This window comes from Anopheles marshallii, chromosome X, assembly GCF_943734725.1.
Source record: "Anopheles marshallii chromosome X, idAnoMarsDA_429_01, whole genome shotgun sequence".
NCBI classification, from domain to species: domain Eukaryota; kingdom Metazoa; phylum Arthropoda; class Insecta; order Diptera; family Culicidae; genus Anopheles; species Anopheles marshallii.
In genome coordinates this window covers 5761964-5903506 of record NC_071325.1, presented here as the reverse complement: position 1 = coordinate 5903506, position 141543 = coordinate 5761964, and the positions used below count along the sequence as shown (strand labels likewise).

The 141543-nt window shown below is 47.6% G+C and overlaps 12 protein-coding genes across 12 annotated transcripts in view; 7 read left to right on the top strand and 5 right to left on the bottom strand.

Annotated features, from left to right (window-relative positions):
* Positions 1-51358, top strand: part of LOC128714277 (mucin-19) — a 76588-nt gene extending 25230 nt beyond the window's left edge. The window contains exons 4-11 of the mRNA XM_053809156.1: positions 36582-36644; positions 44677-46784; positions 46867-47660; positions 47746-48116; positions 49202-49234; positions 49415-49706; positions 49797-49923; positions 50137-51358. Of these exons, the coding sequence (XP_053665131.1) occupies positions 36582-36644; positions 44677-46784; positions 46867-47660; positions 47746-48116; positions 49202-49234; positions 49415-49706; positions 49797-49923; positions 50137-51358 (5010 nt within the window). The remainder of the gene's footprint in view (positions 1-36581; positions 36645-44676; positions 46785-46866; positions 47661-47745; positions 48117-49201; positions 49235-49414; positions 49707-49796; positions 49924-50136) is intronic.
* Positions 51359-58690: 7332 nt separating this feature from the next.
* Positions 58691-60375, bottom strand: LOC128711495 (40S ribosomal protein S15Aa-like). The gene is made up of 2 exons (XM_053806375.1): positions 60077-60375; positions 58691-58784 (listed from the first exon to the last, which is right to left on the bottom strand). The coding sequence occupies exons 1-2, from the start codon at positions 60373-60375 to the stop codon at positions 58691-58693; spliced, it is 393 nt and encodes a 130-aa protein (XP_053662350.1).
* A 1896-nt stretch (positions 60376-62271) lies between these two features.
* LOC128708372 (proton-coupled amino acid transporter-like protein CG1139) lies at positions 62272-65210 on the bottom strand. The gene is made up of 3 exons (XM_053803351.1): positions 64030-65210; positions 63778-63953; positions 62272-62507 (listed from the first exon to the last, which is right to left on the bottom strand). The coding sequence occupies exons 1-3, from the start codon at positions 65208-65210 to the stop codon at positions 62272-62274; spliced, it is 1593 nt and encodes a 530-aa protein (XP_053659326.1).
* A 7868-nt stretch (positions 65211-73078) lies between these two features.
* On the top strand, positions 73079-76854 carry LOC128714411 (uncharacterized). The gene is made up of 2 exons (XM_053809289.1): positions 73079-76212; positions 76275-76854. The coding sequence occupies exons 1-2, from the start codon at positions 73079-73081 to the stop codon at positions 76852-76854; spliced, it is 3714 nt and encodes a 1237-aa protein (XP_053665264.1).
* Positions 76855-79151: 2297 nt separating this feature from the next.
* Positions 79152-80219, top strand: LOC128718297 (uncharacterized). Its single transcript, XM_053811936.1, has 4 exons — positions 79152-79271; positions 79343-79675; positions 79762-80082; positions 80136-80219. Exons 1-4 carry the CDS (start codon positions 79152-79154, stop codon positions 80217-80219), a joined length of 858 nt encoding a protein of 285 aa, XP_053667911.1.
* A 10858-nt stretch (positions 80220-91077) lies between these two features.
* LOC128719726 (uncharacterized) lies at positions 91078-94655 on the top strand. Its single transcript, XM_053813359.1, has 4 exons — positions 91078-91092; positions 91485-91785; positions 91860-92315; positions 94600-94655. Exons 1-4 carry the CDS (start codon positions 91078-91080, stop codon positions 94653-94655), a joined length of 828 nt encoding a protein of 275 aa, XP_053669334.1.
* Positions 94656-95757: 1102 nt separating this feature from the next.
* On the bottom strand, positions 95758-97863 carry LOC128718288 (uncharacterized). The gene is made up of 4 exons (XM_053811932.1): positions 97819-97863; positions 96872-97143; positions 95966-96200; positions 95758-95886 (listed from the first exon to the last, which is right to left on the bottom strand). The coding sequence occupies exons 1-4, from the start codon at positions 97861-97863 to the stop codon at positions 95758-95760; spliced, it is 681 nt and encodes a 226-aa protein (XP_053667907.1).
* Positions 97864-102556: 4693 nt separating this feature from the next.
* LOC128713990 (peptidoglycan-recognition protein 2-like) lies at positions 102557-103509 on the top strand. Its single transcript, XM_053808868.1, has 3 exons — positions 102557-102623; positions 102701-102959; positions 103209-103509. Exons 1-3 carry the CDS (start codon positions 102557-102559, stop codon positions 103507-103509), a joined length of 627 nt encoding a protein of 208 aa, XP_053664843.1.
* Positions 103510-106037: 2528 nt separating this feature from the next.
* On the top strand, positions 106038-117054 carry LOC128710233 (uncharacterized). Its single transcript, XM_053805283.1, has 7 exons — positions 106038-107319; positions 107682-107955; positions 108055-108150; positions 114687-114858; positions 114952-115113; positions 116470-116791; positions 116864-117054. Exons 1-7 carry the CDS (start codon positions 106038-106040, stop codon positions 117052-117054), a joined length of 2499 nt encoding a protein of 832 aa, XP_053661258.1.
* Positions 117055-118989: 1935 nt separating this feature from the next.
* On the bottom strand, positions 118990-119872 carry LOC128710267 (GATA zinc finger domain-containing protein 1-like). Its single transcript, XM_053805316.1, has 2 exons — positions 119462-119872; positions 118990-119382 (listed from the first exon to the last, which is right to left on the bottom strand). Exons 1-2 carry the CDS (start codon positions 119870-119872, stop codon positions 118990-118992), a joined length of 804 nt encoding a protein of 267 aa, XP_053661291.1.
* A 1480-nt stretch (positions 119873-121352) lies between these two features.
* LOC128707651 (nose resistant to fluoxetine protein 6-like) lies at positions 121353-124218 on the top strand. Its single transcript, XM_053802613.1, has 5 exons — positions 121353-121560; positions 122144-122513; positions 122584-122875; positions 122943-124053; positions 124127-124218. The coding sequence occupies exons 1-5, from the start codon at positions 121353-121355 to the stop codon at positions 124216-124218; spliced, it is 2073 nt and encodes a 690-aa protein (XP_053658588.1).
* A 3688-nt stretch (positions 124219-127906) lies between these two features.
* LOC128718278 (nuclear factor of activated T-cells 5-like) lies at positions 127907-137579 on the bottom strand. Its single transcript, XM_053811926.1, has 6 exons — positions 136921-137579; positions 131984-132780; positions 131682-131908; positions 130947-131424; positions 127974-129617; positions 127907-127911 (listed from the first exon to the last, which is right to left on the bottom strand). Exons 1-6 carry the CDS (start codon positions 137577-137579, stop codon positions 127907-127909), a joined length of 3810 nt encoding a protein of 1269 aa, XP_053667901.1.
* Between the last annotated feature and the right edge of the window lie 3964 nt (positions 137580-141543).

Sequence of the window (141543 nt, the reverse complement as noted above, 5' to 3'; positions counted from 1 at the left end):
CACTAAGTAAAACCTGACATTCAAACCGTGTGCCCCCCCGTTGGGGGGGGGGGGGGGGGGTGTATTGTTCCACCCCTCGACTAACCCCGAACGGTCGAAATCGCACATTAAATCATTTCACAATCAATCAATCGATTAATCAAATCCCGGCTCGGGCCACACGGCTGGGTGGGTTTTGGCTTGTGCATGAGGCGGGATTGGTGAACCCAAGCGCCCCAAGCTTGGTTTTCTCCCTTTCTACCACCTTTTTGCCCTCTCTTCCCCATTACGCTATCACTCATTAGATTTTGAACATAATTAAATCACTCGACATCATCAATTATAGAAGCTCATCAGTTTATGGGTTTAATGGTTCTCGTGGCAATGGGGGGAGGGCGGAGTAAGGGGGGGGGGGGGGGGGGGGGGGAGGGTACCAGCCTCCCGCATCCGAAGTACGTGGCAGAGAGCGTGCAAAATGTGCGCACTTATAGGGGGGAGAAGAAAAAAACAATTTAAATCAGGCAAAACTTTGGATGTACTGCCATTTCTCTCCCTATCACCATCCGGAACCCTCGGGGGTGGAAAGGAGTTGCAAGTGGGAGCGGGTGGGAGTTTGAGCGGAAGGCAGCATTGCAGGCGGGTGAAGGATTATACCGAAGCAAACCGGCGCAGCGCGCCACAAGGATTGCATTTACAAAATGGTGAACAGAAAAAAACCCCGCACACACACACACATTTCCCCCAGCAATTCGTGCTGTCTCGCTCTTGCGCTTTTCGCAAACACGCGCATCCAAAAAGCATCTCAACGGCGGCAGCAGCAGCCAGCAGCAGTTAAGAGCGATGGGGAATTGCACAGACGCGAATAATTAAACTCAAACAGGCGGAAAATTATTTTGCCCGGAGTTAATTAAATTTTCATTCGTTTATAGATTATTTCGCCCCCCCCACCATCCCCTAATATGGCACTAACCGGGCGGGGTGTTGGGGGTGGCTCGTTGACCATTTCATCGGCCAAAGAAGAGGAATGTTTATACAGTGAGAGAGAGAGAGAGGGAGTGAGAAAGAGAAACCAGAGAGAAGTTGTTTTGGGGGGGGTGGTGGGGGAGGGAAGGGGTGGTTGTTGTGCTATAATTTTCTTAATTTCGTTTATTCGATTAAGAGTGCGCTTTTCGGCGAAACGATTACAGCGCAGCAGCGGGTTTTGTTGTGGTGAATATTTACTTATAATGCGTACAGTTTACACATTAATTGATTGCAGAAACTGTTCCACTGCAAGTTCAGCTGGAAAATGCTTCAATGCTGCAATTTTTATGAATTTCAATTGAAATAATTGATTTATTACTGCACTTAAGAGTACTTCAAAAAAGGGAAACATGTTCTCCAAAGTGAAAGAAACTTTTAATAATATTAATAGGAAAAAAACACTCAGGTGTGTTGTTAAGTACCAAGCGTCTCCATTTAATTAATTATAGTATTGTTTGAGCGCGTAAAGTATCTGGCGCCTCCATCGAAATTTGAGCGTGTATGAAAATTTATGCATTTAAGAAAAACGTTTTTTTTTTCTAACTTAAAACAAAAAAGAAAAATATTGTTTAGTATTTCGTACTACAAAATGGCCTCCTTTACCGAAAAAAAACCTCTAGCACTGTGGAGTGAATTTTGGTACACTTAAGTATTAGAGTAGTCTTTCCCGTGGAGTGAAATTTCTCACACTCACTACGTCACCGTACGTCGTCCCGAAGCATCCAACCTTACAGTACGGATTTAAACACACAAATCCAACCCCGAAGCGGTTTGACAATATTATTCCCTACCATATGTGTGGTACAGAGCGCACCATCCTCAGCTCATGGCATGCTGTCGACTGTTACGAAACTGTTCAACCATGTGGAGGCAGCGAGAAGAAACGGTAGTCAAAAGGGGGAAAAGAAAAACAAAACAGAATCACCACCAACGCGCGCATAGCGTTAGAAATGGATAGTTTGCACCCCATTGGGCGAGCCGAGGAAAGGGCGGCCGTCGCCGGTCGATGGCGTCGAAGGGTTCGGATGTGTGTGTGTGTTGCTGGATATGGTTCGCACGCCCTGAGTGTGTGTGTGCTACCTAATCAAAATCCCCAACATACTGTCAGCACGGATCTGCGCGTACCGGACAAAAGGTATGCGACAGTACAGGGGGGGGACGGCACATGGCTGACCGTGTTTGCATAGGTAGAAAGCGCAGGGAAAGCAAAAACCCCGGCACGATAAGAGGGTGCGTTACCGGTGAGTTTACCGAAGTTTAACGAGATTAGCAGATCGTAATGGAAGAGCAACGAACGAACCTTTCTGTTGGTTTGTGTTTGCGTTCCGGTCGCTTCCTTTTCATTATTTTGCAGTGCTTTATTTGTGCTGTACTTACGGGATGGTTCTTCCTTTTTATGCTCTGTCTTTCATATCCCCTAGTTTACCCATTTGTTTCGGGGCGGTAAGCTGCCTCGGGATTTACCTGTCAGCATTGCGGGGTGGCTTATGAAGGGGCTGGAGAGGTACCTGAGCCAAAGTCATGCTTATTGTTGTATGAAAATTTAAACACTAACCTTAGAACATGTTCACACATGCTAACGTCTGCTTTTCTCTCTCTCTCTCTTTCTGTCTACTTTTAGGTAAGCATTCGTTACGTTACGGAGTTGGTAAGAAGCAACAGCAATAGCTGTACATCAACTACTCCATTGTGGACATGGCAGGATATCAGCAACACCAATCAACACGAGTACGCATGTACTTTATCGTGGAGAGTGGCAACATCAGCATTAGCAACACCTGCCACCCAACCCGTCCCACAGCACGCCCCCTTTCCCCCATCACCGTTTTATGTTGTTTTACCGCCGCCCGGCCTTCGGCTATCTTTATCTATGATAATATCGGAATGGGAGCGACAACAGCATCAACAAAGTAAGAAAGCGGTCTCATGTTACGGCTCTGTCCCCATCGTGTCACATCCGTACGGAAGGTGTTGCCTGCTTGCATCCGCCGGTTTTCATCGTACTGCACACAGCTACCGACCAGCACGTTGCAAAAATGGATAATGGACTCCACGCACACACACACATCTGCACAAACATACGCAAGCAATCAGCCCACGTGCGGTGTTAATTTGTCTGATTGACTTCCTACCGAACCGGTAGGTGCTGTCGCAGCAAAAGAAGCTAAACGGGCGGTGTGGTGCGCAAGTGATGTATCACTTTAAATATTTATCCATCATTCACCAAGCTGAATGAAGCATGTCGACATCAATCCTACCAAACCCACCCCCACCTATCTCCGGTGGGTAATGGTTGTGATGCAAAATGGATGAAGCTGTGATAGAAGGACGATAATATCAAGGGAGAGAAGAAGAAAAACACCCAAACAACAAGATATTGACACACAACGCATACCTGCTGGTGCGGTTGATCCTTACGGTGAAAGTAAGAAGAACATCTCACCGCAAGCAGGCGTCCTTTTTTTTTTTTGGGGGGGGGGGGTTTCGAGAGCCATTTTTAATATACCGCCCGGTGTTGTTTGTTCGGAACAGCTTGTGTACCGGTCGGTGTTTGTAAAGCCGCCCCCTAAACTTGGGGATTTTCTTTCAATGCGTGATGGAATGCCTGCAAACGTGAATCGGTCACGGCAACACGTGCTTGAAGGGAGCGGACGCACCGATCGTAACCAGCAACGCGGGAGTCATTTTGCGCTTCTTGGAAGCTTCTTTTGTTGCGTCAAAATTGTCTGCGGTTTATGGGGAGATTGATTGGCTGATATGTGATATACCTTGCGGAGTGATCCTTAGGAATTGGCATGGGGCGAACACCGGAGTGCGTTACCTAGGCGTAGATAAAGACGGGATTATCTTGAAGGCTTTTTTAAAATTGCTCTAGTTTTAGTCTAGTTCCGGTGTATTGAATTGGAAATCGTCTACCAACAGTTACCTCAGGACCAGCTCCATACATCAGCGGCAAATGGCAGCGTAGCTTACCACAAAACCCGTACAACGGCAACAAGCCAAGTACGATCCGACCAGTATAAACGCGCTCTCAGAAGGACTTTGATGTTTGTTTTGATTCGAAGAAGTATTTATTGCATTTGTTGAATTAAAAATGCTTCATTTCATGAAAAATTCAGTAAATGTTACCAACAATCATAGTCGGGATGTGAAAATTCATCCAAGGAAACGTTTATACGTTGAAATGTCATGTGTTGCGCTTGTTGCGATAGGCGCTTGCGTTGTTCTCTCGCCTCAAAAACCATGTATCCCTCAAAAGGATTCAATTTCCCACTTCGAATTGAGTTGTGCTTGCTTTGTAAACAAAATGTTGCCACTTCAACTCTGTCCACTAGCACGGTATCGTCGACTGAATGATCTGTTTAATGGTGCTTAAAATGCGCAATAGCAGTTATAGAAACCTTGCATACACGACGTGAATTAAGATGTAGTTATAGTTTTATTGTGCACAGAGGTTAATCGCTGGCAGTGCAACCGTTAGCGGTAAAACCCCAACGCTACGTATGGTTGGTAGTATTTGCGACCGTGTGGTACCCCTTGTGCGGGAAGCCAAGCAGTTTCGCGCTGCCAAGGTTTATACACAGGAGCCATCTACTCTGCAATGCATTTACGATGCATTTACGAGCGGAAGAACGTAAAGAGTCGCGACAAAACGAAAACAAAACAAAAAAACCCAAAGACAATGCACGATTTCTTCGCTGTACGATGCATGGAACGCATTTTGCAAACCGCACGGTTGCGGTACACAGGCAAGGCGTTCGACATACGCGGGCCTCAACCGGCTGGCAAATACAGTGCCGATGCACACCAAGCGTGCGGGCGCTCGCGCACGAAATGTTGCATGCTAAATAGAGAAGGTAGTTCGGTTCGCAATGTCGTGATCTATGTAATAAATTGTCTGCTTTATGTGGTTGTTGAGGGCTGTCAGAGGAGGGGGGCGGTAGTTTTGCGTCAATATCGACTGGTACAGGTTTTTCGGCTTTGCTCTTTTATTAGCGTGCTCTATCGAGGGGTCGTAAAGGGTTGGTTTTGCGTACTTGTGTATATTGAAGAGTCACTGTCGCTCTCGACCGTATAATAATAAACCTTCGGTAAGCTATTCAAGTACAGCTCGAGGTTTGTTTCGCGATCTGTAAAGTGGTTGCATCGCAATCGCTTTTACTCGTTTACCTTTGTTTTTTTTTCTTTGCTTACTGCTGGGAAGCGCTTGCTAGTGTTAGAACAGTTGTCAAACTCGTTTGCAAAATAATAATAAAAAAAAAACCCCACCGTAACAAATTGCTTATTATCACAGCGAAAAGGAAACATAAAAATCCCTCCCTTCCAGAAGATGTTGAACCGACACGAGACGATTCTTTTGTTCGCGTAAATAGTTGTAGACTAATAGGGTGAACTGTAACGGCGCATAAAAAAAATAAAAACGCACACACTGCCATATGTAAATTAATTCACGACTTCCTGCCGTACGGCATGCGTTCAGTGGTGCTGATTCGGTCACCTTTCCGTGAAATGCTTAACCGATCATTGTTGCCATTGTGCTAATGTGTGATGACCACATTTAGTGTCTATAAATGTGTAATCGCAAAACGACGGTGTTGTAAAATATCAGCACCAGCCCGTCCGGTGCATTGGATCGGTGTGGTGTTATTTTTTCTTGTCCCACTGGATGGGAACGAGTGAGAGCGAAGCGGGGTGCGTGCGCGGTACGACAACGTACGGTTAATTGCTCTGTCATCAGCCGTGCAAGCCGCACCATCAATGAAGAAGCTAAGCTCTGCATGCTAAAAGGGGCACACAGTGGGATGACGGGTCCGGGGTATGTAAGGAGCGGCAGGGTAAAGTCTTTTAAAACGGGCAGCACAATTCCAAAACCGGTTGTTACATTGTGTGTGTGTGCGTTTTTTTTGTTGTTGTTTACAGGGAAAGGGTATAGGAGGGTTGGTGGCAACGGTTGGCGGGACTGTCAATTTGCGATTGCACTTCGCATACGTTCGATTTGTAATTTCGGAAAGTTGCACATTTGGCCGTGGGCAGGGTGCATAAAACGAGACGAACAAAAATGACGCCCCGTGCGCACGAATAAAATGAGCGGTTTGGATGATATTTTATTGTTTTATTGCGGTATCGATCTCGCTCGGTATAACGCTAAATGCACTGTTGCACATAATAATCGTAAATTAGCATACGTGTAAAATGCGCGGAGAATTGACAAGTGTGCTTGCGCGTGTGTGTGTGGGTAGGTGAATCATTTGCGCAAGGTAAATAATTTAATAATTTAACGAGGGTTGTTTTATTGCTTTGTTTATTAGCACGCATGGTGTTGCAAGCAATGTGCGATTATTTGGTTGTAAAAACGTCCATTATTTACGAGTGGGCCTGATTAACTGCACAACCGTGTTTGATTATAATTATAGTAAACGATAACCTTAAACAAATGCATAATTTTATTGTTTATATTGTTTTTCTCAAACTTTAAATATTGCATTCTATGCGTACATATAGAAAACCTGCAGTTGCACGAGTAATCGATGTTCTACAGCAGTTCTCACTGTCGAAATAATTGTTTTGAAAAGATTGTATGTCTGGTGCCGTGACCAGGATATTTCTAATTATTAATTTACTTGCTACATATGATAAACATGCAGTCGCCCAAAAAATCGATGTTCTACTGTAGATATCATTGACGAAATAATGGTTTCGAAGATTGTATATTTGGTGCCGTGACCAGCATACTTATTATTATCAATCTACTTGCTATTGTAACAGGCTGCTGTTGATTTTATAACGATTGATCACAACTTTTATTTAATAACAAAACATAATCAACACTCGACCAGTTCCAGGAGTCCATTTGCGACCGCGAATTGAGTGCAAATAGTCAGATTGGGATAACAGTTGACATACTGTACTACTGGATGTCACCAATACGTGTCACATGCGTGCTTTGGGTACAAATTATAATGCACTGGAACACTTTTTCTTTCCTCCCTGCTGCAAGTTTATAATGTTGTACTGCTGTTGTGTCGCAAACAGTCCCTAAATCATGATAAACCGCGATGTTCAGCCGTTCGCTTAAGCGCACCACACGAACGCACGTTGGTGGCAACTTCAAGCGTGCACGATCAACAACGAAAAAAAAAAAACCTCTCGCTCTTTGCTAACGTCGGCCGACTGCCTTTAGGATACACCTGGGTCTGTATTTCCAGCACTCTGCAGAAGCTACACCAACTACACGGAGTTTATGCTCCGGCGTAATAAAAAAAAAAACAGCAGTTAGCAAGATCAGAGAGAAATAAAAGAAGCAACAACGAAAAGAAAAAAAAAAACATGTAAACGAGCATGATCGGTCGGCAAGTTCTGGCGAGCGCGGTTTTGAAAATTGCTCGCTATGTGCAACGGCGTGCACCAGTATCACTCGCCCCGGCCCTGGCCCCCGACTTCGGTCGGGATCGGCGGGACGCAACGGGGGACAAACAAGGTCTTAATGATACGTCTCGGGCAACGGCAGGCCGAATGCCGGAGATCGTCGATTCCCTTCATGCACTGCGAGTGTTGCGCTGTGTGTGTGTAATCCGTGGATTTGCAGTTTCTCCCGGCAGCCGGGCTTCGGGGGTTCTGAACATCGGGGCTTGATATGCACTGGGGTGGTACGAGGGGGAAAGGGGGAGGAAAGGGGAATGTTGTACATGAGCAACGGGAACCTTTATTTGTTCGAAGCTAGCAATCAGCATGCAGAAGTGATCCAGACTTTGCTGCCCCCCGCCAGGGGGGGTCTCTCTCCCGTTCCCCTCCCTCGCTCGGTGTCCCATTTTGGCCGTGCCTTTTTTGCGACCCGACGCTTTCGTGAAAATAAAAAAAAAAACCGGGAATGATCGAGACGCGAAAACGAGCAAATTAAGTTGAATGTAAAATAATCGTTCTTCGCCCGGTCCCGTTCCACTGCTCGCACCATTTAGCCATTGGCAGGAAATCCTTGGGAAATGCTTGGGCGATACTGTAAACATCTTCGCGGCGCGTAGTTTAAATTTGTGCGATTTAACTTTTGGCCGTTTCGTATCTGCTCGCAACGCTGCTAGGTTAAGGGGCGGTAAGGTTTGCCTGCTTTGTTTGCTTTCGGGCGAAAAGCTGTGCGATCAATGTACGCAAATGTCCAGCGCGTCCAAACAGCTAATTGGATCTCGACTCTGAACGAATCACTTCCGACGCAGCTTTTCTTAAAATGTCAACCGCGCAGGGATGAAAAGGGGAGCGCACTAGTGACGGCCACTGTAAAAAAAATGGTGAAAGGGCAAAGCATTGGCGGATGGCGTTTGCCGATGGGTGGTACCGATCGGCCTGCTCGGCATCGATGCCCGAGCAACCGGCAATTATCGGTACATCTTTTAATGTTGATGGGTTGATTGATTTGGCCGGTGGCATCCTAGCCCCGCACCCCTCAACCTTCACGCTGCCAGGGTAAAACTTAATGGTCTCAGCATCCTCCACCCCCCCCTCCCCTCCCACAAGCATCCCCCACGGGGTAGTTCGAGCTAATTCTGCATACCGCCAGACAGTCGGCGATGAAGATACACACATGTGTATGTGTGTGTGTGTTTGTGTGTGTTAAACCAAGAAGCATAAAGAGGCACGATGTTTACATGCACAAAAAAAGGGGGCAAAAATAATAAAACAAGCAAAGAACAAGCGAAGTACAAGCGAGAAGTAGAACCACCCCAATAAATGAGCGCTCGTCCGGGGAAGGACGGTGGGGGGGAGGTGGAAATAGCAAACCACCCTGTAGCACTGTGTGTGTGTTTTTTTGTGTGTGCTTCTCTTTGGTTCGTTGCTTCCAACCACCAACTCGACGCCTTGTTACGCTAAAAAAAAAACAAAGCGAAACATAAAACCCCGCGCGCGAACGAGACACGGTGGGCATGCGGTGCCCCAGGAGTGCGCCCGTAATGGGCGGATGAGAACCGAACCGACACCGGGTAATGGGGCGTAAGCGAGTAACGTGTGTGTGTGTGTGCATGCTGTGGCGTAGCATATTACAGAGTGCTGCACCTCATTCTTCCTCCCTCCCCGCCTCTCCCCGCCACCCCCCTTCCGGGCAAACGTGTGGCCCCGGTTCACATCGGTGCGTCTCGCGCGAACGTGCGAAAGGAAAACGAGCAACGAAACGAAATGGAAATCGGGGGTATTATTTATAATCATATGCCTTTAATCGTAAGTGTATATAATCACGATTTACGTTAATTATTTTAATAGAATGTTAATTCGATGCCCTCGAGTTGTTCGGTACGGGATGTGCGCTTGTGTGTGTGCGTGTGTGTGTACTGCGCCCGGTTTCGTAGTGCGGTCTTGTTTGTGTGTGTGTGTGTGTGTGTGTGTGTGTGCGTGTGTAGAGGATCACTTTCCGGTATCGGTTCGGTTTTCTTTTTCCACATCTTCTTTTTTTTGCCGTGCCTGTTAAGGGTCGGGTCGGGACCATTTGTTTTCCGTTTATTGTACACCCAGTGACTTCGGCGGGTCTGCTACGAAAATGTGTGCGGCAAAGAAAAAAAAGGCAACCTTTCCATTCCTGGAAGTTTCCGATCCTTCACGATGCACATTACGCTGGAACTCGGGTTACGGAATTAGTGACTCAATCTGGTGTTCGTTTTAAGGGTGAAGAAAAGCGCTTCTGTGGCCCTTCAAAAAAAAAAAACACGTGTGATCTGCCATTTTAAAGTGACAGTTACGGGTGACGTTTGCTGGCGCGGCTCATCTTACCGTGGTGGTAAAAATAACACGCGTGACTTAGCACCGTCAGCGCATCTGGCTCACACACACACACACACACACACACATTTTCCAGCCGAGGCGTGGAAAAACTTCTCGCCCTTTTCATCTCCCCCCCTCCCCCAACCCAGGCTCGTTTCCGTCTCGTTTCTCGCGTTGCTCTACTTTGTAGAGCGCATGGAAAAAAAAGATGGCGAAGTTGCGGTCAGAAGACCATCTTCGACCACCCGCGTGCTGCGCGCCAGCAGTGAGGCCCACATATTGCGGAAAAGTGAGGAAGCCACACGGTGTGCTGGCCAAACCCAACGCGCCTCATGCGTCCTCATGGCTTTTTTTTAATGCCTTCTCTCTCTCTCTCTCTCTTTCTCTCTCTCTCTCTCTCTCTTTCGCCACCCCTAATTTCAAGCAATTACACATCGCTGTAAAAGTTGGCAGTTACAAACTGTGCGATGTTTTACATATTTGTTTCTTCTTTTCCTATCTCACTTTGTGTGTGTGTGTGTGTGCTCTTTTTTTTCTTCTTTACATCAGCCGTGTCAGGTTAGTACCTAGGGATTGCTCGCAGTCTAGTCGCACCTCTCCTTCCACCCGCATGTTTTGTTTATCCTGTTCGGCCTCGCAGCGAAGCGCGCAAACTGTGCGCACACCCTTCGTCAGCTCATTATAATTATCATCATCAGGCCGCAATTTATGTTCGTAATTCATGACTTTAACGCGTACTAATTTTAGCTTCATTAAACACACACACACACACACCACCGGCTGGGGTTCCCTTTCTCTTACCTTGCCAGATTTTGGTGTGTGCACGGTTAATCGGTCGTTCGATGTACGATGACGTGCCTTTTTAGTGGTTAGTAGATGTATGTCGGCATTCTGACGGTTTCCTGTGAGCACTTACACACACACACTCACACACCGCAAGCTGGAGAAGAAGCAAAGCGCATTTTTATGGTGGGATAGGGAGGGGTTGTTTCGTTCCGAGTGATGGATGCTTGGGGTTTTTTTTTTGTTTTATTATTATTTTGCGTGTACACCATCATTGCTGTATTTGCGATCGTAAAATGTAAGCACACACACACACACACACCGAGAGGGTAGAAAATAGACACCCGGCGGGCGTACGTGCCACAGTCTCCGGCCGGTAATTGTTTGGCTTTGGTGAAAAAAACAAACAAACAAAACAAAACCAAAAGTTGATTTTAAAACCCAAAACCAAAAAAAAAGAAACTCCACAAGAAACATAAACAACAGGTTGGTTGTGACGTGGTTGATACCTATTACCTTTGTTGCTCGTCTTGACTTATATTGTTGTGCCTGCCAGTGTGAAGGGGGCTAAGTTGACACAGTTTTTTTGTTGTTGTTGCTTTAATGCCGGCAGGATATGTTGGAGAAAAGATTCCACTGTTTTATAACCGCCCAAAAAGGGTGTGCAGTGCATTTTACGACCGCTAAATAATAAAGACAACGCAATTTTTGGGATTTTTGCGAGAGATTGCTTTAAATGTAAGGCAGGAGTTTGACGTTTGACCCCAAAGGCTGGTCATCTTTGTAGCCTTTAAAACAGGTATGTTTGATGGCGGACATTATAGGAGTTACACCGTTGAAGCTATCACAAAGTGCATATTTTTTCCTTACTTTTAAATATATTTCCTGTCATCGTACGTAGGATTTTTGGATTATGTCAAAAAATAAAAAGTTGACAATTATTTGAATTTTGAACTAAAAACAGACGTCATTTGTAAACCTCAACTCGAATAAACGTCATTGAAAAATCTTTTTTTTTTTTTATAAATCGAAACGTCTACGTACGATGACAGAAAAAAATGTATAAAATTGAAAAATTTAAACTGCCTTCAGACTGATGCTACCGTTTTTCAGTAATGATGTCCGCCCACTGCAACATCAGATAAGGGGGATCGATAATCCTCGAAAAGTTCTGAACTTTCGATAAAAGATAAAGATGTAAAGTTATTCATTCAGATTTCCAGGATTTATCCGATGAATCCGGTCTCAGATATTCACTCAGCACTCGAGGGGAAACAATCTAACAAACCAACAGAAGGGTGGAAATATTCGCCCCGGTTTGTTCCATTCACCCTGCCATGTTTATCTCAACGTTGCATAGTTGAAGTTACCTTATCACGTCAAAATACACATCCATTCATACCGAACAATGCCATTTCCCCCATTCACCCCCATTCGGGGGGGATGTGCGCGTGCGCCATTTTTTATTAACACCGGGGGACATATATGTGTGGTCGGTTTGCGCTTTCGCTTTTAACTCGGTGCAAATGACCGGCCGGCAGTTGCTGTGGCTTTGCGGGCAATCATTCGCTCGCGTAAGTTGAAAAGAAAGGAAATAAAGGAAGAAAACAACAACAAAAAGAATACGTTGTGATCGTTTAATAGAGGTCCCGGGGCACATCAGCCCCTCAAGAACAACAGCGGACAGGCGACTACAGAAAGGACGACATAAAAAGAAGATAAAGGAAATGTAAAAAGATTGCAAAAAAGAAAACAAAAACTTGGAAAACAGCAGTTGAAAAACACACACACACACATACATAATACAACAAACAGCGGCAAAGAGGGCAACGCGAACGGGCAATCCGCCATCATTTGCATATTTTAATACGCGGAGCAAAAATATAAAATTATTTCAAACTTTATTCGCACAAACGCTGTTTCTTCACTTTTCTCCTTGTTGCTGTTTGTGGTAAGGAAGCACCGCCATACTGGTTAGGCCACTACACGAAAAAAAAAAAAACAAGGGCCAATGTCCTCGGGAAGGTTCGTGTCAACAAAAGCGGCAACGACAAAGCAAAAAAAAAAACACAGAAGCAGTTTTCCACATTGAAGGTTTTCCACTGAAAAAATTATGGTGGGCGGGGAAGGGTGGGGTAGGGGGAGGGGGGGGGGGGGGGGAAGGTGGAAACGCATTTAAAATGTACATAGGAACGTACATAACGTTTGTTCGGCCTGCCTGACGGTGGGAGAAAGTTTTTTTTCTTTGGTCCATTTTTTCCACTCAAGCAAACTTTTTCCGGAATGCGCAAAAGAGAGAAAGATGGCCGAATATGTGTGTCCTTTTTGGACACTCTTAATTAAGCCATCCAACAGCCAACCCGTGGACCCGGGAACTGCGAATGCTTTTGGTGTGTGGTGCATTTTTTATTTAAACATTCGCCCTGCTTGAGGTGCCCTGGCAACTCCCTGCCGGGGACTGGAAATTGTGTGCGGGCCGACAGGAGAGCCAAACACAAAAAAAAGGAACAGATTCCAAGTCAAGGGACTCGTGTTCGGGGGCACGCTTTATTGAAATTATGTGCCAACTGGAAAAGCAAATGAAACCTAGAGTGGTTTGGTTCCGGTGCGCAAAGCAACCACCAGCCAGACCCTGCGGGCTGGTTGGCAGATTTGGCCCGAAGCTGTCGCACCAGTCCTTTTTCGTGTCGGTGTGTGCGTGTGGAAAGCACACAAGCCTCGCTGCTGCCTGCTGCACGGTGTATATATGTATATATTTATTTTATTCCTTCTGATTTCGGATGCCTTTCTGACTGGGGTGTTTTTTTTTTGTCGCTGTTGGTCGCTGCTGAATTTATTATCCTGCCGTTTGTTTTCCACCTCCCCAAAATTACCTTCTGGGGTGTGGGGTGGTAAAAAAGAAGGTGTTACGGTCGGTTAAAGCTCCCCTCTCCCCTTCACACACACACACACACATTATGGTGGATCCAACAACCAAAAAAAAAAAAGGAAACCGAGGGTGTTTTCTCCGCCCTTTTGTGTTCTTGTTTTGTTTTTTTATTTTGCTCTCTCCAAAGTCTTCTGTTAAACGTTGCCAAACCCGCCCGGTGCCGCCGGTTGGTCATTTTGTGTTTCGGAGTTACGGATAATGAATTTGTTTCGAGCATGTCTCTCTCTCCAGTGTTTTGTTTTTTTTTCGCCCATTCATATCCACCTTCCATTGCTCGCCATAATTTTGTTTCTGTCCTTCTGTGCGCGCTGTTTTTGGTTTTTTGTTTCGCTTTTCTCTGACAAGCCATGCTTCTTTTTTTCTGTCTCGTGTCCAACCGCCTTATGGGTGCCGTTATGCAAAACCAAGGCACATTTTTTGTCTTACTGTTGGCAAAGCCCGACAAAAACTAACAAATTGTTGCGAACCGAAGTTGGGAATGTTTCGTAGCACGATATAAGCACGTAGCACGATGAAAGAGGGTTGGGAGGGAAGGAGGAGGGGGAGTATTTTTATCTGGCGAGCTAAACAAATAACCACAATCCATTAAAGGTAAAGTGTGGCTGGTCAAGTACGGTTTTGCTAATCGAATGGGACTGAGCTGGTTGGGAGCGGACTGTTCACTCCTTCAGGGTAGCTTTTGATCGAGGGTCGAGTTTCGTTTGACAGCTTGAGTGAACCGTCACTTATTAGCCGGGCACCTTATTAACCGGGTGTCGGATTATCCGTGCTGCACGGAAATGACAGTTCCATACACTATTCGATGTACTTTTTCCTTGGGCTTGTTCTCCTTCATGATGTATCCTCCTGTTTATGTTGCGCCCCTTATCAAAATTTTCTCACTCAGCGACCTCTACTTGCTTTACTAAAACTTCGATTCGCCTACTAGTATTATAAATCTAAAGCCTTCCTAATGTGGAAGTTTGGAACTGTGTTTACAGAGTGTGATTGAAGACTCATGCGATAAATATGATATACCATCTTATCGGCGCAGTAATTTTCCATGTAAAATGTGTACAATTTTTTTCACAAAAGTTTAAATATCACGTAATTAATGCATTCTTTCCCATTGTCTTCTTCTCTCGTTTACAGGTGAGTGGCGAATTCTGGATTTGTATATGCTGGATTGGATGAGTACATTAGTTTAAGCTTCTTTTGGGATGTTGTTTTGTTTTTGGTGACATTTTTCGAGGCGCCCCGGTGGCATGATGGTAGCGGCGTCGGTCTTCACACGAACGGACCGGACCAAAATCCCATCCGGGCCAATCTCCCGTGCGCAGGACGTGACTATCCAGCTACGGGAAAATAAAGTCACAGAAAGCCAGAAATGGCAGGCCTCTTGACCTCTTGAGGTTGTTGTTGTCGATAAAGAAGAAGAAGAAGCTATTGACATTTATCTGTGACTGACTGTCACTCGACAGGACGGTTACAAAATCCCATCCGGGCTCTTCCCCGGTAGCAAGGATTGACTACGCCAGTGATGCCAACCGGGACCTATTAGGTCGTTACACCAACAAGAAGTCATTTAAATTAGCTCTTTTTATAGAATATTGCAAGCATTCTTTATTATAGCACATAAATAATCAAAGATCTTTGAAACAACTGTAGGAATATATCTTATAATTAATGTCTTGCAAGCAGTTCTCCATGCATTTTTTTTTGTGTGATAACGTTAACTCCGCCGTGCGCTTGCGTTAGCTAATGCCCGAACAAGTGTTCCAAGGTGAGACAAAACTAGTTCGGCATTTAAGCAATCAATTCGTCCGCTTCGGCTGATTAGTCTCCTGTTAAGCTCGTTTGCAACAACTACCTCACCTCGATCTCGCACCATTAAACGGTTAATTTATCGCCAATTCACACGTTAATTACACTCTCTCCTCTCGCCTCGGAAGAAGGGGGAGGGGGAGGGGGAAGGGGGGGCACGGCGCCCTAAAACCATCACCCCCGGGTCCTGCCCTGCGGTGGTTAAACGTCAAACGTCCGGGGCCAAACGAGAATCACCTTTCTGCCGTGCCCCAACCGCGTTCAATGGGTCAAACGGTTGAAGGTCAGACCGTGCAGGGTGGGTCGCGTATTATGAATGGAGAGAGAAGATGAGAGAAAAAAAAACGCACACTCACACACACTCGCGGTGTGTGTTGGTCAGTTTCTTCGGCCGGTCGGACGTCAGGGCTGCTGGGGGATTACTCTCGGTTTGATCGTGTGCGCGGCAAAAGAGAAAGCCCGGCCCAAACTCCTGACCTCTTATCGATTTTGTTTTGTTTTGTTTTTTTTTGTTGCTCGCAGTCCAAGTCCAATATAAAGACTTGTGCGACCCAGCGACCGCCGTTTGCAAAATGGTCAGTCGTGCAAGAAAACCGGTTTGTCGATTGCTGGCCGGTGTGGCATCGCACGGAATGAGGGCTTTTGAACCCTTGGCGACCAATTTTAATAGCTCAATCGAGAAAGTGTGTTCCCGGCCAGGTTTTTTTTTTTTTTTTTGTTGGTTCACCGTCGGCCATTTGTACCCTGCAGACGCTGCGCCCTCGGTGAAAGTGGTGTATTTTCGGGTGAATCGTTCGACGGGGCCGAACAGTTTGGAACAGTCTGCAGGTGGGTGTCTTTGTTGGGTGAGATTTATAACTCGCTTCTGGAGGTGGAGTTCCCGTAACTGAACACCAAGAATTTCCATCTGTCATCTTGTGTCTGAAGAACGCCCAATGTAGACACCGAGCATTCCGACTACGTCCGTCCGAATATTTCTAACCCAGCTACAGACTGCGCCGCAACGTGCGTCAAACGAATTCTGAGAGGGACGCGTTGGTTCGTCAGAACATCAATGTTTGCCGAACGCTTCCTCCGCCGCCCTACACTGCCCCAACGGATATTGCCGAGACGTTCGGAGCGGTGCGGTGTCTTGTTTAAAATTTCACGCACGATTGACTGCTTCCGAGAAAAACCGACCAACGCCAACAGCAAAAAAAAACCTCCTGCCCGCACTGTAGAGGCGGATGACACGAAGAAGCGTTACAAATATGCCGACCAACCGCATAGTTGTTGAGGTTAGCGGTCGCTTTGTGCTTTGTTTTGCTGTGTGCGTCGTCCCGCTTAGTTTGTCGCGTCCGGTTGAACACAACCAGACGCGACGCCCAGTCACATTGGAAGGTTTTGTGTGTGTTTGTTGCCGTTTGCTGCGGGTACATGTCTGCCTTACCAACGCACACTTCATATTTCACATTCGCTTTGCCGCCGTCGCGCACCGCTGGTTCCGCCGGGTGTGTGTTTGTGCCGCCATTGGCCCCGTACGTGGATGTGTGTTTGCACGGGACGTTTTTCTCACTTCGGTGCGAACACATGCTACCGTATAATTTTACGATGTCGCGTCTTTACCACCCACCGAGCGAATAGGGGGTTTCCATTCTTGTGTTCCCTTTCGGGTTCTACCACTACCACCTCCACACGCCTGGGAAGGCCCTTCCCTTTAGCCAGCGCTATAATTAGAAGCCTAATCTTTGACTTTGCCTTTTCACGCCTCACGGAGGCGGCGTAATAATGGTTTTCTGTTCCTTTTTGCCTCCTCACGATTAATTCCTTTACGTTTTAACGTCCCACCCAGCAGCCGGTACGCCGTCCGCTGTGCACGGCCAAGCTTATGTTTTGATTCCTATTAACCATTTTGTCTGAGCCATGGTTGACTGTGTGGTCCTACCGTGTATTAGAGACGCTTGTGAACAGCTCGTACAGTCGAGCTGCGACATTATTACTCACCGATAGTTGTAAGCCACTACCGATGCGGGGCGGGAAACGGTGAGCGGTGAAACGTTTGCCTGTTGTGTGCCGGTGTGGATGTTTTACAAACTCGTTTCATAGTCATTACTCCGCTCCACACGGATTAGCCGCGTCGGGTAGTAAGCGTGCAGTAGCAGCGATCGAACCGAAAGGGGTTCACCATGGCTGTCATAGCTGTGACTTTCTCTCTCTCTTTCTCTCTGTCTCTCTTTCTTCTTCCCGTGCTCAAGCCTGTCACTCAAACTATTTTACTCCGTTTTGACGGGCGTGACGATACTTACATGCGGTGAAAGATAAGCTTCTGGTGTTACACCTTTACGTTCGGACTGAGATTTGTCAGCAGTGCTGTCACGGTGATGGGGCGTTGGGATTCTTTAGTGTACCGGTTTACTTACGTCATGTGGCCGTTGGAATTTCGCTACGCAAGCTGCAGAGGTGTGAAGATGGAATTTGGGTAACGTGTTGCTTAATTTCATGCGCTTCTCGGAGGTGCGCTTTGAATGCCTGAGCAGAACACAAAAACACTCAGCAGACTCGCTCTGTTTAACGATAGTTACAAATTAACTTAACTCGTGGAGTTGTTGTCCAGAGCTGGATAGTGATAAGATAAGGAAGGATACTCTAAGTAGAAGAATTGTCAGGGAAACTTCTTATATTATGCTCAATATTTCCAAAAAATATTATATTTCCAAGTCTTGAGGTTTTATTACGCTCCAATGCACGGAAAACACACCTTTTCTCTGTGTGACTCATAATGTATAATTTCTAATTGATCCCACCAGAGCGCATTTTTGGTCAGTAGTAGTTAAACTTCTTATATTTTTCACAATATTTCCAAGTCTTGAGGTTTACCCTTCAATGCACGGAAAACGCACTCTTTCCCTGTGTGACTCATAATGGATCATTTCTAATTGATCCCACCAGAGCACATTTTGGGTAGCTTTAAGGCTGACATTATCTACCTATTTGAAGTTTATCACCCAACGAGCACTGCTAGATGTAACAGTGGATTACGAGTCCAATTTGAATACTTCAACCATAATCGGTAATTGTCCACATTTGCTGTCGGGTACAAAACCCCACAGTCAATATGGACAATTATCCACTTCAAAAACAGGATCACGTCGTCATTTTGACAGGCACCCGTGTAACGGAGACAGATTTAAAACATATCGCCGACCACTTGCTCCCCGGTGTAAAGATGTCACACGATCCGCAGTGTCCGCGGTGGGTGGACGGTATCCGGGGGCGTGGGGAGAGAAATCGGTTTGAAGGGTGTAGGTACAACACAGTGTACGACAAAGTTGTCTGGTAATTAATGCCATCACACAAACACACACACACACGGTGTTAGCTTCCGTTAAATGCTCGGGTTCAACACGAGTCGCATCTGTTTTGATCCCACCGTAGAGGGATGGAGTGGAGGGATCTTCCCAGCTCTCCTGTCACACACGCTTCAAAACCGGTTTTGCATAAACCCCCGGTAGCACCGGCGGTACCACTTTCACTAATTGACGTCTAATTCGGTATGCAGTCGTGGATATCCGCTGCCATCTCCAACCCGTCCCCAGTATCCAGCTGGAGTGTGTCGGTGTGTTTGCTACCCTTTTATGATCTAATCTCATCCGGGCGTTCCGGGAACTCTTCCCGCCCGCGCGGTAAAAGCGCAGCCAGAATCGAATGAAATACCGATTATGTGCCAATAAATTTCCACTTTACGCTTGCGTTTCGCTCACGAGATATTTACCCTACGCTTTTAGCGCGTCAATTGCCGGGCAAACGCCCGTCGATTATCGGAATGGTTGGTGATGGTTTGCGTGTGCGTGAAGAAGGGAAGCTAATCGCGGTACCTGATTGAAGCGAAACGAGTAGAATTTATCGCTAATTTTCGGGTTTACGGGCTGGAATGCGGGATATGTTCGGTAGTTACCGGGGCTACGGGTTGCGCTGGGTTCTAGCGAGATGTCGAAGGTTTATGGACATGAACGATATCTGGAGATTATTATGTCAACTGAGCTGGAAACTCGTGAGCTTCAATACATTGAAGAACTAATGCTACCATAATTAATAACTGGCTATCATCATTGTCAGTACTGAAATCTTCAATTTCTAGAATATCTAGCATATCGATTCTAGAATTTACCAATACATTGTCAAGTCTCTCTAACCTGCAAGCTGAAGGAACCGCCATCTTAGAGCGGCTTGCAGCTTTGGGAAACAAACTTGGCAGAAGTCTTCAACCATGCTCTGTAAACGCAGCCATCACGAGCTGTCATCAGATAAGCACCAACACATGGCTATCTTAGAAAGTTTTGACATTTGGTGACACATTGGTGTATAAACATCATGTGTAGCTTAGAGAATGTCATATGAGGAAGACTTTGCAGCTTTGAGAAGCATAAAATATATTGCAAATAAAGGGACTGTCAAAAATGGGCATCTTAGAGAGACTCGCTATCTTTAAAAGATACTACCTCAGAAAAACATGGCGGTATTTATAGCAATAAAGACATGCTTCTTGGAAGCTCTCCAGTGACAGTTCGTGATTAAAAAAACGACAACCAAAGTGCCCTTTTGACAACACTATCTGTTGTCCTTCGGCAGAGATCTAACCCTCCCCGATACCCGTTAGTGCAGTCAATTAGTCCTTATGAGGTGATAAAAAGCCTTCCGCAGCTTCTGCACGCTGCACGGCAAAGCTAGAAAGTGAAGCACTGTATCTACCCTACTACCCACCATTAAATGCCTGATGTCATTCGCTGGTGTTGCGAAAATCCACCCCCCCCCCCCCCCCACCAATGTTGGTTGTGCACAATGCGTAGGATTTCGCTTCCTTTATGTTTCATTCCTTCATTCGCGGTGAAGGCGAGAGGAACGAAGGGGGAGAGCAACTTACGATCGCTTCATTCACTCACTGCTTACGGTGTAATCTCTGGTCTTCGGGTTGTTAACGTTACTTTTTATTTAAAGACCGACAAATGGATGGAATGTGAGGGTGCCATAAAAATAATCATTAACTTTAATGTCATCTGCTCATCTGCTTCGACTCGCTCAATGGCAGGGGGGTTGTATTGGGGGGTGTTTTTTTACTACCTCTACACGACAGACGTTTGAATGTCGCGGTGAAGTGATGTGCACGGGTGAAGACAGATTTTGTTGTTTCCTCTCCTAGTGGGAGGGGGTGAAGCAAAGCAGAAAACAAACACGTTTATAATGCACGGGTAGAAGGTTGGAAGTGCGCTGCAGCCGTGAATAGTGAGGCGATCTTTGAAGTAAATTATTCCATTAAATGGTAATGCATATTAACTCCAACGTAAGATTGTTAAAGACGAATTGAATCTATCACTACTAATTGTGGGTTTAATTTAATTAACAAATCCCTGCAGAGTTTGCAAGTGTTTCATAAACCCATCCCCAATGGCAAGGCAGCCATTTTCTTAAGGGTGAACGAAAACAAAAAAACAACATCCAACAACAACCTGTTGTCCCTGTGGGGCTTGGGTGCGATCCATTATCCTCCAGCGATTGCAATGCGTCTACGTCTCTCAATTGGTACCACAGCCCGCCCGTAGTCGATTGCCCCTCTTGACAGATGCTCCGGATGATCCTTTAACGCTGAATGGCACGTAATTACAGCTAAGTGGATTAATTGACTAATCACACGTGAGAACCCAACGAAACGTCAGAAAGGGAGGTGAGTGTGCCTCGGTGCTTGTCTGGTGTGCCGTTCAGAGGCCGGGTTGCGTTACAGCGTTACTCAACCTCTACCCGGTGTTGCGAAGAGTTAAATTGATGCGGTGAAAGTTCAGGCGGGCAAAATTAGTCCCGCCCGGGTGCGCCCAAGCGGATGTATCGGATAAAAATTCTTCGCAAACACGAACTCCTATTTCCCGCAGTTTGATTTAATTTGCCGTTTAATTTTGCACCGGTTTTTTTTTTTTGGAAAATGTGCCGGTGGTGTGTCATCAAACGTGCATCGTCCCCGGCGCGGGTTTGGATGTTTGCGAAAGCAAGACGAAACGACAACCGTCTCGGTGCGGAACAGCGAGTCGCGCGTGGTTTAATGGGACGCGGGTGGGGGGAGAGAGAAGGTTATTAATTTTCGACTGAACAGAAACTTCAACGACGTCGTAACTCCACCACGCGAACCGGCGACGGTTTTGCGACGGTGCTAGTTGCGCGGTTTTTGCCTGCTGAAACTTAAGAATCCAATTAACAGTTTTAACCTTATCAGTGTTTTGCACCGTGTGCAACGTGCAGGCGTCTCGGTCGTCTTCGTCTGCTTGTTTGCCACGGGTTTGCGTTCCCAGTGGGAAGGTTGCAGTTCGTTTGATGCTTCGGAAGAAGCTGTCTTAATGTCTCGTGGAGGTCGTCAGAGGGCTTGCGATGCTGAAAGTACTGCACACATTTACCCTGAACTGCTTGGTGTATATACGCCACCGTCCAAAGATCGAAAATACAAAACTGATGACGTATCACAGAATAAACGTCAAAGTATGAAGTCTACTGAAGTGGACGAAAAAAGATGCTTCAGATTTTATCACACCCTTGGGACGAGCATCATACAGTGGTCGTTTGAACTTGCTACTCGACTTCAACATTTTTCACAGCTAAGCGGAACAAAAATAGCATAAGGCACAGGCGTCAACTTTTATTACACATTTAGTCACCTCAGCGCTCAGCCCGCGGGTTTATTCCAGTTCAACCACCCTTGTTAGCGTTCAGGGCGGCAACGTCTCGATTGTTTCACAGCGTTTTGATGGCTGTTGGAGTTCCCCATTTTACGGTTGTGCCGTAAAATTATAATATTAAGAAGCGGGAAATAAACTCCAAATCGTTGCGTCGTGCTGTACACTGTGCTGCACTTCGATTTGTTGGAGAGTGTGAAGAGGTCGCACAACACACTTTTGATTGTTGTTGCTCTAGTAGAGTTTCATCCGTGCCCGTTGTGCCGCTTTGTGTCTTGCGTGCTTTACAAAATCGATAATTGTACCATTGTTAATAAGAGCCCGAACCCTGTGCCGAAGGGCTGGTATATGAGTTACGTTCGGATTGCTTTTTCTTGTCTGTTTTCGCCGATCCGAGATCAGGTTTTTGCAGCACCGTGCCACCGCTTTCGGTAAACTTTTATTTTCCCCGATGCACCCAGCACAGATAACGAAGATAATGGAGTTTTCTTGAAATTTGTAAGTAGTAGCATGGGGGGTGTTCTAAGGAGGTGTAGAAAGGGTCGAGGAAAGCACTTGCATAGCGTTGCGCTTTTAGCACATGCGGAGAAAGTTTTAAGAATGCCAAACCCTCGTAGGTGGCGAGAAGCGAACCAACTGAAAGGCACCACGCTCTGGGGGACATTTGTTCAATGATTTCACTCGGTATCCTCGTTCCAAGTCGGTGACTTCCCGGCATGCTGGTTTTAAAATGGAACAGTGCGCTAGAAATGTTTGGCACTAGTTTCTGGTGCGAATTCTTGATCTACCAAGAATGTACAACGATCACTATTCAAACCCACGCTGAAGATATAGCGATTGGAACATTTGTCAGGTGCCTCTAGTTCGGAAGGAAGGAATCCTCCATCTTTCCACGACAGTGATCATGTTGCAGCAGTAATACGATTACATTTGTCATATTGTTATGAAATCTTCAACTGGCGTCTCAGCCAGTACGCTTACGTACATTCCCAACACCCACTTAAGTTTGAAACGAAACAACAACGAAAAATGGCGGAGCAGCAGTAACGTAATGTGCGTTCGAAAAAGGAAGAAAAAAAACAGCGAGACGAAAAGCAAAGTATGCATACTTCACGGGGAGGGGTGGGGGAGTGAAAAGCAAATCGCGAAACTTTTCCATCGTTCACACCCGACCGGCATCTTCGCACGGACGCATCCTTCCTTTTATTTAATGTCAGCGCCTTCTTTTTTATCGCCATTCTACTGAAGATTTTCCATTCTGTGGATGTCGAGACAGGCGGGAGGAATGGGTAAGGTTCGTAGCGATGCTGGCTAATAAGAGCAAGAGAGACCTCGTTTACGTACAGCCCCCCCACCCCTTCCCCCTTCTCCCGTCTTCCACAACGTCTCCTTTCCATCCAAGCTTAGGGAAGAATGTTTCAGACTCGTTCCCAACTCCTCCCGTTTGTGTCTTGCCGATCCCGGCCAAAGACATCTGATTCTGGCGAATAAAGGGAGAGAAGTTGGTGTGTGTGTGAGTGTGTGGGCGGCACGGTACTGAAGAAATTATTCCGAGATAAAATAAATTACCGAACGATAAAGTTGGATGAAAAAGCCATTATAACTTTTTCAAATTAAATTATTAGTATACAGCTTTCGGATGGCTAGTGTGGGGGAGGGGGAGGTTCAGGGGGGTTTCCCGTGCCGTGTGTCCTTCTTCCAGTGCAGATGAGATTGGGTTGCAGTTTCTCTGCAGCCGAGGTTTTCGCACAGTCCCCCCCCCGGGGCGAAAGGAACAAGGTGTGCCGGTTGGAAGAAACCGGAACTTTTCCGTACCATTTTCGGCGAATGGAAGAGCTTGCGCCAAGGGGAAGGTGGCCTCGTGGAGTGTTTCGTTCGCATTACGAATGCGCCCGAAGATGGAAGCTGTTTCAGGGAAAAGTTCGCAGGCCAAAGCATTATAATAGTGAAGAACTTCCGTACGGTATCCCCGGCACCGAGCCGGGTGTCATTTCTTTTTCCGTTTCGGTTGCGCACTTCCAGAAACCTGTTGAGGGGGGGGTAGGTGGAATCGGGAACGTAACCAGCGGGAGAGATTGCATGCACCAACACCAGCATTCAAATCGTTTCAGAAACGCTACGAAAAAAAGAGCAATGTAAGGACATTGAAGACATCAGAGTACTCTGGGTGAGGTACTTCTTTTGCTACTCCTTGCATGTTTCTTTATGATATGCTAAGAGATCTAGTGCGAAGACAGTCGTTGGATAGGTTTGTGAAGTCTAGAGATGTCTAAATGTTCAACGCTACTAGAAACAGTAGTTTTGAAAATATCCGATTGGTTGGAGACACTCTTTTATAGATTAGTGAAGTCTAGAGATGTCTTATTGTACAACACTACTAGAAACAGCAATTCTGAAAATATCCGATTAGTTGGAGCAAGTCTTTGGATAGATTTCTGAAGATGTTTAAATGTACAATACTTCAAGAAACAGCAGTTCTGGAAATATCCAATAGGTTGGAGGCATTCTTCGAATAGATTAGTGAAGTCTAAAGATGTCTTAATGTACAATACTTCGAGAAATAGCAGTTCTGGGAATATCCGATTAGTTGGAGCAAGTCTTTGGATAGATATCTTAAGATGTTTATATGTACAATACTTCAAGAAACAGCAGTTCTGGAAAAATCCAATAAATTGGAGAAATTCTTTGGATAAATTAGTGAAGTCTAGAGATGTCTTAATGTACAATACTTCAAGAAACAGCAGTTCTGGCAATATCTGATTAGTTGGAGACATTTTTTGGATAGATTTGTGAAGATGTCTAAATTCTCAACACTGCTAGAAGCAGGAGTCGGAAATATCCGTTTAGGTGTACTACATACCAGAAATGAGAAAGTCCCTCCTAGGTGCATTCTACTTCGCACCCTACTATTCCCTGAATATCTGTGCTCTGGAGCAGAGAGCGTCTTCTTGCCCCACGGTAACTTCCCCTACTTCCTTCTTACCAAACACTTAATGAAATCATTTCAATTAAGTAAAATGGCGCTCCGAACGCCACGTAGCTACCTCTGGTAGTGAAACTTTTTTGTGTGTACTTCCAATTTTCTCATGAAGTTGAAACTCCACCGGAGAAATTAGTTCGTTCCGTGCTGGCTGGAATATGGAAGTTTGCCCCTCCGACTTACACGTTGCCAACACGAGAGCAACACGAGCAACAGAACACAAAAAAAAAGCTGGACATGAAATCATCGGGCTACCGTAACGATTCCTTCTTTGTCTCTCGGGGGGTTGTAGTTTTTGCTGCTGTAAATTCACTGGATGCTGGACGAATTTTGGACTCCGGGCCGGTACCGTCGGTAGGTGACTCCCGTTCCACTGCCCATTTCCATGACACATGCGCCGTTGGACCGGCAAGAATATGGCAGCGCATCCTTTTTCCTGCCTGACCCCCCACCCACCGCCCAAAGTACTCCACATCACCGTTTCGGGCCACGGTCGGACGGTGTGTTTGGTCAAATGGACTGGGAACGTTCGTTTCGGCACGGTTTGCCAAATCGGATGGACAGGGCGCGCTTCGGGGGGTGGGGTTCGTGTGTGCACCTTTCCAACTTGCTTGAGCGTTAGAATTTCGCCCGGACACAAGCCGCCGTTGGAAACTAGCATCGGTGGGGAGGTTTTTTTCCCGGAGAAGTACTTATCTTGCTGAAGGGTTGGTGTAGAGGAAGAGCGATAGAGAGATAGAGAAAGAGAGAAGCAAAAAGAAGCAGCTCAGTAAAATCGTTGTAATCCTCCAAGCACACGGGATCTTCATGGACAATGCTCGAAGCAGGGAGAAGTCGGAGATCTGGTTTTTTTTTTTCGTTGCTGTTGGTCCTCCGAATCAAATCCCCTGCAGACGTGTGCTGACGTGTTTAGAATGAAAGTGGAATCCGATTTGCTGCCCCAAACTATCCGTGTGCCCCGCTATCGGCAAGGGCATGAAGAAATGTGCGGCGTCGGTGGGCAAAGCATCCGGGCACTGTATTATAGCCGTACTACAGCTTGCAGCTGTCAGTTTCGCCCTGTTCTCACTATCTCCACACACACACACACACCAAAGCCGTGTGTGGAGTACATATTTTCCATCACCATTGGCGTGTGTATCTTGCTGACTCTTCCTGGCCCGCTGTTCCCGCCCGGCCGGCAGCTCTATTCTGCCGGTGGGGCAGACGATACTACGAGCAGCGAATTCGACAACCGAACTCTCAGTGTAATGAAATAAATCGAATCAGAGACCGATTTGCATAAAGCGGGGCCTGGAGGGTTTTTGCATCCGTACGCTGTTGCGGCTGAGCGTTATCTTCCGCCCAGCAGACACAGCTGCATGCGGTAGCGTGTTGGCGTGAACCGAGGCCGAGAAAAGGGACGGAACACTGGAGCAACGCTGTCTGCGGTAGCCCCGGAGCACACGGAGGCACACGGGGCCGGCTCCGTCCTGTATCGACACGTTCAGCCATACTGCACACGCCATCGCCGCTAAAAGCGTCGCATCGGGTTTGTTGTGAAGCCGGAACTATACCGGTGGCGATGGCTTCTTTATCCGGCTCCTTGTATCGGCAACCATGCGCTAGCGCTCTGTTGGTGCGTGCCGACCAGGGCAAGGTTTCACTAGTTGGCACCTTTACGCTGACCTTGGATCCGGTGTGTGGCTGGTTGGGGGGACAACCTCCACCACGGTAGAATATGATGATTGTCGTATCGTAAATTCAAAAACCCACCCCCCCACCGGGAGTTCAGCGGGAGGGTGTGAATGAGGTAATTTGCTTGTGGAACGTAGTTAGGTTAAAATCTTCCATTCAATCTTCCCCACAAGCTGACGGTGTGCGGCAACACTAGGTAAGGGGGTTTGGAATGGAGTCGGGACTGTACCGTGGCATAAACTTCTTCCTTTGCATCCGAGCACCGGCCCGGTGTCCTGTGTGCTTTGCAGAGCTCTTAACCCCCTTTGAGTCACTACCAACCCCCACCCTCCCCTCCCGATCAACAGCTCTGGGTGTAATGGACACAAATTGTTATTTTAGCACAGGAGTGTGTACGTTGAGATTATCTATTTATATGAATCACTTTTTGGTTCCCGTCCCGCTCGGGCGCGCGCGTGTTAAAGGGGCTCGTACCGGGTGGGTATTGGGGGAGTTAGCAGACAAACTGCCCATTGGGGGAAGGTTTAGCAAACTCCCTCTGTTTCGGTGCCAGCCACATCGGCGCTGCCGTCGCATCGAGGAAGTTGTCTAATTGGTTTGTTTGCAAGAGGCAAACTATAAAATGGCTGCGGTAAGCGTTACGGTAAAACGGTAAAGTTTTCCATGTCCTACCTAACATTACCTGAGTAGTGGTAAGGGGGGGGTGGGGAGGGGGTTTGGATAGGTGGACCACCCGTCGCGGGTGTCATCATAAGTTTTATTGCTTTACGCGTATGTTAATTGGAGATAATAAGGTTGCCACACCCTCCCCCTCCGTCAGCTCTCTCGCTCGACGATGGGATCATCATTAAGCCTGCTAATGAACCGATCGGTATGCGTGTGTGTGTGTGTGTGTGTGTAGAAATAAAACATCAATTATTTTATAGTCGAAACAACTTCATTAAATCGGGCAACTTTCTCACACACCGCTTTACCGGTGCGCCCCAAACAAGCTGTTGTGGGCCGGCTATTATCGGGGGACGTTAATCGGTTCCGCTGCTCCCGGTGGCGGTTAAACAAATTTGCGATTTTAGCACCCAAAGGCCCAAAAAGAAAAGAAAGGAAGGTCACTTTTAGCTGGCTGAGGCCGCGTTCGCCAAGTGTCGTTTTGCTCCTCGCCGGCACCGTGCATTTATTATGATGTGAAGCTATTAAACAGCAGCGCTAAGCAACCTCTCCACGCCCAACGGTGCACCATTCGGGGAGGGGGTGGGGGAGGGTGTGGGGCTGCAATATAAATAGATTTGCTTCTCGGCAAACATTGGTGCATGCAACAGCAAAAGCAATCAACGTTTCGTTTTGTACGTAACCGCGCATAGTAAACCACCTCGGGAAAATATAATACTCACCCCATAAAAAAAAAATACACACACCCACCCACCCTTTGGCGTTTTGTGTCCTTACTCTGCATCGCTCTGCAGGTGAAATTGCGAAAAGATGCGAAATTCCCGCATCCGTTTCAGTTCATCATCCTCTTCCTCTCGACATCTCGTTTTTTTTTTCGGAGGGGAGGTAGGGGGTGAATAGGGGGTGGGAAGGGGGAGAGGGGGTATAATCGTATCGCAAAGGACTGGTAAAAGAACCCTTGGCGCAATATCGACATTCGTGTGTCGTGGGAGCATCATCCTAGCAACGGTTCGAAATTGAAATCCACAAAACACCGTCTAGGAAGCTCCTTGAACCTTGTGGGGTGGAGGTCGGGAAGGAGAGTGGGGGGGGGGGGGGGGGAAGCAGTGCAAAAAAATAAAACTCCCAACTTCGCGATCTGAGGCCCCGGGAGGCAGGGGTTGTGGCAGTACAAACACACGCGGCACAACAAAAAAAAAACCCCAGAAGATGATACGATTGGAAAATATGCTTACTCCGAAAAGCTGCTGGAATTCATCCGGCGGGGGAGCGACACGGACGATGTTGAAGAGGTGGATCGAAGGAAGTAAAAAAAAAACCTTGAAGAGATTTTTTCTTCCCACTCCATTTTCTTCCCGTTCCCCGACCGCCACAACATAGTAGTAGCTTGCTAGTACTGTTCTGCGTGCAGGAAACACACCCAGGAGGTAGTATGCAAATATATATGTATGTACGGGTAGGGCGGCTTGCGACTAGCGACGTGATGCAAACGATACCTGGCCGGTGCAAGGATAATCGGTTCGGGATTCACTTCGGTTGTTGCCGTTGTGCTTCAAACCCCCTGCCGGCTTCAGTCATATTTTGCTACTCCAAATGGAATCACAATACCAGTGTCCGCATGTGGCATATGTCCGCTGGGTGTTTTCGAAGGGAGTATGGGGGAGGGGGGGGGGGGGGGGAGGGTTTAGAGGGGAATGTACTGCATCAAAGGTTGGTATTGATGCTAGGAATTGGTATAAAGCTTGCACCTACATTAACCACACCGAAAAAAAAAATACCTCCCCCCTCCCCATTTAGAATGGAGTAGGTATACACACACACACATCTATATATGTATGTATGCAGTAGCACAACAACGAGCAGTTGACTTCTGTCCCCGGGTGGTACACCCTTATCATGGCATGGGAGACTTTTTGCTGTTCCTCTGTGGCTGTTGCTGGCCGTCGGCATGTGTTTGCACAAGCAGGGGGGGGGGGGTCTCCTTCACCTCGGTGTGCAGCTCTTAAAAATCAAATTTTCGTACCGAATGGTGGTACACACGTACGATACAGACAGTAGCGTAGTCCCCGCCTTCCGGAGCTCTCAGGGTTTTTTTTTTTTGGGGAGGTCGTCGATTTTTCCGTACGGATGGTTATGGTTTGCTCGTGTGGTGCACAAAACTGTACGCATATGTTGCGTGTTTTGGGGGAAGGGGGGGGGGGGGGGGGTGGTGGGTTCCGACTGCACATATGAAGATGCCCTGCCACATTTGGGACTTGTGGGATTTGTACTTGGTTGCCGTGAAATCTAGCTCTAGCGCTCCGTTCTCCGAACATCTGATGTGCACAGTGTACTCACACACACACACACACACACACACACAAACGCACCCCACACATCCTGGACATGCTATCGGGGCCACTGGTGTGCATTCGCAACGCTCGTCACGTACTCTCGTTGGCCGTGCCGGGTCGCAAATACGTCCACTATCCAGGATATTGTGCGCTGGAGTTGGAGTTGGTTGGCCAAGCATGCTTCAAACAAACGTTTCCACCGTGTTGACATGGCAACTTCAGCGCAAAACCGTGGGAGGGGGGGAGTGTTCCACGCAAGCGGAAAGCGGACGGCGCCAGTGTGTTTTCTCATTTCAAACCACTCAGTGTGTTCCGGTCGCCAACGTTGATTGGTTCGGGTTTCGGGCGATTTTTTTTGGGGGGAAGCAGGCTAGCGACAGTCCTACAGTCCCCTCGGGCGAAGCGTACTGCTCCGTTGCCAGGACACGCTGTCCATCACATCCCTTTGGGGGGTGGGGACGTTGTCGAAACATGTTGCGTGTGTGAAGGAGTCGCCATTTCTTTTGCTTTGCTTTTTTTTGGGTACAGTTCCGACAAGCATCCTTCAGAGGTATCTCTGTTTGTCACTTTTTGTATTGCTCAGGGATGCACAATTCTCCACGGCTTTAGCTCAGCGATGTCCTGCACTCTAGCGAGAAGGTCTTCAAATTGTGGGGGGGATCGTACAAAATCTCCTATACGCTTGCATTGTTTCGCGTAAATAGCACGGCGTATGGCAATACCTTAGCATCGAGCAGCAAAAAAACCTTGTGTCAGCTTATGCGAAGTCACTAGTGCAAGTTAGTGTTTGTGCATGGAAATGAAATCGCATCAAACTGTACTTCGGTTTCCCTGTTGCGATGTTTTTTTTTTTGCCGTGCCGGACAGTGGACACCGTTTACTGTGACTGTCAATAAAGTTTGATACACTTTCGGTGGACAGAAGCAGTGCGCGAATGTAAGCAAATTTAGCGAGCCTCCACTGCAATGGATATCCGGATTGCAATATCTGTTACCTATCAATCTACGTACAGTACGGTGGACATTTTGACATCAAAACGTACGTCGCTTAATCGTCAACACACAACATCGATCGCAATTTTAATCACAATTAAGGATACTGCAATAACCCAAGCAGGTTGAAAACCCCTGCAATTAAAAAAAAACGTTAAATTTCCCCCCAAAAATGATTCCGTGTCGATGTTTTTGTATGAAATTATTCAAATTTCACTTCTCTTCAACGTATAAAACAATTTCTGTTCCTGTCAGATGTTTAGAGCAATATAAAAACTGCAAAAATAAATAAGAAGTCAAATATAAACAGCTTTTTGGTTGTTATCGTATCCAAAATCGTAAAGTTTGGCACAGAAAAGATGAGAGATATATTCTACCGGTAGAAAAAAAAAGTGAACGCTTAATGACCGTTTCATGCTACAATCATTACAACCGTAATACACCGAGGCAAACCCTCTTCAAGCAAGCGCAAGAAACCCTGGACGCGCCCAGATAGTGCGGATGAAGCGAAAGTTATACGACATTTTTATCTCCTTGTAAAACTTCCAATGGAGCGCACTGCACAAAAAAAAATCCCCCCCCCCCCCCCCCCCAGAACTGGAAAACATGGCCCTCCCCTCCACGGCATGTCTCTTTCTCCGCAGGACCTTCTGTCACCTTCCGTTAGCGGTCGTTCGGTCGTTCGGGGTGTTTATTTCCTTTTTTTCGCACGGTTTATGAGTTATGGATATCCCCGGGATCAATCTGCCGTTCGACTATTTCACCCATCAATATGTGCATTATACTTCGCAGCAAATTGATACTAACCTCTACCAGTCGCCTGTTTTGCGCGATGCAGGGTTCGCTGATGGGGTTCCATCCCCTTTTCCAGGCGCACTAAAATCACTCGCATTTGCTGTTTTGTCAAGCGATGTTGTGGTGTTGGTATGCTGTGAAATCACGCAATTCCATCACTCAACAAATACTTAGGGAAGCTCGTTTGGTTTATTTTATTATTATTATTATTACTATTTGCCTGCTCGCGCTGCTTAGCGGCTTAATACGAGTGCCGAATGCGCTGCGGTCCCGGTCCTTTAGTACCGGTAGGAATGAAAAGGAACGAAGTAGAATAATAAGAAGAGTAAAAAAAAAAACAAATCAAACACGGGGGAAGTACAGGGAAAGGTAAAAAGGACATAATGTGATTATTTTATGGCATATCCATTTTCTTATGGTTTGGGTTGGTTCGGTTGTTTTTGCACGGTCTCTCGCACACACCCCTTCTCTTTAATTTTATTTTATGCGATGATGGTTTCGGCTCCTTTAAGCCCCAGTAACTTCAAAAAGGCAAAAAGCCATGGTAGAATGAGTCAGCGTATGGAAGAAAAGATTCCGGTACGGTTTTGCGGATGATGATGGTAGCAATAAAAAGTTAATACGATCGCTCTCTCTTTCCCTCCCTATATATACATTTTTTTGTGTGTGGCCTCAACAAGATGTTCGCCGGTAAAAAGGATGAAATGTGTGTGCGGCTGCTAGAACTATGCTAGGGGGAACATAAAAACGCGGCGGATAAAACGCAACGACGATAGAAGGTGACCGAAAACCATCAAACGTTGGACGAGACAATAATGTCGACGTTTTGGCCTTTTCCGCCCACCCCCCACCCACCCCTTCCTTGGTTTGTTGTAAAATCCGTTGTGCCGGTGGGGGTTTTTTTTTCCCTCTACTATCTTACATTTCAAGGCAGCCTTCTTCCGCTGTCAGTCAGGTTTTGTGTTACTATTGGTAACCGTTTTTCCGCCACTTTTCCGCTTGGGGTTCAGTTGGGGTAGCAGCATAACGGCCACAGTTTGTAAGAGGACATATTGTCAACAAAAAAACCCCCATCGGAGTTCGTTATTGTGTGCAAACTAACCATAAAGAAAGGGAAATAAAGTGTGTTGTTATCGTAGTGTGTCAAAATGACGCTTGAATGCTTGTTAGCGGTGTCGGTGAAGCTTCTTTGCTAGTTTTTGCTGGTTTTTTTTTGCGTGTGACGCCTTAATTTTGATACGAAAACGAAAAAAAAGGTTTTTCTTCAATCCCAAAACTTGACATTTCACTCCTGTTAGTAAACAGCTTGTTGACAGATGAGTTTGACAGTTCACTATCTTGTTGTATGTTTGTTTTGTTTCTTTGCTTTACAGTTGCAGTCTTGGAAGTAATGTTTCTTTAGCAGTTCATTAAATTACTCTACTTTGTATTCTTTTTCGGTCCCTTGCTCCATTTTTTCCCCTTTTTTTCCTTTTGATCCCCTTCTCAAAACATTTTTTAATAATGTGTATATATATTTTTTTTCTGTCATGGTTTTCATCTTCATGTTTTCTCCCTGCACAATAAAAAAAATAAAATCACCGCGATAAAAATGAAGATTGCTTTGAGGATGTCGTGTCCTCCTCGGCATTCTTATGTCATCTACCGGGGGCAGGGGTTTTCATCTCGCATTTTGCTGGTTTTTATTCGACATTTAATTTTTTCACCCCATGTACTTTTTTTTTATATTTTCTCCAATCTCGCACACACACACCCGGTGTTTGAGCTTTTTGGCGGTCATTGCACAGATTACTTTTTTATTGCCTTTATATTCTGCGCTCATTTTTTAGGGGTTGAATCGCTCCGTGCGCGACGAAAGAAAAATCATATTCAAACGAAAACAGGACACAAAAAAAAAGAATCATAAGAGGGAAATCACTCTCCTTCTTCTGTTTTCTCACCCCCTCCCCCGGTTCCTCTCAATGCCCCCGACCATTCCGACCGTTTCCGTAAACCACTAGACTGCACAAGCACATCTTCAATCTTTCGCAAAACCGTTGTTTTTTTTTGTACAACGGTAAAGAAAGATGCTGCTTTCTCAAGCAACAAAAAAAAAACAGGCGAAGGGATCGAGTCGCGCAAAGTCCCTTCCCACCCCGAGGGTAAGTCCTTTACCCTATACTCGTATCATGGCATTTTTCGTTTCATTGCTACGTAAAGATAGAAAAAAAACACGAGAAGAAAATAAAACTAAGAAAGGAAACAAAATACACCGCGAATTTCTAGCACGATACTTCGTACCCATCGTAACTTGCCAGCGCCGGGATGTGGTTCGGAAGTGAAATCCTTGGGTGTGTTTTTTTTTTCGTCAAAGCTATCTTTTCTCAACCACTTTCTGCTTCTCGCGCTTTCTCACTTTTCTTTTGTACGTGGAGTTGTGTGTGTGTGTGTAGAGTGGTGACTTTCCCTTTGCGCTGGTGTATGCGAAGAACCCGCGCACTCGGTGGCGGGCTGTGGGCGAAGGCTTGTGTGAAGGGACCAAAAAATAATAACACAAGAACAGAAGTGTCTGAAAAACAGATTGCGATTTTGGCGACTTGGGGCGAAGAAATCCTTTCCCGCTGCGTCACCGGGGAAGCTCCCAGTTTTTCTTTCCTTCTTTTGGTGAAGTCGACATCTTCTTTCCCATTCCCATCGGTTGGGATGGTTTGTGCTCCATCTCCAACCAAAACACGCGCATGTCCTGCATGATGGTTTTTTTTCTTTGCTTCTGTGTGTGTGTGTGTTCCGATATGGACCGAGCAGCAGTTGGGATGTGAAGGTGAAACGGTTAGTACAGTGATCATGTTGTTAAATCACTCGAGGGGCAAATCTACTCACGCTATAATGCGATAAATATCAGCAGATTTAGCCGCACTGTGGAAGTGTCGTCGACCCGTTTGTAGAGCAAAAAAAAGAAGGGAGAGAGAAAGATCCTCCCTCCTTGCCTCTCCTTCCCCTCTATTGCTGGAAAAAAGGGATGCTGGAGAACGATGCGACAAGACAAAACACACATCCACCTTCTACAGTTTTGTGACGGGACGCCCTTTTTTCCGGTTTTTCCCTGCGTGTGTTGGGTTTCGTTTCGGTTGATTCTGTCGGTAAAATTGTTATCGTCTGTTTGTATGATGGTTTTGCATCTGCTTTTTCCACCCTCCAACCCTCGTAGACAGCTGTGCTTATTGTTATTATTATCTTGACGTTTGTTGAGAGGCATTTTTATTATTTGGCAATAGGGGGGCCGCCTCAACAACGGTTAGGCGTGATATAATCACGGTGTGATAACATCTTTATTTGTTGTTCGCTCGGCTTTTTTTTTTTACTTGTGCGTGTGTTGTCGTTTGTTTGTTTGGTCAAAACGGCATGATTGTGCGAACCCGCGATAATGGAAAGGTTTTCTTTTTGTGTTATGCAAAAATGTGACATTTGATCGTTTTACAGTGACAATTTAATTATTGAACCATTTTTTGTACAATTTTTTTCTTTTTATTTATTATTATTTTTTAGGAATAATATTTTTTGTTATAATTTAATACCTTTTTTCTTTCAACAATTAAATTACTTTAATATTTTTTTCTATTTTTTCGTTTCGTAAAAAGTTTGATCTGTTGATTTTGCAATGGGCTCACAATGATTATTATGATGTTTATCCCACCGTTACCAAACGGTTTATCCGGGTTACGCACATAACCGGGCTCAAATAAACGATGAAATTGCCGAAAAAAAACTAGCTGAGTGTCGGATGAACCTTTTGAGAGTATCAATTTCCAGTGAAACTTCATTTGAACCAACGATGGACTTTGAAAAGTATGAATGAAAGTGGAAAATTTCACATCGCGAATATTTGAATTGAATCTTCAAATATTCATGAAGCAGTGAATTGTAGTGAATCTTCAAAGCGAATGAATGAATTCAAATCTCTAAGACGAAGATTAATGAACCATTGCAGATCCATGAATCTCTAAAACTGACTCGCAAAGCTTACAAATGCGAACAAAATCACGTACCTTTTATTTATTCCTTAATGAACACCGCCTGACCGTAGTCCCCCACATGACGAGCAAAGCAATTAATAACGGGCAAGAAATATGGGCATTTTTCTCATTTTTCTTCATGGTTGCATGTTAATTAACCGTTTCGTGCGAAGAACGTTCGCGTCGGCTGAAATCTTGCAGCCGAGCCAGCAGTGTGCAGGAAGAATAAATGCTGCTTTTACAACCATCACCGGCTCATCATCACCGTGCGGGGTGAATGCCAATGTGCCGGTTTTTTTTTTTATTTAGCGTTTCAATTTTCATCCCCCACCCCCCTCCCCTTCCCCCCGTTCCGATAGAAGCTCGCCCCCTGCCGCACGTTCGGCGATTTTATGGCCGTTGTTTGTTTTTGTTTGGTTTTTAGTGACATTTTCATTGAAGTTTCTCATTAGCGCCTTAATGTTGGTAAGCGGGGAGACGAGCTCGTTGAAAGCAATGCGCGTTCCTACCGCTTCGGTTGCGCCGAATGTCTTTTTAGCACTTTTCGTGCGGTGTGTGAATTTATTGACTTTTTTTCGCTGTTGTTTGGCTTATTGTTTTAATTGTTATTTATTTATTCATTTTTTGTTTGGTTTTCGCTTTGTTTTGGGTTTGGCAACTACTCACATTTCATCGTGCGCGCGCGCTCGCTGGTTTAGTCGCACAGTAACTTATGCCAGACATTTGTTTGTTTATTTGTTTCGTGCTGTTGTTGTTGCAAACGGTTGGAATAAATGCAGATGGGGTTTTGCGCTTTGGTCGTGCGGTTTATTTTATTTCCCTGTCTCGGTTGGCTATTTTACGACAGCTTGTTCGAACAGCATTCCAGCGGCGGTAAGAAGCGCTTGTAGTTTGGGAGGGTTGGAGAGAGGTGGTGCCAAAAATAATGATGCGGTGTATTTTTAATCCAACTCGAAACCCGTGTATGTGGTCCTTCAGAGTCAAGTGGTTGAAATTTTGCACCGTGTTTCGCCCCGCATTGCCTCCGCATATTGAAACGTGATGCATTAATGCTTGTTTTATTAGTACAACTTCAAAAGGTTGATAGCTGAGCTGTAATTTTAATGTTTCTTTATCTGTCATTATCTTCTCTTCTGATGGTATAGAGTGTCATATTAAAGGTTTTTTTTTTGTATTTTCTCTCTTGTCATTACAGGTAAGCAACTGGTGTGAGGATGTCACTTCGCATGTGCTAGAGGGAAAGCTCCCGCGAAGGAAGGTAATAGAGCTATTAACAGTGAACATGACTGACTTCATTGCAATCGATGATTATTGGGTGAATCTGATTTAAGGCTCAAATAACCGAAGCGTCGCGTGTTGTTGAGCATTAACTACTGCAGTGCGTTATTCAAAAAAACCATCCACCAAAGGTTCTTGCTTAAATGAACTGCAACAATGTGTCAGCTGACAAGTTAACTCCTGCTCTTGTTGTGTTCTGATGGATATCTGTAGTCTGAAAGAGGACGGCAGATTAAACTTCATCATATCAACAAAGAATTTCATAGAAAGTAGATGATATGACAGATGAAGAATGTGACAATCAAGATTCTCCAAGGCATCATAGTCTGTGATCCTACTGCAGTCCTACAGATCTCCTACACGAACAATTATCAGATCATCAGAAGACATCACAGATCCAAAATACGGTGACCCTACTATAGGAGTCCTACAGAATTCCCATACGATCCCAACGATATGTCTTCTACTTTTTGTCTACTGTTTTCTGCTATAGATACAAAATGTCGAAATCACTATTCTCCAAAACATTTTATTCTGTGACCCTATTATAGGAGTCATACAGATCTGACTATATGATACAGAACACTGACTATATGCAGCAAAGAGAAGATATGACAGATAGAAGATGTCAAAATCAAGATGCTTCAAGACGTCATATTCGGTGACCCTATTACTGGAGTGATTCTCCAAGAAAACAATTTCTGTGACTCTACTATAGAAGTTCTACAGAATTCCCACACTAATGATATGTCAAAATGAAATGTCTTCTACCTTTTTGTCTAGTGTCTACTACTACAGATACAAACTGTCAAAATTAGTATTCTCCATGACATAAGAGGAAGATATGACAGATAGAAGATGTCAAAATCCGGATTCTTCCAGACATCATATTCGGTGACCCTACTGCAGGAGTCCTGTAGCAGAACACAAGAATATAACAGATACAACGTGTCAAAATCAAAGTTCTCCAAAGATACCATCTCTACCTGTATGGTGTGTGACCCTAGTATTTGGGGTCTGGTAGAATTGCTACCCTGACATAAATACAATACACCGTACCACCATCGAAACGGCAACCTTGCATCCTTACCTTTCGCAAAGATGCGGTCTCTACCCTCTCGAACATCTTATTGATCTTAGGCCACTGACTCGCAACCTTCACCTTCGATCTTTCGCCATGCTTTCTTTCGGTTCTCCCTTCCCCCTGGGCGGGAATATTGGAGTCAATAAATTCCCGTCCATTAATATCTTTTCTGCAGTTGTTCCTTCCTCGCTGTCGCGCACTCCCTGGGACCGGGAGTGCATTTGTAGAGGCACGCCATGTTCGATCGTGGAACGAGAAAACGGCGGTTTTTTGAAGCACAGTAGTTGGGCAGGTTTCGTTTGTGTCTGTTCAGTTTTTTTTTTTTACAATCAATTCGTTTTGTTACCACGACTTCTTCTCCCTCCACCAGTCCCCTATGAACGTCACGAGATTCTGCAACATTATGCTGTGTGTGTGTGTATGTCTTACCTGTGATACTTCGTTTTTTTTTTGTGTTGCCTTCGCCCATTTGTTGTGGATTTCGTAGCCAGCGCGTTGTATCGTAAAAGGTTGATAAACAATTAATTCCCGTATAAATTATACTATCGTCGATCGGACGCAGTCGGAACAAACACTCGGCCACGGATGGCTCTTTTCGATGCAGAAAGCGTGGGCCTTTGTTGCTCTTTTTTGTTTTTTTTTTGGTTCGCTTCTCGTGCCGTCGTCTCGACGGTGGCAGACAGGCGAAGGTTGGTTGGTGATTGGGGTTGAAAAATGTTGATCGCACGCGCGTTCCAGCCGCGTTCGAAACCGTCTATACCGTTCGGCTTGTGGCTCGCTAGGTGCCGCAAAATAAGGCACGAAAGGCAGAAAGAAGCACCCAGCACGATATCGTCTGTGCGCGCTGCGCTACCATTCCGTGTAGGGGATGTTGTGGGCCTCCTGCAATCTTGCACACCACGCCGCGCATCTACACGCCTACGGTGTTTTTCGTATTATTTGATTCGATTCCACTTTTGCTCTCTCTCAACAACATCCTCGCAGCATGATACACACACCGAGGCGAGTGTCATCGTGCAAAAATCGAAATAAAGCGTACCCGGTTTCCCTTTATTTGTTGCCCTATCTCTGCAACCCATGACGCATCGCGCCCGGCGGGGGCTGTCGCCTGCGTGCAGCCTCTGGCGTGAAAAGACAACCGCGCGCGGCTCGCGCTGGCCATTCGCGCATGTTTTGCACTATTTATTTGGCTATCCGGACGGTGCATCTTGTGGCTACCATAACGATACGAAAACGCGCGAACAACCGTACAGCAGCGTGCAGAAAACTCCATCGGGGTTTGTTCGTCCGCTGCTGCCCAAAACCCAACCCGGTTCGGGGCCGGTCTCTGACCTCTCCAGTTCGGATGGCAGAAACCTGCTGCGGCTGGGGACTTAAAACCTGAAAGCATTCGATGAAGCACGAGCCTTACACAACCGGAGCAAGCAAAAGGGAGCCGTCGGAGAGGAGACAAAACGAAGCAAAAAGACATTTTTTTTTTGGTTGCCGCAGACAAATGTTTCGTCTGGCGGCAAGCGTAACCAGGAGCCTGTGGAAGATAATTCGCAAATGGTACCATTAGAATTTGGGTTGCTAATGATCGGTCCCAGCATTGGTGTCTCGCCCGCTAAATAGGTGTGTGCGGGTTGCCTCTTTGTTTATGAGATTGTTATTAATTTTCTAAAATTCTGCGTTTATCGTCCACTGGATCGTGTCTCAACTTCTGTCCCCCAAAAAAAAAAAAACGTTTAACATTTATTGAGGTTAATGTTTGCGGGAGAGAGATGACTTTAAATCACACTGGCCGGTTTCATTTTGCGATTGCATGCAGCGAAACATGCTCGCCACACGCTGCCGGCAGAGCAAGAGCAGGAAGGAGGCACAAGGCGGGAGATTACTTCCTGTTGTACCGTTACCGGACCATCAACGACACCATTATCACCTTTGAAGGTATGCTACCATTTTGCTAGCGGAATGAACCATGGACCCGGGGGACAGTCCCGGAGTTAGGGTCCCCCGATTTGGGGACGGGATCGGGGTGCGCCGACCGCTGAGCGCCCCGTGCTGGTGCGTTGCAGAATGTACCCGAGACATCATGACGTGCACGCCGATACCGATGCGATTCCGAAAATGGTGTACCGCGGCATGGTCGATGTCTAAAAATGGGAGCAGATCTAGTAGGTGTAGCAGGAGTGGATCGGGAGCGAAGCCAACGGCGATAAAGATCATTGTGGAGAACTGGTTTGTGGAGCGGGATTGGAACAAACATGGCTGTGGTGGTCTCCTTGTTGTCCGTAGCAGCGCTCGTTCAGACCAGTGGTAGAAGTGTAGTCTCCAAGAAATTCCAATGCAGTGATTTTAAATCATTTTCATCTTTTGTCTATTAAAACGCTTAAATTTTATCTTTTTGAAGAGTTCTCCTTAAAAATTGTGAAATCTTCTTCGTCGGAAACTTCAAAGATCGAGGTTTATATTAAAAGTCTGGAAGACTTCATTTTCAGAACTCTGAAGTCACTCTCAGATTTTTAAAATCTTGAAGTATTAATCTTCAGAACTCCAGAGCTCAGAGTTCCTCTGAAAAATCTTGAAGTCTTCATCTTCAGAACTCCAGAGCTCAGAGTTTTTCTGAAAAATCTTGGAGTCTTCATTCTCAGAACTTCAGAGCTCAGAGTTTTTCTGAAAACTCTTGAAGTATTCATCTTCAGAACTTCATAGCTCAGAGTTGTTCTGAAAAATCTTGAAGTCTTCATCTTCAAAACATCAGAGCTCAAAGTTCTTCTGAAAAGTCTTGAAGTATTCATCTTTAGAACTCCAGAGCTCAGTGTTTTTATGAAAATTTTTGAAGTCTTCATTTTCAGAAGTTCATAGCTCAGAGTTATTCTGAAAATTCTTGAAGTCTTCATCTTCAGAACTCTTCAGAGAGCTCAGAGATGTTCTGAAAAATCTTGAAGTCTTCATCTTCAGAACTCTTCAGAGAGCTCAGAGATGTTCTGAAAAATCTTAAAGTCTTCATTTTCAGAACTCCAGAGCTCAGAGTTCTTCTGAAAAGTCTTGAAGTCTTCACCTTCAGAATTCCAGAGCTCAGAGTTCTTCTGAAAAATCTTGGAGTCTTTAGCTTCAAAACTTCTCCTTAAACCTTGTCATGTATCTCCAAACTTCCAATTTCCTTGAGGAAGTTATAAGAATGTACTAGAATTTACTGTCAACCAGCTTCAGTTTTAACTCGAAGTAACTCTGGGCTGGTACTGCCTTATGGGCGCGTTTACAATCACAATTTCGATTCGTCATATGTCAGGAATTTATGCACTTGAACTTCACTGTATTGCACAGTATTCCTGCAAACGTTGTAAACTATCGCGCAAGCAAACGACAGGAGTTTTCCTTGAGGAAAAAAAAACGTGTTTTGCGATAGAAATCGTACACATAAGCGTGTGGTTGGAAGATCCGACGGTGGAGAAAGCGTCCAATGACGCGCAAAACCAACTTCAACCTTCCACTTTTCTGGTTTCATTTTATGCTTTTGCGTGTCTCGTGCCGCATAACCAGTAGGAACAACAGGGAAGTAAAAAAAAAACCCCCGGTGCATTATATGGAAATACATGATTGCAGCTGCGGTTCGCTCTGGAGCGGATGAAGAATTGCATGCGCAGTAGTTTATGCAAGCGCTACTGTGACTGCTTGCCTAGCGGGGTGGGACCGCCTGGTGGAACTCCCTTTTGGAGCTTGTAATCTTGGTAGCGATCTCGCTAGCGTCCCGAACACCGGGGGGGGGGGAGGGAAGCGAATCCGAATGCGAGGCATGCCCGTTTGGAGTGTGCGGTTCGACGATGCTATCACTGCTGTCTGGTGCAGACGTACGCGAGTTGGAATGCGCAGTAGTGACAGGAGCAGATTTATGACGTATCGCATTCATGCATGCAACAACTGTCCCGCGCGTGTGTGCGATTTGCGTAGCGCAGTGCACACCCCACCTAGCGATCATATCCCAGGGTTCCCCCCCGGGTTATTTTCGAAGGTGCAAATTACATCACCCGACCCAGCCACCGACGTTACAGCGAAGGTGGAAGCAGGCACAATTTAATTATTAACGGCCGGTGGTCTTGGCCGGTGCCGCGAAACTTCGCAGCGGCCAGAACCAGAGCACCAGCGTGTACCTAAGATCTCAATTTACGATCCGTGGGGATTACTTCACGCAATTGGTATAATTTAGCCTTTTGAGCGATTAACACGCGGTCGGCAAACCTCGACTGGCGGCGGGGCGGAGGTCGTGCACAGATTATGTGCGCCCGGTTTCCTCGTGTGCCGGTCGTGATGGAATTTATGACCGTTTGGCCTATTTCAACGCAACGGGCGTATATCGCGGGCGTTCACGTACTTTCGGTCAAACATTAATGACCGTTTATATGTTAAGGAGGGGCTATTAAACAGTGCCTTAAAGCTTAGTAGATTGTCCCATTAAATGTGCGCCGTGCTGCGGGGGGGAATTGAGGTTATGAACGAGCTCAAGCTGCTGTGCGTGTTGTCAAGAAGTTGGTATTGAATATGCACATATTCAGCGAGCATCCGACTGGATTACGAAATGATAAACCAGCATTAAAAACGCATCCGGAGGTTTAGCGTTCAGAGCCTTGATGCTTTGAAGCTCCGAGATTCGCGATCGCCTCGAGAAACCCTCGCGTAGACCGTCGTCAATGCTGTTCCACCTTGATGGTGACGGCATTCCAACACTAATCTTCCTCTAATACGGTGCAATAAAGTATCCTTAGCCTGAGCTCGTTGTAGCGAACGTTATAATAAATAGCGAATGGTGGTGTCTGCTCATTTGCAACTGCAACACCCGTCGGACACGAAGAAGCAACAAACAGTAACAACAGGAAAGAGAAAAGAAAACAACCACCTCTGCACCGCCATAAAGGATGGCAATCTGTCCGCCGAGAGAGGTGACGGTAGTATGTGGTTAGCTAATTTGTTGCTCACGCCTATGTTTAACAAACTCACTACACATCAGCAAGCACGGGCTACAAATCACCCGGTCGCGCGCGTTCCAACCAACCAGAAGGCAAAGACGGAAGATACTGGACCTGAGAGGGGGGAGGGGGGGTGCCACACTTTCTCACCAGTGCCCAACATCGCCCCCCCCCCCCCCCCCACCTGACACAGCCGCCGGACAAACTCGCTGTGAGTTGGTTTTTGCAGCACGAGCTCACTGACAGATGACAGTTTTAATTATGAGCAACCAGAGCCAGTTTGTTTGGCTCTTCTGTGTCTGTGTCTGACCCCCCCCCCCCCCCGGCGTCCGACCGGGTGCTGTTTGTGGGCAGGAGGTGCGGCAGTGTCGCTAGCGGCTGTTGGGACAAGATTTGTAGCTGACGACAGCGACACCACCACCCCGTGGCAAGGGGGGGAACCCTTATGTCGTCCACCAGCTCCGCACGCCATTATTCTTGGGGCATTGCGTTAACTTTACGCTTACCGGTTTTCTGCCGGCTTCTTCATCCACCTCGGGCCCGTGCACGCAATGCAATGCACGCGTTGACATGTGTGTGCTGCCAGGCACCCACCAGCACTCGGCTAACAATGCCGGCCGAAGGGTGCGTGAAGTGCATTCGGTAAGATTGGTCGTTGCCAGTTAAGCGCGAGTGTTTAGAGAAGTTTTGAAGTAATGATTTGCTTAATGATACGTTTGCGGGTTGACAGGCCGACTGTTTGCCGTTTTGCTGTTTTGTTTTCTTGGGTCTGTTTTTTGTTGTTGTTGTTGTAGCTCCCTCTCCCTTCTCTCCCAGTATTAATGTTGATATTTACAGATTAGATGAGTGATGTGTAAACTATTTGTGATTTGTGTCGGGCGAGCGGAGCGCTGTTTGGGGTGCTTGTGTGACAAACTAATTATGGTGCCGATGACGTTTAGACAATCTGTGCTGACATTTGCGGTGCGTTTGGACGTGAAGAGAATTATTACATATTTGTCTGCTTTCAAACTCACCCGATGATGTCTATGTCAACCGCCATGTGCGTTGTCTGGATTCCTGTTGCAGCATCACTTGATAACGAGACAGCTGTAAATTGTGATGCGCTTTGGAGGCAGCTTCATGCCCTTGACCACCACGTGGCGCTACTGTGGTCTTTAGGAAAAGCTTCACGGAATTGTCCGCTCGGTGTCGCCACTGTTCGATAATTTGCCTAATTCGATAAAAAAAAAGCAATATTGTTTTTCGGACACCAGAGAACCTTACAATCCTGCAAGCGTTGCGAACATTTGTAAGGTTCCGCCAAAGGGGAAAAAATAAATGCGTGAACTGTTTGAAATCTCTCAAGATTTGGTAAGAAATTCTTTCCTTATCGAACGGAAAGGAACTTCAGGTCCGTCGGCTACAGAAGATCTTCAAGGCCATCTTCAATATATTCTTCGAGATGTCAGAAGTCCTATGGTTGATGGTTCCGGCAGTAGACGTAACAATAACGTAGTGCAACATCTAAAGATGAAGATCGAAGATCTTTTACGACTGATGTCTTCGTTACTCCTAGCGAATGAAGCAATCTGCCTGGAGGAGATGGACTTGATGTCAGTGTCGTTCGAAATCAGCCTTATTTACAAATGCAGGCAGAAGAGAAGAAGAGATAACGTTTTACCGAAGATCACTAACCCCTTTCGGAGGTACTCAGAAGCGATGGACAGAGCACCTTCTCGGATAATAACCTCAAATGGAGGATCAAAGCTAGTCGGGTCGATGGCAAAACGTAGTGACAGCTGATCTCCAAGACCACGTTAAGAGTGAACCAAAGACCAAGTGACTCTGGAATCATCACTGGGTCTTTGTGTTGAGGTGTTCAAGAAGTTGGAAGGGCATCTAGCATGAGGGCAAGATCAGACACTATTTTAGACACTTGCACGATGTGGTAATTGCATTGCTAACCTCTTCCGCTCCCTCTCGACACGAATCGTTCGCAGGTATCGAATGGACCATTGGGTACGCATTTGACACCGATTGGTGGTGGCCACCAAGCAGCAGCGTCCCCGCAGCAGCAACAGCAACATCAAGGATCGCAACAGCAGCCACCACAGCCGTCCGCATCGCCGCAGACGGCCGGCATAAGCAATAAGCCGCTGTTGCCGACTGCATCCGCCAAGATTCCGGCCGCCGGTGTCCTGCTGCTCAGCACAACGGCGGCCGCCACCTCCGTAACGACAGCAATATCAACCTCCCAGAAGCAGCAGGCGCCGCTGGTAAGCAGCGCGCCGCAATCGCCCGCCCAGTCGCTGGCGGTTGCATCACCGGCGGGTGGCTTGCAGGCCCCGTCAACACCGCTCCAATCTCAGCCACCGCTGTCGCCCCAGCAGCAGCAAGCGCAGCAAACGCAGCAGCAACAGCAGCAGGGCCCGCATCCAGCGGCGTCCACCACCAGCGCGGGTGGTTCGCTGAAATCAGTATTTCTTGGCGTCGGCGCGGGCCCGAATGGTGGCGCCGGCAGCACCGCCAACACGCTCATGTCACCGTCGGCCGGTGCGGCTACCAGTTTCTCGAACAGCCTAGGGCCGGGCGGTCCCGGCCCGGTGGCGGCCACCAACAGTCATCATCTGAGCGGGAGTCTGGCCGGTGTCGTCGGTCCGAATGCGGGCGTTGTGGGCAGCAGCGCGAGCAGTAACGGCAGTGCGGCCCCATCCTCGCTGCCGCTCTCCGTGCCGCACACACCTCCGGCCGCCACACCAGCGACGGCCGCCGGCCAAACCGGTGCGGTGCATCCCTCGCTGGAGAGCACCACTGTTGCCACGCCGTCGTCCGCGTCCTCCTCCATCCCCTCCTCTTCCCTGGCGTCCGCATCGGCGGCAGCGGCGGCCGCAGCGGTTGCCGCGGCATCGACCGGCGGTTTGCGCACCAACAGCCCGGCCGTGCCCGGTGGCGGCAGCGTGCCTTCGCTGTCTGCGACAGCCGGCCCTACCACCGCCTCCCTGCTGAACGGTAATCATGCGGCGGCCGTCGTTGCAGCGGCTGCCGCGGCCGCCCACCCATCGATGATGATGGCGAACGGGCTCGGCAGTTTGCCACCGGCCTACCGGGCGTATCCGGGCTACCCGATCTACTCACCGTACGGCAGCTTTCAGCACAACCCGTACCTGCCACCGTCGGTCACCTCGCCAAACTTGTCGCCCCGGCTGCATCCGGCCCTGACGCCCATGCCGCCCCACACGCTCATGGGTCTCGGGCTGATGGATGCCCGGCTGCAGCCACCGTTGGGCGCGGGCCCGACCAGCAACGGTCCAACCGGCGCCGGTCGACCATCGGACCGCGACCCATCCCCGCTGATAGCGGCCGCCCAGCAGCAGCAGGCGGCCGCGGCGGCGGCGGCGGCGGCAGCAGCCGCCCAGCAGAAGGTGCGCCCGATCACGCCGAACGCCAACTCCAGCTCGAGCAACAGCTCGTCCTCGTCATCGTCCTCCTCTTCCGCCTCGTCCGCGGCCGGCAGCAGTACGTCTTCCGTCACGATCGTCTCGAGCACGGCACCGTCGGCCGGCCCACTGCATCCGGCGGCGACCACCACCGACACGTCACTTCCTCCGCATTCCTCCCAACCCCCGCACCGGGACGTTGTCGGGCCGCACGCAGGCCACGCACCGCCACCGCCACCCCACCCCGGTCTGCATCTCGGCGGTGGGCCACCACCACCACCGCCCGGTAGTGGGGGTGGACCACCTCCACCACCCTCCCATCATCATCTACTGCCACCGACGCATCCGGGTGCGGGTGGTCCGGGCATGTCGCCGCTGCTCGTTGGCCACCATCACCACCCGCTGGTGGTGGGTGGACCACCACCACCACCGCCGGGGCTTATTCCTCCCGGTGGGCCCCCGTCCCATCTGCACGGGAGTGGTAGTGGTGGTGGTGGGCCAAACAGTATTAGTGGGCATCCGCAGCCGCCCTCTTCCAGCAGCAACAACAACGGTGGCAGCAACAGCAGCAGCAGCAGTAGCAGCAGTAGTGGCAGTGGAAACATTATTGTCTCTTCGCGTCCTCACTCGCCTCGGGGTCATAGTCCGAACAGGGAAAGAGATAGCTATAGGTAAGCACCAGAGAACGCCAACGCGAAGGCAGCCGCAAAAACTAACATGAGTCATTCTTGTCTCTCTTCCGTTCCTTTGCAGTAGTAACGTAAGTAGTTTATCGCGCTCGACGCCCGGCTCCACCATACCTGCGTACAGTGCTGGTGGGCCGGCTGCGAGCGGTGCTGTTGCCGGTGGGCCATCGCCAGTGCTGCCAGCGTTCGGTGGCGGTTCGGGGCCGCATTCGGCCGCCCTGGGCGTGCCGTCGGTGGCCATATCGGTCGTCTCTTCTAGTCTCACTTATCCTAAAACTACGCTGGCGATCGGAGGCACCATCATGTCTTCCGCCTCCACGTCCTCCTCCATCTCCTCCACCTCCGCGTCCACCACGGGCAGTGGTGCGGGTGGGCCGGGTGTTGTGCCTCCGGGGTGGCCACCGGGCGTAGCCGTCCCCGGGCAACCCACCGTCGTATCAATAGCATCCCACGTCAACTCGCCCGCGGCCTCCTCCGGCGTACATAACAGTTCGTCCTCGTCTTCCTCGTCTACGGTCGGGTCGCATCACCACCATCACCACCATCTCCAGCAGCAGCAGCAGCATCATCATCACGCACGTCCCACACCACCACCACCGTCAGTGGGCGATCGGGCCGGTGCAACGTCCACCTCCATTGCGGTGTCGTCGCCTTCGACGTTTCCGGCGGCGCCACTGTTCGCCACACCGATTCCACCACCGACCAGCGTTGCTCTGGCCAGTCCGGCCGGGGCCGGTTTGTCGGTGGCCAGTGTCGCCGTCTCATCTGCACCGGGTGCCGCCGGACCACCACCCCCACCAGCACCACCACCCGCCACGCATCCGCATCCATTCTCGGCCGAATCTCTCTTCTCCACAAAAGGTACGTGAAACTTCCAGAAGCGGTCTGTTGCCAGGATGCCTTCTTCCATCACTCACCCTTCGCTCTTATGCTTCTCGCCAAACAGCTTCCGACCAGGCAGATATGTTACGGCGTGAGCTAGACAACCGGTTTCTGGACCGTAGCGGGCTAACTGCGGTGCCACCCGGGCCACCGTATCTGCGCCAAGAGCTGCACCACCATCAACACCAGCACACGCATCTGCATCAACACCAGCATCAGCCGATGCTGCCCGGTGCGGCCGGAGGCGCACCAACGCTCTTTCCGCCGCCCCTCTTCAAGGACGTGCCTAAAATCGGTGCCGTCGATTCGCCCTTCTACCGTACGGGGATCGGGATGCCGGCATATCCGGGCTATCCGCCCGGTCTGCTACATCCCGGGTTGAGCGGACCGACGCAGTTCGTGCCACCGAGTCATCTACAATCGTTCGTGCCGAAGGTACGTACCTGCTGGAGCTGATCATCAATACATCATACAAGACGCAGGCCTGCTTGTACTCCTATTTCCATCCGTGTTGTGTTCACCTTCACTGCTCATTTTCCTTTTTTGGGTTGTGCTATTTTAGAACATTGAAGTACATAGCTGATCATTTGTTTGCCGCCATTCTTACTAACCTTCTATCAACCGACACTTATATCCCTAAGCCTATGCAGTTGAGCTCTGGAAGGTGTTGACTTATACGTCACATTCGCTGCACTTCTCATACATCAGATCCGTTCTAGCAGGTGCATTGAAGATGGAGAGAGTTGTTAAAGGTCGTTTCGCGAGGATTCCCGAAATGTTCTTCAGAACTTTGGTGACCTTGATGATATTTCCTGTTGGCCACAAAGTTACTGCGTACATGGAACTTCTGGAACTTCTTAATGAAGACATCAATTTCTGTAGTTCTGTACTGGAAGAACTTCTTGACAAAGATATAATTTTTTATAATTCTGTAATGAAGATCTTTAGGTGGACCTTCTTGACAAAGATATCAATGTCTGTACTCCTATACTGAAGATCTTCAGGTGGAACTTCTTGACAAAGATATCAATTTCTGTACTCTTATCCTGAAGATCTTCAGGTGGAACTTCTTGACAAAGATATCAATTTCTGTACTCCTCTCCTGAAGATCTTCAGGTGGAGTTTCTTGACAAAGATATCAATTTCTGTTCTCCTCTGAAGATCTTCAGGTGGAGCTTCTTGATGAAGATATCAATTTCTATACTCCTGTACTGATGATCTTTAGGTGGAACTTCTTGATGAAGGCATCAATTTCTGTACTTCTGATGGCAGTGAAATCGTATGAAAATTCGATAAAAGAAGTGAATTTCTCTGCTTTTCAAAATGCATGTGTTCTTGTACGCCACACCTGCCTCTCCATGTCAGTAGAAAACGAATATTTTATGTTTTTAATGTTCTCATTTCACCATACGCTTTTACTCATATACGGCTTTTTCTTTTCACGTCGTGTACCATTTCCGTTACATCATCATCTACCACAAAATACCCCTTCATCCACCAACACTGTTCATAACCAGCAGCAACAGACGCCACCGGTCGATCCGAACAAAAAGGTAAGATTGCCATTATCATCATCGCCACCATCCCTCATATGACCATTCGACGCATCATTTACAGAACGCAAACCCACCTTCACTCACTCCTGTTGACGGTTAACATGTGCACACCGCAAAGATGGCGAGTAGTGAATGTTTGACTGATATTTCTCCCTCTGTTTTGATCCTCCCGTATAGAAAACTGGAAAGTGGAACGCAATGCATGTGCGTATTGCATGGGAAATTTATCACCATCAGGCGAAACAGAACCCGGACAAGGCGGCTTCCATCAAGACGGCTTCGGAGATGTTGCGGCCACCGTCGCATATGTATCCACCGTCGGCGGCCGCCGCTGCCGCAGCAGGGCTGGTACGACCGCACGACCTACCGTCGTCCACGTTCCCACCAGGAGGCCTTCCCGGGCGACCGGGTCCATACGAGTCGACACCGTTGCCGCCCAGTTTCATGAGCTCCCCGGCTAGTCACATAGGTAAGGGGAAGTTCGTTTTGTGTGCCCCTCTCCTGTTAGCAGAAGCGCAACCGTTACTGATTCGCTTTGTTTTTTTTTTTCCTTTTGCAGGCGTTTCACCATTTGGGCGGTATGCCTCACCGTACGGTGGTTCACCGTTCAGCGGCCTATCACCCTTCTCGCGAGATATACCGATGGGATCGCAGATCCCGGGATCGCTACACGATCCGTGGCGCAAGTGAGTTCAATTCGGATCGGCTAAAGGGGAGATATACAGTCAGCAGTGTTGGAAAAAGAAAATGTTTTGTTTTTTGCATTAACTTAAAGCTCATCTTCCAAAATTATCTAGTTACCAGGAGTATCTATCTCTTTTTCGAATTCCTGACTGTATATCTATCCTTTAAGTGTGTGTTGGGGAGTATACACTAATTGATTTGGTTTTATGTTTTAGTGCACTACCACGTAGCGTTAGTAGCTTTCCACCTGGACCGCAACCCGGAGCGGGTGGTTCGTGGCCACCGATAAAGCAAGATCCGGGCCTGGCGGCCGAAACGGCCCGCCGTGAGGCGGAGGAGCGCGAACGGCAACGGGAACGTGAGGAGCGCGAACGTGAACGGCAACGACGGGAGCGGGAAGAGCGCGAGAAGCAACGTGAACGCGAACGGGAGGAGAAGCTCCGTAAGGAGCAGCAGGAGCGTGAGCGGGAACGGGAACGTGAGCGGGAACGCGAACGCAAGGAAAAAGAGCGACGTGATATGGAAAGGCGAGAAATGGAGCGTGAGCGGATGTTGCACCAACAGCAACGGGAATCGAAGGCAGCGGCGGCGGCGGCTGCTGCTGCAGCCGCTGTTGCCTCGATCAATCGGGATCGGTCGCCGCTTCGGAACGGCACCGAGCTGGACATTCGGATCAAGGAGGAACCCCGAAAGGATGATGAGTTGCTGTTGCGGAGCCATGCAGCGGCGGCCGCTGCCGCAGCTGCCAGCGATCCGCGCTACCATCCGTCGATGATGCCACATCACTACATGGCCGGTCGGCATCCGGCCGCCCATATGCTTCCCGGTGGCCATCTGTCACGCTCAATGCTACCCCCGTCGATGGGGCTACCGACGCATTTTCCACCACACGGGTCCTGGGGTCCGGATCCGTTCCGGGACTATCGGCTCGATCCGCTGCACCATTCGCTGCGCTACAACCCACTGATGGATGCGTACCGGGCTGAGGAAGCGAAGGCGTCCCTGCTGTATGCAGCCCAAACGGCGGTACACTTCCGAGGTAAGGAACCCAGCCCAGTGCCACCGCCGCAGCAACCACCTCAGCAACAGCAGCCACCACCACCATCGCACCATCGTCTACCACCCGGTGCAGCACCACCTGGTAGTGGTGGTGGCACGGGAGGTGGAGGAGGAGGAGGACCACCCGTTGGTCATCCGCCCGGATCCGGTACGCCCGGTGCGACCGGTGGTCCGCCCGGTTCCCTAAAGGCACACGGTTCCTCCACACCCACGAATGGACCGGGCGTAATGGGCGGTACACCCGGCGGTGGACCGGGTGGTGGGGGCGGTGGAGGCCCACCACCGTCCGCTGGCGGTTTACCACCCTCGTCCGTACCCACGGCACTGCCCGCATCGATCGATATGCACAAAAAGGAAGACACCTGCCAATCCCGATGATAGTCGGTGGGCGGCGGCTCGTTGGTGGCAGTCGGTGTCGGCAACGGTGGCCCCCATCCTTCAGCCGTAACGACGCCATTGATCGTGATCGTGGATGATGACTAGTAGCGCAAACGCAAGCTGCAAAACCGTGAATATTTGTCCACCGCGATGGTGGGAAAGTAGGCGTTTTGCTTCCTGAAATTCCTGCAATACAAGGCGTAAACAGTCCTGCAACTGACGAGCAATAAGTGCAAGCAAAAACCGGGAATGCAATAGGAAAAGCGAAAAGGGGAGAGAAAGGCAAGAGAGAGAGAAGAGTTGCTCATTCATATTAGCAATGTTTTCAATCAATAATTTGGCGTTTTGTTTCGATGCACTGAAAGCCCCATTGTCTCTGCCCACCAGGATTATCTACTTAGTTTTGCATTTGAACCCTGGGACCATACGCTCTAAACGTACCACCCTTTTCCACAACAATATAAAAAACACGCAACAGAAAGAGCGCTCTCCAATAGTGGCAGGCCAAAGTAATAATGAGAAGTATCAAAACGAAGGACCCGGAACGAAACACTGCTACTGTTGCTGACAAACAAAAAAGAAAAATGGCCGGACTAGAAAGACTGACCCGATAGCACGCGTGGGAAGGTGCCACAATGCGGGATATTAGTGTCTATCACGTAAGCCTGTTTAAATTTAGCGCCAGTTAAAAAGTGGTCATTTGTTCCTTTTCCCCCCCGTCATAAGTTCACTATGCTATCACGCACCAGTTAAAGTTGTTAATTACATTGAAATTGTATGGAATTGTTTTCGAGCAATAGCGTTAGCGGATGCTTACTGCATCGCTTAATGCAATCGTACGCTACGCGAAACAAAAATCGAGCAGCTAGTGCTTTATATTGGCAGAAATTTAAGCAGCCTTGCGTGATAGTCCCTATTACCACCAATAACGAGCAAAACCGGAGCGAATATTTATGCAAAGACGCAATGAATGGATGATTGCAAACAAATCGGAGCACCTGTCAGGTGGAGGGAACGGTTCGGAAACAGCAAGAAGAAAAGCACACAGTTTAGACGAAGCTTTTATTTTGGCTTTTGTGTTTGCGCGCGCGTCCTAGTTTTATTTTATTCCTTTTGTTTTGTTGTTTATTTTGGACTGATAGAAAGCTTACACCTGTCATCAACTCAATTACCGCAGAGAAAAAAAAACAGGGGATTGAGAAACAGTGCGCTCGGCTCTGCCGTATTTCAAGACAAAGAAATGGGAAAGTGCTTTCTGTGCTTTACGAGCAAATTGAAAAGGGAAAAGGTGGGAAGGTAAGGGATGAATACGAAAGCGCACAAAAGGAATAGGTTTATACACAAACACACACACACATGGTGTCGAAATTGGGTTCGCTTTTGTTTCGGCTCCTTCATTAGTTAATTTTATTATATTGTAAACTCTTGTAAATAAGGAACACACACACGGTATCGGTTCGGAATTGGTCTATTTTGGATGTGTTTAAACCCATGTTGCTCCCTTCCCAAAAGCGTTCGATAAAGTTTGGAATAGCAAAATCATTCACCCAATGGGGAATTGGGAACTGAAGGCAACAGAACACCAGCAGGACTTGTGTTCATGTTCCTTTCGTTCCATTTTCCTCTGCCGTTTTCAGTCAGTTTATTCCCTCATTTCCTTGCTGGTCGGTTCCTATTTTCCCACCATTCACACTCCCATCCGCCCGCATTGCACACCACATTCCAAAGTATGCCAAAAACAAAGAAAGCAAAAAAAGCTAACACACACCAACACTCACATCAAATGGGAGGACAAGAGTAAGCCGAACTAGAGTACACCACGCAGGGGCACGCAGGGCTCGAGGGGGTGGGGGAGAACAACTTAAAAGCGAAACGAATTCATATACACACACACACTATACTCACAAACAAGCTAGCTAAATGGAACTGGGTAGCCAGTCAAATTAGGGCCAAATGGGAGCAAGATAGGGAAGATGTTTATTGTTTCGTCTACTAAAACAAAAAACAAAAAGATACTCAAAAAGCAAGGATAGTTAATTTGACGGCAAACGGTTTTTGTTTTCTCTCCCGCTCTGTCGTTGTTGTGTTGAACACGAACCGCGCATGCATTTATATTATCGAACGAGGAGAATGTTTTCCCCCTCCCCCCCTGTTTTTATGTGTATTCTTCATTTGCTCATCGAGCTTTTTGGACGTGAGCGCTACGTGCTCTACGTTCACAGACTGCTTTATCTGTGCGAGCGACACATGTTTATTTGTGGGTGCGATCACGGTCACTATTCGAGTTAGGACCAATCCAAGTGAGATCAAGCAGCAATTGTAAAGCCTCACGCATGGTCTAACATTGCGCTAATGGGTTTAGGAACACAACCTTAAAGGCAGTCAGGTTTGGGGTGGGTTTAGTTTTTTTTTTCTCTAGAGCCTTTTAGTGTAAATTAAAGGAAGCTCATAAAGGCGCACGCTAATAATGTGTGGAGCAAGGGAAAACAAAGCAGAAAAGAGGGCCAAAAACCAACACACACACACAGCGACAACCCCCCCACCCACGTTTAGAAGAAAATGAATGATAAAGGCTTATCACAAAACCGTGGAAAACCTTCTCACATGGTAGCTACATTATACATTACCGCGTAAGTAGAAATGAGGTAAAGGTGTGAACCATCGCTCTTAAGATGGCGCATTTCTAGGGGAGGGTAGGGTGATGATGCGAAAGCAGCTCTGGCGGTGGCCGTGCATAGCGTTAGCTTAATTTAATTATATTTCGTTTTAAATGTAATTAAATATTATTTATTCGATAGTCAGTGTTTTTTTTTTATTCATAATTGTATAAACAAAACAGAAGCGAAAGATAACTAGGGTTTTTTTTGCATAAATAATGTCGTTGGTGCGCTCAAAAAGCGTAACATTGATAAGTTAAACAACACCGCTGAGATTAAGGATGCGAGAGAAAGAGAAAGAGAGAGAGTGAGAGAGCGTGATGAATGGAATGTAATAAGGGAGCTACATACGTAATTGAGGACGAGTCGAAGTAAAATTGATTTATTTGTTTTACTTTTTCTTCTTTTGAGGAGTGTTACTAACGCGTCTAGAGAGAGAGAGAGAGAGAGAAAGAGGGGGTGGGAAAAAGGGGGGGAGTATATGGTACCCACCTCTTAGAGAATTGGAAATCTCCGATCAGGTTTCGCTTCTAGAGAGATTTGTTTGTTTCGGAAATGAAGGAATGGATGTGAAATGTGTGTGGGTGTGTGTGTGTGTGTGTGAAACAAAAAAAACTTGATAAGCACACACACACACACGCGCGCTCAGCGAATATACGACACGGAAGCAAAATGTTGTAAAAACGAGAGGAAGAAACAAAAAAATCACCGAAAAAAGCAAAACAGTAGTTTCAATAATGAGGACAAAATAAACCAATACAAAGTCAAACACACCACACACACAGCAGAAAAACACACTCACACAAAAACCAAAAACACACACTCATAACAAACAGTACAGAACACACATTTTACATAAAAATAAAATAAAAAGAAACAAAGTATATTCGAAATCCATTGAGCATTAGTTTTTTGTTGAGTTTTTGTTTTATTTGGGTTTTTTTTTTAAATTAATTCTTTCTCTCTTTTTAGCTATGGTTTGTAGCTAGTTGTATTATTGTTTTGTCTTGAATTTATTATTTATTTTGTTTTCTCTTTTTTAGCTGCTCATCAATATCCTCCTTGTCGGATAGAGACTAAAAAAGACCAGAAGTACAAGAACGAAATAGATGGGCGATGAATGAGCTGTTTCTAATCCTGTTTGCTGGGTGCTCTGATTTTGTTGCTTAGCTCTGCCCGTTAGGCACCTTCCTCCGTGCGGAAATGGGGAACGTGAACGAAGTCCGGGCATAGAGCAATAACGTGATAAAGTGAGGCAATAAGACAAAAAAAACCCCGGTGAAGAAGTTAGTAGCAGTAGCAACAATCATGAACAGTGCGCCGGTAATCGCAGCGGATGCGAATAAACACAGGAGAGAGCTGGAAGATCAGTCAGGAAGCAAATTGTTAGTGGAACCTATGTCACTACCAAGTAGGAAAGCTAAGGGACCGAACAGAGATGCGCCGGGTGGTGGTTGGAAAACTAATCAAAAGAAATTCACACGCAAAAAAGGCAAACGTTTAAAAAAAACCCATACCAATCAAACAGACAAACACAGAGATCCGCACACACACACACACACTGCTTTATGAATATGAAGGACGCCTTGTTTTTATTGGCGCTGGCCAAAGCGGAACGAGCTAGGAGCACACAACCCGGACTGAAAAAAAACACGAGCGCAGTGTGTGTGTGCGTGTGGGTGGGATGGTGGTGGAAAGATAGTGTGTAGCTAACACTCCTCCCCCGAAAACCCGAAGCGAATAAGTGCAGCTAGTGAAATAAATGAACACAACCAACATAAATACAGAGAAACGTTTAGCAAGCGGTATTGTAAGCAAACAACGCGAGAAGTTGCTGTTGCGCACAGAACCGCACACACACACACACAAAGAAAAAGGGAGCGTTAAGAAAAAAACGTATCGTAGAAAGAGAGCAAAACTAACGAAACCAAGCAAAAACAATATTTAAAACAAAAAAAAACCTAAAGCGCAAACAAAACATAACACCGTAGCATGTAGGACTTTATTACAAGTAGCAGTGGTGTGTGTGTGTGTGTGCGCGCGTAGGGTTTGAAAGTGAACTAAAAAACGCGTACGGTGATGTGTGCTGTGCATAAAACGACAGAGGAGAGAAAACAAGCATTTAATGTTAAGTAAGAATTATTGCAAACCAAGCAAAAGAAAAGAAAAAAAAATACCCAAATACCGGAAGAACGGAAAAAAGATAACAAATGAAAATGTAAAATAATTATTATGAAACCATGAAAAAAACAAACAAACACACACACACACCCACACATAGGAAGACCAAAAACAAGCGAAGCGATACTAGTAGTGAGTAAAACAGCAAACAAACAAAAAGTATAAAATCACGCACAGACCGGGCCCGCGTTATACGCGATGTCCAATTAAAAAAAAAGGGAAAGAGGACGAAACAGTAATTTAACAGAACCTAGATTGTGACTATAAATGATATTGAGGAAAACTACAACAAGAAAAAAAACCAAAGAGGATTTATTTAACCTCTTTTAAAGCAGAATTAAATAATGGTGAATAAGCGAAGGAAGAAAACCCAACCAAAACACAGATTTAGAATCGAACAAAGCTGTGTGCGTGTGGGGGAGATAGGGATGAGAAAAGAGAGAGAGAGACAGACAGACAGAGTAATATATAAATGTGCTTTCGTTCTAAAAAGCGTTTAAAACCGAAATCCGGAGACGATTTACGAGATTAGAACCAACAAAAAAGAGTAGGAGAAAACAGAAAGAAAACAATCCCTCTGATCCACACCCATTCCCCATTCCCAGCCGCACCACAAAATGGCAACGTGCGTACTATTGTATAGTGGAAGTGAGAGAGACAGGCGAGACACGATGCTACTGATTATAACACAGGTGCGAAAAACAAAGGCGATAAAGAAAATGCTAAAACAAGTGCGGTAGAAAAGAAAAAAAAGCAAACAATCACACACACACTAAGACACATACAGACAACCGAATTAAGCAGTCGAATCTGTGTAGCGATTCGCACCAGAAAATAAAACAAAAAAAAAACGTTATTTAGAGCGATAAGAATTAGAAAGTGGTGTGTGATTACATAGAAAGAGATAAAAACGGAGGTGTAAACAGAGGTGCAATTTCGCCGGTTTTTTTTTTGGTCGCGCCGCAAAATTGGCGATGATGCAGCGAAAGGGAAAACGGAAAACAAACACAAACAAAAGAATGAACCGAGGATCAGCGTATTTGAATCCGGCAGAGGATGGAAGTTATTTTATACACATACGCGCACGCACAGACACACATGCACGCGCAACAGCCCCCGTTGTACGAGCGGTGAGCTGCATTGCTTTAAGCCGGTTATAAAAGATGGAGCCAGGCCCCCAATGAAAATACACCACCTGCACCAGGAAGCACCAGGGGGTTAACACACATTTTATACGGTCCAACGGAATGAAAAACAAACACACAGACAAAACGAACAGCGGTGGAATATTAACATTAAGTAAACAAAATGGTTGCCACATATTGTTACACCATTTTGCGGGCGGGTAGTAGTAGCGCGAAAAGTGCTTGGATTTGTGTTTGGGTGCGTGTGTGTGCATGCGCGTATGTGTGTGTGTGTTTGGGAACGAAAGTTAGCGGAACACACACTTACGATGGTGATGGAGAAGGATGCGAAAAAAGAACGTAAAACGGTGACAGTAGGTGGAGAAAAGAGAGAAATAAGCGAGTCAAAAGAAGACGAGAGGGGAGCAAGAAAACAGAAGAAAATAAAATATTTGAAAAATTATCAAAAAAAAAAAAAATTTGACTAGTTATATTCTTCCCCACCGAGACAAAGTGACGTGATGACCAAATTTATCTTATTTTAAACTTAGTTTTAAATGCATTTGCTCAACACTGCTAAACAATTCTGTTTGGGGCTTGATAAAGGTCCTAAATTGTTTGGGATTAGCGCTACCTAAGAGTTAGAACCCAGCGCCAGACAATGAGCTAGTCCGTGGCGGAAATTAGCTTCCCGAGTTTAGGGCGCAATACTACACAACTTCTTTGCTTTAGTTTAATCTCTTCCAAACTTGTTCCTTTTATACATTTATCAACATATAGAGCATGTTGTTGCTTATACACTTTTGTGTCATGCTTCAACTAACAAAAGATTTCAACGGTAAGATAAGAGATGATCAAACATTAGGTAATTCTCACAAAAAGAATTAACTCGGTGAACTACATAGTACTTTCTTCCTTTTTAGTATCGCATATAGCACAACACAATTAAATTGTTTAAAAACAAGTAGATGTGATATTATGCTACCAGCAAGATTAAACGCTTAGGTTTTAAGCAAACCTTTAACCTCCTTTAACGAATCATAAACAGCACACAAATACTTTGATGGTAGGTACAATGCGCTTCTCCTATATTTGGGGTCTCATCAAACCAGCGTTTCCAGTCATATACTTTTTCGCCTTAAAATAACTGCAGCAATAAACCAATAGAAAATATGTTCCAACCGACGACACCTTTCGAACGAAACTTGTGCAAAATAACACGGAAAATTCGTTCGCATTCGTTTGCAAGTACCGGGTGTTACGTTTGTGATTATCGATTAGGTCCGCGCACGCTGTGCTGTTCCCCCACCGCAGTGTTTGTTTTGTGAGGCGCCGGTCGTATTAGTGGCCTCCTTGGTGCGGTGTGCAGTTTAGAAGAAATATCCCAGAATCTTTCCACCAAGATGTTTCCTTCTGGCTTCCTCGTGGTCCATTATACCACCGCTGGTAGTCAGGACAACGTAGCTGCGTGGTGATGAAACGAGAAAAGGGTGAGAAATGTTTTGTTACTACAGAAACTTATTTTGTTTGCCTTATGTAAAACTATGGGAAAGGATACTTTTATTCCTCTGAACAATCTGTATCCAAACCGAAGAAACAAAACAACACAGTTGGTGTTGAATCGAGATTAAAGGTGGATGTTAAATTAATTATTCTTGCCTCCAATACATAACACATCACTGCACTACTGAACGCATGCACTGACATAAAGTAAAGGAAAGAAGGCATAGAGGTTTCCATTTTCAGATTATACAGGTGAGGTGACATACAAAAAAATGATCGGGCCATTGAAATCGTCCAATATTTCACATATCTTGGGTTGACGGTTAAAGTATAATCCTTCCAGGTCGCCTTTCGGGGATATCCTAACACTACTCTCGTTTCAGAAGCAATTTACATAAAATACTGTCAACTGTTACCTATCGCTTAAACTTGCAACAGCTACACAATGGCTCGATAAACAATTGTTGACTAACTAAATAACGATAACTGATGCACGTTTAGGGGTGTCTTATTTTCTTGTACTAATGTTCAACGAGTTTTACGCTAGTAACTAATGGTATGCATTGTTCTTAATCTCAAACGCAGGTGCAATCTGTTGTCAATATCCAAACGATGCTTCTCTAAAAAATCACATGATTCTTTTACATTTATGAAGGCATTTTAACAGCTTGAAGACAATATTGAGAGATGGTCCTATTGTATTGCCCGACACTGTGTTTCCATTTTAGAAAACAATCATTTTCCGAGACACGTTACATTTTTATATTATAAACATTAATTCTGATAAAGATTTAGTCTAATTGTCGAAATAAATGTAAATATCAATATCAATAATCATATAAATCATATCAATATCAATTAATAATGTGTTTTGTAATGTGAATAGAAGAAACCGATCACTGAAAACTAAATATAAACGATATTATAAAAGGAATTCGAGTTGCACGGATTTCTCTGGCACGCATTATTTATATAAATCGAGAAAAGACTGTACATAACCAAGCCCGTGGTCCTACAGACGGTAAGTCCAAATTTTGGCTGTTATAAACTGTTTCCATGTCATTGAATCGAACTGACGTAGAGTTTCGTTAGCTCGGGATTAAAGATGGAAAGTGTATTGCTCTCGCCTCCGAACTTACGCCACCGTCTGTTCATTGATAATGGAAACCAAACGGCATAAGTATAACAGAAGAAGGCTAAACCCCACCTTGTGTCCTTAGTTCTAAAAACTCTTCCCCGAAACAGCGACTTACCCAAACTGACGGGAGGGGAGCAGATTATTCGTCCACCGTTCGATATCTTCCAGCTTGACGTCGAAACGGGGCGAGATGATACCGGCCTTGTTGAGGCGACCGGTCAGGTTGACAACAACCTTGCCGCTGCGATGATCGTCCACAATCTCAAACTCGCCAATGTACCCATGCTTCATCATGACGGTCAGGAACTTGACCACGACCTTCGAGTTCGGTCGGATAAGCACCTGGCGCTTGCCACGCTTTTCCGCATTGTGGATGCACTTCAGGGCATCGGCCAGCACGCTGATACGGACCATGTTTGGAATTCGAACTTTGGCAGCTCACTGCAAAAGAGGTAAAGAAAATATGAATTAGTAAAGTATGACCCTTTTGCTACGGAGTAACGTATGAAGATTGTTCGGGATGCGCGCATCCGTGCTACAGGTGTGTGCCATGCCATCATTCTAATGCCATGGAGCGGGATTCACGAGACAGAATTTGTGTCTTGCCATGAGTGTGTATTCTCTGAGCGTTGTTCGTGTATCCTTCTGTTGATCGTTGTTGCTGGTGCGGATATATTGATGGAAAACATTTCTCAACAATGTTCCTTTACCATTGTAAACATACACACACACACGCCCGCGCGTAATAAAATCTGCAACGCGGCAGCAATTTTACAATGATTTTTGATTGTTGTTCCGAAGTAATCTCGCTGGCAGTTTCTCCTTAAACGGTCTCGCACACATCGCACCATTCAATCAGCATAGAGCGTTAGTTTTTCGTATCTTCTTCACACATTTGGGGGATTACCACCGGGATTAGAGCGCCCGGCTTCACACACATGATTTCAATTAGCAAATTTCTTATATTTACATCGGTTTTATCAACGCAACGGCACTGTCCCGCATTTGTAGCACTCCAACGCTACCAATCCTAACAGCAAGCACATGAAATCGTTATTAAATAGGGTAGCAATTGAGCTATTTACCTCGCTAAACACCCGCAAACACGACGTGCGTCGACGAAGACTCTTCGTAAAAGAACAGGAAACGGTTGCCACGCGAGGCTGTCGGCAAAGTGACATTTCGTTTGACGTTTAGCCCAAAGCGGAAGCAGTACGAGATGGTTCGGTGTTTTCGCAACAGAGGACACTCTACCGTTGTGCGAAAAAATTTCATTTTATTGTTTTCAGGTTACATAAAGGGGTAATTAGTTCGTAAAAATCGTTTTTTTGTTAATTATATGCGTAAGATAGGTATAGTATAATTGTATTCCATGTAAGTTTGCGAAATGCCCACTGGGGAGCTCACAAGTTGTGTGCGCTAATGTTTTCATCTGTATTTTTCACTCTGAGTGAAATATTTCATGGGTGCGTGAATTTTTTCAGTAAATTTTTAATTTAAACATGACCATTGTTTTCCATTTCTTACGAATTTTGATTTTGAAGAACCCTCAACTTAATACACCTACAGTGGATGCGTTTGTAAAGTCTCAAAAAATTGAGGAGAGAATTCTGATGTAAAAACTGTTTTTTAATGATATTGTTCAATTCTTCTGACAGATGTTGGAAAAAGCTAACTCCGATGTTGTATTTCGATATAATACTCCTGTCTACTTCATCCAAAAAATTGTTTTGTGTACGGCACACATTTATTCCGGTCGCCACTAACGATCGCCAACCACATTCGTACGCGTTTCCGTCACAATTTTCGTTTAGATTTTCTATGAAAAATTTTCGTGTCGCTTGTTATCCTGAAATGGATGTTATTCTACATCTCGCTTATCGGCTACTCAGTGATTGGTTTGTCTTATCGCGCTTAAACTTATTGTGTAGAGTATGCTTATCATACATGGCATTCGATACAGCTAATCGGTAACGAAATGTAAGTACGTCTCCCCTTCTTTAAATTCTAGCGGACCGTGGCCTTGTGCCACTACCTAACGTAGTAAGTGTTGGTCCTCTTCCTATTTCTCTCTCTCCCTCTCTCTCTCCCTCTCTCTCTCCCTCTCTCTCTCCCTCTCGCTTTGTCTCTTTCTATAAACTCCCTGGAGGGATAGAATGGCATGTTGCAGCACAACTTTTAATATGAAATAGTAATAAAAGAAAATAAATATGCAATATGATGTAAAATGACTTAGCCCCACAAATGATTCTGCTTCCCACGGTAAGATATCCCTTCGGGGCACTTTTGCTACTGCAACGGGCTTTTGGATTAAAAAGCTTTGGCAAGCGCTGACATACTCTCGTACGTTCCGGTGCCAAAGCCGAGGAACGCCAACAGCAGTATGATGACATTTTTCAGCACCAGCCAAACGCTCGGTTTTCCATTCGTCCAGGCGACGATCAGCTCGATCAGGGGTGGAAACATGAGTGCCAGCGAGGACGAGCAGAACGCACCAATGAGTGAGATGAATGCACCAAGGTTGGGAACGCACTCCGCGACGAGGACTGCAAGATGAAGGGAATGGTTAGATATTGTTCGTCCAAGTGGTCTTACTAGTGTTGTATCTAATTAATCTATTGAGAAGAGTCTCTCATATGTATATTTATGCATAGTAGAATGTCGATTCTCCTAGCATTTATTAGCCCTAGAAGATCCAAGAATCCTCAATGATTCATGAATCTTAAAAGGTCCGAGAATCCTCAAAGATTGTTAAATCCTCAAAGATCCTAGAATCCTCGAAGAGTCATGAATCCTTGAAGTTCCGAGAATTCCCAAAAGGCTCATGAATCCTCAAAAATTCGAGAATTCCCAAAGCTTCGAGAAATCTGTAAAGATCCGAGAATTCTCAATGATTCATGAAGCCTCAAAGTTCCGAGAACCCTCAAAGATTATTAAATCCTCAAAGATCGAAGAATCTTCGAAGAGTCCATGAATCCTTGAAGTTCCGAGAATTCTCAAAGATCCTCAAAAATTCGATAACTCCCAAAGCTTCAAGAAATCCTTAAAGGTCCGAGAATTCTCAACGATTCATGAAACCTCAAAGATCCAAAAATTCTCAAAGATCAAAGAATCCTTGAAGAGTCGTGAATCCTTGAAGTTCCGAGAATTCCCAAAAGGCTCATGAATCCTAAAACATCCCTAAAAAATTCGAGAATTCCCAAAGCTTCGAGAAATCTGTAAAGATCCGAGAATTCTTAATGATTCATGAAGCCTCAAAGGTCCGAGAATCCTCAAAGATTATTAAATCCTCAAAGATCGAAGAATCTTCGAAGAGTCCATGAATCCTTGAAGTTCCGAGAATTCTCAAAGAACCTCAAAAATTCGATAACTCCCAAAGCTTCAAGAAATCCTTAAAGATCCGAGAATTCTCAACGATTCATGAAACCTCAAAGATCCGAGAATTCTCAAAGATCAAAGAATCCTTGAAGAGTCGTGAATCCTTGAAGTTCCGAGAATTCTCAAAGATCCTCAAAAATTCGATAACTCCTAAAGCTTCAAGAAATCCTTAAAGGTCCGAGAATTCTCAACGATTCATGAAACCTCAAAGATCCGAGAATTCTCAAAGATCAAAGAATCCTTGAAGAGTCGCGAATCCTTGAAGTTCCGAGAATTCATGAATTCTCTAAGACTCCCAAAAAAAATCGAGAATTCTCAAAGCTTCGAGAAATCGTTAAACACTCGAGGATCCTTAAAGGTTCGAAACTCCCCAAAGTTTGCACCCCCACGAATCCCCAAAGAACCCAGCACTCGTTTGCATTGTACAGGGATACCTACACGTCACCAATACCATGATGATTCGGAACACCATCTCGCAGCGTACGGGATGCTTACGGGCGAGGGCTACGCGGCTTTCCACCATCGGCCACATGATCATGATGGCGACAAAGAACTGGAGAGCGTATCCAAGCAGAACACCGGTAGCAATCATTATCTTCACACTCTCCGCTAATCTGTAAGACGGTCGAGACGGGAAAGGCAAGCATTAAAACGCCTCAGTGACGCTGGGGGACGCGACGCCACACTCACATCTCGTTGTCGGGGAGGTTTAGCGTGAGGCTACCCTCGACTGCTTCGCCCCAACGCCAATAGCCGAAGAACCCGAACGTGGTGAACAGCAGCAAGATGAAGCCGCTGCCGATGTTCAGCACGCCGCACGCTTTGCCAAAGTTTTCCGGATGCTTCATCTCGTTCTGGAGCGGCAGCACCAGCGCGATGCCCTCGAACGCGAAGATGGCTGTGCCGTAGAACAGGGGCAGTTGGTCGAGCCGGCCGACCATGTTCCGCTCGGACAGCGGCGGCAGCCCCTGGGACGCGTAGTAGAACGTGATGCCGATGCCGAGCGTCATGAAGACGTTGGCGGCGAGCGAGCAGTACGACAGGAACTTCAGCTTGGTGATGATGGAGGTCAGCACGATCGGCACGACCAGCAGCGCCATGTGGACGTGGACGTCCAGCTCAACGCCGTACCGGTCCGCGATCTGCTTGAAGTTCGAGCTGATGAACACGAAGTAGATGCAGCAGAAGCCGAGCTGCGTCACGCAGATGAAGATGTTCACCGCGTTCTTCATCGACTGCGCCCACGACCGGACCGACGGTGGACCGTAGGCGAAGCAGAGCGCTACCGTGTCGGCGAAGTCGAGCGGTTCCGACACCGCGGGCACGGTGGGCCCGGCCTTCACGCTCAGCATCTTCCCGTTGTTCGCCGCCACCACCGTCGTCCCGTTCGCACGCTCTTCCGCCTCCTGTTCCCGCTTCTTCGCCTGCATCAGTTGCGCACAGTTCAGCAGCACGTGCTGGCAGTGCACGCACACAATCCCGATGAAGAGCGTCAGCACGGTGGCGAGCACCAGCCCACCGTTTTTGAACGCGTCGCCCATCGCGTAGCAGCCGGTACCGATGTTACCCTTGAACAGGTGCATCATCGTCTCCGCGTAGTTGGTCTTGTGGTGCGGCTGGACGCCCTGCGTCGTGATCACGTCCTCCGCGTAATCATGGCCGGGCTTGTCGCGGTGGTGATGGTGGCGCACGTGGTACCGCATATCCGGCTGCACCGGCTGCATCTCGATGGTGGGCGGCGCATCCGGCGCGGGTTTTTCCGCACCGTTGCCGGTTTCGGCGTCCCCATTAGCGGATGCGGCCAGCTCGCGTACGACCCGGTACAAACCCGGTGGACCGCAGTAATCCTCGACGGAAATTGCCACTGGCATCGCTGCTGCTCAACGTGTTCCGATTCCTTTTAGCCGCGGTTGGGAAATCTATCGAGAGAAAGTAAATATTCGTCACGCTACGCTTCAAATCTCATTCCTTCCGCATCGTCCGATGGAGGCGCCTGGTACATCAAGCGATGCGCAAACTAAGCTGCGCTAAAACTCGTTGGAACATGCAAATAATGCTCTTCCCCGTTCACAATCTTCACCACCGAAGTAAACCAATCCAATCTAACGAAGCGCTACAACGTTACCACGCTCAATACCCTATTCGCGACGAGTCACCCGGAAAAGCTTCCTTCCGATAGAGAGGTCTTACCACGACCGCAACGTCAACCTAACTAAACGGAGAACAATGACAATATTATTAATGACCTATAATGTATGCGCGATTAGCGCAAGTGGTCAGCAAAACGAATGCACTACTGCCAACTTGGAGCTTGACTGTACGGGAGCTGACCGGAGACGATGCGCTTGGCTCTACCACACACACAACACTGTCACCGGTCGGGTTTGCAAAGTACAGCGCGCCGCATGTGAGCACCGCATGTTGGTATGCATTGGTAACTCACACGGGCTCAAAATCACTCATCGAGGTTCGATCCACCGCGATTATGTACCATCAATGGTGCCTATTGTTTGATAGCAGCTGCAATTCCTGCAACTTCCTTAAAGCGATGACTCAGCCACGCTTCGCTGGGGCAGTGGGAAATGCGTGACATTCACTCGGAATTCTACTATCAACCGTCTCAAAGTGTAAACGCTTCCCGAGACGGGGGTGACACGGGGCCCTACCCAACTGCTTCGATACGTTCCTTGGGAGACACACTCGGGATAGAAAGGCTCGCGATAACCGGAGACAATGCGCTTGATGCCACTGCCAACTGAAGACTGATTGCTGACAGTTGAAAGACGATCCAAGACACCAACAGTAGAAGAGTTTCTCGCCACTGGCACGAAAGGATGTGTGGTAAATTCTTGGTCCACTCCTTTAAAACACTCCCCCTACACTCTCGATCACTTTCGCCCCGAAAAGATGTCCAAACACTGGGCGAGATACGTGGAAAGCGTTAAATTTACACTATGCTAGACACTTTGTGGGTGGTGCGTGCCCTACCGCAGCGTCCTCAAAATGCTTCACCAACCTAACGCTTGGAACGAACGCACACTGAAGTTATTGCGAAACGCGCCCGGTCGCTTCCACTGTTCACCGAAGACTGCAGCACTACCCACAAGCTCACCGTGCAAGTATGCACAGGCAGATGTTCTTCACGGTGGCACTCGTCCTACGCAAGGGTGCACCAACACTCCACGTGGTTTTTTTTTTCCGAATGCCGTGCCGCAGTTCCGCAGCACTCATTCTTCCTTTGCGGTGAGTTCCCCGAAAAAAAAAAAACGATCGCCAAACAAACATGGGGGTGACCATGTTATGTGCTGGAGCGAACGATCCTCCCCGGTGACTCACCCAGTGGAGCTAAAAACCTCCAATTTCCAAAAAAAAACTGCGTCTGCACATCCTCCGAGGCAGATGTTTGCGTGTGCAGACATGCTTTTTCATGGAGCGCGGTAAGCTGCTGTCTGCTGCGCAGACTTGGTAAAGTTCCTACCCGGTGACTCATCCGGTTGAGCTAAGGTCTTCAATATTCCAAGACGTCAGCGTTATCCTCCGAGGTGGATATGCGCGACCAGACCTGATTTTCTGGAACGATGTCAATATCATCTGCTGTCTAGACAGGCTGCTGGTTGCGAGTCGTGTCTTCAGACTCGACTTCCTCGTTTTTTTTTGCAAGACAATCAAACGATCTACAACAGCAGTGTCGGAAGCTCGTGAAGCTCGAGGTGCATCATTGGAAAGGGGGGAAAAAAACCAAGCGTCTCATTACAGCTGTCTCATTTCCGTTGCATATGCGGCGCACAATGGAAATCTCATTTCCCAGCCGGATGGAATAGTTATTGGTGGATCGCATCTCTGCCAAACGTTGCTGCGCCCCGGCACTGTCAAGGGAAGAAGGGGGATGTGCAAAAACGCAACAAAAAAAAAAACGAGGGGTAGACACACAGCAGGAAGAGAAAACAAAGACATAATTCCAAGTCGAGTCTTAGCGGCGTCGGTGATTTGGTGTGAAGTTATTGTTTTTTTTTTTTTTTGGTCTGTTTAGTTCGATCCGCTTTCGGGCACGTTCGCTTAGCCGCACGGCACATCTGCGGCATCCTGATGTGCATCGTAAAACCAAGCCGACAAGCCGGACGCGTGTCTAGACAGGCTGGGACAAATGGGACGCGTCAATGATAACACCAACACCGATTTGGGGAAAAAAAAAACTTTGAACTTCTTCCACGTCGGAAGGAAAGCTGGACGAGACTTGCATTGTTCTAGGGTGATTGAACCGTCGGAGGACGTGTCGGAGACGGAGTTGGGCGAGAGTTGGTTTTTTTTTTGGGATACTTGAGGGGGAGAGGGGGGGGGGGGGTTCTAGGGTAGGGTTGGGGCGACCCGGTGGCATGATGGCGGTGCCGATCAAACGGATCGGAAAAAAACCCATCCGGACCAAACCCTCGTAGGCAGAACTGACTATCCAGCCTAGATCTAGGGCTAGAGACCTCTTGAGGTTGTTGTGCCGATAAAGAAGAAGAAGAAGAAGGGTATTTGAACCTTCTGATAACGTGTCGGAGATAGTGTTGGGCGTTGATAGGGTATTACAACCTTCAAATGATGTGTCGGAGATTTGTCGGAACTTTTGGATAACCATTGGAAGAACGCGACGAAAAGCATAGGAGGAAGCACACAGGGCACGAATGCAATGAAACGAAAGGATTAAGCTTCCAACGTGGCTCGCACCGCATGCGCACTACGCACACCCACGCTCGGCGGTCATTCTATGTATGTGTGGAGCAGGACGATGTAAAGCGACGAAGCGAAGGATGCTGCGGAATGTTTTATTGATGCGCGATCCTACCCTCCCCCGACATTTCCACACCAAAAACAACAACAAAAATCGCTCCTAATGGCATTAGAGAGTACTTGTCTTTGGTTTGTTCTTTCTATTATCATCAGCACCCCTTCGGCCACCATTGCTGTTGCGAACAGTGTACTAATTGTAGCTTTGTTGTTTGTTTGCTGTTGATGTTGCTTGCTGCTCCTAGCACTCATCGAATTTCGTAGCAAATGGCGAAGTGCAGGGACAAAATAAATGTTTGTATATTTATATTTATATACAGTGGTAAGGGCGCGAAAGCCGTTTCGGTGCCGGGCGGCAGTGTAATTGGGCGGTGGACGGTGCCCAAGATATGTACGAAAAAAAAAACCCCCCCCTCAAAACAACACCGCGATGGATGGGTTTAGAGGACGCCAAAAATAAAAAACAGGTAGCCCGCAACACCGCCTCACCCCCTGTCGCGTCTGTTAGCCCGCGCAACGCACCCACACACGGCACATTCCCCGGGGAGTGACCGGGAGTTTGTCCGTGAACGAAGTTCCTCCCGGTGCGCGCCGAAGTTCACCATCGCCGGTTGATGATGTGTGATGAGAGAAAAAATACGGCAAAACCGAGCAACCAAATAAAGCCGCCACCGTGATATAAGATAGCCAACGATCGACGCTTTCCCACCCGACCCTGTTGTTGCAGCCCCCTTCCAATCTGCCGCCGGTTGAGCCGTGTCGGTGAAGGTTTTTGCAGCTGCGCTTTTTGCAGACGATCGATGCGGTCATAACTTCAGGCACGTTTCAGCTCCACACCCTTGAACCCGTTTCGGCTCCATCAGCTCTCACTACTACGACCCTCATTAACCCCCCCACCCCCCGACTCCACTCCCCTTGCAGCTTACCTTGCCAGGTTGTATGAATGGTCCGAAACCGACCGCAACAACAAAAAAAAAACCGGCAACCGCGCACGTGTCACTGCCGGCGAATGGAATTTTTCGGTAAAAGCGGCCAAACCAAACTGGCAACGTTTGATTGAAGATCACACGCGTCTCGCGCGCGGAATGTTTGATGCGAAATCACAGTACACACACACAGACACGCACACGATAACACCGCAATGTGTCACCTTCCAAACACACTGCAAGCCGAAGCACGACCTACTTCGACCAGTAGCAACACAACAGTGACCGGTCGGGGTCTGGGTCGTTTGGCGATCGCTCGGTACGCGCGCCGGGAAACAAACAAACAAAAGAAGAGTGAAGTAAAAAAACAACGACCAAAACTCATAAAAAAAAAACGCCCGTCACTTCATTCACAACCAAAGAACGCACAACTGTAGTGATCCTGCTGTCGGGCCCCTGGTTCCATGCCGCCCCCCCCCACCCCATCCGGGCTTTGAGCGATGATGGGGTTGAAGAGGTTTTTTTGCAACAACAACCACACACACGGGGGCACATTTGAAGAAATAAAAAAAAAAAACAACCCGATAATATGCAACCCGCAACACACGCGCGCACGGGCAAAGGTGAGATGTGTTACGAGCGTAACCGCTCCCGTGGTGTTGGTGGGAGTTGATGGGGAGGCTGCATCGTCGGCTAGTTTGACAACATTTGACGGTGGTGTGGTTTTGAGGCGAGAATCGTTTTTTTTTTTTATTGTTCCGTTCTGTTTTGTTTTTTTTTTGTTTTGGTTCTTTTCTTTTGCCGTTTTGCTGAGATGCCGCCACGGCGAAGCTGCGAAGTGCGTCTGCGGTCTAACGCTCGCAATTGTTCGACCCCCAGTCTCCCTGTCTGAATGCATCGCGTACGGCGGCGAACGGAGACGGCCCTTTCTCCCTTCCCGTGGGGCCTCTCTCGCCTCTTGCCACCACCCAAACTCTCCGCTCCGCAGGGGGGAGAGGTTTTGAAGTAGTGAAAAGGGCAGGAGGTGAGGTTGCGCAACTGCTGCTAATCACCTCGTCATTCAAGTCACTCAAACCAAGCTCAAGTCACGTAAATTGTAACTCGCAAAGGGAGGCGCGAAGTTTTTTTGGGGACAAAACTTCTAACCAGCTATAATATACGGAAGACTTAGTGTCAAGGTTTTGCTCAGCTTTTACTGACATTCAAACACAGTTTTTCAATGAGATCTACTGCCTTATTATGACAGTTGCGGTAACCCATTCCATCACTCACGGAACCGGTACTACGACACTGGACGTTCAGCAGCAGAACTCGAGCGCAAAAGAAGTACAAATTGCAGTAATTAAAGCATTCTTGAAGTGGGTTTATAGCAATCCGAGCTCTTCTGATAACACCGAATTGTCTGACATGCAAAATGACAGTAGTAGTAAGCGTCAGAAAGATTCGGTAAGTGCCGTATGTGGGGTTCCGTCAGAAAAAGACCTCAAACTTTTAAAGAATTTGGGCCAGAGATCAGGTTTTCCAACACTAAACAGTGCTATCAATGTTGGAGCTTTCACTCTTTGTGCAACTCTTTATGGTCCGGAGACTCATGGGAGAGCTGTTGAGTGACTTAGAGGAGTGTTGGGAGTGTTGTCTATTTCTCAGATTACTCTGAAAGATCCAACTCTAGCTAGAAAGAAGTAGAGATACTAGTAATTCTAGCTCTCAGTTCTATAAGTACTGAACGTTCTGAACAGAGAAGTTCTAAAGTCACGAGTTCTAGCTCTCCAAGGGTGAGAATACGCATTTTGGAGTGCGTGAATCACTCGGCACCTCAAGGATGCGCAAGGACCCCCGCTCAAAATGACGGTGCTCGCTACGTGTAGTGTGTACTTTATCGATGTTAACCTTGTGGTACGTCCAACCTGCTACTACCAGCAACACCTCCCACACCCACACAGAGGTTATCGTTGTTTACAGCACGTGTGCGACGGGGGTTAGTGACGGTACCGGTACCACCTTGTTCCACGCAGGCTGCGGTCCATTAACCTGCTGACGTACGCCGGGAGCCCGGCACCGAGCAGGAGAGCAGCGAGCATAAATTAGCGCTAGAATTCTCTATATTTTTAGCGCCCTCTTGCCGGTTTGTTGACGTGTTGCGTGTGTCTCGTCCCGTTCGCGTCTCGCCGTAGCAAAAACCGTGGTCCGCACACAATGCTTGCGCTAGAGGAAATTATTAATAGTTTGATATGGTGTTTGCGGGGGTTTCAGCAGTGGGAATCTGGTATGCGCTAACGTTGCAATGCACAACCCTTCGTTAAGCTGTCCAACGGGCGCTATCGAGCGATAACGAACCGGTGCGGCTGCATGGCAATGCGAATTCGAGTGGGGATTTTCGACGTGAATGCAGGAAAACCCCCCCCCCCCCCGCCCCCTTCCACTCAATTACTGGGGAATTATCCACGCCAACCTGTTGCCTACCTGAAACACTCGATTCCGACAAGCTTAAGTCAACCCGGCCCGAGCAACGCTCGCCCAGCTGACTGCTGGGGAACGGTTCTGGAGTGCGAGTTTCGCCATGCCGTCGCATTCATTATCACCGGCATCACGGCCACGTTTCACGTTCGCTCGCCCGCACTCCCTCATTACCCGCCACGGTTTTGCGAATAACCTGATCAAAACAAAACAGGTGAGCGAAACGGAGTTCACTGCTTGGTCGCCAACCAACCAAAACGACGCGGAACGGATGGCGCGTGCTAGGGAAAGTTGTCATACCTGTTTATTCGGGTGCTTGGCTTGACCTACTAAGCGGGGCCGCTTTGCACGCGCAGCTTTGGACAAGCTGTTGGTGGTTTGTTTGCTGTTTGTGTGTTGCGGTGCGGGATCGGCCAGAACGGTGACACTTCTACCGCCAATGACCGACGACGTTGAGATGAAAAGTGCCGATGAGTTGATGGCAACTGACAGCTTCTGTTCAGTAAACAGACCACGTTCTCGCTCTCCTGCCACTTCGCTCTCTCTCTCCCATTCTCTATCTTTCGCTCATTCCATCTATCTCTAAGCGCTCTGCTCGGTACGCTCACCAACTTTGCAATCTACTGCACAGTTTGCATTCTCATCTGACACCTGTCCAATTAAAAGGCGCCCCACGTAGTTGGCCGTGACCCGAGGATGGCGCTCGGCTCCACGTCCATCGGATGTGCGGTACCGCGCTTCACACTGCATGATCCAATAAATCGGTGTGTGATTTACCCGGTATCTACGTCTACCCTTACAGCAGCCAAGCAACACGACCATAACGCTATAATAAATGGTTCATTAAGGACAGAACAAATACGGCCTGCATTCAACTGGCGCACAATAGAAAATTATCTTTAAAAACACATAACATCTGCCGCAGCTCATCCGGTCCAAACCACAGTCGTGTGCGCACAAAACCCGAAACCATTATTTGCATATCATTTGCATTAAACACAGCGCCTTTGGCTTTGAACTTTCCCCCAAAGCATACACACTTTCCATTCTTATGTTGGTTTATGGAGGCCCGTATCATCCAGCGGGAAGTAATTGTGGCGCGCGCGCGTCTTTTGAGCCGGCAGAACTAACGATCTGCGACGATCGGCCTGCTTAGGAGTGCGTTTGTCAAACGACGGGGCGAGTAATTGTACAGAGCTACTGTACGCCTGGTAGATCATGCATCCGTTTGGCGGATTGGCGGAGATCGCTGCGGTACGGCAATGTCTCGATCGCGGCACACAACTGGAGCATATCGGCAGGCACCCTGCAAGGTTAAGTGCCCGTTGGGTTGCATTGCTGCAGCTTCTAGGCTACTGGAGCGTTCCAGTTCACCGCACACGGGAAGCGGTACCTGCTGACGGTGCTGCAAATATTCTGGAAACCCGTCCGCGGTACAGGCTCAGTAGAGATCCGTCCGTCGTTCAATGAAGACCTCAACGGAAGGAGCTAAGTAAAGTGTCCGTCTTCTAGTGGCAACAGTGTCCAGACGAAGCATGGCGCCACTAGCGTGTCCCGCGGTATTCGGCATCGCAACTCTGGCGGTGATGGTGGTGCTGAGGGTGCGTGACGTATACGCGGTCAGCGGTATATACGTGAACAATCACAAAATAGACAAGTTCGAGACGGATCGCGTTAAGCTGATACGTCCAGCGGACACCAGCACCCGGGAACCGTCGCATTACGTCAGCAAGCAGGGTTTGCTAACTAAAGACACTTTCACCAGCGCGCAGCAGTACTATCAGTACCTCGTGGGTGAAGATCCCGTCAACTACATCGATCTGCTGTGGGGCAAGAACAAAACCCAGCTCCCGTCGATATTTCGCGTCGGTGGTGTTTCCTCGGCCAATTATCAGTTAACGACCGCCGCACCACCAGCTACCGCCAGCAGTCCGACCAGACTCACCCTCAACTATTCCGATGATCAATCGCCAATCAAAAACACGCTCAACAACACGAACCTTGCCTACTTGGGGGATTACCAACGTCCACAATCAGCACAGTCAGGTGTGGTCACCGCGTTGCCGGTTTCCACCGTCCGGTCACCAACAAACCCCACTCGAAGGCGACGCAGGAAGAGGCCAACTGCTGCACCGTCCGCCCAGCAGGTGTTGCTTCCAACGGCGCTCGGCGTACCATTGCCGGAAGGCACCAAGGCTGTACTAACGCCCGAGACGCTATCCCTGTTAAGCCGGTACTACTCCTTCAGCTGCACCCTGACACCTGTGCAACCGACGCCGTCGGCGTCTCCGACCTCGTCCACCGTTCTGCCACCGAGCAGCACGACGCGCCGCACGAAGACGCGCTACCTCACCACGGTAAAACCCACCGCCAAGCGACCAAAACCCAGCACCGGCCCGGGTGGCGTCAAACAAAAGAAGCCCGTCGTGTACGTGGACCCGCCGGTGATAAAGCGCATCGGTGGCGTGCTCGAGTCGGTGTACGCGTTTATGGAGAATGCCCTCACCAGCACCGAGTACGTGGAGGACTCCGGTGAGACACGTGCGGCGAAGAGCACCAACACGTCCAAGCGCGCCAAAGTCAAGCGGAACACCAAGTCGCCGCTCGGTGTGCAAGAGTACGGTGGCGACGCATCCGGTGGGATGGACGGGACGGCCACACACGCGGACACCGAGCAAACCTGGCTGCCGGTCGGGAATGAAGATGTGGCGAAACTTCCCAAACAAATCACGCCCAAGCTGGTCACCATTACCGGACTTCCCTCGACGCTCAGCACGGACGGGAACAAGAACAAAATGACCACCAACATACAGGTGACGAGCGAGTATACGGCGGCGACCCCGCCGACCGTAACGCTCGGCAAACCACGGCCCGATGACAGCGACGACTACGAGGACAGCAGCGAGGACGAATCGGAAGAGGACTACTTCGACGGGTTCGGCGGTTTCGAAGAAGCGACCGACGAAGACGACGACGATGAGGATGAGGAGGATGAGGAGGATGAGGAGGATGAGGTGTACGGTGTGGGTGGCGGTGGTCCGGTCCGGCCCAACCGTCAGACAGCGCTCACCAACGACAAGGATTACGAGGACGTTGTCCCACCCGTGGAACGCCCGGTGCGCATCAAGCGGGTGAAGAAGCGGCGCAGAAAGCAGCGCCCGGCGGCCAGCTACGAGGACACGGCCGAGTACAGCGACGAGGAGGGTTCCGAGGAGCCGGAAGACGAGTACGACGACCGGGATGAGTCGAACGGGGAGGAGGACGACGAGGACGAGTCGGGCGAGTCGCCGGACGATGCGGACGGCTTCTTCAGCCGGATGTTCGCCACGTTCGGGCGGTTCGTGCGGTCGCTTGGTTTCGGGGCGGCGGCACGTGGCACACCGGACGACGACGATGATTATTACGGTGGGAATGCGCGCAGTACCACGCCGCGTGTGCTGGGTGTGCGTCGGCGTCCCACGCGCAGCACCGCGGCAGATGCCTCGCCGATGACACCCAGCCGGCTGGCAGTGCGCACCCCGGGACAATGGTTTGGTATGGCGGGATCTTATCTGTCGAACGACATCGAGGAGGAGGCTGCCGTTGGGGAAGGCGTTCCACCGTCGGAATTTCCCGCCGTTACTGCGCCGTCAACCGCCACCTCCGCCGGGTGGTTCGATTTGATGATGCCTTGGGAGTTTTTCAATCCCTGGACATCGGGTGAAGCGTCCGCGGATGACGAGGAGCTCACGGCCGCACCTGTTACGGCCGTACCGGAAGTGCCACCAACACCGCCAGTGTCCTCACCGGTGGCTGGATGGTTGTCACAGCTGTTCGTTGCTAGTACGACAAAGCCTCCAGCGGCAACTGCTGCGTTGCCGAAGCCAGACCAACTGCTCTCGGCGTTGGCACAGTATGTCGCACAAACTGCCACAACCGAGCGGCCTGCAGAGCATCCACCCCGACCAGTACCCTACAGCAACTATCAACTTTGGCGCATCTTCGTCCACACCGAGGACCAGCTGGAGCGGCTGGAGGACTATCGGCAGTCTCCGGACGGGGTGCGGCTGCAGTGGTGGAGCGCTCCCTCAGCAGTGCGCCCGACGGATGTGCTGGTGCCACCCGGTGCACAGGGCGCCTCCTTGCGCGAGTTCCTGGAGGAGGAGGGACTGCGGTACGAGCCCACGATACGCGATGTGGGACAGGCGATTGCGTACGAGAACCCACGCCCGACACGCCGCGAACAGATGGAGATGGAACTGCTGCACGGTCACCCACTCACCTGGTACCGGTACCATCGGTATGGCGATATCGTCAAGTTCGTGCACTACCTGCAGCGACGACATCCCCGGCACGTGCAGCTGCTGCATATAGGCCGCTCGTACGAAGGGCGCCCCGTGACGGTGGTGCGCGTATCACCCGGACCCCAGCGACCGAAACGGTCCAAGAAAAGGCCGGCAGTGTTTGTGGAAGCCGGCGCCCACGGTCACGAGTGGATCGGGCCGGCCGTTGCCACGTGGCTGCTGAACCGGCTGCTGGAGATGCCCGACATGCCGCACGGGAACGGCACACCGTCCGCCGATTTGAAGATGATGCAGTCGTACGACTGGTACGTGCTGCCGGTGCTGAACCCGGACGGGTACGAGTACAGCCACCGGCACGACCGGCTGTGGTCCAAGAATCGCTCAAACCAAACACAACACCCGCCGGCCGGTGTGGGACAGGCACTCCTGTCAAGCGCGTAGGTATCTCCAGGTGCGTCAACGTTCACCTCACTGACGTGCGACATCTTCCCTCCCGCAGGCTCAACTGGTGGAATGCGCACAAACCGCAACTCGTCGAGGACAGCTGCTACGGCGTTGACCTGAACCGCAACTGGGCGTACCGGTGGCAGCAAGCATCGGACCCGGTGTACCGCAATCCGTGCAGTGACGGGTACGCCGGCACCGAACCGTTCTCCGAGCCGGAATCTCGCGCGTTGCGCGACTTTCTCCTCACCAGACGGCGCAACGTTCGGCTCTACCTGTCACTGCAGGCGTACGGCCAGGTGTTGGCCTACCCCGACGTCGACAGCATTACCACCGGCGACCGGGTGCGGTACGGGCCGGAAACGCTCGGCGACGTGCACGAGATGGCGTCGGTCGGTTTGGAGGCGATGCGCGGCGAGGCTGGCGAGTTTTTGTACCACCTCGAACCGGAAGCGGGCCCGCGGACGTACGGCACGGCGGCCGGTTATGCGCGGCACGGTGCAGGTATACGGTACAGCTACACCTTGCGCCTGCCGGATACAGGGACGCACGGTTTGTTGCTTCCGCCCTCGGGCATTGTGCCGATCGGGCGCGATCTGTACGAGCTGCTCAAAGGTATGATCGAGTATAGTTAAGGCGGGGTGAAGAACAAGGGGGGGGGGGGGGGGTGGGGGGTAGAGTGGCCCAAAAAAAAATCACACACAGAGGCTAGCAGAGAGCGTCAAGTTCCAGTGGGAGATGCTTATTTTTCAATTGATTTGCAACGTCGCTTGTTTCATCGCGATCCACCGATCGCGGGATCGCTAGGGAGTTTGACATGTAGATGGCGCTCGGAGCAGTGAGAAGAAAACGCAACGCGCAACACAAAATAAAGAGCCTGCACAACAAGAAACGGACAGAACAAAGCAGAAGAGTGGTTTTTCAGTGCAGTCTTTTGCCGACTTACACAATACTCGGATAACTTAACAATATCGTTTATAGTTTATATTCAGTGATCGATTTCTTCTTTTCGCGTTACGAAACACACTAATAATTAATATTTTCACGTTTATTTCGGTAATTAGAGCAAATTTTTACCAAAATTAATGACTTTAATAGCAAAATGTGACTTATTTTTGGTAAAATTTGAAATTTGACAAATATAAACCTCAATTCCACATGCATTTAATTACATAAATTACACGAATTGTCAAAAAATTCGCGTAACACGAGTGTCGCGCAACTCGGGAAAAGATAGTGGACGCTAAAAACATTGCTTCCGTGTGCTTTGCTAGTTTATAGATGCCACTCTAGTACTTTAACTGCTTCGTCGGCATGCATCAGCAAGAAAACAAAAGCAAATCCAGTTAGATTCTATTTTAGCATAAAAGCATGGATGGGTTTAATGAAAACATTTAAAGACTAATTAAAACATTTCCCTTTTATACCTTTACGTGATGTTACATCCATACACACACACAATTTATAGAAAGTTTGAATGGAAACACCTGACTCATCCTCACGTGCTCCCCACCCCCATTGCTGAAGCTAAACGATTGATTTAGGTATAAGAGTTTACTACCCCACCCGTTTATTCCCATCTCCCCGCAAAACCCTTTCCAGGGTCTATCTCTGTGGTCCTGTGTTGATACAATTTCGGTGGAACAGCACACACAACTTTTGGGGCAGTCGCGTGCCGTACGTCCATTCAATTTGTGGCAAAAGAAAAGCAAAACAAGAGCAGAAAGCAAAACTTGTGCATAGTTCAGGTGTAGCACAAAGTACCAAGAACGCCCGTGGGAGGGGGGGGGGGAGAGAGGAGTGGGGGGGGGTTGTTGCAAAATATGGCCAGGGACTAATGTAGACCTTTACCGCTACTACCATTCCGGAGTTACATTATAGTTATTAATACCATTAGAAGTTAACTACCACCCGTGCGTTCCTTCCTGCTGGTCGGCTATGGTTTGTAGTGGTGTGTGTGTGTATTGCAGGTGGGAGTCGGAAATTTTAAGCTTCGACTGTGTATCAGTCGGTGTGATTGATTGTAAGTTCAAAGTCAACCACATGCGCTAGTGTAAGTTAGTAAACAACTACGACGACTAATAATGCGGCGTAACGTACAGTGAGTAGCGTTACTTTTTTTTGGGGGAGTTTTAGCAGACATTTCGTCTCCGAACGAACGAGGCATTTAGTGCAAATTACAATTACATTTATACATCAGTCAGGCTTTATTGCCTGCCTGCGCTACATCAAGTACGTCGCAGAGAGTAGCGTTGTGTGTTGTAACACACTCAGCAAGCGTACTGCATTACACCAGTCCATGTCCGTTACTCAACCCCACACCACGCTGTAACCAATCATCGACCCATTTTCGCACTTCTGCAACATTTCCAAAACCGTACCACGGGTGCCGCATCGATCGGCAGCCCGGTGGTAATAGGGCAGGCACATCCGGTACCATGTGCTGAAGTGCGAAAGGATTTGCCCGCCAAGGTTGTAGGCAGTGTTTCCCGCACCGCGGAACACACACACACCGGTTTGCATAATGTTTCGCAATCGTATCGTTATCAAACGTTACGATCAGGATGATGGGGAGCGAGCGTGTGCCAGTTCCGCGGCGGGAAGCGTAACAAATTGGAAACTATTGTCAACTATTTCGCGGGGTTGGAGATGCCTTGGGATGGTACGTGGGCGAGGACGACTGCGAAACCCTGCCTGCCTGATGGTCGGTAACATGCAAGAACAAAACTTTGGCAAACTCGCATCACACCCCCATTGCCTCGTTCACCCTTTGCCGCGGACCCAGCGGCAAACAACCCACGCCGGACGGTTGCAGCGAGCGCCTAGCGTTACCTCAGTTCTTTACGGCACGAGTTCGCGAGTGTACGGTTTGTGTACCACCAGGGGACCAACCACCTGGAGACATTTTAAATCAAAATTCAATTTTTCTCCAATGAACCTCAACGACATCAGCAAACCGGCAGCTGAGGTGGCCACGATACGGCTCAGCTTCGAGCAGCTGAAGGATACTTTGGGACGCTTCGAGTACTTCCGCCACTGGACAGAGGACCAGGTACGGTATTGGGTGCGAGAACCGAGTGCCGGTGTTGTGTCATGCGTGCTTTCAATAACCCTGCCATTCAGATCCGCGAGTGTAGCGTCTTGGCGCGTGTCGTACAGTATGCACCGCATCAGACGATACCGCTCGATCTTCCGCTACCCTTCGCCTATCTCGTGCTGAGTGGACAGTGCATGATCATGCAGTGTTTGCAGCTTCTCGCCGGTGATGAGTTCCGGCTTGCATCGACCGGGGCTGGAGTCGCAACACCGCCACCTTCCTGCCCAAACACATCCAACCCCGAGGCACAGCTCGCGTTGATACAAAACCTGCACGACACTTTTAGCACCGGGAGTCTTACCGCTCCGGCCGGTACGTCCCTGCAATATGATCCCGACAATGCAATCTGCTTTCTCAAGGTACGGATATCGGGTCTCCCACAAGATGGTCCCACACAAGAGATAGAAACTATTCATCTCCTCCAACACTCATCTTCTCTTCCCAGACTCCCACACAGCAGGGCCCGGTTGCACACCGCTTCCTAGACGTCGGTACCCTCGGTTGCGGGGCGGTGTTTGGTTTGGGCGAACGATACCATCACCGGACGATTGTGGCGCGCACCAGAACGCAATGTCTGCTGATACCGCGGTGCTGGTTGTTTCTAAAGCCGCAAAACATTGGCAACACATGGCAGCGGCTCCGTATGTACCTGGACTGGACCATACCCGGGCGGGACGAGCTGTTCCGACAGTTCCTACGGGACAATGCGTGGCTCGAGTATCGACGATGGTTGATAGGCGAAACGGCCAAACGGCGCAGTGGTACGGTAATGGCGGACGTACCGGTGATGTGCCGAATTCTTCAAACTTCCACACCCAGGAAGGGGAAGGATGGGAAAAGCTGTACAAAGAAAATGAGATAAGAGTACCATGTGTTTCTGCTCCTGCTAAAGTAATGGCTTAGACTTGATATATTAACTACTCACATTGAATCTTCGAAAGTTGGAAGAGACCGAATCAGGTTAGAATTAGACTCAAGGTGATTATATTTCAAGCCTAACAATCTCCAGAACCGGTAGAAGTAAGGTAACTGTCAGAATCGGTTTGAAGCTATAGAACCTAAGGAGAACAAGATACAGAGGAGGAGCACCAACACGATAAAAGTAAACCATAACGCCGTGTGGGTACTGCCGTGTAACGCTCAACTCATACATTTATTCCACTCACATCCACCAGGTGATAATAAAGTTTTAAATGTTGTGAAGCAATAAACACAGTAGCTCAATTATTAAAAATTACGAATAGATTTAAAGCAACGGAGATGGTTTCTGTCTGAATTCTACTAAAAAAAAGCCCTTTTTCATCTGAAGTCTCTCTTGAGGAGTTCCTCCTTGAACTCCTCACAAGGTATGCCATATTGAAGCGAGATGCAACATGCTTCTAAATGAAATATTCCGTGTAATGAGTTACTCAAACTACAGTTGCCAACTATACCTTGCATCTTACAGATGAGAGAGAGAGAGAGAGAGAGAGAGAGAGAGAGAGGTGTCCAAGAATCCTATGTCTAGAAATCCTATGTCTCACACAATATCAGCAGCCACTAGTCGCTTTAATTCCAGTTTTTTTTTCAGAATCTTCTGTTAAAGATAAAGCGCATTGAGAAGTTGAGCAGCTAAGGTTGTCTACACACGGGAGTTTTAGTCCAGCAACAGAATGTGATATTAGAAAAGTTCGAAATTAAACATCAACTCGCATTGTGTCAGTTATATTAAGGTGGTTTTATTGGAGAAAAATTAATCACCAATCAAATCTTTATAACAGGAGCTACAAGGAGGTCTCCAACTTCTTTTTTATCGGTACAAGAACCTCAAGAGTGTTGGGATTATTATTCGCAGTGCATAAATATGTTGGGAGTGGAACCTCGTACTCTTGCGTGAATTCAACCTTTATTAACATTTTTACATACATACATCTGTCATCTCCGCCTGACATTTCGGGGGGTAGGAAACTAAACTATTGCAGAGGGTTAATACATTGCTATTTCTAACAAAGAGAACCTTTTTGTGATTTTATTTACCCGTAGCTGGATAGTCAGTCCTGCGCACGGGGGATTGGCCCGGATGGGATTTTGGTCCAGTCCGTTCTTGTGAAGAGCGGCACCGCTACCATCATGCCACCGGGCTGCCCCGGGAGGTGTCCAACAAGGGAGGCTATAAAGATGGGATCAACGCGACCTGGACAAACTACAGAAGACTTATCGATCTTAATCTCTGCTAGATATGATTTCCACTACATCTCCCTGTTTACGTAACCTACAACATCAATGAAGAGCCGTATCGTGTAGTAAAGAGCCTCCAGCACCGAAACAACCTGGCACCGCGGTCTCCTACATCAAACGAAAGTTCGAAGGAGCGCTGCATTCAGGGCATCAGGGCAGGGTGTAGGGCATCCGTGTGAAGATATGCAACCGGCGCACTGGCATCCACCGTACATGCGAAAAAAAAAAAAGGTTGCTGCGCGAAAGTTCAGCATCGATACTCCCTTCCATCATGCCCCGGCCCACGGTGACGGGATGAGCTGACAACCATCGGCCGACGTGCGCAACAATAAATTATGCATATGTGCCCACTTAAGCGTTGGATGATTTCGCCCGCCCGGGGTTTTTTTTTTGTTTTGTTTTCGGCTGACGTTTTGTCTCTCATTGACCTCTCGCTCGCGTCCTGTGTTTACTCTGTGGGAAATTCGTCTCGATAACTTGGTCTTTTTTTCTCAAATCGGCGCTTGGGGCAAGGCTTAATTTTAGAAAAGTGTCTCTATATGCTTGATCATATTACAACAATAAAAAAAACACTCACAAATACAGCGAAAGAATCGCAAACTCACCCAGCAAGATAGCCATTGTAAAGGTAAAACAAATGTAAAAGGGAAAGAGGATGAGAAAGATCTCATACAGCGACGAAGATTCCTTTTAAAACAAACAATCAAATTCCAATCGGCACGGTGGTGGGGTTGCAACCAACGCGTAAGTGTACACCGCTGCCATGACGAACGCCATTTAATTGTTCGCAAACGGCACTGCCGAAGGTTACACTTGTTTGCCAAGCCGTGACCTTTTCCCCAAAAAATCAACCTCAAGTGTGAATGTCTGAGTGTGCTTCGGCAGGATAGTGAAGTGTGTGCTAAACGCGCAGGATTACGGGCCCTGCCCCGATGCGGCGTATCTTGTCCCTCTAATCAGGACAACTGCGGGCCCGAACACCCCGGCCACGCTGACTAATTAGCTTGATATTCAAACCGACACTGACACCTTTTTTTATGGTGCCACGCCATATTGCCGCACGGTACGGTTTATATCCTGCGTCGTCGCCAACGATTTACGCAATGTGATCCACATGGATGGAAAGAAAAATGGCCATTGCACTGGTATGGGTGCATCCATAAGTCTTGGCAAAGGGGTTTTGGTTTGTGCACGAGTGTGGGAAGCCTTTTTTCTTCACCTATTGAAATGCTCCAGCTCCTGTGTGGTGCGTTGGTTTTATGGTTGTTTGGAAGTGACCCCTTTGCATTACTCAACAGTTTGATCCAACACACACGCACACACCGCACACATTAAAATGGTTCCAAATCGTATCATCTCCACGGCGTCCGTTACTCAATATCCCCAATACGATTGCTTATAGATCACGGTAAAGAGCACTACAGAGTGGAGGGGCAGGAGGAAAGAAGATGAAAGAAGCAGTCAAAAAAACAAGCACCTAAAATTGTCGATTGACAGTTCAGGTGGGAGACACACGGTTGCGAGAAAGAACGCATTCGTATGGTCCGCCGTGTTTGGACATTGTGTAATGTTGTGACAGTGTGTTAAGCTTGAAGTTCACTTGAGGCCGCTGATTGCACTAATGCAGTAAGCGCTGGCGCACTTGAGCGTCACCAACACTCTCACCCCAAAAAAACACTCGCCACACACTACACACGAGAAGCGATAGAAAAGCACTCCGCGATAGCAGTGCGGTACGCTTCACCGTACAGCGTGATGGTGTGTGTCGTCAGTGAGATGGATGACACTCGGTGCGGACGCTCCAAAAAATGGCCGATTATAGTTTCACACTGTACAATGCACCGGGCGACTGGGAAGATTGGTGCACAATTAACACGTCCGGATGTGTCGAAATGGAAGACCGTACGGTGCGGTACCGGCAAATGTGAAGTGATGTTCCGCATTGTCTGTACTGCATGATCCATTTTACGGTGAAATTAATAATACGTAATTATTTGACGGCCCTTCTTTGTTTGAGGAGTAACGCACGTAACACATTACGGTCGCTGCAAACGTGACGTGTTGATTAGTGGCTGTCACAAGTGACGTAAAGCGTTTGCAAAGAACGGGTGCGTGCGATAAAATTCTGGGCGAACGATTCCTTTGCTTCAAGGTCATAGTCGACAATGATGAACTTCTTCTACTTTATCGGCACAATAACCTCAATAGATTTAGGCCTGCCATTTCTGGCTTTCTGTGACTTTATCTTCCCGTAGCTGGATAGCCAAGTGCTGCGCCCGGGAGATTCGGTCCGGATGGGATGTTCGATCCAGTACGTTCTGGTGCAGACCAAGGCACATGCAGTAATCCCAACCCCAATATAGCTGACTACGTGCAGCAGCGCCATTCGCGAGGGATTTCTATCTACAGCTCACGTCCAACAGCTTCACCGAGAAAGTAGCGTCGGAAACCAAATTTCACTGGCATCCGAGGGGCCGGTTTGGTGCTCATCAAGGCATTCCCGAAAGCAGGAACACTAAATAATATAAAGCGCTATTAGCATATCACATAATATTTGCCAGGTCTAAACACTGCCCCGGGCCGTACGGCTGCACCGTCGCGTTGCTCGTAAATATCGCATTAGAAAATCAGCTTCCAGCTTTTACTGTCCGTGTGTTCGGCGCACAGAAACACCAGTAGAAATGAAGTGGCGTACGGCTTACAGACGTGTGCCAGTGCCATCCTGCTTCGGCTGGGTGCTCCGTTCCGTTACGTCTCCACTGTTTTTTTTTTTTTTTCGATTGGTATCTATTTGTTTACTGCTTGGAGAGCGTTGATTACCTCATAGTCGCTGATACGGATGCGAGATGCGTGCCTCGGCATTCCAAGAATTGTACCCTGTAGCCTAACGGTGCTGCTCAGTGCTTTCGCAGGTGGCGAAGACACCTTCTTCAGGTGCTTCAGGAATTCTAGACGAATTGGAGAGCTGCTCCAATTCCAGAACTCCCAACCCGAGTTTGAGTACACGCAGGTACGCCGGGAGTTCGGCGAAGAGTTTGCGGACACCCGCACGCCGGTGAGATTCGGTACGCTCGCGTGTGTGGCCGAGAAAGCATATCGTTCGGCGTATGATTTGGAAAGCCGCCGCCACAACGGTGTCCGGTGTCGATAAAAATCGAAGATGCCGCCCCCCAACCCCCCGGATGAATGTTCGGGATTTTCGGACAAGCGCGGGGGTGATGGGTGAGGGAGGGAAGGGTGGACCGGGAGGTGAAATCGAGCGCAAAAAAGCGAAAGTGTCGTCACCCAGGTCTCGTCAACCGCGCGTGTTTCGCCTCTTCTTTTGTTTGTTGCGTGCTGTTGTGCCGCTTCCCCCGAGTCGGTCTTTTCTCTCGCGCAAGCCGGAAAGCGCCCGTTGGCTGGCTGCTGCGGCGGGAAGAGCATCCGATACGGCGGGCGGAGAGGTCCGTTTAAACGGTGGAATCTGTGTGTGTGTGTGTTTTTATTATTATTATTATTTCCTTGCGGGTGTGCAATGAACATGATGGCTTAACCGACCCCCGAGCAGTCGTGCGCACCGGCGTACACTGGCGGGGTCAGGTGATCTTTAGACGCCGAATGACCTTTCCTGCGAGATGAGTGCATGTCAGCTTTCCATCATCAATGTCCACCGGTGGGATCTAACTCAGGGCTATTACATGACGTTTTGGGAGGGGAGGGGACGCAGGGCCCGGGAGAAGATGCCAGGGCGTTACCAATGCCACCTTAACCTATTAGATAAGCGCAGCATCGAATAGTAAGCGCCGTAAATGGGGATGGGAGATACCCGGACCCGGAGGCGCGGTTGCGATCGGTGGTAAACATAATTGTTCTGAGATTCATCCGACCGATCATATATCGGCATTAAAGGATTTAAAAGCAAAAAAAAAAATACATATTTCTATTGACATAATTATCATCCCATGCTTAGGTAACTCTGTGCGTTACCCGGAGCGTTGTCACTGACACATATGTCTGAACCCGCCTCATCTGCCGCCCTTTTACGCCAGCACAATTTCACCAACAAAGTCTGATGTCCGTCCGCATTAATCTCACGCGCCGGACAACCAGTTTAGGTGAAGCGGGTTTCGTTCGGCCGTAAAGCTGGCAACCCTTTACAACGCCGATTCGAGATGTCAGATAATGCAGCCAACTCCCGCCCAACGGCGACCAAGGATTACAAACCACCCTCCACTGTGCGGCCGGTATCTCACCTTCCCGCAAGCTGGCGGTCTGCCGAGCAGGGCCTCTTTCCACCGGCACGAATCATTAGGTTCATTAGCGGTGGTATTAGATTCCAACGAGGGGATTACCGATCAGAGGGTCCCACGGCCGTCCCATCCCGCTTGTCATTCGCTTGGCCGTCGTAAAAAAATGCCAAACAACAACTGCAAACAAACGGCCTTAATCTGAAGACGGATTGTTTGCAGATTCACCACTTGGAGGGCACTGCGCATCTTGACCTTTCACCCGCACAACTTGACGTATGCGGGGTTGGCCCCCGCACAACCCGTACTGGTGGGTGATCCTAGGCCACGAAACCCCCGAACCACACCAACCGCGCCAGTACGGGTCACGCGTGGTTTGTTGCGGCTCGCCATTACTGCGGCTAATTGAATGTTTAAAAATCCGCAACTCAAAAATGTGCTTACGTAAAAAAAAGAAGAAGAAAAGAAAGAAACCCCCCCCAAAAACGAACAAAACAAGGAAAAACATGTGATCGCTCAAGACAATAGCAAACAGAGGCAAAGGAAAGTGAACAAACGATACAAATCGAAGCAACAGCAACCAAACAGCCTAACCAAACTAAACACTGAATAAACAAACGCATCCAATCGAGTTCCACCAGTTTTGCTCAATCGCGTGACATTTGAATAACGCACGCGATAACGAAACAAAACCAACAGACTGTCTAAAAAAAAAAATACACACACGCACACACCATCCACCTTCAAGTAAAAACAACAGAAATCTCTCGCTGGAGGCGAACTTTTCGATGCGCCGTCGTAAACAGGTGGTGCGGGGGAAAAGGCGGATAAGGGAACGGGTTAGTTATTCAAACTAGGATACAAAAGATGCTGCGAAATGTGGGTTCTTTTTTTTTGTTGTCACCGCCTTCGTTTCACTATTTTTAACACCAAAATCAATACGGTTTAGAAATTCAAACACTCCCGTGCCGTGCCGGCTTTCGTTTTCGCACACAATTTTTTTGCTTTATTTTCGGGCCGGTTTTTTGGACGCGACGGAAACCCCTGTTTTTTTTTTTTTGCTGCCTTCGCCAGCCTGGTTTATCTTTCCCAACCTTCCCATATTGCTCAAAGTGTTCGCGCGCGTAAAATGTTGGAAGATATCGGAGTATTTATTTCTGTCCTCAAGCTATTTGGTTTTTATCACACTTCCGCAGACATCCTTTTTGGTGGTTTTGCGGTGGGCCGCGATTATTACCCAACGACGCCACCCCTGTGGGATAATCATAATCATAATCACCCTGGCCTACGGAAACCGGATACACGGGAAGCTGCAGTGGAATTCTAACGCGTTATACTAATGCGAACATTTGTAATTCATAACCGGAACCTGCTCAACAAAAAAAACCACCATAATTGAGTGTTTAGAGTCGCCAGCGGCAGGCGAAAGAGCGAAAAGGAAAGTGTTACGATCTGTCAGGACGACCGTACCGAACGGATTCAGACATTACTTTCGGGCGAGACATTGTTGAAGATGCAGCGGTCCCTCCGCGCCCTTTTAATTCGGCGGGCACCCGGACCGGAATTGTCTTCCACCGGTGCGGAGTCCGTTATTCAACTGGAGCTCTTTTTTTTTCACCTCGTTTTGGGGTGCCTGTTCCAGCTGGAGACGTCTCGAGAAGCGTCCGTGTTTGCCGCTTAATACCGAAGCGTGCTGGAGGGATGGTGGGCGGAAAGAAGCGCCCGGAACGCGGCCTGATGACACCAGCGGCGAGACGCACAGTGAAGCGAAGCGCAAAACGGAAGGGAAGAAGAAAGCGCGAAGCATAACGAAAAAGACAACAACAAAAAAATACACATCCGAATATCAATAGCAACCGACCGGTATCATCGATGGGCTATAAACTGCGAAAGGACAAAGCGCGTGTCGCGTACGGCAGGAAAGGAAACTCAACCAGCAAACAGATGATGCAGGGGCGCTTGGTAGTGCAGCACCGAGCGGCCCACAGCACGCGTAGAAATGTGCGGTGCTGCAGGCGTATCTGTCTTATCTTAGTGTGAGTGCTCCACACATCAAAATTCAATACATCAAATTTGGGGTTTTAAAGAATAAAGAAAAAAATTATAAACAAAAGTACACAAGCGCCACCACCAACCCTGCAATGGAAGTGTCAATTTATCAAACAATTAAAACACAGCTCAGTGCTCGGGTTGCGTGCGCTGCTTCGGCTTCGATATGACGTCTGCTTCGTCGATGCTGACCTGTGATGTGTGTGGTAGTAACCGAACGGTGGAATGTGCTCGTTGAGTGCCGTTTGCCGTGCGCGGTGAAACGGTAATTCTCCAGCTGTATGGAGGCGTCGGAAGCAGAAATGTCACCGCAACGCTGCCCGTGCGGGAGCGTCCATCTTGTTGCCCCAAAAATATCACCGGTGCAGGATTAGGAAATGGCAATGAATTGGATGGTAGGCGTTGGAGTGGAAAGCGTACCGAAAAAAGCGAAAGTAAACTCGAACGGGTGAGGATCGTCCAAGGATCCGAAGCGCATCATCATCGGCAATATCTAATAACCATGGTAATCTTCCGCCATCGGACGAGGATAATGTATTCAACGCGAGCAATTGGTGGAATTTATGCCTTGAGAAAGGCTTAGACGAGCAAGGGAAGTGGTGCGTGTGACGACTTCATTGGGAAATGTATTTGCCGAAGAAAAGAAGGCTTTTGTGTCGCACGTAAATGTCTAGTGGCTGACAGTACTGACGAGTCTATCACACCATTATTCTATCACGTCGAGTTTTGGAGGTCACTTGGACATCTTCACTGAGGTGTAAGCGGTTATTAGGTGAATCTGCGACTAGGTCATCTACTGCTACCTTGAAGACTTAGACCTATCATTTTGAGATTCCTTGACTTCTTTCTTTCCACTAGCTGGACAGTCAGTCCTGTGTACGAGTGAATGGTCTGGATGGGAATTGACTGTCATACCACCTTCAGTAAAGTATTAGTATAATTAACTGTCAAATCTATACGTCAAAGTGACGTCCATGTTTATTATTTTGTTTGATTAATACCTATACTATTACATCGGCCTCTCAAAGCGTCGTTTTGACTGTACAAACAGAGAGACAGACTATTTACCAGCAGAAGTAGATGTTGGGCATGTTATCTCATATGCAAGAGAGGACATATTGGCTTATACCAGGGGTCTCCAAACTACGGCCTGCGGGCCGCATGCGGCCCTCGAGAGTCTCCAGTGCGGCCCGCGACGCTATTGCTAATATTACCATTGTAATGAAAATGTCTATTTTGGGAATGTTGTAATATTTCTTAACTATTCAATTTAATTACTGAAATAGTTAGCAATATTTAATAATAGAAATTGTGAAATAAAAATCCCCCGAGCGCAACATCTTTCTAAATTACCCGGAAGATACAGGGTTTTGCAATAGATAGAATCTGATGAGCGCAACTTAATGAATCGCGTAAGCTTATAAGATAAACTGGGAGATTGATAGTGAAACACAACACAATTTACTGAATCGCAAAAGCTGGATATGGAGTCGCGGGCACAATTTAGTGAATGTCAAATCCGGCCGGGCTGTTTCTATATCTGCCGGATTCAAGAGTTGAAATAGAATATTCAAAACTAATGTACGACATTTTAAACAAAGTTTGTTCAAATTATCCATTAAAACTTAGGTTTAATGATGTTAAATACTTGTGATTAATTTGCAACTTCATTTTGTATTTCAACACTTGAACCCGCCTGTACGTAAACATGCTAACCGATTTGGCATTAACTAAATTGCGCATGCGATTCCATATCCAATTTTTGCAATTAATTAAAGTTTTGTAGTTTTTGTGTCTGATCTTGTCTGTTCGTGCGATTCAGTAAGTTGGATTCGCCATATCCTATCTAATGTAAAACCCTGTAATGTATAAGTGGCCCTCACGCTATCATAGTTTCAACCAATGCGGCCCGCCGACTGAAAAGTTTGGAGACCCCTGGCTTATACCACTGCTATCCAACGTCAAGAATCTGAACGTTAGTAAGAGTTTACAGTTACAGATGCAGTTTGTGGCATAATACTTACCGATTCGTGTACAACACCTTCCACGCCTGACGTTTAACGCCCAACATCTAATTGTGCACGGGGTTTTGAAGTTTGCTCCACCCTGTGCCCGAATCTCTGTTCTCGGCGAGCCACTTAGTGCCGGTGTGTCCATTGCCCAAAACCGTCAAGCACGAGGCCGTAAAGCCCCCGGAGGGCAAGATGCATCTTCGGTTACGGTCAGCCGGAGTGTGAGCGTGTGTATTCCCACACCGGTGCAATGATGAAACGCTCGAAGCGTACGGAAACCGGTGTGTGAATGATGATATTATGGTTTTATTGTGTCTCGCATTATCTCCCATATTCCCGCCCTGGACCGACAGATGGAAACAACACCAGAAAACACAAAAAACACAAAAACGACACACACACACACACACCACCAAACTCTCACTCTCTTTCACTCTCACTCGCAGTCCACCTGCCCACCCACTACCCTACGGTGCGCTCCACTCCACTCTTCCCCTATCTCTTTTCTCCCCCCCCCTCCCTCCCCCTTCCTTTCCCCTCTGCCAGACCTACATCATCTTCGTGAAACACGGGGGGCCTGGATCTGTCCGTGGAGCGCGCGTCCTGCACACCAACCTCGCCCGGTCCCTTGCGTGTACTTTCTCCCTGTCGCGGAGATGGTCGACTCTCATCATCCAGGCAGGCAGATGGGGGCAACATTTTTCGGTTGCCTGGATTGCGTTTGGAACCAGGGAACCGCCGTCTCCCACCTGCCTCACTCGGTCGGCAGCGAGCCAGTCACACGCCCGTCCTCACTCACGCTCTCTCTCTCACTCGCTATCGCATCCACTCTCGCTCTCGCGCAGGACAGCATCCGGCAAGGTTGGTGGTTGGTGGTGGCGAACGAAGTGGCGCAGCATCTCCAAATCCCTGCCGGTGCGCCGGTGGAAACCTTTTGTTTCGGTGGCGCGGCAGAAGAAAACAACGACCACCGCAACCGCAAACCGCCCGGGCCAGGACGAAGAAAACCCGCACCCGGTCGCGCCGTGGCGGTGGGGGAAGATGACTATATTTAAGCGGACCGTACACAATATCCGATCATCACAGACAGCCCGAGCAGTACGCAGCACACATCGGCAGGCCAACGTAAGCCGCAGTCAATCCGTATTTGTGCGTGGCAGAACTCGTACACGTTTATCGGCGTGCCGTCCCGTTCAGTGCATCCCCCCAGTGCTTTGCTAACGTTGTGGTTTAGCCGCTTCAGACCGAGAGCAAACCATGAAAGTTTTAGTGGTAAGTGGGTGGTGTGATAGGCCAAGCGCGTGTTCCGCGCCCAGTGCGCTCAGTGTGTGCCAACTCTTGGCAAGTCCGGCCGAACAGCCAGGTGGTCGCCAGACGAAATAACCCGCAGTGCCGGCTAGTGCATATACCAGTGCGACCATACACCCACGGGAGGCAAGCTCCATTGCTCCAGTCCCCAACCGACATTTGCTTGTCAAACTTCTTCAATCAATTTTCACCGGGAATGACTCCCTCCCGGATGCTCCGGGAAGGAGGGCTGGTGATCACCGTCGCCGTCGGCAGCTCCCAAAGCCTCCATCCCGCCAGTATCCGCTCGTAACAGTTCTCGTTCTTTGTTTTCTGTTCTCTTTCCATACGTTCGCGTCCATCCGGTTGATCCGCAGGTGCTTGCCTGTGTGGCGTTTGTAGTGGCCCGTCCGGAACCGCCGGTCGGTGGGTACCATCAGCACCACCAGCACCACGGTGGCCACGGTGGTCACGGTGGGTACAACTATGCCCAGCCCGTCCAGAACGCGGCATTCGGCCAAACGTTCCAGTCGTCCGGTGCGGCTGTGTCCGCCACTGGCAGTGGCGCGTTCTCCGACGGGCTGGCGGTTGGTGGTGTCAACACCGGGTTCTCCGGTTCCGCGTTCTCCAACGCCAACGCAAACGCCTTCAGCCAATCTAACACGGCCGCGTTCCTCGGTACGTTTGACCCATTCCCCCCACCTCCCCCCGGAAACCACTCCCTTCTCACAACGGTCCCTTCTGTTCCGCAGCTCCCCAGCAGCAGATCGTCCAGAAGCACATCTACGTGCACGTGCCACCGCCGGAGCCGGAACAGTCGTTCCAGCAGCAGGTTGTTGCGCCCGGACTGCGCCAGAAGCACTATAAGATCATCTTCATCAAGACGCCGCACGTGCAGCCGTCCGCCGCCCAGCTCGCCCTCCAGCAGTCCCAGACGGAGGAGAAGACGATCGTCTACGTGCTGGTGAAGAAGCCGGAAGCGCTCAACGACATCAGCCTGCCCGCACCGTCCGTCAGCAAACCGAGCAAGCCGGAGGTGTACTTCATCAAGTACAAGACCAACACCGAGGAGGTACAGGCCCCGGTCGGTCTTGGCGTCAGCTCGGCCAGCACCGCCCAGGCCGATGCCGGTCTCGGTCTCGGACTGCTCTCGTCCAGCGGCGGTGCCTCTGCGTCCTCGTCGGGCGTTGCCCATTCGGGCGTCTCAAGTAAGTACCCCGATTAGGCGCTCCAATAGAATTCCAAACCCGATCGCCACCGAACTGGTCACCGACAGAGTCAACGAACTCTTCCTCCACAACGGTTGGGTTGGGCTTTCGGTTTCATTTTCGGAGGGCCCTGATGGAAGGTGAAAGTATACCTTATCCAACCGTGTGTACCGTTGCATTCTGGACGTTGCGAGCAGAGACTCCAAGAACAAAACGAGATCCTGTCCACGGGCGGAACAGGCACAAAGCAACACGGCAACACATTTGATTGCTCGTTTCGTTTCGTCTTCATCCATTCTCGGCTGTAGAGTTGCGTTGAGCTAAGCGCTTTTTTTTCCTTCTCCAAGATGTGAAGAGGTGCTTGACGACTTCTGAGAAAATAATAACCCCCTCAGGCAAGCGCTTTAACGCGAAGCGGAGAACATAAATTAAATTATGTCCTCCCTAACGGGGGATAGGCTATAAACGAAAGACTTCCCCGAGGTATCAATAGCCAATCGCCCACATGTTTTCCGAACGGAGAACCCCGTTAACGGTGGGAACGCTCTGTGAGGTTGCTCGAGCTAAGCGCAGTTGATGTTTTCATTTGTTCTGGTGCGAAATTGAGGAACACTGCCTGTGGGAACTTGTCGGAGGTGAAGAAGACACCGGTAGATACGCACAGATGCGCAGACATTCCTGGAACTCGGAAAGGCATTAACCCCCCCCCCCCCTCCCCCCCCGAACACCGAACGAAACTCGTTCTCAACTCCGCTACACCGTCGCTCACATCTCCCTGCCGCCAGCTGCTTCCCAGTTGGATTGAGTCCGATTTCTTCCCATTTGTATCACACACGCCATCAACAGCACCGAATGCCGAACAAAACCAAACAGGTCGAAGGACAATGAGTGTCGAAAAACAAAACCCCGGAGCGGGAGTTTAAAAAAAAAAAAACTTTCACTTAACGATCGATAGGCGCTTCACGCCGCGCACGGTAATGGTGGCGGCCTCCACCTTTGGTTACCGGCACGCAGCTGACAAGCGTTCGTCTCCATCCGTTTGCCTGTCAAAATGTCATTTTATCAATATTTCACCTCATTTCCCATCCGACACCTTTCCGCGTTCGTTTTATCCCATCGCCGAACGCCGCACGATCATTTACGGTGACACACTGTCTACCTTGCGTGTGGCTCACTTATAACGACACACATATACCCTCACGCACTTCACGGTCATTGGTCATCGAGTGTGTATTTGCATATGCGGTATATGTGCTTGGCAGCCGCTGCTTAGTGAGATTTCTTCTTTCTTTTTTTCGTTTGTTGCTCTTCTCGCCTAACGAGCACTCTAAACACGACGCTCCGCACGCTTCACACACCCGTATCAGTGTCGCGCGGTACACCCGATAACGAGATGGTTGCGTTGGTATTTGTTTTGTTTTGGGGCAAGTTTCTACGCAACGCAGTATCACGGCACCAGATTTGCACTTTCATCCGAGGGCGGGAGGCTTAATTAGGTGGCGGGCAGGACAGGGGACAGCGGGGGGGGGACAGCGGGGGGGGTTTGTTTGCGTTGTTCTGCTTTCCCTTTCTTTTCTGTTCTCTTGCGTTCGCATCCTGCTCGACTTCGGTCCAGCATCCAAGCACCGCTTCCCATGCAGCATTTTGGGTGTGCTTGTGTATGGCTTTTTTTTTATCACACCCATTCGATGTGTTTGTTCTTTGGTTTTGTTTTCTTCCATTTTTTTTTCTATATGTTTTCTTAACCTGTTGAATGTCCACTTATTTAGCTATTCATTTCTCTCATTAATTTCGAATCGCTTCACAATCGGAGTTCGAGCATCGGGCGAATGAATTATTTATGAGGAGGAATTTTAAACATTCCACCCGATTCCATCGATTGTTCCCGGTCCGGTGGAAGAGATTTGGAATGTTTACACTTCCGGCTTTCACATGCGTTTGATTGGTTTTCTATTTTTTTTTTGTGCTGTTGTTTTTTTTCCAAATTATTTATTTTTATTCAAACACATTATTGCCGATATCAAACATATTATTGCTGTACGAAAAAAATATGTTAAAAAACAATACTTAGCACAAAACCACTTCTAGCTCAAACACTTCCTATGGTCTGGGTCAAACAACCAAACGTCGCACCTCGTGTACAGTGAGATGCCATCTGTTTACTTTAGCACATTTCCCTTTTCTACTTTCTTTCAAAGCTAATTGTTTGCCAACATTTGCCCATTTAGTTTCGCGATTGTTCATTTTGCCCTTCCCCCGCTTCTTGTTTCTTCCTTTCCCACAGATCTTCCCGCTCAGCAATACGGCGCACCCGGACACCACCATGGTGGCTACCATTAAGCAGCGTAAAGGCCACTAGCAGCACCCCTAAAGAGCGACCTATCGAATGCTCCTTACAACCGTCATTCCTTCCATCATTAATTAATTCTCGTGCTACTGTCTCCATTTTGTCCTTTCTTTCCACGCTCTTGTGCTCGTGCACGTGCTTAGTTAGTACAATTTTCTAAAACAAAAACCACGAAACATAACGCAAACAAAAACAAACAAAAAAGCACAACTAAAAACGAACCGGCAGAAGGTGCGAAAAGAAACGAAAACGTGTGAACAACAATAAGAACGCACACACAAAAACAAATCGGTAACACTTAGGAGAGAAAACAAAAAAAAAAACAAACAAAATGTAGCGGTGACAAATTTTTTTTTTAGCATGTAAGAAGGAAACAAATGCAGCGCGTACATGGCTGGGCGGATGACTCGCTAGCTGACACCGTACAACCGATGGAGGCGTCGACGATTCCGGAAATATGTGCGAAATGCTCAACGCAAACGAACGTAGCTAATTAATACTCGGTTAACTTATTTATCGTCTGCCCTCTGTTTTTTTTATTTCTCGCTACGCAGCCATCTTTGTTCTGCTTCATCTTCTGTTTTTCTTTTCGCTTCTTGCTGTCAGTTTCCTATTTGGACGTGTTTTTCGCGATTAGCCGGACATGTTTTTTTTTCTACGAACGAAGCAGCAAGATTTCGGACAGTTTCGGAAAACACTTCCCGTTCCCCCTCCGTTTGGAACCAAACATGGACCCAAATGGTACCGGACAGGAACAGATAGGAAAGGATAATACTTCGTTTCTCCAATTCTTCATTTTGTGTTTTTACTTCTCGATTTGTTTATGTTATTCGGATAGTTATAAGTACACCAATAAATGCCCATCTCACGCATGGAAGAGATAAAGAGAGAGAGAGACCGAGTGGGAGAGCAAATATATAGCGAAGAGGAGAAAGAGATTTTCAACAACAAAAAAACACGCACACACATCTGTTGTTTCATTTCATTTTATACTATCCGAATGTTGACAGGTGTTGGTCTTCATCGCGGATCTTCGGATCTGTCAAACCGTACAGCTGGAGATACTTGCGGTAGAGGTATTCGCTCAGGATGTACCTATAGCGGTACACCGTAACTGTTGCTGGGGCTTTGGCTCGGCGGTGCACCGTACTCGGTGGGTGGCGTTGGTCCGCCACTCTCCGGATATGGTCCACCGCCATTACTCCCGTGCTCGGCCGATGAGCGCTGCAAAGTGGATGAAATTGTGGCGATGGGAAAGGATACTAAAGGGCGCGGCGGTTTCGGGTGTTCGACCCTACTCTACCTGCGTTTTGTAGCGGATGAAGTACACTTCCGGCTTGGAGGGTGGCGTCGGCGCAACCGTCGGTATGACGATCTCTTCCGGTTCGTCCTGCTTCTTCACCAGCACGTACACGAGCGTTTTCTCTTCGTTCTGCTGGATCGGGGGCAGCACGGGTGGGGCGGGCGTCGGCGGGGACGGTGCCTTTATGAACACGATTTTGTAATGTTTCTGGGGCGGCGGTACCACGACCGGTTTCCTGCTCGGCGACGCGAGAAAGAGACGCAACACGTTACAGCAGGGCGCACAGCCTTACGCTCATCCTCCGCCCGACGCTACCAGCGCGTGTTAATCAACTACGACAAACCTCACAGCAGAAAAAGGAAAGCTTTGCGGTGAAGAACTCACACGGAGCCTTCTTCACTTCCTTAAAAGGTCAACGTGCCCCTGGAGGGTGGAGGACCCACTGGTTGCGTAACCAACGCCCCAACGCTTTCGGCGCCCACCGAAGCGGGCACTTGGAAATGAAAGTGAAATCAGTCGTTGGGAACAAACCAACGCACGGATCCGTGTCCTCCACCGGTTCGAACCGTGGGAGTTCCGAGCGGTTAATTGCGTCGCATAGTCGCACGGTACGGACCGGCTCTGGACCACTTGAGTCATCCATCACGGACGGCAAACAATGAAAATAGCCACTCAGGCAAACGAAGATGCGACTTCGGCAGGTGACGTACAAGCAGGATCTGCTCAACATCACCGCGAGGCCGATTTGACCTATCGAAGGCAGGAGATGTTGTTGCTCCGGAGAATTCTTTGAGCGTTCCAGCAGATAGAATCGTCTCCCCAAACTCACATCAACTTTGAAGATTATTAATCGGCAGGCAAGGCACTCGAGGATGAGCGTGTGATGGCATTCCGAACCTCTCTTACCTGGTGGTGACGTACTCCGGTTCCGGTGGCGGTACATGCACGTACACGTGCTTGTGTATGATGGGGGCCTGCGTCGGTGGTCCGTACTCGGACGTGGCCGAACCGTAGCTGTTGATGGTGATCGATGGCGATGGTGGAGGTGGACCATAGCTGTAACCGATCGAACCGCCCGGACCACCGGGACTGGTGCTAAGACCGTTGCTTGTATCGAGCGAACCAGCGGCCGGACCAAGTATAGGCGGTTCTGGACGTGCCGCTAGACTGCCCAGTTGCTAAACGAGTGCGTGTGGGTAGACATAATTGGACAGACATCAGGTAATGTAATGGGAAGATAACGAACTCCTTGTCCGAACTACTTGTCTAAATAAAGTCACTAAACTTGTCTAAAGTGTCTAAAACCATGAGTGCCCCAGTGTCTAAAAATGTTGGGTTAAAAAACGCAGTAAGAACTATGTATTTCTCCAAAAAGACTACCAACCAAAAAAAAAACGTAATATAGAGACGACTCTTTAGAGACATAAAACGTATGTATCTTTTCTCCCCAAAATAATGCTCTTGGAATTCTTGGAGTTTTGAATTTAAACAATCCGACATTAAAGTGGATATTCATCGAGTGATTTTGGATCTCCTGATAACTTTCTTCTTGAACAGGTACGCTGAGTTCTTCGAAATTCTTGTAATTCTTCCGACTACGCTGATGAAAATGTAAAGATGATATTCGTAAACAACTTCAAAGTACTCCAAATAAGGTGAGAAACACTGCGGAAATACTATGGGCCGGAGATACCACCAAGAATTGCATTGTCTGCGTTACGTCTAAAACCATCTGTTTCGCACATGCTGTAGCAACAGTTCGCCTAGCTTATTCGCATCCACATTGATTGAGGAACCGTTGCCGGACCGTGTTGATGGGATGCAGTTTGATAGAATCGAACGTGTAAGCTCACCAAGAACATCAGGCACGTGACGATCACTTGACGTGCGGGCGCCATATTGTGGCCAACAGGTGTATCACTAGCCCCAGCTGTCACACCTGCAGTCTTCACTCGTCCACCAGAATAGTTCTCGTAACCGACGGAAGGTTCGCGAGGAGAGATACTAACTTCTGCTATTGGTACTTCCTAATTAGACCAAAACCTAAAACAAAACACCTCCAAATGTTCTATGCCCACAACGTCTCACAGTTTCGGTTTCCGACACAATTACACCTCGTTGTTTTCCCCGTTTTTTGTTTGTTTGTTTGTTTGTTTTTGCACCAATATCTCTGCGCATCAGTTTGTTGTTTCTCCGCAGGCGAACTTTGCACGGCTGTCACGATGTTCACTGCCAGAATGGCCACCATCCACTAAGCAAGCGTGAAGCGTATAGGATTCGTTTTATATCTAAAACAATGGTTAAATGTTTTGCAAGCATTCGCATCTGGGCTGTGTGTCGGTCCCCACCCCGCCCGCTTGGGTGTGCTGCTCTTGCCACAGCAAACATTGCCATCCCGCGCCCGACACCTCCGCGTTCGTGTTGCGCCCTCGTCACTCGTTGATGCTCCGGATAATGCACCTTACCGATCCGCCCCTGCGCCGGCAAAATCTACACACTCCCTCTTACCTTCCCCCTATATATATGTGTGTGTTTTTCCCCGAAGATGCTTAAAAGCTACCAATTTGCAACGGTGTCCCTTTGCCCGGCAAGTCTTGGCAATCCGGCCGAACCCGTAAGCTCTGCTGCGGTTTGAAGCAACACACGACAACGATCGACAATGGCAACGGTGCGCATGCTGATTATGTGCCGATGGAAGGGTGGATTAAGGGGGGGGTTGTGAGGGGGGCGGAAAGGGGAAGAAGAAAAGGTAAATAAAATGCATTGCATCAATCGCCGCACTTCGGCTGTGGAAATGGTTCAACCAACTGAAGGAAACGCTGATAATGGCCCGGCCGCTCTTTTACGTGTGTCCAACGTCCAGCGTGTCCAAGAATGTGGGCAAAGCATCAGACAGATGCAGTGTAGCTTGCGAATTGCCGTCTAGACATGTGGAAATTCAAAGAAGATGCGCGAAAGGACGGCTACCAATATCACTTTCTTCCTTACCCTCGTAATCCCAAACCGTTGAAAACCAATGCTCTCCACAGGCACAGTGGGATAGGGAGAGTACATTTAACATTAAAAAAAAATAACTCATTTTTTGATAATAGAAAAGTACGTACAGTCATTTCCCGTGTTACGCGAATTCGAGATACGCGAATCTCAAAATTTTTGACAGTTTGTGTAATTTTATACGTAAAATATAAATTTGTACTTGTCCAACTTCATTCCTTTTCCAAAAACACGTTACTTTTTTATGTTAACAAAGATACATTTTGATAGAAATTTACTCTAATTGGCGAAATACACGTAAAAAATCGACTAATCGATCCCGTGATGCTAAATATATACGATATAATAAATGCAACTGGAGATACGTGAACTCTGGAAAAGACTGAATAAGAATTTCATTAGCACTAGAACTACAGAATGAGTCATTTTGACTGGAACGCTTCAACTTCATTATCTCAATTTTTGTGGTAAAACAATTCTACCACAGCTGATGCAAAACTTTTACAAATATTTTCTGTAGTATGAAACTCAAAAATGTATCAAATCAGAATCCAGGACATCGAAATTGTTTATAAAATGACCAACAGTATAAAAAAACGCTTTAAACGCTTGGTAGTTGTGTATGTGTTCGAAAGTATTCGATAAAGCGTGAATTGAAAGTTTTTAAAGCTGAAATGTTGTAATAACTATGGTTTGTATTATCCCAAATAGCATTTTGGTTGCAATTCTCATGTTTTTCACGTAAAACGAAGCATTGAATTATTATCACATACAAGCAAAAGTTGAACGAAGCGTAAAGAATTCTTCGTCTCTTTACGTTCGTTGAAGTCCCCGTTGTCTGAAGGAAAAAATCCTCCAAAAATGAGTATTGAAATCGCGTCGGATTAATTATAAAATAATATCTTTGGATGCATACACCCCCCCCCCCCCCCCCAAAAGGTAGTAAATGTTGCTCACCCCCTCTAGACGTTACGATGTGGTAGTGATAAAAATACAATTATACACCCACTCGCTGGTTCTGCGATGTCCCACTGTGCGGTGTCCCCAGGCGCATCTAATGTTTATTATATTTCTTCTCCCATCACTCATCCGTCCCATGTGTGTGGGTGCAATTTGCAAAAACCCCTTTTCCATTTTCGCTTTTCTTTTTCGCAATCATCTGCATGCACATTCACCTCCCGGCTACCTTCCGAAAATTGTTGGTGCTGGATGTTGTGGTTGTTGCAGTGCCGTACCGCCACAACCGCTTGCAGCAAATGCAAGGGGCGTTTGGCTAGCGCACATCAATGCAGGGCTTTTGACAAACGGTGTACAGATCAAGTGATACGGAAAAACAATAGTGCACCCCGGTTGCACTCGCTAATGATCGTCTCGAGAGCCCGCATGTTACACCGTCGCGTCAGTGCACCGGGCGTTGTCGAGGGCGGTGTTTTGCATTCGTCTGCACCGGGGGAATTAATGCTCCGGTTTGGGTGCCGCATCTCACACCTGACGTGTTTAGCGCTGAGCAGAAGATCCACCGAGCCCTCACCCTGTACTCGCAACCGTTCAGCCGCTTCCCGAGAAACGAGTTCGGCTCCCCAAGTCGTTAATCGAAAACATTTCTTCACCGACCGATGTCTGGTGTTGCTCGAAAACGTGCACCATCTTCCTGGTATCTGCGCTCGCGTGACTTTATCGCCGTGCTGCGCTGCGGTTTGCCAACGATGCCCTATTATGATTGTGCGGGTATCTCGACAATCGCAGCGGGATGATGCTGTCGTGCAGCAGACCAACACGCCGCGTGATCCAAAAACCACCTCCAGATGGGGTGCAGAAGCAAACCCGGCCCGAGCGCGGTTTCGTTTATGACGCCTTAAGTCACGCGTTAAAGTCACCGGGGCAACAATGGCGTTGCGCGGCTTGGATGTAAATAGTTCGGTGCACCGTATGCTAATCGGGAGCGTGTGAAGCAAGCTTTACGCGTTTAACCGTCACAGCAAAATGGCAAACGGGAGGCGCATAGATAAGATGCGCTTGATATCGAAACCCTGTTTGCGGCAGATGATGCAACCCACATGCTAAAAAGGGAATGTGTGCTTGCGAAAGGTCTAGGCGGAAGGTCTATGCATGTGAGGTGTACTTTGCCGAAATTATGTCATTCTGCTGGAAAAACGATGTTCATGGTTTTTAGAATTCAATTGCGAAATTGTTTGACTCGCTTGATTTGTCGAGAACAATGGGAAGTAGACATGGTACTCCTCCACGGTGGGCTATTACGATCGTCTAGGTTCTCCGATTTGACCCCGCCATGCGGATCTCCCGAAACAAGGATTTTTAAATGGTAGTTTGAAGTTCCAAGACATGAAATCCCCAGCAATCTGCATGAGTCCGTACCTTCCCTAGCAATTCTGTTCAGATTGGGGATTCATGGTCTATGCCAAATAGACTTTAATGTCGTTGGCGCTATTGCGTTATAGAGCTAAATGCTGCTTCAAGAGAAATGCTGAAGTTCCGAATATCTGATTTTTGAGTATCATATTATATATTTTTAATATCTTTCTTTGAAGGTCTAGTGTGTAGCTGCTGTCTCTTGTTTTTATTTTGTCTTGTTAATATACATGTAGACATGACTTAATACTACCTATACTAATTTTTCTTCCTCTGCTCAGAGTAACAACCTGCTAGGTCTTGCCTGTAACAACAGGCCTAACTTAATGTTACCACGTAGCTCGATAGTCTGTCCTTCAGTTGTTTAGTCGAGTCGAGAAGAGATCACATACCACGTATAACTACAAGCTAAATAATCCTCAACTTGTGTTTATTAACTTCAATCGAGCTGCAGAGAATCATCTCTCTCAAAGCAATTCAGGCCAATGATTGGGATTTACCTTTCGCTAACTAGCTAATTACTAGAAAAGTTTAACCTAATTAACCTATCTTCCAGCTTTTAGATACAATAACAAAGTAAACGCTACAAGCGTTCGCCAATTATTGGTACAATTAACATCAAACAGCAACGCCATGTTGTTCATTCCTTCCAGCACATGCGCACTACGGTTCCCACCGGTGGTGGAACCCATCTTGAACATCATTGGAACCGCCTCAAGTTACACCACACGAGTACGCTAATGCTCCTCCATCAAAGTTCCCCCCTGAAAAAGAAGAAATCACTCGGGAATTCCTTTTAATCCACCAGCGCCAGGGGAATCACCTCGTTAAGATCGCTGCGTATAAACGTGTTTGCATTTCCTGCTCTTTATACCCGATCACCGGTAGAACGATGGTACTAAAGCGGATCGAAGAAATAAGATGCTACCAGAATCGCACCTACACAAACGTACGCCTTGGTAACGCCACGTTTGTTTCACACGCAAACGGATGCCGTACGATGGGCTGAAAATAAACATTTCGGCTCCAGTGTTGCCGTTGCTCTCTGCTTCAAAACAGGTCCAGAACAGTCGTGCCGCACAGTTTGACCTCACGGCCAGCGTTTTTGAGCGTGTGGGTTTTACATACAAATCCAACGAGATTAGACAGTTCGTGACGTACCGGGCGATAAGGGCACGTTGTCGGTGAAGCTAAAACAAAGCAACACATTAGCAAAGCACCGAAAGAATGATGGCGTGCCGGGTCATCTTACCATACCTGTTCGTACTGTGTTACTTTCTTTCGCCGTCCAATGGTACGTACACTGGCAGGATGTATTTTCGCAACCGAGAGTGTGTGCACTTACTGTACTCAATACCTCTTACAACACAGTGGCGATGGGACAGGATGAGGATGGTTCTTCTGCCGCTGCCACCGCACTGGAACCGGTGTGTCCGACCGTGGTGAAGCGGGCCCAGTGGGGAGCGGCCAAATCGAGCAACGTCACGTACCAGCTGAAACCGGTTGCGAACGTCATCGTGCATCACACGACGGGCGAACGCTGCACCACCGTGCCGACGTGCAAGGAGATGGTGCGGAATATACAAACCTACCACCAGACCCAGAACCGCTGGAGTGACATCGGTTACAAGTGAGAATGCTTCGCTTCGTTCTTGTGCTTGTTGGTCGCAAAACTTTCGAAGCCGCACTGAAAGGGCAAACGGAATATGATTGACGCAGTCTACACTAATACTGCTACTAATACTACCACACTCCTATTAGCGAGTACTACTACTTGCCTGGTTCTACGCTTTTCGGCATCTCTCTTTTTCGTTCTAATCGGTTTTATAATCGCTTTCTTCTCTCTCGTCGCTCGCGCTGTCTCTCTCTCTCGCTCCAGCTTTTTGATCGGCACGGGCAACATATACGAGGGTATTGGTTGGCATCGGACGGGCGCACACCTGCGGGGCTACAACGACAAATCGATCGGTGTGGCCTTCCTCGGGAACTTCGACCAGGACCGACCGACGGCACGTAGCCTCGACCTGCTCGCACAGCTACTGCAGTGTGGCGTCGCGACGGGCGAGCTTACTGACGACTATCGGCTGTACGGTGCGCGTCAGCGCCAGAGCACCAACAGCCCGGGCAGGTGGTTGTACGCGAAGCTGCAGACGTTCGACCACTGGCAGGTGGACGACTAGTGCCCGCGCGGGCGTTTGTTAATGAGGCGAAGTTTTGAATAAAAACAATACTTTCCGCAGCAATGCTAGCTTTTGCTAAGCTGCTCCAATGCGTGATGACATTCATTGTTGGTTGCTGTTGGGTACGGGGATAGCTCCAAAGTACCTGCAATCATGATTGTAATCACCGGCCCTTATCAGTGCTTTGCGATTCCTCGCGTCGAAAGCAATTTGTCCGCTGTGTGCGGCTTACACTGTCCGAAGTAGAGATGAGAATAATCACTCTTTTCAATGATTTGAATCGGAGTCAAAGAGTGGGTTTAAAGATTTGAAACCTTTACTCACTCTTTTGAGATTCATTAAAAAATATTACACTGCATTTATGTTTTTACCACTCTTTTGCGTTTATACTCACTCTTACTCTTTGTGCCGACTAGAAACTCACTAAGGAGTAAGGAGGAGTGAGTAAAACTGTTTTATCACTCTTTGGATTATAATCACTCTGTAAGAGTGAGTAAAAGAGTATCATCACTCTTATGAGTGATTATAATCCAAAGAGTGATAAAACAGTTTTACTCACTCCTGAGTGAGTTTCTAGTCGGCACAGAGAGTGAGAGTGAGTATAAACGCAAATGAGTGGTTAAAGGAGTCATAAAAACTCTTCGTGCTGATTTATATTCATTCACTCTCTCGAAGGTTTCAAATCACTCACTCACTCTTACTCAGCGTGCACATCTCTAGTCCGACGGGTGTACAGAGCTTTCCTGCCAGATTGCGTGTCTGGTAACCGTTTCCAGCTGGGTGCTGTTTGGCCGTACGCCGTACCAAAACAATTCCAGCTATTTCCCGATGCTTTCCGATATGTTAGACGTGCCACTGTTCACTTGACGTGCAGATGGTAACGCAGATAGGCGAAGAATAGTGCTGCTGCTGGGTGTGTTAAGAATGTAGTACCTTAAAAGAGCACCACGGACCAGGGCGTCTTGCACCGATCTGCATCTTCCGATACCCGGAATATTGGGAAGATGAGGCATGTTTTTGGATGTTGTCTTTATTTTACGCTGTAGTTCATGAACCCATCCGTTCACCTTCACTTAACCTCATCCTCATTGCTTCTCCTTTCATCCACTGCTTATTCTTTGCCTGTTCCACCATCGTGTGGCAAGCTGCCAGCAGCAGTATTGTCCATTGAAATGAAGGGGGCGTCCGTGTTCCGTTTCGATCCCTGCCGATTCCGTGCCGTCCCTCCCCCCTCCCCCCCCCCCCCCCCATCGCACGCTCTTTCATGCGCAACCGATTACCGATTCGGTGCCTCGGCAGGGCAAAACAACAAAAAAAGGCTACGAAACGCAGTCACATCGTCACGGTTCACCAGACCCAGGACATCGACATCGGACAACCGTGCCACGAAACGAACCGAAACAGTGCCCGGGGGGACGGAAGGAGCCGCGCCTCCGCGGAGTTAAATTCTGTCAAAGTGTTTTTCGCCGTTTTTGTTTCGCTCGTGTTTATGCGCACGGTATTTCCCTGTTTCCAGGCAGGTGGATGGCCGGGAGCCCGGCGGTGGGCAAAACGGGTGGACAGCTAGTGTAGCGAACGCCATCGCGAACGGATTGAAGCGGGACCACCCTTCGCCGGTGGAAGCGAGACGGTACGATGGTTGGGTCCCGACCGACCGAATGTTGCTGCACGCCGCGTGCGGGGGGTTTCCGCCCCGGGTGGAAAGGACGAAGCGGTCTAGGACCTTATTTACCCACAGCTTCAGCGAGCGGCATGCGCTTGCGTTTCCGGCAGTGTACTTCGGCCGTGCGAAGGAAGCGGATCGGTACATCGAGCAGGCCTAGTCGCTGCGAGAGCCCACCACCGGCAGGACCCGTGCGTGAACGCCGAGCGCGAATCGGGTGCGAGAACGCCAGGCACAATCCACCAGCTCCCGGCAGGTGCCGCCTGAACACATTCGAACCCCTTCGCGGGCAGCATCGTGATCTCCAGATATTCAAGCGACAGATTGAACAAACCCAACCACCCAAAAGGAGTACAAGGGGTGGTGGTTGGGGTTGGGGGGTAGGAAAACGCCGTGTGCGGGAACGGTGGGCTGCCGTCTCTTTCGTGAGAGTAAATTGCGTCGCACGGGCAAAAGTGTGTGTGTGTGTGTGTTTTTTTTTTTTTTTCGTTCGGCCATCGCGCACGGTAGGGTTCGAATTTCCGGGGGGGGGGGTCTTTCAGTTTCAGTGCGGCCGAACCGTCAGCCTTGAAGGTAAAGCGGGGGAGTACTATCGGAGCACCACCGAAAAACCGATAGCTGCAAAGCTGCCCCGATTGGGCGCCATCTTGGAATTGAGTAACGGTGCGGTGTGGTCCGTTTGCGGACAATGTAGCTGGCCGGGCGAACGTCTTGGAAAACTAACTTGGACATCGGTGCTTAAGATACTGGCAAAAGGCTCCGCCTCACTGCAGCGGTGTTGTGAAACAGTGCGAGTCGTAGTAGACTCCAAAACCTCGAGTCTCCAGTGACATTGTGCGATAGAAGTCTTCAGAACTGCTGTACGATGCAGCGTTCGAGCTCGCTGTACGTGGCGCCCAACTGTGGAGGGTCGTCCGTGACGATTCCGCCGCTGCTCACCACGCTCAGCAGCAGCCCGGACCACCACCACCAGCACCAGCAGCAGCAGCAGCAGCAGCACCAACATTACAGCGTCGTCACACCAATCGATACGATTACGCTGGAAGCAAATCTGCACAGTCCCCCGTCCGGGCGGGGTTCCCTCAAGCGCAAACTGCCCATCACCGAGCTGGAGGACCACTTTCCCGTCTCGGTAACGGTGGCGCCGTACGGGACGCTGCCGGACGCGGTCGCCAACGGTCCGTTGGTGACGAAACCGCGGAAGGACATCGAGACCGGCGGTGGCATCGGGGTGGAGCTGCACGAGTTCCCCGCGTTCGGGCAGGCCTTCCAGGGTGTGTCCGGCATCGGGCAGTTCTACGTGATCGGACCGAACGATACGAACAACAACAGTCCGGCGAACCCGCTCGGTGAGGCGCATGACCAGCATCACCACCAGCTCGCGACGTACATCTACGACGTGCCGGGTGGGATCGACACCGGTGCGGACGGGACGGAGGTCATACCGATCGGCGAGCATCACCTAACGTCGGCCGTGCTGGCGCCGGTCGTGAGCGATGTGGTGCACCAGTCGAACGGTATCGTGCTGACCGATATCAGCTCCTCCACCTGGACCAGCACGGCCGAGCTGCTCGATCTGGACCGGAAGGGGTCGGCTGCCGCGACCATGCCCACCAACGTCCACCACCATCGCTACTCCATTGTGAGCACCGAGCATCATCAGCAGCAACTGCAGCAGCAACAACATCAACAGAACAGCCATCAACAGCATCACCATCATCAGCATCATCAGCATCTTACCTCACACCACCATCATCAGCAGCAGCACCATCATCACCACCACCAGCCGCTGCTCCACGCGCAGCACGCCATGCACCCCCACCATCAACCTCAGCAACAATCGATAACCTCACCGTCGTCGCCCCGGCCGCCGCCACCTCCACCTCCACCGCCGCCCGCACCGAATGCAGCCTCAGCGAATGCCGAACATCTGCACAGCCATCGCAACAATCAAGAACTGACCCAGCAGCAGCAGTACGGTGGCGGTGCTGGTGACAACGGCAGCCTCAACAATCAGAGCACCGCCAGCAGCTGGTCGAACGCGTCCACCGACGGTCACAGTCCCGGCCGTGCCGAACCGACCACAGCGACCCCGGCCGGTGGCGGACTGGCACTCACCAACGGGTTGAAGACTCCCGAACGGCTAGGTAAGCATCTCGCCCATCTCCCCCAGAAGAGCCTTAATGTCTAAAGCACCTCCGAGCACCCCGGAAATTGATGTTGGTCAACAACACAGGAAGCAGTAATGATCGCGTGTGTCCTCGGTTGTTGTGTGGCGAATGTCCAAGGTACTCGGACCAAAACACAGGGTGTTCACGCATCGCCGATGCTGCCGGGCGGGGCAGTGGCGCGTGAAATTCTACCAATTGAACCATCGGACAATTGAACATGGAGGGGGCGTTGCAGGTTGGACAGCAGGACACTCTCAGGAAAATTGGGAATTCTGACACCCAGCGACGATGTGCTTGTTCTTCCGTAACCCCACTTTTTTCTCCTGTCCGTGTTCCAGCATCACAAACTCCGGACACTCCAGAAGACTGCAAGAATCTGTCATGGTTGCTCAACTTCAAGCTCGACGACATCCCGAACCTCTCGCCGCGCTCCAACCGGAAGCAGCGCTCGAAAGCGTTTGCCGCCGGTCCCGGGGCGGGGCCGAACCCGGACGGGGTCAACGCGGGCGGTAGCAGCGGCAACCTCGGCGGTGACTCCGGCACGGTCGCCATCGAGGAAGGTGACCTGAATGTGGGCGAAAACGTGACGATCGAAAGCAGCAACGGCAAGTCGTAAGTGTTTCGCACGAGTCAGGCCCCGGTGGGTCAGAAGGGGGGGGGGCGTGAACGCATCCGGATGTATCTGTGTTTCGTTTCTGTTTTTTTCCGCAGCCCGAAGAAGCCACCGTTTACCTACACGGAGCTGATAGAGTACGCGCTGGAGGAGCAGGGCGATCTAACTGTTGCAGCTATCTACCAGTGGATCTCGTAAGTATGTTTTCGGGCATGCACTGTAATGGCGGGTGTTTACGGACCGGGGAGTTCTTGCCGACAACCGCCCTAATATTAGCACACGGCAAGCAAACACCACCACTAAACGGGACGTTGGTAAATAGCGGCAGGTAAACAGGGCCGTCAAAACGCACACACACACTGCGCTCCCAAACACGCTGTAAAGCGTGAAGCGTTGAAGCGCATTGATTTCAAGATGGCGGCCAGTGAGTGTGGCGTCATCATCTGCGGAGTCCAGTATCGTTGCCGCATTCGAAGCGGTTTCTACAAAATGTCCGCTTTGCGATTATCAACGAGGAATGTTGTACCGATTCGTGGTGGTTTTTTTTTTTTTGTTAGCTTCGGGAGCAACTCTCACATTCTAATATGACCGCAAAGCTGTTCGACTAATGGTCAAGCTGGCTCACGATTGGTCGCTGGACAGTACGCCACCGTTTGGGCAGTTCTGTATTGTGGTTTTTCTTTCATTTTTTTTGCTTTGTTACTTGTGCCCCCATTAGCCCTGCTTCCCGAGGAGTTCTTGTGTGCAGGTGTGCACGTTGTGCGCAGGTCCACGAACGGCCTTCCGAACCGTACCGAAAGGGACGAACAACAAAACACGCAGCACAGCGCCACACGCTTCGTGCCGCACACGGTCGTTCGTGCCGTGTCGTACACACGGTTTGCAATGCTGATGTACGCGTGCGGTGCCCCCGGTTTATTGGTGTGTTTCGGCGGACGCTCGATGTAAAAAAGAACAAACAAAAAAAAACCGATGCGCTCCCGTAAGATTTCCATTTTGTTTCTCCCGGACCGGATAGTCACCCCTCAATGCTTGCCAACCAACGTGAGGGGACCAATTTTTCCATTTTCTTTTTGTTGTGGTTGTTGTTGTGTGTCATAGCGTACTCTATTTGCTACTGTACCGGGTTTGACACTCGGCTACTGCGGTTGTATATTTTATTTCTTATTGTTATATGTTTTTGTTGTGTTATGATAAGATTTGGAGGGACCATTTTGTACGGAGAAGACTGATGCGAATGTCATTATTATTATCTTTATAATGTAAACTTATAACACAAGAATACAGGTAGTCCTCGAGATACGCGGTTTTGGGAAATTTGACAGCTGTATTAGTGTATAGCACAAAATCTAAGTAAAAAAGGTGTAAAAATGGGTCTAAAATAGGTTCCTTTGTCATTAAAAACATTTGTTTTTAGTTTATTTCTAATGTATTCTATCAAAAAGTAGCCTGGTTTGCTGAATAAATTAAGTGCAGGAAGGGAAGGAAGTCAATTTACTAACTTTGAAGTATAAACGATTTTACTCCCGGATTCGACTTACGCGGATTTTTCCCGTGTTACAGCGGTCCGCTATGATAGCGTTTCTCGGGGACTGCCTGTATAAGAAAGTATTTTATAGCAACGTCTTATAGCAAGTGACAATTAGTATACCTCAACCATCACGCAATCCGCATGCCATCCACATGCAATCAGATCGAACGAAGCAGACCTAGCTGATCGCAAAACCGTGTCACGGATGTGCCGGTGTAAGCGTTTTATTGCTATTCCACCCCCTCCCCCCCCCCACCACCGTGGAGAGGGCAACGAATGCATAAAGCGTACTATCGTATTATGACAGCTTTGCTACCGTGCCGTGTGGGCGCATGGTGTGCACACCGCAGGTACATCACCCGCAGTACCACCGTGCGTTGGCCAATGGTGACAAATTTTAACTTCGAGCGCGCTACCGGAAGGAGCGGTGCGTGGGGGTGGGGGTGATGAAAAATGGTAGCCATTAGCGAGTCACCGTAAGGCGTAGTAACCGTGTTGGTGGAATACATTAATCATTTCCCGTCCAGTAGCTTCCTGTTTGACAGATACTATGCCGGGCAGGGTTACTAGAGGATGCAGTAGTACTGTATCGGTTCACGTCAGATAAAGCAGCGCGAGAAAAAAAATCGAATGTCAGGACTTTTGCGGGTACTTCAAGTTCCCCCATCGATTCCCTCCGAATAAGGTTACTTGCAGCTGAAATTAATTACCCAGCAAGATTTAAAGCGTGCGTGGCACCAATCTTAATGAGATGCAGGGTTTCAAGTGCAATCGATCATAAATCGAATAGTAATGATCCACTTGCCGTGGAAACTCTCAATTTCCTGTATCGTCCCAGCAGCGCTTTGGCAACAAAAACCACCACCCTTGCCGTGAAATGTTGCTTCCCGCTTTTTCGGTCGAACCGGAGCCAACAGGCGGAAAACAGCACCATGAGTGACAACCGCAACCGGGGGTGGTAAGGGGGTGGGGTGCGCAGACACAGATAGTCTCAGGTCAATTTCCATTTTATCGCTGCCGTGCACACGAACCCCTTGTTCCACCCGAGTGCACAGTTGGGAAGGTGAGTAAGGAAATATTCTTGGTTCACCCTCGAGCAAAAAACAGAAAAAAAAACAGAAGCAGCAAAACGAGGAAACGAAATATTGTACCGAAATATAACCTGCACCCGGTGCCGAGAATTTAGAGGAGTGGCCCATCCATCTATGCGCGAAGGGTCCAACCCCCCGGCAGGACCTGTTCCTACCACACCTGCACGAGGGTCCCGTGAAATATGGGAACATTATATGTGGGGCTCCGATCGCATGTCACCTGTTCGTTCACGGACCTTCCGCGATGCGCTGGCGAACGTGTGGGAAAAGGGAATGGCGCAGATACCCCCTCACCTGGAGGGCGGACTGTGCACATTATTTTTCTATTATACTACCCGTCCCCTCCTTCGCTTGCCTTCCGTGCCCTTCCTGCCCTATGTGACGCGGAACGAGTCGAATGTTTTCCTGGTTGATTGGCTTCGAAATCTGGTGCAGACTCTACCAATATGCAACCCATAAGGTGCACAACTAGTCCCCCCCCCTTTCTGACAGGTCCGGTAGGGCAGAAGGGCCCAAACCACCGCCCGGGGGACACGCTCGGGAAGATGATTGCGCTGGAAGACGGCCGGTGTTCACCCGAACGGCGTGTGTCTGCATAATAGCCGAGAGTTACTCTTCAATTCTTCGTCCCTGAGCAGTTTAGCAAGCGGTCCCGTCCCCGACGCCAGGACCCCATCCGTACCGGGCCCCCCGGGACAGTGGACAAAAAGCGTCCAGCGATGGGCCGTGTGTCGTACGGTTTCAACTACATTGTGGCCAACAGAGACGCCCGCCAGCTCATCCGTACCATCGGCAACGCGAAGGACCTGCTATAATCCGCTGCCGCTGCAAAGCCCAAAACCGTTAAAGCCATCAACGTCAATCGTGGTGCCTGATTTATAACGCTGTCATTCCATTTTTCATTTTCGCTTTTGCGCCTCCGCCAGAACACCCCCGTGCCTCGTGCAGTGTCGTGCCGCAGCCGAACAACTGCAACGGCAGACACCGTTGCGTAGGGGTGTAAGGACTTCATTACAAAAACTGCACACGGTTCCGCTCCTGCGGGTGGCGAGAAAGCGAAGGCTACGTGCATTACAGCACGGGAAGTTTGCCGGCAAAGACCAGCGGTGGTTCGAGTGATGGAGTTCCTTTTACAAGGCGTATGATTTATTCGGATATTTATGACCGATTTGGAACAGGGGAGCTTCGCGGGAGGCAGGTTTGCAGCAAGATTTATAGACCTCCGGCCTGGTGTAGCACTAGACAAAATGTCGGACACGAAGCCACCGCTAGGTACAGCAAGGGAAAACCCAAATATTGGAACGATTCTAAGCGAGTTCCACATTACTTACAGGGAAAATGCTACTCTTATCTCCATTTTAAGATCGTTCCATATCTAACCTGGTCGTAGCGGCCATTTTTTATAGCAACTGACATCTCTTTGTGGATGTTGCTAATGATAGCGCACCCTCGCTTACGCTACCTTCGGAATGCTACCACCGCCACGGTGTGATGGGAAAAATCGATGTCTTTTAGTGGAGTTCTAACCTTCACCCGCCAAATGGCCAATACTCGGCGGATAATGTTGTTAGCGTGTTTTGCCAGATTGCTTCCACGAGTTGCAGCAAGCTACACCTCCCAAATCTTGCACGTGGCAAACGGAGGCAACGAAGGAGTGCAATGCCTCCGAACGCTGGTGGCAAACGTCCAACGGCATGACATTGCGCAACGTCCACTAACAGTCCAACGCCCAAGCAGTTGCCGAAGATGCACAGTTTGGCGAAAAATCGATCTGATCGATTATAAACCCCTGCACACCCACACACCGCAACCCACACGCCAAAATGCGACAGGCGAAAATGGGGGGCGAGCGCGGTCCGAACAGCAGCAGTGGAAACGGCCCCCGAGATTGGGAGCAAAATTGTCGCTGGTTTTTGCCCAAAAACTTTTGCCCCTTCAGCAACCGAGCACACGGACCGGCGAACCGCTGTGCTCGAATGCCATAATGGACATGACGGGGCACAAAAAGAAAATGGCCCTACCATGGTTCGCCTTGCTCCCGCTCCTGCTTTTACCCGCGGAGGAGTGGAGCGGCTACTCTTTTTTTTGGCGTCGTTGGATGAATGCTTCTTCTGGCGGTGGAACTGTGCCGATGAGTAGAACCAACTGGAACTGTCATCAAGGTCTGGGGAGGGCACGGAACATTCCCGGGGGACGACGAAGAAGTTGGGGAAGGGGGAGCACGTTGTCCGCAATCGGGGCGCGCACTACATCACCAGCTACAACCAAAATGCGAACAAGCCCCAAACCCGAAATAGACAACAACAGCAAGAAACACACACACACACACAAATCAGGCAAACCACCGTCGGCCGTTCAGTGCAAATGTCAAACGGAGTGGAGCAAGGTTCCCCGGGAGGATGTGCCAATCTTATCGAAGAATGGTGCCTACATAGGGGGAAACAGAAGCATGGAAGAGCGGGACAAATACAATCGCCGAGCGTAAGAAAGTTCACTAGCTGGGCAACCGAGATGGCTGGAACGGGGGAAGTTGCTTATTTTTTTTTCAATAGTGTTGTGTAGGGCAGCAGGTGCGGAAGGAGCGCAGTGGGAAGGGAAAGGGAAAAAAGTTACGAAAAAACCAACTTCCAACCAGCCAGCAAGGGGGGTTAAAACAAGGCGAAGAAAGTAGAATGAAATGTGCCTTCATTTTCTCTTGGCGTGCTGAGGTGGTATTAGTGGTGACGTTGGCGATAGTGGCAGCGCTATAGTAGTGCGCCGGGTACAAACTGGCACTGAACAGAAGCGAGAAGTATTGGAAAGGCACAATGCAAACCAAAAAAAAAAAAAACCGACAAGCACTCCTGTACCTAACCTCAAAAAGTGTACCTTCCACCAGCAGCTTGCGGCTGTAGATGAAGGTTGAGAGTGAATCCTTTTGCAAATAGAGCATACAACACGGCACCAAGATTTCTATTATGTAACAGAGCTTGTAAGCGCAAATGGACGTACAAATCAACCTGGGACGTTTCAAACGAATTACTAATGTTTACACTATACAGCTGTCAACATTTGACAGTTCCTAGAAGCGATATTACAGGCAGTCCCCGAGATACGCTATTATAGTATCCGCGTAATTCGAATTAATATGGTGCAATATCGTTTATACTCCAAAGTTCCAGAGTCGATTACTTACACTGCAATGTATTTGTTCGGCAATTCAGACAACTTTTCGTAAGACAACCTTAATAGAAATTGAAAAAAATTGTTTTATATGCAAAAGGGAAGGTACTTTCGAGCAATTTTCACACTTTTGGTTAGATTTTGTGCTATATTCTTACTCACCTGTCAAATTTCCAACTACCGCGTATCTCCGAAATCGTGTATAAGAGGAACCGCGTATCTTGGGAACTACCTGTATAAACCTTTCTACTACGAAATGGCTTTCGTTTCACTCTCTCTCTCTCTCTCTGCTAAAACCTGCAGTTGCACGCAACACCTAGAGTGATTAATTCACTACACCGTCATCAGTAGCATTTTATGTGTGGGTGCCTGTGTGGCCCGTGTCAAACCGAAAATGGCATAAGGCTTCCCATTCCGCCGGCGTGACGCAGGTGCGCTTACTGACATTGCCTGAAAGAGCGTAATTAAACGCACCGGTTAGGGCGGAAAACAGCAGTGCGCTGGTTGCATCCTAATAACCGCGGTGCTCGCTAACTTGTGAAATGGTGTATCGCTTACGCTGCGAAAGCAAACGGAACCATTGAACCGTGTAATCAGTTTCACGGCGGGCACCGGTGACCCATCTCGCATCCAGCGACACACCCTACGGTTCACCACGGTTCACCGATTCGCATCACGCTGGAAATTTAATTTCTGTATCATATGGTTCTGTTCCGAACCCGGGCCGGGCCCAAAAGGGGAATCTTCCCTGCCCTGTGTGCGGATCCCCCAAACGCGACAGTTGACGTGAGCACCGTAACGTGCAGGGACCGAGCATAACGTACTTTGACAGTGGGGGGGATGGGGTGGGTGACTGTTTCCGGTCACCTATATTGAACCTTTTTTTTAAATAGTTTTTTCCCCTTTTTTTCTTCTTTTTTTCGCACGTGCAACACGTGCCGCGTAGTGATCACTTCCCGTACTACAAATCGCATGACGACCGTTGGAAAAACTCCGTCCGCCATAACCTGTCGATAAATCCACACTTCCGCAAGGGTCGCAAATCGTCGCACGGTTCCGGCCACCTATGGACAATCTCTAGCCGCAATTCGGAGGATAATTTTCTTGCCTGGGAGCATGTGAGTATCGCGTTGCCGTAACATCAAACCTTGCAGCAAAGGTACACGTACCATTTACTTTTAACCGTTCGCTTCCATCCTTGCTGCACACAGAAAAAGCAACGCTTTGAATGGTTTTTCAAGATGGAGGCGAATGCGCGTATGCGCGAGGTTGGCACGAGCGACACGATGACGGATGCGGAGGTGGCGGCTGCGACAGCTAGTTTGGCACAGTATGTGCCAAAATCTCCCACCACTGCATCACCGGTGAATCAGGTAAGCGATACTCTGTCGAGTCTCTCGCGATTGAGAACGACCTGCTGATGCGGTTAGTGCACTAACCCATTTCTAGGAATTTAGGTCCATGGAGATAGTATGCTCTTTACTGTGCTCTTTACCACACACTCGCTGCTTAATAGGAGAATGCCTAGAATATTGAAGTCCTCCATCAATATAACAAAGATCTCTTGACTATTTGGAGAACTCCAGTAACAAACCTCGTATACTACCTTCAAGATCTTCACTGTCACCTGTTGTACTACTTCTCAATCTTCGTGAGATTTATTCTCAGCAAGGTACTTCAATAAAGTCCAGCACTCTTGACTATCTTGAGAACTTTTGTGCCACAACTTCCATGCTACCTTCAAGATCTTCACTGTCACCTGTTGTACTACTTCTCAATCTTCGTCAGATTTATTCTCACCAAGCTCCTTCAATAACGTCCAGCACTCTTGACTATCTTGAGAACTTTTGTGCCACAACTTCCATGCTACCTTCAAGATCTTCACTGTCACCTGTTGTACTACTTCTCAATCTTCGTCAGATTTATTCTCACCAAGCTCCTTCAATAACGTCCAGCACTCTTGACTATCTTGAGAACTTTTGTGCCTAAACTTCCATGCTACCTTCAAGATCTTCACTGTCACCTGTTGTACTACTTCTCAATCTTCGTGAGATTTATTCTCAGCAAGGTACTTCAATAAAGTCCAGCACTCTTGACTATCTTGAGAACTTTTGTGCCACAACTTCCATGCTACCTTCAAGATCTTCACTGTCACCTGTTGTACTACTTCTCAATCTTCGTCAGATTTATTCTCACCAAGCTCCTTCAATAACGTCCAGCACTCTTGACTATCTTGAGAACTTTTGTGCCACAACTTCCATGCTACCTTCAAGATCTTCACTGCCACCTGTTGTACTACTTCGCAATCTTCGTCATCTTCATTCTCACCAAGCTCCTTCAATATAACCCAGAACTCTTGACTATCTTGATCCGAAAGGATCTGTAATCTGTCATCTGCCATCTTCAATTGACAGCATCAAATCTATATCAAGAATGTATCTGTTACTACTCTGTACGTGCATACATTGATGATATCTCAGAAGTACCTCATTTCGTTATGACATTTCGTGGACGATCTGAAAGTACGTCTGGTGTGAAGATCTCCAGCTGGAGGTCAAGTCTCTGAAGAAGAAAAGGTGTTGGCCTCTTCCAAAGGCATTCTAACTCTTCTTGGTGATGTGAGAGATGTTTCATTAGCCTATTTTGGAAGGTTTTGGAGGTCTCTCTGGAGTTCCTACTGTAGTGAAACATGTCCTATTCTTCTCTACATAAAACCTTTCTATTTGCAGTGTTTGGACGCGTTAAATCCCGGTGCATCTGAGCCGCACCGCCAACATCTGTCACATCCAATGCAGTCCCAGCAGCAACAGCATCAACAGCACCAACAGCAGCACCATCACCATCACCCGCAGCAGCAGATTACCGCCACGTACCATGAGGCGCAAACGTTGTACGCGGACATCATCACCAGCGCGCAGTTCAAGGTGACAACCAGAACGGAAGAGATCAAGCATCCGGACGATGACACCTTCAACGGGTTGCGGCGCGGAGGGGATATACAGATCGACCGTCCAACGCAAACGATCCAGACGTACGAGATGCTAGATTCTGGTAGGTGGTCGTATCTTCCATGCCGTATCTTCGCAGCCTTACATTGCCCTTTTTGTTTTGTTTTGCGCACAGCGGAGTATAACATTGCCGACTACCTGAACCCGGTGCCGAAGGAAGAAATTGTGCAGGAGTGTGGATTGCGATCGGTGGCACTCGATCCGGCCGAGCTCGGTATCAACATCCCGTCCGCTACCGGCCAGGACGACGATATACTGTTCGACGACTTCAACCTGAACTACTTCGGCAACAACATCATGACCTGACGACGTGCTCCGTCACAGCAACTGCAGCAGCATCCACCAGCCGTACTAGTTGCTCCCTTGCTCGAGCCCGTCTTTGCGCCCTCCTGCCACCCATTGCCGATCGATGGTACCGTGCAGCAGATCGTCGCCATGATACCAACCGCCATGGTTACTCCGACGCTTACCGTCAGTACGTCGCACGAACCTCGGCAGGAGGATGATTTGTCGGGCTAGTCACGCGACCCTCCTGTAAATCTCTGCTCCAAACGCAAACTTCATGCATTAATGCTGAGATTAGGCAACAAAGATGGCAGATAGCTGAAGTGGAGCACTATAACCCTTATTAGTTTGTGCCATACTCAAGTCCATTAGTTTTAGCGTACTTGCGTTAACAAAAAACAAACCAAAAAAAAACATCTTTAGTATAAATACTGTGTGCGTGTGCCGGTGTATGTGTTTGTGTACGCGCGTGTGTGAGCGTGTGTGTGTGTGTGTGCAATTTGGTTGAGTTAACAGGTAGGCGCGCAAGAGAGATTTCGAGTTTTACCCACGCGCAATACAAACGACACCCTGCAGTGGCGTGTCATGGTGAGTGTCAGAATTCCTGAAGAATTCTTCCCATAGATTTTATAGCTCTACAAGAAACTACCAAACCAATTTTCCCAATTTCCGAAGGATCGTTTCCGTTTCGTTTCGTTTCCTATGTCGTTCTATTCGTTCTTCTAGTCAAAGTCCCAATTTTACCCTACCAAAAGAAGGGAGAGGACACAAAACAATATGGCGGCTTCTGTGTCGGGAGTAAACTATAATAGAGGCTTATACACACACAGAACAATCAACGTTCCATCCAGCGTTACCAGAGCACACACGTCTACTAAATCTGTAGTATCTACTTGCGGCAAGAGCGGACAACAAGGACAACTAAACGCAAACAACCCATTCGTGCCATTGTAATCACTCTGTCACATCTTACCTTTTAAAACACTGTTTCGTAATTAACTGTTCCGGATCGTATTTCTACCGAGTTTAACTACTATTAATACTACCTAGTGAATCAACAATCGATACAACTTGTTTTCTTTTTTATAAACAAAAGCGCATTAAAAGAAAGGCAATGGAACAAAAAAAATAACATTTCCTCATGCATTCGGTAAGCGTTCTCACTAACTGTCATCCGATGGTTTTGTAGTATCATGTCTCTAATCGCGCATCTTTGAGTGTCTCTAGATGTATATACTTATACAGCATGATATCAATCACACACCTTCGTATTGCATCGAAAGCAACGGCTATATCACCACGTGTAGTTAATTTCCGTTACGATTGAAATATTTCAAGCCTCTTCGTAAATGAAATATTTCATGCGTAGCATCTTGTACGCAATTTTTATGAGATGATTTGATATTGTTGATTTTAAAAATAAAATTATAACAAATAAGGTTTTAATTTCTTTTAATTTGGCATTTATATTCTCTTTTCCGGTTAATTTCACAACCATTACTTTTGTGCATTTGATAAAACAACAAGGCAAAAAATATAGATTAGTAAAAAGGAAAACAGGACTTTTTTTTTCAAATTGATAGTACGAGATTTTTCAGCTATTTATTATATCTCTATTATTATACACTACGAAAAAATCAAATACAGCCATTCAGCTTGTCATTCAACGTGAAGGCCATTCATTAATTACATTCAAAGCAACAGGTTAAAGATAGGCTTGAAGAATGTCTCCTTTGGCAAAATATAGAACGTCCCGTAATGGCTAAGGTAATGCCGGTAGAATTCAGCACGCTGTTCAATACGAATGTATTGTGTTAATACGTTAAGGTTCAGTTCGGTAATTCAATAGAAAACGTTCTGCTGGCCAGTTCTGTTTCACAAGCCTAACAGTTTCCATCTAACGAGGATGGTATGGTGCCACTTCATGATATGAAGTTATGCAATACTTTCCCTATCTTAGCGTTTCGAATGTTCACCATAGTGAAGATGGCAGATGTTTGTCCATTCGTACTCCGGCACCTCGGTCGATCGGCCATCCCTGGTGATCGGCCCGTGTACATTCGGCCGTGGAAACGGATGATTTCGGTTAAAGTAGTACCCGTTCGGTGCGTGCATAACGAACCTCATTTGGCTCAAATCTCGCAGCTCATCCTCATCCGGGCCGATATGATAGGTGCCAGGGTCGAAACCTTCGTTCGGTGGCGGACTTTCAATGGTTGGAACCAGCCACGTCAGTACGGCACTCTTCTCATTAAACACGTCCACCACCAGACCACGTATTTGTGCGTAATACGTGTTGTCCTTCATATCGACCAGCGATACTATATCCCCTACCTCATACCAGAAATTCTATACGAAAAAAAAGATTTTATTAGAAAATTATAGCATTGCACCATTTGCCGGTTGGTTACATTACAAACCCACTCACCTCATGGAACAATTTCGGAACTGATTTTGGGCGTGTTGTTTCGTCGGTAAATTTAAGCTTCATTCCCGTCTTCTTCGGTTTACTGCGGAGAGGTTTTTTCGGGATGTTGCGAGCCGGCTGCGTTTCGGCACGTTTGCCAACCTTGCTTGGTTTGGGTATCATGGAAGGTTTCGCAAAGACACCGTCATCAGCTGGATCGCTCGATACCGACACAGTCGAAATGAATGTTTCGCTCTTGTAGCCGAGACCGCTCGGTCCGGGAGCATCCGTTTCTAGATCCTGCTTCGGTTCCAACGGTGGATTGCATTGAATGTCATAGCAATCGTTGCATAAACGCCTTCGATCGAGTGTTATCCATTTTGTGGTGGCCACAGTACCGCAAATGGAGCACTTTTTATTCTTCGGCGCCATTACGTGTTGCTCTTGTTTATTGATGAGAGCCGCTGTATGGCACAAATTCCTATAGTTACACCTTTTCCTATTGATTGTACATTTCACAATGAAGCCACTATTGTTTTCTGAGCTTGCTGTGGAATCTCGAATCGTTGTACAATGCCAGTAAGGGTAAATGCAAAGCCCTTTTTCCAAGACGATCTCTGCCAGAACTGCTTGTTGGCTAACTAGATTTGTTTGCACACAATCCCACAACACGGCTGTCAAAAATCCATCACATCTGCACACTGGGACGTCATTGTCACAATCATCAAAAACGTACGATAATTTATTATAATTATTTCGCATTTAACGTAAATGAAGCATTTTTTCCTGCATTCAAGGTATTTCCGTCGTCACGGAATTTTAAATGAAATTCGCTAAATAAAATATCTCCAACAACAAATTTACCACAGTACACATTTCACTGCCACAATACAACTATGCTTGGTGTCATTCGTTTAAAATGAACGTTTGTCGAAGCGTGTATGATAATTGTTAAAAAGTTCATTTTCATATGCACGAGCATTTACCCTTAGTTGCTGATAAATATCGGCCTTTTTGGCGGGTGTGTACCAACACCAACACTTCAATTCTATTTAGGTCTGGATGTGGACGTTGATCAAAACGATTTTACGGACTGGGATCTGCAATGGGGTAGGATCCGAAGCATCTTGAAAAGTCCCACAGGCTATCCTACCCAAATTCTATGGAACATGGAATATTAGCAAATTCTGGCTGTTTTCCTCCAATTTTTAAATTCTGCGTTTGAGATCGTTCTCTACTATAGGTACGATCTATGGGAAACAGTTCGTGATACATGTCGGATATCAAATATCACAGTTCGATATATCTCAACTTCAATTCGTACGGTTGCTAATTTCCAACTTTTCTAATTTTTTAAAATTAGCATCGAGAAAAGGACCGAGATAAAATGGTGAAACAATATTAATGCATGTTCAATCATTTAATATGAGACACTTGATATCTGACTAGTAATCTGTACAAAAACCTGATGTACAAGTAACCAAATAGAACAAATAATACAACAACTTGAAGTGCATTAGCAATATCATCACATATTTACCATATCTCTTACCTAACGGACAAGCTTTTGTTTATGTCCTCAAACTACTATTAACTGCATCACGATACAATGAGTCAAATCACACTATTTACGGAACCATGATTATTCACTTGTTAAAATAGTAGTAGAGTAATCCTCGCAAGGGAAATGGCAAAAACGCTCGCTCGTTATCTTTTCAAAACTCTCGAGTAGGGTTTCTTTAACGATGTGTACTTTGAAATCAGAACGAAATCAAGTACCTTTTAACATAGAAAAACGTAGTCGATTGGAGAAATTATTGACCATGCCATCACGTCTGAGTATAAAACGCGCGCTAATCGAACCACGCATACCAGTCACCACTAGGATTCATAACGTGCACCGACCGCCACCATGTTGGTTTGGAGGTTTTGGCTGTTTGGCTGTTTCGTACCGTACGTTCTCGCGCGTAACGATCAACGTCCATCAATCGACTTCGCCGGTATAGTGGGCAGGCTCCAATCACTCGACATCCGTCAGCTGCACAACGAAACACGATGCGATCAACAGCTGTTAGCGCTGGTGGCCGGCATACAGGCGAAAGAGTTTTGGACAGTGAAATGTAAGCTAGCAAATTGCCTTGTGCAACTAAAGTAAAGCGTCTTCTAACGATGTGTGTCAATGCAGAACTTCTTCATTGCAACTGGGTAAAAAAACCAAATCCATCACAGAAGTGGTGGAAGTTAACAGCAAAAAGTGCCATAAAAGTTGATAAAGTGCCTGTTCAATCTTATCGTACCACTGGGCTAATCCGGGACATCATCGCCAATCGAATATGTGATCCATCCATAGTCGTAAGTGGAGGAGAAAGTATCCAGTGCGTCATCCTGACGCGCAAACTGATTAAATGAGCCGACGAATTGTGGCCTATCTATTTAATCATCTTGAAACTAGTAGCATTCTTGTAGAGCTCTTTATCAGTGAAGAAGATACTAAGCATTACTTCAGTATGGCAATAAACCCACTTTTATCACTTAGTCCTGCTACTAGTCTGTGTTATTGACAGGTTTTCTTTAATTCTCTATATCTTCTCAGCTAGATTAGATGTGCAGCTGTGTTAGACTGTGTTTAAGAATGGCGCTCTACCCTATTATCTACACTAGAAATAGCTACTACTATTGTGTACTTTGCTTCGAATCTTCCAGTGCTAGATTCCTGGGGTAAATGGCCGGCCGGTATCTTCGCGGGTAATCTGTACGAACTAGGGCATTACGATCAGTGTGTTGACTTGCGCCACGAGCACAGTTCACCCACCATAGGCACGATACGAGGCCGTTACTGCTTGCTGACTGTGCCACTCGACAACTTGTTACCCACGAGTCCTGCAACGCAGCGTATAATGCCCGGTACGTCTGGGAAGATTTGGGCCGCACATTTGGGTGTGTGCATACCGGCAGCCTGCACGGCCGAACACTTCCAAGAGTTTCTCAATGCTACCGTCCCCAGTCTTCCACCTATAATGCTTAATTGCAATGCACTTGCACCAACACTCAGCACTGCCCAGTGGGTTACGATGTAAGTGCACCAGGTCGTCCTAATCGTTCTAGACATCGCTCTGTAAACTCATTACACATCTGCTACACAGATCCATTTTCGGCACGATTGTGCTGCTAGCGGTAGCGAGTACTCTCTACGAGACTGTCACACTATGTCGGAGTCAGACACCGCACCGAAACTTAATCATCTTTTCGCTCTACTGCAACGGAAGGAAACTGCTGGCGACGTATCAGCGAAACCAACAGGTGGCATCAGTCAAGTCCAACACAATGGACTGCATCAACGGTATACGGGTTATATCGATGGTGTGGGTTGTATTTAGCCACAACTACGTCCGTATCGGTATGCAGCCCATCATCAATTCGCATGTCATTCTATCGGTAAGTAGTGCAGCAAACACATTCGACACGTGATGATGATTTGTACCTCGTATCTCTGCTTAAACAGTGGCTTGAATCGTACCACAGCGTACTCGTCGTGTCGTCTACCGTGTCCGTAGATACGTTCTTTCTGCTGAGCGGTTTGCTCACGTGCTGGAGCATACTGAACGCACTGGACAGGTCCGGGAAGCTCAATCTACCCATCATGTACCTGCACCGCTACCTCCGTCTCACACCGGCCCTGGCCGCACTCGTTCTCTTCTCCGCGACACTCATGCGATACATCGGCTCTGGTCCGTTTTGGGACGGCGCCATGTCACTGACGGAAGATTCCTGCCAGCAGTACTGGTGGTCGGCACTGCTGTACGTGCAGAACTACGTCAATCCGCAGAATGTGTGTCTCGGTCACACCTGGTACCTTTCCGTCGACATGCAGCTGTACCTGGTCGCACCGTTCCTCATTTATCCACTGTGGCGTTGGGGCCGCCGGGTATTGTTCGTAGTTGTGGCACTGATCGTTGCCTCCATGGTCTCGGTGTGCGTGCTGTTTTACGTGCACCATCTGCGGCTCTCCTTTCTGGCGGTGGATGAGGAACGTTTGCGTCACGTATACACATACTACCCAACGCACACGCGGGCCGGTGCATGGTTGGTCGGTGTGATATACGGGTATGTGTTGCAGCGCACCAAAAAACACTACGTACAGCTCTCGCGCTGGTACGTTGCGCTCGGCTGGGCGCTAGCGTGTACCGCCGTGTTGACGATACTACTCGCCGACCATCCCATCCAGCAGCCGGACTACGGAACCTTACCACAGGCGGTGGACGCCAGCTACGAGTCACTCAGCCGGGTCTTTTGGGCTGTCGCCATCGGGTGGATTGTGTTCGCGTGCGTGAACGGATACGGTGGACCGATCAATGAATTTCTCGGCGCGACGTTCTGGCAACCGCTTGGTCGCTTGTCGTACGCGATCTATCTGCTACACTTTCCGATCCAGATTATGATGGCAGGATTTGCCCGTATACCGTACTACTTTACCGATCTCTTGGCCGCATATCAGTTTTGGGGCGACATTGGCTTCACGCTGACAGTCGCACTATTCTGGACGCTGCTGTTCGAGTCTCCAATTATCGGTGTGGAACGGATGCTATTTGGACGTGGTCGAGAACCATCAAAGAGTAAGTAGTTGCACATTACCTCCATTTTTGTATTCAAAACTTATTTTTTTTATAATTACCTGTTACTTTACAGAGTCTTCAGAAAAACCTAATACAGTAAACACTGACGAAAGCCGAGTGATACCGAAATCTCTCTCACTAACAATTCAAACTGCACGCATGTAAACCTTTTGGGGCGAATGCAGGGAAAGCCATACAACTAACACCAGAAAAAAGTTCATCTGGATCATTCACCATTGCAGCCACACAGTGCATGATACGAACGCTCTCACATAAACACGCATGATACGCAACTAAGTAATAACACAACTACTGTTATAGAAGACTGACAAGGTAACGTCGGGTTTGTAGTAGATATTCGGAAAAAAACAAAATAAATTTTATTGTGAACAATAACAGTAAGAATAGAGTTTTGATACGTACGCATATATGCTTGACTACAAATGACACAGCAGGTTTTTGAGAGTTTTTAGATCGTCCACTAAACAAACCACTTCCTTCTCCTTTGCACGAACGTTACTATTAGATGCCGATCTGTTCGTTTGTTTTCTTCTATGTGTGCGTGTTGCACTACACCGGTTGAATAGAGCGAGTGGTTCAAGCTCCAATCAGCCTTCAAATTTCTGTACTAAAAACCTCACCGTAATAATGGTGCCAGCTCGCGTGTGTTTTGGTATTATACGAATCAGTTGTACTTTTACAATTTCCTTCACGTAATACATTAATCGAGAGTTTGTCGTAATGAGAAAATGGTCTAAATGGCGGGATCGAATGTTCTAAAACCGCAACACGAGTTGTGTGCGTTATAATCTTTTTTGTTTTGTTTTTGCTTTTGTAGTATCAACTTCAAGACATTGTGATTAATCGTGTTTTTATACATATAGTAAAATTCAGTTCCTTTTGTAGAAAACCCTGTTTGCGATTCCTTGTTCGTTGACCCTTTCACCTTCCGTAGCATCAAATGCCGCACTGAGTGTATTTCTTTGACGACAGCCTGACAATAATAATTGACAGCTTTCAAATATAGCATGCAAAATAAAACAAACAATTGAGGAATTTGTCGATTAGTTTAACAGTTTACAGCAATGAAATATATATGATCCGAAATACGATTCACCTTATGTATAGCGCGCAACATACAACACGCACTGTAAACATGTTGCTTAGTGTTCGAGATGGGAAGGTAAAAAACATAATCCCGTCACTGCAATGTAACCGATGTAAATAACGTTAATATAAACTCTTTTTATACGCACAATCTATGCTAATACGTACGTGTATAGAATATTAAAACATAACAAAGCAAAAAATAACTTTGGACCATTCCAACATCTTTTCTTTTTTTAATTTGTAAAATAGTAAATACGCGAAAATAAATTTGGCCTTTTAAAGTCGTGCCTAAATGAAAACTAAACATAAAGTAAATTGAAAAATTTGGAGATAAAAAAAAACACTTAGAATAGTTTTGATTTGCGTGCTTTGTTGACTTCGGTTATCACCTAGAATATTTGATTTACGTCCGATTATCGCATAATCGTTTGGCCTTTTTAAAGTTTGTTAATTAAGACTTTTCGTTCAATTTGGACTAATGTTGTTTGTTTTTTTTTTTTTTGTAAACCCCTTTCACTCTCTCACTCTCTCTATTTCCCTTACTCTGTTTCTCTGTCTCTCTCTCCATCTGTTAGCACTCCAAAAGAGTGTTTTTAGAGCTCGCACCACAGCACTACCGCCAGTGCAAATGTTTATCTGCGCGCGACTCTGTGTCAAGTTCGTGGAACTCATGTTCAGTCTGTTCGTCAAGTTCGTGCAGAAGTGTACGTCCACGAAATATGACCCTGATTTCGGCCGTCTGTACCACCCGCCTGTAGTACAGTCAGAACAACGCACAACAACCGTCACAACTGTTTCGTTTGCCATCCTAGTTAAAATGCTATCCACCAACTGTGGTGCTATCAAAAATAGGCTTTTGTGTTGCTTAAATCGTGTAAACCCGATGTGGATGGCAGGAAACTAAAGCTACGTTATTCGGACGCACTCTATATCGAGCTGTACTGCACTAAAACAACGAATGCACAGCGATGTGCAAGTTATTAACACTGCGTGAATCGAAATCACTGCTAAATCCTTACGAGTTAAACGCTATACGGGAATATATGGCAGTCTGCAGTTTGTGTGTTCTTTTGTTTGTGGTTTCCATTAGCTTATATATCAACGTTCCCGATTCGTTTGCTATTCGTTGTTTAGTTAAATTTTTTTCGTCCATTCCATTCGGCACTCCACTCGCCTTCTATTCTACATATTCCCCTTTTCCATTATATCTTCCTTCCTAATGGTAGCAAAGCTTTTTTCTTGTGTGTTCTGGTTATTGTTTTCTTCTAAAGGTACAAACATCACCACGAACTTATTCATATACGAGTTTGACAGTAACTAAACGTCCTCGTTTCGCTTACGCACAAGTATGGAATTTAAATAATTAACTAAGCAAAAACACAAAAAATTAACAGCCATATCGTTTTAAATGTTAAGTGATTTGCTTTTTCCACACTCGACTGCCCCTATTCTGTCTATCGGATCAAAGTCTCACTTTGGTTTTGAACGCTCTTTCACACATCGTTACGCTATATCTTATAGATTGTATAGTCAGGCTTTGACGTTTAGTTATCTCTCCTGCCTTTTTTTATATAGGTTGGGTTTTGGGTATGATGTGAGAATGGTTATGGGTGTGAGTGACTGAGAATATGTGCGTATTTGTGTTTGAAGATGGGATTTATTGGTGCCATAAAAGGAGTCTCCGTACAGATGAGAATCCGAAGAGAAGAATCGCTAAACTGTATGTACGTGTTAGTATAAAAAGGTTGGTGCACGTGTCTAGTGACGAGTCGCATGACGGTATAATATAATAGAATACATATACAAGTATAATTGTGTGGTTTCACTCTAATAGCGAAAAATACTCTCATTAACAATAGCTTTCTCCCCGTTGCGTACTTAAACCATAGCCTTACATGGCAGCCACCGACTGTGATCTGTACGTTCGAAACGTGGCGTGCCTACTTTTAATCTAACGGGCGAGCGAATTGTATACTGTATCCTTCTTCCTAGTACAACATGACTCAGAGAATTATTATGGCAAACGTTATGAGTTTTTTGCAATGCAACACTAACGCAAGATGAATTTAAAAAAAAACAAATATTTAAACCATGGACCATTGTCCGAGCTGTAGGAACTAGGTTGCTTACTCAAATTCCACTCTCTTTCCTTTTCTTTGCACGAGCTCCCTTACAATCTTTTGTACTGGCAACTAGGTTGCTACCAAATAAAACAATCGTTCATTTCCACTTGACAAATGTTGCACGTCAATTGGCTTCAAAATTTGACCCCATTTTTATAAATTTGTTCATTTGAGTACGGAAATGGGTCCAGCACGTCTTCAAACACCTCCTGAGAGCCCCCAAAAAAACTGTTTAATAGGAAAAACTGTATGAATTGTATGAAGAAATGGGTCCGAAAAGTGTCGCTTTAACCCTCACCGGCTGTTTTGACTGATTCATTCAAAGTGGCACTTTCCTAATCCTGGTCTGGTCCGGATGAGCACAGCTGAGCCACATACATTTGACAAGTGGTACTAGAACATAAAACAGACGTAACAATCGAAACGAACATAATAGTTGTATGCTTGTAGCACACAGTTTTCTACACTTTACATGCATCAAATTGCATGGACTGCTAAATAGAATGTTTGGTAAGATGCAGCACGCCTCTTCACACTTCTCCGGTTCTTGTCAAACCATTTAGTTACATACTGTTCCGATGTGTAGCCGTTGTTATATTTTCTCTAGCCTCTGTTCAGCGTTAAACTAAAACAAAACACGAAATCATATTTAGCATACATGACATTTAATTCCTTCTAACTACTTACCGGAATCGAAAGCGCTCGGACATATGTAGTTCATCAGCTCCGTTTCGGTCATCGAGGTTAGTTCCGAGGCTAGAGCACGGGACTCTTCCGCAAGCGAAACCTCCTGTGCCGCGTTGAGACCGATCGAATCCATCGCAATGGATGTCTCGTTGTTTTGTGGCTCTATACGTTGCGGCTCGACCGTAGTGACTCTGTTGACTGGCGGTATCTCACCTGTCCCGGTACCGACAACGCTGCTCATTTGCACACCCATTGCACCCATAACTGACGCAGCAGACAATGGAGCAGATGTATCCATCGGTTGCTGGGCAAGCTGGCTGTTCATCAACATCCCATCACACACAACAACCGAACCGCTAACCATACCGACGTCCATTTTTTCTGCTGGCATCTGTTGCTGCAGCTGCTGTAAATGATGATGCAGCTCTTCCTGCTCTTGAAGTTGTTGCTGCTGCAGTTGTCGTTGCTGTTGCAGCTGCTGCTGCTGTTGCAGTTGTTGTTGCTGCTGTTGCAGGTGTTGTTGCTGCTGCTGCTGCTGCTGTAGCTGTTGATGTTGTTGCTGTAGCTGCTGTTGTTGCTGCATTTGTTGTTGATGCTGTTGTTGCTGTAGCTGCTGCTGATGATGTTGATGCTGTTCCTGCTGTTGCTGTTGGTGGCGATGTTGTTCTTGTTGTTGTTGCTGCTGTAACAACGATGTTGGGGTGGGGGCGGTTGGTGCTAGCAGCATATCTTGCTGCTGTAGCATATTTTGCACCGTAGCAGCATCATTCGGAACCGTTAGGTTAGAAATGTCCAACAGTGTTGCTTGCTGCTGTTGCTGCTGTTGTTGTTGCTGCTGCTGTTGCAGGCATTTCGCTTCGATCTGTGTGGCGATAGCATCATTGCATGTAACCGCCATCAACTGGCTTAGCTGTATGTTCGACGGTGAGGGTGATGATAACTGCGGTTGGGCTTGTGTCTCTGTCTTAACAATGTTTTTAAGCTCGCATTCCGATGGGATGGTATTTTTCGCAGCATCCAACGACTCACCGCTCATATAGTTCGTGTTAATCAGCGCCATGGGCAAGTTGGCACTGCCACAGAATGTGGCCATGGTGGCAATGTTCATCACCGTATCGAAATGCTGCGCACCGATCGAAACCCCACTGTTGCCGCCGCCTCCCCCACCAGGACCACCTCCATCCCCGAGTGGTATGTCTAACATGTGACCACCATTGGGCAGCAGTGACATGGACGACGAGCTGTCCTCCATGTCCATGCTCGGTTGACGGACGCTTCGCCGACGATAGAGAATACTTTCGTCCGCTGGTAACGGCCTGTACATGACACCGTCCAGCGAGTCCTCATCGACCATATCGCTACGGCTGCACTCCGGCTCGACCAATTCCGCTTTAAATGCTTCTGTGGGTTGTACCTGTTGCGGTGATGACAACGACACCGAGTACTGCTGCTCGCTACCAACGCCGATCGTCAGCCCCGAATGGCACTGCGGTTGCATAATACTTGCAGTACCTCCACTGATTGATGGCAGCACATTGATTGGTGGCGGCATCATGCCCTTCGCGGCAATTTCGAGCGATGTGGAAGCTCGCAAAAACATTGGACGACTGTCGCACACGTTTGGCTCGTCGAACGGTGATACGGCTGGGAAAGGCATTGGGTAAACGAAGAAAGCGATATGAGACGAAAGGAAACAAGTAACAAAGTAAATTAAGGTCATCCAACGCTGTTGATGACAATATCTACGAGTCTACTAAATACTTTGCTCAACATACTCTTGCAAAGAAGCTACAAAGCTAGCAATACAGTATCAGTTTCGAATGCCTGCAATTTTCTACACTTAAACATTACCTTCCTACTGCTACTAATGTATAAATCATATCTGCCAACTACACTAACACAATCATAATTTAGCGTGGAAAGCTCAATTTGTTGCAAATGGTTAACAATCCATCATACGATGCTTTGTTTAAGATGGATAAATCATAAAATCTCAAACTACCGATTAAGATGATGTTGTGGTCTATCCTGTAGTGTGTATAGGGCATCTTCGTTTGAACTAACTCTAGTGTGATGTGAGATACTATTTTTCAAATGTATATGTTGTTTGTCGAATAATTTAAAAAAAACTACTACTCAACAGAAAAATGAAGATAACAAATCGTTCAAAACCATTAATGCTTTACGGGCATTTCATTAAAAACATTCTAATACAACGAATAAAATAAAACAAACAGTTACTACCAAACGCACTAGAGATGTACTAAATATGTACTAAATACAATCACGCTAATGGTGGAGTTCACCCTCCGTAGATGTAGAAACCATACTAAATACTCATAGAGTAACAAGCTGAGCATAAAACAAAACGATCAACAGTCCAAAACATTACTTTGATGATGTATGAACGAATTATTGCAACCGATAAAATAAAACAGAAACAAAACTCAACGGAAAGGCATCAAAAACGGGAATGAGCTCATCCTCTTTACCTTCACCTTCACGTGTTGTGAGGAGGTGCTTTGACTTCTATTACCCAAGTCTCATATCGCTTCGGCATGCTCTCAATTTGGTCAATTATTTTAAAAGAAGGGGTAAAAGAAAGATACGTTTGTACTATAAAGTGTACTAGTTGATGAAGTTGAATTTTATAGTTATTGGTGCCACACACTGCTGATCGCAAGCTTCCTTTTAGTGGTGGTAATTTGTTTTACTATTGATTCTTGATTATTTAATACAATTGATCGTCTACAAAAAGGTTAAGAATATGACAATTTGCAAATAATTAATATCTGAAGTAGTACAGTTGACCAATAAATACTCCCGTTTCCAACTGGTTCTCCACCGCTATTCACACTTCCAACAGTCAATCATGGAAGGATATTATTTGTACGCAAAGGCGAGAGAACACAAACCATGTTCATCCTGCTGTGCATAATTTCCCACCACCGCAAAGAAGCCAAACAAGTATACCTTCATTGCGGTTTCCGTTGCAGACGAAACGCCCGGCAGTCCCGTTCGGTCCCGGCAGCTCACCCATAGCCGACGATGAGACGACGGTTGCGGCAATCGCGTTAATGGCCGCATTAGCATTCGCCACCGCTAGTGCACTGTCAGCGTTTGCGCCAACGTTTACTGTGGCGCCATTTTCCAATCCGGAACCGTTACCGATGGCGGCAGCAGCAAGCTCGCTAAAATAGTTGTGTGATGTTGGTTGCGGTTGTGGCTGCTGATGCTGCTGCTGCAGTTGTTGACCAACTGCATTTATTCTGTTACGGCGTGCTGGTGATGATACGGTCGCCGCACTGAGCGTCGTATGCTCACCTTTCGGTGTGTAAATAAAGTCATGCGTTTCGCTCTTTTTGCCACTCGACACGATGTACATTTTGATTGTGATCGGTTCGGTAATGTCCTGCCGTTCGTACGGAGGCACTACGCAGATTAGATGTACCTGAAAACAGAGAAGCAATAGAAAGTTGTTAGTTAAGAACATCAAAACCACGGAGAAGAGGTAAACGTTCCGCCGGCGTAGTACAGCTGGGTAATGGACTTGGCTTAACAACAAGCAGGCTGTTCTCTGGATAACAGTTCGAGCTGATGTACATTCACATAAATAGATGAGAGAGTCACTGTGTGTGTTTGGGTGCGCACACTGTTCTCTTTCTATCTTTCGCTAGTGTAGTTGTTTTAACCCTCGCCTAAACGCACCTGATTTAGATGCTCCTTATCGGGGATGACCGATTGCTCCCAGGCAGTTGTATTCTGCACAGCGGTGCGTGCAAATGCCGACTGTGTTAGCATGCCCTTTGAACGCTGGAAGACTACGCGCGTATCCTTGAGGAAGTTTTTGCCGATTATAAACAGCTCGAGTCCACCCTCCACCGGGCAGGAGATTAGTGATTTTTTCAATATTTCCGGTACACCCGGTGGTTGTGCTAAAAGTAATAGGAGTTGTAAGGAAACATTAGGCTATATATGTCCAAAACAAACGTAAACATGACAATACTCACTGCAGATGATTTGTTGCGAGCACACCTGTAGCAGTTCCGCCGTACCATCGTCACCGAGAATAGTCGTGCGGAACACCATCCGACATCTGGTGGATTTTTTCTTGGTGCGTGACGCCGTCTGGTCCGGAAACCGGTACTCCACGTCCACGTTACGCTCCTTCAGTATGCCGACACAGTCGCACGTCACCGTCATGCCGTTTTCCGGCTTCAGCTGTATCTCGATGTACTTCGTACCGTTAATGTTGCGCTCGATGCAGGAGGTCGAGTTCTTGCCCGACACCTTGCACGCCTGGTAGAAGATGTGGGGCGACGGGCGTCCCACGTCGGAACCGATGTACACCTGCAGTGCGGTGGGTTTGTTGTAACCGACGAGCCGCACCACCGGGAACCCGTTGCCGCTACGGTCCTTCACCGCACCCCGGGAACCTTCCGTCTGGTAGCGGGCCCGGTGCTGCGACTCCGGCTGTGTGACGATCTGCAGCTGTACCTTCCCGTCCCTGACGCTGGTATGGGTGGGCGATCCGCCCGGCATGCAATTCCCATCGTTGTTGGCTGTCAGGCGGAATGGAACATGTCTACCCTCGGCGCCGAGCCCGGATGCAGCCGTGCTGGAGGTTCGCTTGCTGCCGGTGGTGTTACCCGTACGCGAACTACCGACGGATGCGCCCTGTCTGCCGGTGCAGTTCGCCAGCGAGGGCGTGTTAAGCGTCACGTTTGTTGAGATCGATAGCGGCGGGGAGGATCCCGTCGCTGGTGACAGACTCTGGGACAGTGGAGACCCCGAGGTGGCAACCATCCTGTACGTGAATACACCAAGATAGGGTTAGTATCAGTTACTCTAAACCTGCGATTCGTAAACGGACCCGACACGGAATTTGAATAACACCAATTTGTGACGTTATCAAACGATTACCAAGACTCCAAGCCCTTCCATCCGCTCTGCCCTTTGATCACTGTTTGGCGTGATGTATTTATAGACTATCATCAACAACAGCAACGAAAAACTAACAACAACACCTCGTTCGATGTCGAAGATGTCGAAGAAAATGTTAAAAATAAACAAATGGAGAAATGACGACAAATTGAGCATCGCACCCAATCGTACGTCCACGGTAGACGCCGCAAGAGTGGGCGAGTGAGCGGCGGCTTTTTTGTAGTTTGCTGCTACAAAATGCAAAACCATATGCGACAAAGCAACGTACCGCATGCACTTATTAGACGGCTTTGCACGCGCATCGAGACGCACCGCTGCCGCTGACCGTTGAATGTGCTTGGGTGCAGCGAGATCATCCAGTGGAAGAAGGTCGTGATAGTTAGCGCGCAACTGTAATGACTTGGGTACGGGTTCTTGTACCAGACGCAAACAACAACAACAACATTACAATCAAACCCCGCCAACAGGTATGAGAGGCAATGGGGAGCTGCGGGGTAAACAGCGTTTGTGTTCGGGGTGCGTGTCTCGGTCGCGACCGCAATTAACTCCCAGTTAATCATTCTGAGAAAATCAGCGAGATCTATCTCATTCATGCATTACGTATCACTTTGCCAGCCGCTGTGTATGCACGCGGTTTCCGTTCGCTTCCTGCCTCAATCGTATCGTGGGATTTTTGAAATCAAATAAATATTCAATTTACGACCTGCTCGCGTTTAGCGCACCACGGGATGATGTGCACTATGAGTGAACCGCTAGCAATCATCACATAAGGAGGCTGACATCTTTGCAGTGCAACGGGCGGAGAGCTGCCCATTTGGCTATTTATGAACTTACCAACTAACCGCTTGTGAGTATTCGTTACAAGTTTAGATTCTTGGACTATTATTTTTGATGTATACAGTCCCCGCAAGAGGGTTTTATAGCGCACCATCACCCGGTACATCTTATAACCCCTAAAATATAGGAACAGAGTACACTGTCTACTGAACTATCTCGAAGATGTTATATAAAATATATCCGAGATATTTGTAAACTTCCACAAAAAGGCTTAAACCAACTTAGACAGCTCTGTACATTAAAATGTCTATGGCTCGCTCGCTCTAAATCTGCTTTTATTTTCATATTTCTATAACACTACGTAAGATACAATTAACACAAATTGTGTCAGCCGGGATAATTAACTCCGGAACGCACTCGACAAACTCCTGAGGTTTCAAAGTTGATTTGACAACACCCTTCGCACACCGATTAAAGCCGGTTCTGAACAAAATTAATGAAGAATTCGATAAGCTGTAACTTTGAAATACATAATTCTTGGTGAATTAATTATTAATAAGCTAGCGCCAACCGGAAACTGGTGGTCTATAACGATTATTCTACTGCTTTAAATCAGATTCTCAACAAAACGTCAACGGAATTCACATGAGTAAGTATGTTTTTTGAAAGCGGTGTTAGTATAGACCCAGTTCACAAACTGTGTTGATTAAATTAGAAAAAAAATCCAATGCATAACAAAAACCCTCTACGAACACTACCCGTAGGGCTAATTGTACCGAAACCGATGATGGATGAAGAAATATTTTGGCCTACGGCACTGGAAATAGATATTTATAGTTTTGCCACACATCTGGTCTAAGAAGTGCACGGTCTTGCTGGCAAATATTCGGCACAACGTGTAAAAGAAAATGACCTTCCAGGACCGTTTCAGTAAGGCAAGGCCGCAACGTAACAGGCGGACGAACAGACGAAACGAAGACGAACCTACCGGTTTGCTGACGTGCATATCCCGGTCAAGATGGGGTAGAAACAACAGGGCGATATTGATTGTACTTACTTCCTCTTCTTCAAGACAACGGGATGATGCGTTTGATTGTGGAGATATGATTACAGCCAGACGCTCCGGCCGACACTGCAACAAAAAACTCTCACAAACTTCAGAACTCACGTTTGCTAATAGGTTGGCAAAACATTCGACACAGTGCTGGGGCGACCGATCGGCACCTCATATTTGTGAGCTACGACGACAAAACCTGTGTGACGTTTGTTTGCTGCACTAAAACCACAGGATTTTGTGCTGTGTAAAGCGATCGGTGCACTGGTGGGTTATGCACTGTAACGTCGTTGTTTAGTTGTGCGCAAATTCCCGCGTTGTTCGCGTGTAAATCAGTATAAACACCGTGCACAGACCGAACGATACTGATGGGCCGACGACGAACAGCTGTTGACAGTTGGGTGGTGTAAACAAGACTGACTAGTCCAGCGACTGGATCAGTGGCGAGCTTCTGTATGCCTCCCACCATTCATACACGCATACAGCCAACGCGATGTACTAATCGATCTGGTTCCACCATCATCAACCTGCTCTCTACGCTGTCTCTCTCCTTCATTCTCTCGTTCTCTTCCCTTCCTTGGCCGGAACGGTTGAACGAGTCTTTCTCTCTCCCTTTTCCTCGTGTAGTCGTTTTGTCGAGTCACGATTATGCCGAAGCCGAGACATAACTGTGACGACAAAGTCCGACACACATCTGGCCGGGCAAGACAAACGCCTAGACCGACAGATCCAAACTGTTAACAGTAGCCACCGTTGAGAATGGTCGCCTGTTTGCTGGCAGAAGACGAAAGAGCTCTCCACAGCAAGTTAAAGAAGCCGAGGTTGTCTACACCCCTCCTTGTAAACCAGTAGCAGTGCTAGGCCAATCTAACGGGCATCTTCCCAGAATCTGATCTACACCGCGTTGGACAGCTAGCTGCTGATAAATTACACCCTAATCTACTGCAAACGCGACCCACACCGGGGCGTGTGAGTCACAGAAAGGCGAGAACGGAACGGTGGCGAAGTAGATTACTCGCTCCGTCTGTGGAGTTTGGAGCGGTGAAGATCCAGTGTGTACGGCACCTGGAAACAGCATCGGCTGTACAATAAATCATACGTCCGTGTACCTTAAACTTCTGCGTTGTCCTCCCGGGCACTATACAAACGTACATAGCCAAACATTAGCTGACGCGCTGGAAATACGTTTCTGCCACCGCTGAAGGTTACACACATCATACACCCTCAGGACACCGGACATCTAATTAGAATATGTACCACCTCTGTACCTCTGTACCTATTAGGTGAGTCGGTACGGATTCGCAAGAAAATCCCTATCCGAAAAAACCCAAGAAACGCTGGGTGCAGGTGGAGACCCAATCATCCTCCGCTTCAGGTACATTCTCGCACCAAAGCATCTCCGCGCCCGGTTTGGCGGGGGTGCGAACAGCGAACAGAGAGTAGTGACAGTACGTAGCAGGAAATAGCATTCGCCAATGGCGCCAGTCTGCCGACGTCACAGCAAAGGTACACTGAGACCAGGTACGCTGCGTCACAAGGGAATTCCTAAGGCTTGTCTATCGGGAACTGTCTATCTGACGCTATCGGGAATAGTGGATCAATTATAGATTCATCATCTCTGCACCCTTAATACGTAGCGGGTTTGGAATATATCCAACACTCGAACTCGGAACTCTCCACGGTACCGCGTACTGCTGGTGTCAGACTGACGCGCTTCGCATATGTTGCGTTACAAAACTATTACAAAATACCCTGACACTGTAGGCGTACATTCTTATCGCGCTGCACAATTGGAAAACCGGGGGGCCTTTGTTTGTGCGGAGAAGTAACCGCTTATGTCTGGCAGGGCCGGCTAGCAATGGGAATGTGTATCTGTTAGAAGATTGCCACAAGACATCTGTTCCTCGGCTTCTTATCAGCAGTGTACAGACGCTGCAGATAAGATCGGTCTTTTGTTTAGACCACCGCATGGGCGGTGGATGGGTAGGAAATAACAATTGCAGCTAAAACATCCTAAAACCTTCACGAGAAGGTAACGTCGAACATCATCCGCCAGGGGATGACTGTTCGCCCGTAAGCCCATTAATCATGCGTTGAAGTTCACGTATGCTTTCATTGCAACAGCGTGTTATATCGTAATGAAATTAACAGAAGAATTAAGGAACAACTTACCCACTGCTACCTGGCTGCCGTTGCTGCTGCTGCACGTCGGAACTATATTGACCGATGGAAGATGGTTGATAGTTGTTCGGTGTCGCGCCGTACTCGGCCTGCTGTGCATCCGTCAGTTGATGCTGTTTATCAAGCTTGGTACTGTCGCCACTACGGTCGAAGCCGTGAATGGAATCACTGGAATTATCACTGTTCGTTGTGGCGGTGGTGACAACGATCGGTGGCACACCGCCGTGTCGCGTGAGCCGCCCGGCACCGGCAACGCCAACCGTCGGAAGCGACTTCCGAACGAGCGATGGACGGCTACAGGCCTGCTTCACACCGAGGCTGACCGAGAACGCTTTGCCCGGTTGACGTTTGCCGGACAGCCGTGGTACCTTGGGTTTGGTGGTCGCAACGGGCGATTCCGGCCCAGCACAGGGCGCCGAATAGCGAAGGACGATCGACGTGTTACGATCAGTTGGTCCACCTGTCCTGGGTACACTGGTGAACTTACTGCCTGGGCTGCTACTTATCGCTGTCAGTCGCCGCTCTGGAGTTACCGGCAGTGATGGTACGCTCGCCACACTGCCCAGTGTACTGTTTTGGATGGCATTCGTTCGCCCAGACGCTTTGCTTGGTGGTTTGCTTCTTTCGCGTTTGTGTGTTTTTGTGTCCATTGTTCAGTTTTCTGTCGAGAGGTAATCGAAAAGCAATATCTGTAGTACTGTATAACTTTAAAAGATTTAATTTTAACGGGAATTATGACGTTCTAAAAACTAGACAGTGCTATTCTCGCATGTGTTTAGCCAACCGTCCGTTGAGGTTGTGTTATACAGGTTGATGGAGAGCGAGAACCACAGTAAGGTGAGTTGATCGGTTGACGATTGAAGAGTTGATTATTTTTCTTTCCATATGTATCAAATGATTACAATAAAGCAACAAGCGCAAAACAATGTAGTACAAAAATGGGGATTCTTACCGAACGCGTTCATTCTAAAACTATCCACGTTCACAGTAGTCTTTGAGATTCAGTTTTGTTGTTGGTTCTGTTAAGGAAATAAAGAAGATATTTACAGATTTTTAACTCCCATTGCAGAATAAGCTGGTTAAATTAGGTTTTACTAAAGAGACTTTTTAATGCATGTAGAAATACCCTTCTTATCAGGTACTGAGTGAGGTGTATTGGCAACCTTTTAAAGTTGTCTATAAACCCCAGCAAAGAACCGCCAACAGTTCATCAGTATGTTGTTTTCAGATGCCAGGATTTCTTCAGGGATTTGATTAGTCTTGATGACAAAAGATCTAAATGGCGATCCAAACAAATTTGAACTATTTTATTCATTTTATAGAGGTTTAGTGTCTAAAGGCTGACATTCGCCACTTAAAATAGAACTAATGATCGTAGAAGTATACACATATTAGATTGATTCTAAAAGAACATGCCAAGAAATCCTCAAAACCTCCCATTTGGTGTTGTACTTATTGAACGTATTGAAAAGATACATTCATATGTATTTTTAGTGAGGAGTCATTCAGCTCAGGAATCGACTCTCAAAAGATCCACGAATCCTCAGAGCAGTGGTGGATGGGGCGAGAGGACGGTCAAGCTAATAGGAGGGTGTGGTAAATCTTGGATGATTCATGAGTCTTTGAAATAGAGATTCGGATTTATTTATTCAATTCAAATATTCATTCCTGAATCTGAATCTGATTCACCCAAATGGGCAAACAATAAACAATCGCTACACACCTTCTAATATGCGTATCCATTTCCACCTGGAACTCTTACTGTGGCAAAGATTTTAGCGAGATGGTTGTTATTGTGCTGTTATTACCCGGGCTAACAACAGGTTGCCAAGGATTGACTACATACTCACGGAGTAGGTTGACTGTTTACCCGCCCTTCCCGTAGCGTTGCCATGTCTGCGAGGTTTCACATTTTGGTCTGTACGGAAATAGATACCCCAGCCCATCCCACCCACCCTACGTATTTAACCGGTCGAGACAAAATTCCCACCGACCCTTGGCCATTTCGTACCTGTTTCGCAAATGAGCACATGGAAACAGTAGCCTTCTTTAATGGGCGGTGACGCCCAATAACGCAGAGATCTCAGATACGACAGAGAGCAAAAGTCTGTGTCGCATGTGTGGGTGTGAGAAGTGGTGTGATAACAAGGATTTGCGTGAATCGGTGCGAAGGAAGTGCTACCGGACGTTGTTTCGACGAATCATTTCCTAGTTCTTGAGACGTACCTGTACCAATGAGACATTGGATATATACCCCCAAAATAGACATCCCAAAAATTAACATATTCCAAGGCTTGGTGCTCAGCTGAAGCGTTTCAATGTTTTGTTGGAGGTTGTGCGAGTGCTAAATTCTAGCACGAGACAAATCTCCAAACTTGAACGAGCAGGCCGAGATCTGGCGAGTACTGGGGAGAGTGGTTTTGGGAGAACACAAATAATAGTTCACACATTAACCCCAATTCCGTTCGCAACATGTGTGAACGATTCGTCGAGTAGCGACGATTAGGGATCTAATAATAACACCTGTAGCACATGTTTGTTCAATTATTGTTTTGCACCTCAAAGCCGATTGTTGGCCGGTTTCGTTTTTCCGGAATTTTGACTTGATGATTTATCTGACAGGATAGAAGTGTTATTAGGACCAATGAACAACATTAGTAAGAGTTGTTTGTTCCGCACAGTTTTCATATAAACAGATCGAGTTAATAGAATAAAAAATAAAAATAAGCAACAAGATGAAACTATATACAAACAGTTTCTAATAACGTGATCAACCAGAGCATAACAAGGAGAATTTAATTGGCAATTATAGAAAAGAAAGACGATTGCATTTGCTTGGTTTCTATTGAGATAGTTTACCAGTCCACCAGTCGTTGCCCGAAGGCACTGTTTAATGGTTTTGAGTTGTTTCTTAACTTTCTTCCTTCCTTTCCTAGATTTTGTTTGGTTTATCGTCCATCATTAGCTTCCTTAATGTAGGAGCGTTCCACAAGGAAACAGACAGATTTAACGAGGTTTTTCACGAATTAAAAACAAAGACAATGTCCATTCTAAGTAAGTACTTAGGGTATATGGCCATTAGCTGCCGGCTCTGTTGTAAAAAGAGGTAGTTTGAGCCTAGGGAAGGCCAAGGAAGCTGGATTCCTCAGTCATACCGGAGGATTACCTCGCAGAGTTAAGAAGAAGAAGAAGTAAGAATTTAATCAAACGTAACTGTCAACGGAAAGTTTTCCGCTGTACACTCTTAACCATATCTGAAGGCACCGAACGTTTCTAGAGAACGGATAAACAAACGTTCTGCCAAAACTACTCAATGGCATTCTCCATATGGAATTGAAGGACGGTTGGACCGCAATTTTTGGCACAGTACCAGTGATTCAAACAGGACCGTTCGCTTGCCGTATGTACAGACCCACACGTACACGCACTGGGCCCGATTCGAAGAATCGTTGCCCGATTACCTTGTGCGTTGAATTTTAATTTGAATTTTAATCCTTTTTTCTCCAATGAAATCAACACTTCTTTCTCCTTCACTAACTCGCGTATCTTTAGCTTTTCAATCTAATTCAGAGCTCTGGTGCGTGTCTGCTTACAAACACTGCGCAAAACTTTGCTCGCAAACTAGAGAACCGGCAACAAATGACATATACCAATTATTCACAACATCTAGCTGTCACAATCTTTTCCCGGAAAGTCTCGCACTCACAGCATGCACGGACAGGTTTCATACACGAAAAAAAAAGGATCGCTGTGTGAAGATCTGAGGATAAAACCCAAAGGATGGAACAAAAATAATGGACCCTCGGGGAATGATGTATGCGTTCCACTGCGGTAAAAGAAACACCTTCGACAGGCAATATTGTCCTCTTTGCTATCTTTGTACCGTACGTACCCAGCACCGAACCACAACACAACTTACGCGTGCTAAATATCTACACATACGCCACATTTATCCATACAGAGTGAGAACGAGACACACACACACACACACGCGGATCACGTGAAATGCCGTCGTTTACCTTGTTAGATGTTTTCTCGGCGGCTGCTGCTCTACTGCTGTTTTCGATAAGCACGTTGCATGTCGTTTGCTCTAGCGCCAAACCAACACCAACGCACACAAACGCACGCACACACGTGTGTGAAACTTGGTTGAGAGACGCACATCGAATGACAGCTTCTTGAATGGAGGATGCACTCTGTATGCTAAAGCGAGATGCACTGATGCGTGCGGTTCAAGCAGGGGATGTGAGCAAGCATGTGTGTGTATTACACGGTATGTAGGGATTTTTTGGGATACGAAAGGTTAACAGCGAACCATATAATCACAGTGTCCACCAGGGTTGGATAACTTACACAGATTCACTTCCTCATCTTTTTGGGCCCAAAGGTATCGCATTATCTCGTTCTCACCCCACCGCGCGATTTGGAGTTAAATCCTTCACATTCTTAACACTCTGGGCAAACCATGGGCATCTTTTATGCTGGACGATTTGTCCAACATAACACACACACCAGCACACCATCAGCTGCATTTCGCTGTAACGCACAGTGGGATAATCTTTTCACTCGTGTGGATTTTTTTTTATTACTTCTGTCTATTTGAAACGAACCAAA

Bases quoted from the DNA above. Each gene is read 5' to 3' on its own strand.
- LOC128711495 (XM_053806375.1), bottom strand. From the start codon at position 60,375: ATGGTCCGTATCAGCGTGCTGGCCGATGCCCTGAAGTGCATCCACAAT. The intron at 58,785-60,076 runs GTAAGTCGCTGT...ATCACCACGCAG, and splicing joins CTCCCCTCCCGTCAGTTTGG to CTACGTTGTCCTGACTACCA.
- LOC128708372 (XM_053803351.1), bottom strand. From the start codon at position 65,210: ATGCCAGTGGCAATTTCCGTCGAGGATTACTGCGGTCCACCGGGTTTG. The intron at 63,954-64,029 runs GTGAGTGTGGCG...ACCGTCTTACAG, and splicing joins AACCTCCCCGACAACGAGAT to ATTAGCGGAGAGTGTGAAGA. The intron at 62,508-63,777 runs GTAGGTATCCCT...TTCATCTTGCAG, and splicing joins CATCATGGTATTGGTGACGT to TCCTCGTCGCGGAGTGCGTT.
- LOC128714411 (XM_053809289.1), top strand. From the start codon at position 73,079: ATGGTGGTGCTGAGGGTGCGTGACGTATACGCGGTCAGCGGTATATAC. The intron at 76,213-76,274 runs GTAGGTATCTCC...TCCCTCCCGCAG, and splicing joins CAGGCACTCCTGTCAAGCGC to GCTCAACTGGTGGAATGCGC.
- LOC128718297 (XM_053811936.1), top strand. From the start codon at position 79,152: ATGAACCTCAACGACATCAGCAAACCGGCAGCTGAGGTGGCCACGATA. The intron at 79,272-79,342 runs GTACGGTATTGG...CCTGCCATTCAG, and splicing joins GCCACTGGACAGAGGACCAG to ATCCGCGAGTGTAGCGTCTT. The intron at 80,083-80,135 runs GTAATGGCGGAC...TTCCACACCCAG, and splicing joins CCAAACGGCGCAGTGGTACG to GAAGGGGAAGGATGGGAAAA.
- LOC128719726 (XM_053813359.1), top strand. The intron at 91,786-91,859 runs GTACGTTTGACC...TCTGTTCCGCAG, and splicing joins TAACACGGCCGCGTTCCTCG to CTCCCCAGCAGCAGATCGTC. The intron at 92,316-94,599 runs GTAAGTACCCCG...CCTTTCCCACAG, and splicing joins TGCCCATTCGGGCGTCTCAA to ATCTTCCCGCTCAGCAATAC.
- LOC128718288 (XM_053811932.1), bottom strand. From the start codon at position 97,863: ATGGCGCCCGCACGTCAAGTGATCGTCACGTGCCTGATGTTCTTG. The intron at 96,201-96,871 runs GTAAGAGAGGTT...GTCGCCGAGCAG, and splicing joins CCGGAGTACGTCACCACCAG to GAAACCGGTCGTGGTACCGC. The intron at 95,887-95,965 runs GTAGAGTAGGGT...TCCACTTTGCAG, and splicing joins TCATCCGCTACAAAACGCAG to CGCTCATCGGCCGAGCACGG.
- LOC128713990 (XM_053808868.1), top strand. From the start codon at position 102,557: ATGATGGCGTGCCGGGTCATCTTACCATACCTGTTCGTACTGTGTTAC. The intron at 102,624-102,700 runs GTACGTACACTG...CTTACAACACAG, and splicing joins CTTTCTTTCGCCGTCCAATG to TGGCGATGGGACAGGATGAG. The intron at 102,960-103,208 runs GTGAGAATGCTT...CTCTCGCTCCAG, and splicing joins TGGAGTGACATCGGTTACAA to CTTTTTGATCGGCACGGGCA.
- LOC128710233 (XM_053805283.1), top strand. From the start codon at position 106,038: ATGCAGCGTTCGAGCTCGCTGTACGTGGCGCCCAACTGTGGAGGGTCG. The intron at 114,859-114,951 runs GTGAGTATCGCG...TGCTGCACACAG, and splicing joins ATTTTCTTGCCTGGGAGCAT to AAAAAGCAACGCTTTGAATG. The intron at 116,792-116,863 runs GTAGGTGGTCGT...TTTTGCGCACAG, and splicing joins GTACGAGATGCTAGATTCTG to CGGAGTATAACATTGCCGAC.
- LOC128710267 (XM_053805316.1), bottom strand. From the start codon at position 119,872: ATGGCGCCGAAGAATAAAAAGTGCTCCATTTGCGGTACTGTGGCCACC. The intron at 119,383-119,461 runs GTGAGTGGGTTT...TTTTTCGTATAG, and splicing joins TTCCGAAATTGTTCCATGAG to AATTTCTGGTATGAGGTAGG.
- LOC128707651 (XM_053802613.1), top strand. From the start codon at position 121,353: ATGTTGGTTTGGAGGTTTTGGCTGTTTGGCTGTTTCGTACCGTACGTT. The intron at 122,514-122,583 runs GTAAGTGCACCA...TCTGCTACACAG, and splicing joins ACTGCCCAGTGGGTTACGAT to ATCCATTTTCGGCACGATTG. The intron at 124,054-124,126 runs GTAAGTAGTTGC...GTTACTTTACAG, and splicing joins TGGTCGAGAACCATCAAAGA to AGTCTTCAGAAAAACCTAAT.
- LOC128718278 (XM_053811926.1), bottom strand. From the start codon at position 137,579: ATGGACACAAAAACACACAAACGCGAAAGAAGCAAACCACCAAGCAAA. The intron at 131,909-131,983 runs GTGAGTATTGTC...TATTACTTTTAG, and splicing joins CTCGCAACAAATCATCTGCA to CACAACCACCGGGTGTACCG. The intron at 131,425-131,681 runs GTGCGTTTAGGC...CTCTGTTTTCAG, and splicing joins ATAAGGAGCATCTAAATCAG to GTACATCTAATCTGCGTAGT.